This window comes from Dendropsophus ebraccatus, chromosome 10, assembly GCF_027789765.1.
Source record: "Dendropsophus ebraccatus isolate aDenEbr1 chromosome 10, aDenEbr1.pat, whole genome shotgun sequence".
NCBI classification, from domain to species: domain Eukaryota; kingdom Metazoa; phylum Chordata; class Amphibia; order Anura; family Hylidae; genus Dendropsophus; species Dendropsophus ebraccatus.
The window spans coordinates 76,231,652-76,352,746 of record NC_091463.1 but is presented as its reverse complement, the minus strand read 5'-3'; the positions used below and the strand labels follow the sequence as shown (position 1 = coordinate 76,352,746).

The window sequence follows — 121,095 nt, the reverse complement described above, 5'->3', positions numbered from 1 at the left end:
GACTGTGGAGATAATCTCTTTTATAGCTGTAACCCCTCTCTCCTTGGACAGAGAGTGCTGCATTTCTGTGCCCACGTCTGCCCTGCTCATTCCTTCATGCTCTCTGCAGTCTCTGTCAGTCCTTGTGTTTTCCATCCTCTCCATTCCTATGCACACTGGTGCTATAATGTGCTTGCATTTACACTCAGCTATACACACTGCTGCACTTACACTCAGCTATACACACTGCTGTTATAATGTGCCAGCACTCACACTCAGCCACTCACACTGCTGTATAGAAAAGTTTATGTCACTGTCCTCCTGCACGGCTCTGTGATTCTCACTTCCTGATTGGTCCATGCTAAAGACACACCCCTTCCCTGCTGCTGTCATGTGACCACACAGACCTCTGACAGCAGCCCTGCTTCTCTATTTTAGCCTGTTGTACTACACTACTGCATTTTGGGGATCTGCAGTTCCATCTAGTATCTACAAACTGCTGTTGTATTTTCAGGTTTATGCCCTTACTATACATTATACTCCACATGCAGATTGCTATACTGTACAGTAAATTATAATATAACATATTCAGCTGTTTTTTAAATGTTTGTTTCATCTGTTCTACATGTTATGCAGAATAATAAATCATTATTTGGGGGTGTGGAACCAATTGTCTGCATTTCAATGACTTCTTATGGGACAATTTGCTTTGGTATAACAGTGGATTTGGATTACAAGCACAGTCCCGTAACAAATTATGCTCGTAATCCAAGGCACCACTGTAATTGAATAAATATTGGAAAAGTTGTAGTTCTAGATAGGGAGGAGGTTGTGGCCACACCTGGGCCCTGACTCTTGAGTGAGTCAAGTCAATGCTACATTAAGAATTGAGAATTTGGAAATAGTTGAGGCCATCCTGCATCGCTGGGTCAGCGAGGATACAACTGTATATTATATGAACGAGGAATCATCCCATTTGTATTAGGCAGAGGGGAGACGTCAATACAAGAGGAGGGCTCCTCAGACTTCAAGGTGAAGTTCTGCAATATGAAGGTGAGGAACAGAAAGATCTCCATCCTTGCCATTCCTTCTCCAAGGCAGATTCTCTTTCCTGTAGGAGAAAAACAAAACAAAACGTAGAATGCACTGTAGTACGAGAGGTAAATTTCTTTGTCGACAATACAGATTCATTTGCAGTTATAGTATAGGATTGCACTGAGGCGGGATTTACAGACTTTTTCCATGGCATTTTTTTATCACTTTTCTAACTGAATGTGAGTATAACCACTAAAGAGATTTTCCACGTATAAAAATAAAAAGTTATCCACATTAGTACAGTGTTTGGCCACCTCCATCAGTCCCATAGAGCTAAATAAAGCAGCAGTGCACATGCTCGACCACAGCACTATTCCAATAGTCCTTAAAGGACTCTTATTTGTGTTATCATTGTGGGTTGACAGTGCCAAGTGCCCCCAGTTACAACCCACTTATGCCTTATAGTTAAAGGAGAAGTCCGGCCAAAATAATTTTTTTATATGTTATTACTTATGGAAAGTTATACAATTTTCTAATGTACATTAATTATGGGAAATGCTCATATACTGCTATTTCCCTTAATTTAGTGTATCAGGTAGTGTTAGAATTCTCTCAGAAGCAGTGACGTCACGACGAATGGTGTAATTCCTATGGAGTGTCCAGCAGGGGGCGCTTTATATATAGAAGTCAATGAGTACCATTGACTTCTATATATAGTGCGCCCTTGCTGTGCTGGACACTCCATAGGAATTACAATGGATGTGTGTATGTAATGTAATGTACTGTACTTTGTGATTGAATACATTTATGGAATACTTTGGGGAGCAAGTGTCCTTTCTCCCCAAAGTATCCCATAAATATATTCAATGAATATATTTGCAGGGCACCGAGCAAGGAGGGAGAGAAGTGCCATATACCTCCCCCCTCCCTCCCTCCCTCGGTGCTGGGAACATATACAAAGTACTACTCCCACATTATCTGCAGATAATGGGGGAGTAGTACCTGTGCTATCCCTATGACATTGCCGCCACCGCCGCTCACACAAGGGCTGCTCTTCATGCCCCCTCCTCCGCTCCCCCTCCTCCTCCCGGCTTCAAACACTATCGCGCCACTGACTCCTCGCAGCCCGCGCCGCTGACTCCCACCCGCCCGCGCCGCTCCTCACACTATCCGGACGGCCGCCGCTCTCTGCTCCTGTATATATATATATATATATATATATATATATATATATATAGTGCCCCCTGCTGGACACTCCATAGGAATTACACCATTTGTCGTGACGTCACTGCTTCTGAGAGAATTCTAACACTTCCTGATACACTAAATTGAGGAAAATAGCAATATATGAGTATTCCCCATAATTAATGTACATTAGAAAATTGTATAACTTTCCATAAGTAACAACATATAAAAAAAATAATTTTGGCCGGACTTCTCCTTTAATCATATATATATATATATATATGGTTCATGTGCAGTGTCGGACTGGGCTATCTGAGGCCCACCAGAAGAAATGATCCTGGGGGCCCACCAATGAAGAACCAGTGAGAAATTACATGTCAGTCAGTGTTAGTGTAGGTTCTAAAGCTGGGAGCTTACGGAGGATCCTCCAGTCCTCTGGTGGGCCAGTCCGATACTGGTTGTGTACGTAACTTTTATTTTAACAACCTTCAGTACTCTCTTAGACATATAATTTTCTTACCTGTTAAAAATGGTATGAATGCTTTAGTCTTCTTAAAGGACAACTCCGGCGGGACCCCCCAAAAAAAAAAAAACACAGACACACACAGACACCATACTCACCATCCCTCCGGTGACGATCGCCACTCCATTCGGCCGCCGTCCGCCTCACCGTCACCTGCGTCCGCCGTCCAGCGATGTCTCCTTCTTCCGGGTCCATGAGAGAGAAAAGGCTGCCAGCGCGCTTGCGCACCGGCTTCCTTTTCATTGGCTGGAGCGCATCACATGGCTTCCAGCAAGCTCAGCCAATCAGGGCTGAGCAAGCTGGAAGCCATGTGATGCGCTCCAGCCAATGAAAAGGCTGCTGGTGCGCATGTGCACCAGCAGCCTTTTCTCTCCCATTCACTCTCAATGAAGACGCCGAGGAGGAAGAAGACCCGGACCGCCCCCAGCTCTGACATCACCCGACACCAGAGAAGAGGACCGTGACGACCGTAATAGGTAATGTATATATTCTTTAACTTCCGTGGGTGGGGGGTCGGGGGTCGGAAAGTGGGGGAAGGGGGCCAGACCGGGTATTTAACCACATTACAAAGTTATATAACTTTGTAATGTGTGTTAAATAAGCCAAAAAATTTTTTCGCCGGAGTTGTCCTTTAAATTGACCATTGGCATCTAAAAATCGACTTGGGTCAAACTTCTCTGGGTTTTGAAAGTATTTTGGATCATTCAAAGCTGTGTCCAATAAAGCAAACACTGTGGTGTCCTTCAAGAAGATGGACAGAATGTTAAGAAAATGGGAAGATTGACCTGTGCAAATCTGGAAGCCCTAGGGACCACGTGCATGGCCATATTATGGTTTTCTACAGCTATAGCATGCACAAGTAGCCTATGGCGCCATGTTGTAACTAGTGATGAGCGAACATGTTTGTAAATGTTCGTATGTTTGTATGAACATGCTGCTTATTGCTCATGTTCACCGATCACAAACAATTTGTTCGATGATCGGAATGGTTATAACGATCATTTTCTAACACATTTGAACATGCAAACGTTTATCTGCCGATGTACACAACTGCGCAATTTAAGCTTTGCACTTCATAATTGGTACGCATGTGTGTAGACCAAAAGGTACACAACTGCGTAATTAACACTTTGCACCTGATAATCTGTACGCGTAGACCGAAACATACGCTTCTACTGTACATTTGTTATTTGTTCTTGACTGTTCGGCGAACACGAACCAATCACGATCATTTTTTTTAATGTTTGTGTGCAGGATCCAAACCAACGATCGTGATGTTTGCTCAACACTAATTTTAACTACTTTAATTTGGCATGCTCTATCTGATGTTGTATACCACTTCCCTCTAAACAGATTGATGAAATGTGTCGTGCTATTAGTATTTATTATTCCAACTTTGGGGAGTGTGTATCCTCTGAAGATGGTGGTTTCAGCTGCTGCATGTGGAACACCTAAAGGCAAGATGTTTTCAAATCTCTGTATCTCATGAATAACAGCATCTGTATAAGGCATTTTACTACGGTCCTCCACAGACGGACATCGGTTCTGGCCAACCACATGGTCAATTTCCTTTTGGACTTTAGCTAAGGAAAATAAAGTCCTATGTGAATACATGTCCTAAATCACAGTGCTTATACCAAAATAATGATAGTACTGCACATGTCCTGTGATATATTTTTACTGTGACATGTGATATTATTAGAGATGAGCGAACCTCGAGCATGCTCAAGTCGATCCGAACCCGAACTTTTGGCATTTGATAAGCAGTGGCTGCTGAACTTGGATAAAGCTCTAAGGTTGTCTGGAAAACATGGATACAGCCAATGACTGTATCCATGATTTCCACATAGCCTTAGGGCTTTATCCAACTTCAGCAGCCACCTCTAATCAAATGTCGAAAGTGCGGGTTCGGATAGACTCAAGCATGCTCGAGGTTCGCTCATCTCTAGATATTATATAAAGACTCTTGATAATATGCTCACCAGGAATCCCAAAATTTATCCAAATGCTAAAAAAAAAGTCAATTGCAATTTTTACCTAGAACCTCTGGATACTTAAGTAAAATCCTCAGGCTGATCTTTAAAGTGGTGCTTGTTGTTTCTGTCCCGGCAAAGAAAAGGTTTTGCACAGTAACAAATAAGTTTTCAAAGTGGAACTCTGTGTTATCAATTTCCTTGTCCTGGAAGGAACACAAGAATACATTATGTTAAAATAGTTTCTGCAAATTTTTTAAAGGAAGCCTGTCACCCCGGTGAAGCCCGCCCAACTCCCCAGTGGAGCCCCTTATACTTACCCCTTCCTCAAAGTCCCGGTCCCATCCCGTCGGATGGCAAGCGCGAGATAAGTCCGACGCCCATAGAGAATGACTGCTCCAGTTATTCTCTATGGTCGTCGGGACATCTCTGGTGAGCACACGCACGGCGTCTAAGGGGGATTTTTCGGCGGCGTGACTGGGTCCGGGATCGGGACTTTGAGAGGGGGGTAAGTATAAGGGACTCCACCGGGGGGTTGGGCGGGCTTCACCCCGGCAGCTGGGGTGACAGGTTCCCTTTCAGTTGACATGGTTTGCAATACTGTAGAGCAGCTCCTTGGGCCCACCAAAAAAAAATTAATTTGGTGGTTCACTTCCATTTATAAAGAAGATGTCACCTCCACTTTGGGGCTGGCTATCGGCTGGATCTTAAATGTCCTCTATCATGTTGAGTATGGGCCTTTGGGATGAAAGTCTAGTATTCTGGGGAACCTGATTGTGCATCACTTATTGTGATCTCAGGCTTTGTTCTATTTGTGTATAGTATTGTATTGAACCTTTCTAGCCATGAAAATTAGTGGATGACAGGGTAAAATGACATCTTAAAAGGAGTGGAAAAGCATCTAATCTAAAAGCAACCATACTAATTCAGTACAACCAGTTTAGCCTCTGTCTTTTGATGACAGAGAATGCAAGTCCTTAGTCTGTAGCAACACATGTTGACTTTGCAGCTCCCTGACCACTCCTGCTCTAAGGACTGAAGGTGTTACTAACAACTCTAGTTTTTAAAGGCGTTATCCAGTGCTACAAAAACATGGCCACTTTTGCACCACTCTTGTCTCCAGATTGGGTGGGGTTTCAAACTGAGTTCCATTGAAGCTTAATTGCAAACCACACCTGAACTGGAGAAGAGTGGGGCAAAAGTGGCCATGTTTTTGTAGCGCTGAATATCCCCTTTAAAGGCAGTCTCCACTGATCTTGGTTTAACTCTTGGGTCATCATTGTCTGTGAAAGCGGAGAGTATAATGTACCCTTAAACAATTTCAATATAAAGCACCCTTAAACAATTTCAGTTTAATAAAACAAGGCCTTATCAAGGGAAAAAAATGGAACCACCATTTTCATAATTAATGGGATTCTAAGGCCCTTTTGAGTCAGTTACTTATCACCTATCCTGTGGATTGAAGATATGTGATAATCCTGGAACAACAAGATAAAGGAGAATTCCGGGCAGACAGATTTTTTTACCAAAGTTCTGAGGAGGGGGAATATGAAAAAATAACAGGCACTAACCTCCCTGGCTCAAGCGATGGTGCCCGCTTACCGCTGCTCCGATCTCCGCTGCTTAGAGATTAGAGAGAGGACCTGAGACATAACGTGTCAGGACGCTCAGCCAGTCACATCCCAGGTCCTCTTCCTAACCTGGAAGCGGTAAGTGGGCATGAGCACTAAAGCCGGGGAGGTAAGTTAATGTTTTTTCCCCCCTACCCGGTACTTTGGTAAAAAAAAAAAATGACTTTGTGAGCTGAAGCATATACATATACAGAAGCACATACAGAAAACATGACAAGATAAAACATAATACTTTTTTTTCTAAATCCTATTGATTTACTTCCCTGCTCCATCTTTATAAGAAAACAATCTATGAAATCTCTGGAGCAGTTTAGGTTTATTGTCTTCTGATGTTCCCTCACTTGGTCCATCACAAAATTTTTCAAAGACAGGAGACTCTTCTGAACTTCCTGGTCTGGTCCAGGGATATGGTGGAAAATTGTTGGAAAAGCGTTAACCAGCTAAAATGGAAAAAAAATATATATTGATAGACGACTAATATTACAGATTTTACACAGGATCATTGACTGTAAAAACATAGATTTCTACTGACCTTAGGGAAAGCACTTGCACTGGTGACTCAACTATCCAACATTTAACCTTATTAAAACAACTGAAAAAGAGAACTTTAAGTTCTGTTGCTAGAGATATGAGAAAGCTGTGATAGGAGCTCCATGTAACCTGCCACTATAAACATCTGAAAATCCCAGCGGACCAGCTTCAAACACCTGATATTGATTAACCCCATAAAGTAAAAGGGGTCATAAAGTACTTACAATCCCTAACAACCCAAGCAAATGTATGGTGATACATGTGTCTATATGTATGGTGATATGTATGGTGATATATGTGGAGATATATATATATATATATATATATATATATATATGTATAGTGATTTATTTGGTAATATATGTGGTGATATGTATGCTTATATATGGGGTGATATATGTATTAATATGTATAGTGTACAGCGCTATAAGTGGTGATATGTATAGTGATATAAGTGGTAATATATATGGTGATATATGTGGTGATATATATGGTGATATGTTTGGTGATATATGTGTTGATATCTATGGTGATATATAAGGTGATATGCATGGTGATATATGTGGTTATATGTTTGGTGATATATGTAGTGATATATATAGGGATATATAAGGTGAAATGTGGTTATATATGGTGATATATATGGTGATATTTATGGTGATATGTATAGTGATATATAAGGTGATACATGTGGTGATATGTATACTGATACATGTGGTGTTATGAATGGTGATATATGAGGTGATGTATAAGGTGATATGTATGGTGATTTATGTGGTGATATATGTGGTGATATTTATGGTAATATATGTAGTGATATGTATGGTGATATATAATGTGATATGTGGTGATATATATGTTGATATATGTGGGGATATGGATGGTGATATATGTGGTGATTTGTATGGTGAAATGTATGGTGATGTATGTGGTGATATAAGTGGTGATATATATGGTGATATAAGTGGTGATATATGTTGTGATATTTATGGTGATATATAGGGTCATATATGTGGTGATAATTATGGTGATATATGTTGTGATATATGTGGTCATATGTAAGGTGATATATGTGGTGATATGTATGGTGATATATAGTGATATGTATGGTGATATTTGTGGTGATATGTATGGTCATATATAAGGTGATATGTATGGTGATATATGTGGTGATATCTATGGTGATATATAAGGTGATATGCATGGTGATATATGTGGTTATATGTTTGGTGATATATGTAGTGATATGTATAGGAATATATGTGGTGAAATATATGGTGATATATGTGAGGATATGTATGGTGATATATGTGGTGATACCTATGGTGATATATGTGGGGATATATGGGGAGATATATGTGGTGATATATGTGGTGGTATATATATATATATATATATATATATATATATATATATATATATGGTGATATATGTGGAGATATATGCGGTGATATATGTTCTGATATATGTGGTGATATGTATGTGATATGTATGGCAATATATGTGGTGATATGTGGTTATATATGCAGTGATATGTATGGTGATATATAGTAATATGTATGGTGATATATTTGGTGATATGTAGGGTGATATATGTGGTAATATATATGTGATATGTATGGTGATAAATGTTGTGATATGTGGCTATATATGTGGTGATATGTATGGTGATATATGTGGTGATATATAAGGTGATATGTATGGAGATATATGTGGTGATATATTGAAATATATATGTGGTGATATGAATGGTGATATATGTGTTTATATATGTGATGATAGTGGTGATATGTATGGTGATATATGGGGTGATACATAGTTATATATGTGGTGATATGTATGGCAATATATGTGGTGTTATATAGTGATATGTATGGTAATATGTTTGGTGATATATATGGTGATATTTGTGGTGATATGTATGGTGATATATGCGGTGATATGTATAGTGATATATGTAGTGATATATATGCTGATATTTGTGGTGATAAATATGGTGATATATATGGTTATATATGTTGTGATATGTATGGTGATTTATACTGTGATATGTATGGTGATATATGTGGTGATATTTATGGGGATATATATGGTGATATATGTGGTGATATCTATGGTGATATATGTGGGAATTTATGGGGAGATATATTTGGTAATATATGTGGTGGTATGTTTGGTGATATATGTGGTTATATGTTTGGTGATATATGTAGTGATATATAGTGATATATGTGGTGAAATGTGGTTATATATGGTGCTATATATGCTGATATTTATGGTGATATGTATAGTGATATATAAGGTGATATATGTGGTGATATGAATACTGATACATGTGTTGTTATGAATGGTGATATATGTGGTGATGTATAAGGTGATATGTATGGTGATAAATGTGGTCATATGTATGGTGAGATATGTAGTTATATGCATGGTGATATATGATGTGATATATGTGGTGATATGTATGGTGATTTATGTGGTGGTATATGTAGTGATATGTATGGTGATATATAATGTGATATGTGGTGATATATATGTTGATATATGTGTTGATATGGATGGTGAAATGTATGGTGATATATGTGGCGAAATAAGGGGTGATATGTATAATGATGCATGTGGTGATATAAGTGGTGATGTATGTGTTGATATGTATGGTGATTTGTATGGTTTTATATGTGTTGATATATATGGTGATATATGCGGAGATATATGTGGTGATATGAATGATGATATATGTGGTGATATATGTGGAGATATATGTGGTGGGATGTATGGTGATATATGTCGTGATACATGTGGTGATATGTAAGGTGATATATGTGGTGATGTGTGGTTATATATGTGGTGATATGTATGGTGATATATAGTGATATGTATGGTGATATATGTGCTGATATGTATGGTCATATATAAGGTGATATGTATGGTGATATATGTGGTAATATATAGAAATATATATGTAGTGATATGAATGGTGATATATGTGGTGATATATGGTTATATATGTGGTCATGTGTATGGCGATATATGTGGTGTTATATAGTTATGTCTATGGTGATATATGTTGTGATATGTATGGGGATTTATATTGTGATATGTATGGTGGTATGTATGGTCATATATGTGGTTATATTTATGGTGATATATGTAAGGATATGTATGGGCCCCCCCTCCTTTTTATTATTAAAATGTATATGTTGTAGGTTGGTATGATCCTGTTCTCTCTCCCTCCCCCCCCCCCCCCCCCCCCTCTTTTCCAGTCAGGTTGTAAATGGTCTTACCTTTCCAGACGATTCCAGTATCCAGGTAGAACTCGGTCTTCTGATGATGATTGGCTGGAAGGATTCGAGCGGGAGATTTAAGGCTAAATTTAGATCGGGAGAACAGCTTCTGATTGGTCAGCACCTGAAAGCGGGAAAGAAGAAAGATTATTTAAGTGTCGCCTCTTCAGTGCTGCTCATTCTGTGAGAGAACTAGTGAGAGAAGCAGCACTGTGTGGAGGATTCAGAAGAGTGAAGCGTGAGGCGTATCCTGTGATCTAACGGGGGTCGGTGTTCAGTTTACCAGGGTACCAGTCTCAGTATCCATCGTCACTATGCAGGGGTGTCGTGAGTCTGCCGACTGCTGCAAGATGGAAGAGCTCCTGTCAGCGCTGATTCGTCAGGCGAAAGGTGTGGGAGGAGAAGCATGGCTGAGACGCTGCCTACAGGACCCAGAGCCAGAGCGGGAAGTGGCATCAGAGCAGGAAGAGGCAGGACCTTCTACCCGGGTTATTTGCTGTATCTTACCTCCCAGGGAGCCTTTGCAGGGACAGAGTGAGGATGCTGGGACCAGCAACAGCCAGCAGGAGCGGAGTGGTAGGGGGGAGCGCCCGGCAAAGCGGAGGAGGAGTAGTAAAAGAGCTGCTCATACTCCCCTCCCGCCGGCCCCCTCCGGCAGTTCCAGGAGCCACTCAGGTCGGAGGTGGGATCGTCATCACAGCGGGGATTCTCACAGAAGCCGCCGCAGCTCGGCTGGGCTGGATGGTCAGACACCGCAGCAGGAAGCAGGACCATCAGCTGTGGGTGAGAACATCAATGTGCCTGTCAGTGGTGTCAGCATGTCTGAGTTATTAGCTAATGATATGGTGAAGCAGTTCTGTGTAGCGGTAGCTCAAGGTCTGTCAAATACTTCACCGCTATTGAATGTGTGGAGTGGTGTCAGTAATGCCCCTCCGGTGAACTTGCCTCCTAGTATGCATGAGCGCTCTGGGTCTAAAGTGATGCCAGTGACTGATAAGAGTGCTGGAGTAGCAGAAGTATGTGTAAAAGAGGCTCTTGCCTGCGAGGTTTCCCCACTAGGATTTAATTTACAACCTAGTGTCAAAGATAAGATATGGCGAGGCGACTTCATTGAATTGCTATCTTTACTGCCTTCTAAAGAGGTTTCCTTTAAGAAAGCAGATGATAAATCTGAGGATGACAAAAAGAAGGCGCCTCGCACTATATTTAACTGGTTACAAGCTTATTGTATTTACTGTGCAGTTTTGGCAGAAAAGCGCCCTGAGCTTTGTGGTCAATTATTTCAGCATTTAGATAATATTCTGGAGGCATACCGCAGTTTCGGCGGTATGTCTTGGTTTTACTTCGATGAAATGTTCAGGCAAAAGTTGGCTGTGCACCCCACTTTAAAGTGGGGAAATAAGGATGTGGGCCTATGGCTCAGCTTAATGCTACCACAGCGCAATTTCTCAACTAAACCTGCATCAACATCTCAGGGCGCTTTTCGCAAAGGGACTTGTTTTGCCTTTAATGAAGGATCATGTAAATTTGCATCAAACTGTAGATACAAACACGAATGTTCCTTTTGCGGTGGGCAGCATGGAATGGCCCGTTGCTTCAAAAAGGCAGCGCAGTCAGGTCATGGACAGCTCACTACAAAGGAACTTATGGCAAAAAGCCTGGACGCCGGTGAACTTAGCAAAAATGCAACCGTATCTAGACCGGTATCCAGATCGACTGAAGGCTGAGCTAATTACTGTCGGTTTTGTTGAAGGTTTTCGGGTACCTCAGTTTACTGGGTCCGGTTGCATAATTGTTGAGAATTTAAAATCGGTATTGCTGAATAAGGAGGTTGTAAGGGAAAAGATTTTAAAAGAGGTTCAGGAGGGTAGGGTGGCGGGACCTTTTTCCTGCCCCCCCCTTCGAGAATTTCCGAATTTCTCCGCTGGGGTTGATCCCAAAAAAGGAACCTAACTCATACAGATTAATACATCATTTATCTTACCCTTCGAAACTGTCCTTAAATGATGAAGCAGATAAGTCACTGGCATCTGTGTCCTATGCTACATTGGAAGATGCAGTTAAAGTGCTTCGTGTTTTTGGTGTTGGTGCATTGTTAGCTAAATCGGATATTAAGTCTGCTTTTAGATTGTTGCCAGTGCATCCTCTAGGTTTCAACTCGTTAGGTTTTTGTTTTGATGATCAATTTTACTTTGACTGTTGTTTGCCCATGGGCTTTACATTATCATGTTATTATTTTGAGCCGTTTGCCACTTTTCTGCACTGGGTTGTGCAGGACGGTGCACCTGAAGGTGCCATAGTGCATTACTTAGACGATTTTTTATTTATTGGTAATGCTCATTCGTCAGCTTGTGCGGACCTCTTGGCACGCTTTCAATTTATAGCGGCTGAGTTTGGTATCCCATTAGCTGAAGAAAAGACTGTCGTGCCTTGTCATTGTCTCGAGTTTTTAGGCATTACAAATAGACACATTGAACATGGAATTACGTTTGCCTGCAGAAAAGTTGCATTGGAGAAGTTACTTAGGAAGATTAAAGTTACGTTAAGAGAGTTGCAAGTGGTTCTGGGGTTGTTGGCATTTACAGTTAGAGTTATTCCAATGGGCCGTATCTTTTCTAAACGTCTGTATGCAGCGACTAGAGGTTTGAAATCACCCCATGCTCACATACGTCTCACTAAACCTCTTAAAGAGGATTTGAGCATGTGGTTAGAATTCATTAACTCATTTAATGGACATTCTGTATTTCAACCTGAATTTGTTGAAGCAAGCGCTTTATCCTTGTTTACGGATGCTGCAGGTGCCTATGGCTATGGTGCATTCTATGATGGTCAATGGTCAGCGGAGGCATGGCCTGAGAGTTGGGTTCAGTCTGGTGTCTGTAAGAACATAGTCTTATTAGAATTATTTCCTGTACTTGTTGCAATTGTTGTGTGGGGAAAGGAATTTCGTAACAAGAGAATTCTGCTCAAATCAGATAACAAAGGAGTCATATATGCTATTAATTGTCTATCGTCAAAGTCAGACTTAGTAGTGAAGTTGTTAAGACATATTGTGTTACATTGTATGTCTTGTAATATATGGTTGAAGGCTCTGCATTTAAAAGGTATTAACAATAATATAGCTGATGCTTTATCCCGTGGTCAGTTCACAGAATTCCGGAGACTGGCGCCAGGAGCAGACAGTGTGGGACAGCCATGCCCGGAACATCTGTGGTCCCTGATCTGGGAGTGACAGCGCAGCTGATTAAGGGTTCTTTAGCCCAGTCTACATGGGCTGCATATACAGCCGCATGGTCTCGCTGGAAAGTTTTCTGTGGAAGTCTGGGAGTGCAATATTTGCAATGGGATGCTTGGTTAACACTGTCATTTGTTAACGTACTGATCTCTGAAAAAATGTCTTATTCTGCCATTTGCAAAATATTGTCAGGAGTGTCTTTCTTTTTAAAATTGTTTGGTTTTCGCAGTGTTAGTGAGTTTTTTGTGGTAAAGCAGTTATTAAAGGGTTATAAGAGAGGTGTGGTGCAGGCGGATGTTAGACGTCCGTTGACAATGGATATTTTAATTAAGATTCATGATATTTTACCTTCAATCTGTTATTCTAATTACGAAGTGATTTTATTCCGTGCTTTGTTCACATTAGCGTTTTTTGGTGCCTTTAGGTTAGGCGAGTTGGTGGCTAACAGTAAAATAGTGCCAGCTGGTTTATGGCATTCAGATATAAAGTTGTCGGCGGATTCTTTGTCCATTTTAGTCAGGAAGTCTAAAACGGATCAATTAGGTAGGGGTGCTTGGGTGAGCATAAATGCCTTTAGTGGTTTGTCCGGTTTTGTTGATGTCTGAATATTTGGCCCTTCGCCCTGCCATTCCTGGTAATTTATTTGTGCATGCTGACTTGTCATTTGTTACACGATTTCAGTTCAACAGAATTCTGAAATTGTGTATGGTAAAATTAGGTCTGGCCGGATTCCGCTTCACTAGCCATTCATTCCGGATTGGGGACTGAAGCGGCCTCTTTAGGTATGAATGAGCAGCTTATGAAAAGATTAGGGAGGTGGGATTCAAATTGTTTTAAGTTATATATCCGTCCAGGTCTAGTTCTCAGTTAATATTCTTTTCTTTTACAGGTCCTAAGATGAATATATGGATCATTGGACATTCCTTTGTGCGTTGGGCTTCTAAGAGAGCTAGGGAGCGCTCATATGGGGAGAACTTGGGTCTGGATCCTGCTAAGTTTGAAATCTAGTGGTCTGGATAAAGTGGGCTGTGTTGGAGGGAGCTATATCGCATACTGCGCAGGCTTGCTGCATCATTGCCTCCTCCTGATCTGCTTATCTTGCATGTAGGAGGCAATGATTTGGGAAAAATTAAAACGTTAGAATTACTCTTGGATATGAAGCGAGATCTGGCCTTGTTTAACTGTTTGTTTCAGGATTGTGTGATAGTGTTCTATGACATTGTCCCATGATTGGAATGGATTGACAAAGGTGTATCTTATTTAGACAAAATACGTAAAAGGGTTAACCACACCATTAGTAAGTTTATTCCGTCTATTGGTGGTTTTTCATTCAGACATGTTCAGTTAGAAGGCTTTGTGCCTGGCTTGTATAGAGAAGATTTAGTGCATTTGTCTGCAATTGGTTATGATATTTTAAATACCGACTTTCAGAGTATCATCGAACAGGGTGCTGTGGCACGGTGGGCGGTGGGGCCTGGACATTAATGTCCAGGCGGTTGGGACATTGTCGCCCTGCTAAATGCGGGGCGGGCATGGAGTTTGCTGTTAGGATGTTACAGGGTTTTATGGTTTTAATATTTAGTTTATTTATTTATTTATTATATATTTAATGGTACCTAACAGTCTTATTAAAGTATACCCTTATTAAAGTGCCACGGCCATTTTTATGCAACATTGGTGTCCTCGTTCTTTGGGGGGATGGGGCCTGCATTTCCGTGTGGTCATATATGTGGTGATATATGTGGTTATATGTATGGTGAAATATGTGGAGATATATGTGGTGATATGTATGGGGATATATGTGGTGATATGTATGGTGATATATGTGATGATATATGGAAATATATACGTGGTGATATATATGGTGATATATGTGGTTATATAAGTGGTGATGTAAGAGTGGTGATATGTATGGTGATATATGAAGTGATACATGGATATATATGTGATATGTATGGTGATATAAATGATAATATATATGGTGATATGTATGGTGATGTATGTGGTTATATGTATGGTGAAATATGTGGTGATATGTGTGGTAATATAAGTGGTGATATATATGGTGATATGAATGATTAAATATATATATATATAGTGTGTGTGTGTGGTTATATGTATGGTAATATATGTGGTGATATGTATGGTGATATATAAGGTGATACTGTATGTGTTGTGATATATGTGGTGATATATAATGATATAATTGGTGAAATGTGGTGATATGTATAGTGATATAAGTGGTAATATATATTGTGATATATGTGGAGATATATTTGGTGATATGTTTGGTGATATATGTGTTTATATGTATGGTGATATATAAGGTGATATGCATGGTGATATATGTGGTTATATGTTTGGTGATATATGTAGTGATATGTATAGTGATATATGTGGTGAAATGTGGTTATATATGGTGATATTTATGGTGATATGTATGGTGATGTATGTAATGATATAAGTGGTGATATATATGGTGATATAATTTGTGAAATATATGGTGATATAAGTGGTGATATATGTTGTGATATATATGGTCATATATATGCTGATATATGTTGTGATATATATGGTGATATGTATGGTGATATAAAAGGCTATATGTATGGTAATATATGTGTTGATATGAATGGTGATATAAATGATAATATATATAAGGGATATGTATGGCAATGTATGTGGTTATATGTATGGTGATATATGTGGTGATATGTGTGGTAATATAAGTGGTGATATATATGGTGATATATGTGGTTATATGTTTGGTAATATATGTGGTGATATGTATGGTGATATATAAGGTGATATGAATTGTGATATATAAGGTGATATGAATTGTGATATATGTGGTGATATGTATAATGATATAAGTGGTGGTATGTATGGTTATATAGGTGTATATATGTATGGTGATATATGTGTTTATATGTATGGTGATATGTATGGTGATATATGTGGTTATATATATATAGTGATTTGTTTGGTAATATATGTGGTGATATGTATGCTTATATATGGGGTGATATACGTATTTATATGTATAGTGTACAGCGCTATAAGTGGTGATATGTATAGTGATATAAGTAGTAATATAAATGGTGATATATATGGTGATATGTTTGGTGATATATGTGGTGATATGTATGGTGAGATATGTTTATATATGCATGGTGATATATGATGTGATATATGTGGTGATATGTATGGTGATTTATGTGGTAATATATGTGGTGATATTTATGGTAATATATGTAGTGATATGTATGGTGATATATTATGTGATAAGTGGTGATATATATGTTGATAAATGTGGTGATATGGATGGTGATATATGTGGTGATATGTATGGTGATGTATGTGGTGATATAAGTGGTGATATATATGGTGATATAAGTGGTGATATATATGGTGATATAAGTGGTGATATATGTTGTGATATTTATGGTGATATACATGGTTATATATGTGGTGATAATTATGGTGATATACGTTGTGATATATGTGGTCATATGTAAGGTGATAAATGTGGTGATATGTATGGTGATATATAGTGATATATATGGTAATATTTGTGGTAATATGTATGGTGATATATGCGGTGATATTTGGTGATATGTATGGTGATATATGTGGTGATATGCAAATTGATATATGTGGTGATATATATGGTGATATATGTTGTCATATGTATGGGGATTTATATTGTGATATGTATGGTGGTATGTGTGGTCATATGTGTGGTGATATTTATGGTGATATATATGAGGATATGTATGGTGATATATGTGGTGATATCTTTGGTGATATATGTGGGGATATATGGGGAGATATATGTTCTGATATATGTGGTGATATGTATGTGATATGTATGGCGATATGTGTGGTGATATGTGGTTATATATGGGGTGATATGCATGGTGATATATAGTAATATGTATGGTGATATATTTGGTGATATGTAAGGTGATATATGTGGAGATATGTATGGTGATATATGTTGTGATATGTGGTTATATATATGGTGATATGTATAGTGATATATGTGGTGATATGAATGGTGATATATGTAGTGATATATATGCTTATATATGTGGTGATATATATGGTGATATGTATGGTGATATACACTCACCGGCCACTTTATTAGGTACAACTGTCCATTGTACGTTACCACTTAATTTCTAATCAGCCAATCACATGGCGGCAACTCAGTGCATTTAAGCATGTTGTAGTCATGGTCAAGTCAATCTCCTGCAGTTCAAACCGAGCATCAGTATGGGGAAGAAAGGTGATTTGAGTGCCTTTGAACGTGGCATGGTTGTTGGTGCCAGAAGGGCTGGTCTGAGTATTTCAGAAACTGCTGATCTACTGGGATTTTCACGCACAACCATCTCTAGGGTTTACAGAGAATGGTCCAAAAAAGAAAAAACATCCAGTGAGCCGCAGTTCTGTGGGCGGAAATGCCATGTTGATGCCAGAGGTCAGAGGAGAATGGGCAGACTGGTTCGAGCTGATAGAAAGGCAACAGTGACTCAAATAGCCAACCGTTACAACCAAGGTAGGCAGAAGAGCATCTCTGAACGCACAGTACGTCCAACTTTGAGGCAGATGGGCTACAGCAGCAGAAGACCACACCGGGTGCCACTCCTTTCAGCTAAGAACAGGAAACTGAGGCTACAATTTGTACAAGCTCATCGAAATTGGACAGTAGAAGATTGGAAAAACGTTGCCTGGTCTGATGAGTCTCGATTTCTGCTGCGACATTCGGATGGTAGGGTCAGAATTTGGCGTCAACAACATGAAAGCATGGATCCATCCTGCCTTGTATCAACGGTTCAGGCTGGTGGTGGTGGTGTCATGGTGTGGGGAATATTTTCTTGGCACTCTTTGGGCCCCTTGGTACCAATTGAGCATCGTTGCAACGCCACAGCCTACCTGAGTATTGTTGCTGACCATGTCCATCCCTTTATGACCACAATGTACCCAACATCTGATGGCTACTTTCAGCAGGATAATGCGCCATGTCATAAAGCTAGAATCATCTCAGACTGGTTTCTTGAACATGACAATGAGTTCACTGTACTCAAATGGCCTCCACAGTCACCAGATCTCAATCCAATAGAGCATCTTTGGGATGTGGTGGAACGGGAGATTCGCATCATGGATGTGCAGCCGACAAATCTGCGGCAACTGTGTGATGCCATCATGTCAATATGGACCAAAATCTCTGAGGAATGCTTCCAGCACCTTGTTGAATCTATGCCACGAAGAATTGAGGCAGTTCTGAAGGCAAAAGGGGGTCCAACCCGTTACAAGCATGGTGTACCTAATAAAGTGGCCGGTGAGTGTAAATGGCTTTTTGTATGATAATATATGTGGTGATATGTATGCTGATATATGTGGTGATATATATGGTTATATGTATGGTAATATAAATGGCTATATGTATGGTAATATATGTGGTGATATGTATGGTGATATAAATGATAATATATATAGGGATATGTATGGTGATGTATGTGGTTATATGTATGGTGATATATGTGGTGATATGTGTGGTAATATAAGTGGTGATATATGTGGGGATATATGTGGTTATATGTTTGGTAATATATGTCTTGATATGTATGGTGATATATAAGGCGATATGTATTGTGATATATGTGGTGATATGTATAATGATATAAGTGGTGATATGTATGGTGATATAGGTGTATATATGTATGGTGATATATGTGTTTATATGTATGGTGATATGTATGGTGATGTATGTGGTTTTATATATATATATATATATAGTGATTTGTTTGGTAATATATGTGGTGATATGTATGCTTATATATGGGTTGATATAAGTATTGATATGTATAGTCTACAGCGCTATAAGTGGTGATATGTAAAGTGATATAAGTGGTAATATATATGGTGATATATGTGGTGATATGTATACTGATACATGTGGTGTTATGAATGGTGATATATGTGGTGATGTATAAGGTGATATGTATGGTGATATATGTGGTGATATGTATTGTGAGATATGTAGTCAGGCTCGGACTGGGCCACCGGGGGCCGGGGGATCCCCCGGAGGGCCCTCCCCCCCTTAAAGGGCCCAGAGCTAGAGGTGGGCCTCATGTTCAGGATCTCCCTATAATCGGTAGATTTAGGGGCCCTCTGCTGCCTTCCACACTGCTCTAATGATGAAAGAATGGCAGCAGGGCCCCTTCTTTCACACAACAACTGTAAACTCATGGGCCCCCCTCCCCCTGTACTGTAAGTGGAACGGTCCGGTCTTGATCAGCTTCGGGAGTGTCTCTCTTCCTGCCTGTCAGGAGCCCATATGTGGCAGCAGGAACACGGAGAAAGCTGAAGAGAGAAGCAGCAGCAGGGCCCCCTCCATCCTCCTGCAGTCATGTCTCCCCCTCCTGCTGCCATGTGTGGAGTCGGTGCCGGGGAGAAGGGGGAGGGCTGCAGCCTGCACGGAAGAGGAGACAGTGAAGATGGAGACTAATGGACCCCTGGATCTTCCTGCATAAATGGTCAGTGTGTGTGAGTGAGGGTATATAAGTCAGTGTGTGTGAGGGTATATAAGTCAGTGTGTGTGAGGGTATATAAGTCAGTGTGTGTGAGGGTATATAAGTCAGTGTGAGTGAGGGTATATAAGTCAGTGTGTGTGAGGGTATATAAGTCAGTGTGTGTGAGTGTATATAAGTCAGTGTGAGTGAGGGTATATAAGTCAGTGTGAGTGAGTGTATATAAGTCAGTGTGAGTGAGGGTATATAAGTCAGTGTGAGTGAGCGTATATAAGTCAGTGTGTGTGAGGGTATATAAGTCAGTGTGTGTGTGAGGGTATATAAGTCAGTGTGTGTGAGGGTATATAAGTCAGTGTGTGTGAGTGTATATAAGTCAGTGTGAGTGAGTGTATATAAGTCAGTGTGAGTGAGTGTATATAAGTCAGTGTGAGTGAGGGTATATAAGTCAGTGTGAGTGAGTGTATATAAGTCAGTGTGTGTGTGAGGGTATATAAGTCAGTGTGTGTGAGTGTATATAAGTCAGTGTGTGTGTGAGGGTATATAAGTCAGTGTGTGTGTGAGGGTATATAAGTCAGTGTGTGTGAGGGTATATAAGTCAGTGTGTGTGAGTGTATATAAGTCAGTGTGTGTGAGTGTATATAAGTCAGTGTGAGTGAGGGTATATAAGTCAGTGTGTGTGAGGGTATATAAGTCAGTGTGTGTGAGGGTATATAAGTCAGTGTGAGTGAGTGTATATAAGTCAGTGTGAGTGAGTGTATATAAGTCAGTGTGAGTGAGGGTATATAAGTCAGTGTGTGTGAGGGTATATAAGTCAGTGTGTGTGAGTGTATATAAGTCAGTGTGAGTGAGGGTATATAAGTCAGTGTGAGTGAGTGTATATAAGTCAGTGTGAGTGAGGGTATATAAGTCAGTGTGAGTGAGCGTATATAAGTCAGTGTGTGTGAGGGTATATAAGTCAGTGTGTGTGAGTGTATATAAGTCAGTGTGTGTGTGAGGGTATATAAGTCAGTGTGTGTGAGGGTATATAAGTCAGTGTGTGTGAGTGTATATAAGTCAGTGTGTGTGTGAGGGTATATAAGTCAGTGTGTGTGTGAGGGTATATAAGTCAGTGTGTGTGAGTGTATATAAGTCAGTGTGTGTGTGAGGGTATATAAGTCAGTGTGTGTGTGAGGGTATATAAGTCAGTGTGTGTGAGGGTATATAAGTCAGTGTGTGTGAGTGTATATAAGTCAGTGTGTGTGAGGGTATATAAGTCAGTGTGTGTGTGTGTGTGAGGGTATATAAGTCAGTGTGTGTGAGGGTATATAAGTCAGTGTGTGTGAGTGTATATAAGTTGTGTATATAAGTCAGTGTGTGTGAGGGTATATAAGTCAGTGTGTGTGAGGGTATATGTCAGTGTGTGTGAGGGTATATAAGTCAGTGTGTGTGAGGGTATATAAGTCAGTGTGTGTGAGGGTATATAAGTCAGTGTGTGTGAGTTAGGGCTGGGCGATTAATCAAATTAATTTGATTAATTCGCCTAGATTTTAAGAATCGATTTCAATCTCTTTGAAAATCGTAAATTCAATTTTCAAATTAAAGAAAAAAATACCCTCTGACCTGCAGGGGGGAGCAGTGGCCCTCTGGGCAAGCTGCTCCTCCTGTAGGTCAGAGCGGGACCGCACGCCAGCACCCAGAGGACCAACGCCGCCCACTTATTAGTGAGCCCCACAGCCCGCCCGATGCGTCAGTGTGTCCGCTATCCTCCCCTCCCTCGGAGCGTAAGTGTGCCCCGCAGCCTGTCCGGAGTATCAATGACATCCCCCCACGACACGGCTTGACAGAGCCCCTACCCCCCCTAGCTGCCCGGAGTGTGAGTGCGCACCGATACACCCGCCCGGAACAGCGTCTCAGTGCACCCCCCTCCTGTTCCCATCTGGAGTGCCAGTGCAAGTCCCCGTACCGTTCCTGCCCTCAGCACGGCCTGGCGTCCAGTATTATTAGGGTCCCAGCATGCAGTGTGTTATAGCTGTGCCCCCTCCCCATAGTCATATCTGTCCACAGTCTGTGCCCACCCCTACTACCACTCCCAATCCTGCCCTACTACGACCCCCAATACTGCTCCCACTACCATTGCTACTATTACCCCCACTCCTGATACTACTACTACTCCCCTTATCTACTACTACACAATCTTCTATGCTTCTGTTACTACATCCCTTATCCACTATGCCTCTACTACTACACCCATCATAATTATAAATAAATAAATAAATAAATAAAATAAAATAAAAAATCGAGATTTAAATCGAGAAAAAAAAAAAAAAATCAAGATTTTATTTTTTGCCCATATCGCCCAGCCCTAGTGTGAGTGTTTGTACATGTATATCATGTGTCTGTTCATGTTCTTTCTATGTGTGTGTGTGTGTGTGTGTGTGTGTGTAATCTGCTTGTGTCTGTTTGTTGGTCTTGGTGTGTTTGCATGTTTGTGTCTGTGTTATGTGCCTGTCTGTGTGTGTGCAAATCTATTATGTATACAGTGTATATTATGTAGTGTGTAGTTCTATAGATGTTTAGAGACATATACAGAGAGAGAGAGACAGAAATAGTAGGCTCTCTACAAGTTTTCTATAGATTTTATTTAAAATGTATGCAGTATGAATGTGGACCGTACATATAAGCTTTGGGCTGCGTTCACACTACGTATATTTCAGTCAGTATATGTATATTTCAGTCAGTATTGCAACCAAAACCAGGAGTGGATAAAAAACACAGAAAGGATATAATGGCAAATATTTGCTGTTATTTTAGAACAACGGCTGTTATATTGAAATAATGGCCGTTATTTACTGTTATATGGCGGCCATCCACTCAATTTCAACATTGTGTGAACAGATCCTTTCTGTGTTTTTAATTCACTCCTGGTTTTGGTTGCAATACTGACTGAAATATACTGACTGAAATATACGTAGTGTGAACCCAGCCTAAAGGGGTACTCCGGGCCATCTGTTTAATCCGTGTACGGCCGGGGAGGGGGGGGGGGAAACAGAAGGCTCCGGTAACTTACCCCCCGATTCCAGCGCTGGCTCCCGGATCGCGCCGCCCTGTTCTCCCGTCCCGCGGCCGCTTCCTGGTGAGAGCTTCGGCATGAGACTTGACGTCTCAAGGCAGCTCAGCCATTCAGCGGTCATAGCTGGCAGCTATGACAGAAACCTACAGAAACGATTGTGACTGACAGTGGGCTATGTCGCTGGTCACATACACTGCTGAATGCAATGTTGCTGTACTAAGGTTAAAGGTTTGGCGATGGTTATGTAACTGTATGTAGGGTGGGCCCCTAGGATCAATTTCCCTGGTGGGCCCAAGGTACCCCAGTCCGACACTGTATGTAGTTATATGCATGGTGATATATGATGTGATATATGTGGTGATATATGATGTGATATATATGTGGTGATATGTATGGTGATTTATGTGGTGATATATGTTGTGATATTTATGGTAATATATGTAGTGATATGTATGGTGATATATAATGTGATATGTGGTGATATATATGATAATATATGTGGTGATATGGATGGTGTTATATGTGGTGATATGTATGGTGATGTATGTGGTTTTATAAGTGGTAAAATATATGGTGATATAAGTGGTGATATATATGGTGATATATGTTGTGATATTTATGGTGATATATATGGTCATATATGTGGTGATAATTATGGTGATATATGTTGTGATATATGTGGTCATATGTAAGGTGATAAATGTGGTCATATGTAAGGTGATATAGTGATATATATGGTGATATTTGTGGTGATATGTATGGTGACATATGTGGTGGTATATGAAAATATATACGTGGTGATATGAATGGTGATATATGTTGTTATATATGTGGTGATATAAGTGGTGATATGTATGGTAATATATGTGGTGATATGTAAGGAGATATATGTGGTGATATGTATGGTGATATATGTTGTTATATGTGGATATATATGTGGTGATATGTATGGTGATATATGTGGTGATATATGTAGTGATATATATGCTGATATATGTGGTGATATATAGTGATATGTATGGTGATATAAATGGCTATATGTATGGTAATATATGTGGTGATATGTATGGTGATATAAATGATAATATATATGGGGATATGTATGGTGATGTATGTAATTATATGTATGGTGATATATGTGGTGATATGTGTGGTAATATAAGTGGTGATATATATGGTGATATATGTGGTTATATGTTTGGTAATATATGTGGTGATATGTATGATGATACATAAGGTGCTATGTATTGTGATATATGTGGTGATATGTATAATGATATAAGTGGTGATATGTGTGGTGATATAGGTGTATATATGTATGGTGATATATGTATTTATATGTATGATGATATGTATGGTGATATATGTGGTTATATATATATATATATATATATATATATATATATATAGTGATTTGTTTGGTAATATGTGGTGATATGTATGCTTATGTATGGGGTGATATAGGTATTGATATGTATAGTGTACAGCGCTATAAGTGGTGATATGTATAGTGATATAAGTGGTAATATATATGGTGATATATGTGGTGATATATATGGTGATATGTTTGGTGATATATGTGTTGATATCTATGGTAATATATAAGGTGATATGCATGGTGATATATGTGGTTATATGTTTGGTGATATATGTAGTGATATGTATAGGGATATATGTGGTGAAATGTGGTTATATATGGTGATATATATGGTGATATTTATGGTGATATGTATAGTGATATATAAGGTTATATATGTGGTGATATGTATACTGATACATGTGGTGTTATGAATGGTTATATATGGTAATGTATAAGGTGATATGTATGGTGATATATGTGGTGATATGTATGGTGAGATATGTAGTTATATGCATGGTGATATATGATGAAATATATGTGGTGATATGTATGGTGATTTATGTGGTGATATATGTAGTGATATTTATGGCAATATATGTAGTGATATGTATGGTGATATTAAATGTGATATGTGGTGATATATATGTTGATATATGTGCTGATATGTCTGGTGATATGTATGGTGATATGTATGGTGATGTATGTGGTGATATAAGTGGTGATATATATGGTGATATAAGTGGTGATATATGTTGTGATATTTATGATGTTATATAGGGTCATATATGTGGTGATAATTATGGTGATATATGTTGTGATATATGTGGTCATATGTAAGGTGATATAAGTGGGTGATATGTATGGTGATATATAGTGACATGTATGGTGATATTTGTGGTGATATGTATGGTCATATATGAGATGATATGTATGATGATATATGTGGTGATATATGAAAATATATACGTGGTGATATGTATGGTGATATATGTGGTGATACATGGTTATATATGTGGTAATATGTATAGCGATATAGGTTGTGTTATATAGTTATATGTATGGTGATATGTTTGGTGATATATGGTAATATTTGTGGTGATATGTATTGTAATATATGCGATGATATGTATGGTGATATATGTGGTGATATATGTGGTGATATGCATAGTGATATATGTGGTGATATATGTTGTGATATGTATGGGGATTTATATTGTGATATGTATGGTCATATATGTGTTGATATTTATGCTTATATATGTGAGGATATGTATGGTAATATATGTGGTGATATCTATGGTGATATATGTGGCGATATATGTGGAGATATATGTGGTGATAAATGTGGTGGTATATATATGCTTATATATGTGGTGATATATGTGGTGATATATGTGGAGATATATGTGTTGATATCTGTTCTGATATATGTGGTTATATGTATGTGATATGTATGGTGATATATGTGGTGATATGTGGCTATATATGCGGTGATATGCATGGTGATATATAGTAATATGTATGGTGATATATGTGGTGATATGTATGTGATATGTATGGTGATATATGTTGTGATATGTTGTTATATATATGGTGATATGTATGATGATATATGTGGTGATATGAATGGTGATATATGTAGTGATATGTATGCTGATATATGTGGTGATATATATGGTGATATGTATGGTGATATAAATGGCTATATGTATGGTAATATATGTGGTGATATGTATTGTGATATAAATGATAATATATATGGGGATATGTATGGTGATGTAAGTGGTTATATGTATGGTGATATATGTGGTGATATGTGTGGTAATATAAGTGGTGATATATATGGGGATATATGTGGTTATATGTTTGGTAATATATGTCTTGATATGTATGGTGATATATAAGGTGATATGTATTGTGATATATGTGGTGATATGTATAATGATATAAGTGGTGATATGTATGGTGATATAGGTGTATATATGTATGGTGATATATGTGTTTATATGTATGGTGATATGTATGGTGATATATGTGGTTATATGTATGGTGACATGTATGGTGATATATTTGGTTATATATATATATATATATATATATAGTGATTTGTTTGGTAATATATGTGGTGATATGTATGCTTATATATGGGGTGATATAAGTATTGATATGTATAGTGTACAGCGCTATAAGTGGTGATATGTATAGTGATATAAGTGGTAATATATATGGTGATATATGTGGTGATATATATGGTGATATGTTTGGTGATGTATGTTTTGATATCTATGGTGATATATAAGGTGATATGCATGGTGATATATGTGGTTATGTTTGGTGATATATGTAGTGATATGTATAGGGATATATGTGGTGAAATGTGGTTATATATGGTGATATATATGGTGATATTTATGGTGATATGTATAGTGATATATAAGGTAATATATGTAGTGATGATGTATACTGATAAATGTGGTGTTATGAATGGTGATATATGTGGTGATGTATAAGGTGGTATGTATGGTGATATATTTGGTGATATGTATGGTGAGATATGTAGTTATATGCATGGTGATATATGATGTGATATATGTGGTGATGTATGATGTGATATAAATGTGGTGATATGTATGGTGATTTATGTGGTGATATATGTTGTGATATTTGTGGTAATATATGTAGTGATATGTATGGTGATATATAATGTGATATGTGGTGATATATATGTTAATATATGTGGTGATATGGATGGTGATATATGTGGTGATATGGATGGTTATATGTATGGTAATGTATGTGGTGATATAAGTGGTGATATAAGTGGTGATATATATGGTGATATATGTTGTGATATTTATGGTGAAAAATATGGTCATATAGTTGGTGATAATTATGGTGACAAATGTTGTGATATATGTGGTCATATGTAAGGTGATAAATGTGGTCATATGTATGGTGATATATAGTGATATATATGGTAATATTTGTGGTGATATGTATGGTGATATATGTGGTGATATATGAAAATAGATACGTGGTAATATGAATGGTGATATATGTTGTTATTTTATGTGGTGATATAAGTGGTGACATGTATGGTGATATATGTGGTGATATGTAAGGAGATATATATGGTGATATGTATGGTGATATATTTTGTGATATGTGGTTATATATGTGGTGATATGTATAGCGATATAGGTTGTGTTATATAGTTATATGTATGGTGATATGTTTTGTGATATATGGTAATATTTGTGGTGATATGTATGGTGATATATGCAATGATATGTATGGTGATATATGTGGTGATATGCATAGTGATATATGTGGTGATATATTTGGTGATATATGTTGTGATATGTATGGAGATTTATATTGTGATATGTATGGTCATATATGTGGTGATATTTATGGTTATATATGTGAGGATATGTATGGTGATATATGTGGAGATATATGGGGAGATATATGTGGTGATAAATGTGGTGGTATATATATGGTGATATATGTGGTGATATATGTGGAGATATATGTGGTGATACATGTTTTGATATATGTGGTTATATGTATGTGATATGTATGGCGATATATGTGGTGATATGTGGTTATATATGCGGTGATATGCATGGTGATATATAGTAATATGTATGGTGATATATGTGGTGATATTTAAGGTGATATATGTGGTGATATGTATGTGGTATGTATGGTGATATATGTTGTGATATGTTGTTATATATATGGTGATATGTATGGTGATATATGTGATGATATGAATGGTGATATATATAGTGATATATATGCTAAAATATGTGGTGATATGTATGGTGATATGTATGGTGATATAAATGACTATATGTATGGTAATATATGTGGTGATATGTATTGTGATATAAATGATAATATATATGGGGATATGTATGGTGATGTATGTGGTTATATGTATAGTGATATATGTGGTGATATGTGTGGTAATATAAGTGGTGATATATATGGGAACATATGTGGTTATATGTTTGGTAATATATGTCTTGATATGTATGGTGATATATAATGTGATATGTGGATATATATATGTTAATATATTTGGTGATATGGATGGTGATATATGTGGTGATATGTATGTATGTATGTATGGTGATGTATGTGGTGATATAAGTGGTGATATATATGGGGATATAAGTGGTGATATATGGTGTGATAATTATGGTGATATATATGGTCATATATGTGATCATTATGGTGATATATGTCGTGATATATGTGGTCATATGTAAGGTGATAAATGTGGTGATATGTAAGCTGATATATAGTGATATATATGGTGATATTTGTGGTGATATGTATGGTGATATATGTGGTGACATATGAAAATATATACGTGGTGATATGAATGGTGATATATGTTGTTAAATATGTGGTGATATAAGTGGTGATATGTATGGTGATATATGTGGTGATATGTAAGGTGATATATGTGGTGATATGAATGGTGATATATGTTGTGATATGTGGTTATATATGTGGTGATATGTATGGTGATATAAATGATAATATATATGGGGATATGTATGGTGATATATGTGGTTATATGTATGGTGATATATGCGATGATATGTATGGTGATATATGTGGTGATATGCATAGTGATATATGTGGTTATATATATATATATATATATATATGGTGATATATGTTGTGATATGTATGGAGATTTATGTTCTGATATATGTGGTGATATGTATGTGATATGTATGGCGATATATGTGGTGATATGTGGTTATATTTGCGGTGATATGCATGGTGATATATTATATGTATGGTGATATATGTGGTGATATTTAAGGTGATATATGTGGTGATATGTATGTGATATGTATGGTGATATATGTTGTGATATGTGGTTATATCTATGGTGATATGTATGGTGATATATGTGGTGATATGAATGGTGATATATATGCTGATATATGTGGTGATATATATGGTGATATGTATGGTGATATAAATGGCTAAATGTATGGTAATATATGTAGTGATATGTATGTTGATATAAATGATAATATATGGATATGTATGGTGATGTATGTGGTTATATGTATGGTGATATATGTGGTGATATGTGTGGTAATATAAGTGGTGATATATATAGAGATATATGTGGTTATATGTTTGGTTATATATGTCTTGATATGTATGGTGATATATAAGGTGATATGTATTGTGATATATGTGGTGATATGTATAATGATATAAGTGGTGATATGTGTGGTGATATAGGTGTATATATGTATGGTGATGTATGTGTTTATATGTATGGTGATATGTATGGTGATATATGTGGTTATATATATATATATAGTGATTTGTTTGGTAATATATGTGGTGATATGTATGCTTATATATGGGGTGATATAAGTATTGATATGTATAGTGTACAACGCTATAAGTGGTGATATTTATAGTGATATAAGTGGGAATATATATGGTGATATATGTGGTGATATATATGGTGATATGTTTGGTGATATATGTGTTTGATATCTATGGTGATATATAATGTGAAATGCATGGTGATATATGTGGTTATATGTTTGGTGATATATGTAGTGATATGTATAGGGATATATGTGGTGAAATGTGGTTATATATGGTGATATATATGGTGATATTTATGATGATATGTATAGTGATATATAAGATGATATATGTGGTGATATGTATACTGATATGTGGTGTTATGAATGGTGATATATGATGTATAAGGTGATATGTATGGTGATATATGTGGTGATATGTATGGTGAGATATGTAGTTATATGCATGGTGATATATGATGTGATATATGTGGTGATATATGATGTGACATATATGTGGTGATATGTATGGTGATTTATGTGGTGATATATGTTGTGATATTTATGGTAATATATGTAGTGATATGTATGGTGATATATAATGTGATATGTGGTGATATATATTTTAATATATGTGGTGATATGGATGGTGATATATGTGGTGATATGTATTGTTATATGTATGGTTATGTATGTGGTGATATAAGTGGTGATATATATGGTGATATAAGTGGTGATATATATGGTGATATAAGTGGTGATATATGTTGTGATATTTATGGTGATATATATGGTCATATATGTGGTGATAATTGTGGTGATATATGTCGTGATATATGTGGTCATATGTAAGGTGATAAATGTGGTGATATGTAAGGTGATATATAGTGATATATATGGTGATATTTGTGGTGATATGTATGGTGATATATGTGGTGATATATGAAAATATATACGTGGTGATATGAATGGTGATATATGTTGTTATATATGTGGTGATATAAGTGGTGATAAGTATGGTGATATTTGTGGTTATATGTAAGATGATATATGTGGTGATATGTATGGTGATATATGTTGTGATATGTGGTTATATATGTGGTGATATGTGGTTATATATATGGTGATATGTATGGTGATATATGTGGTTATATGAATGGTGATATATGTAGTGATATAAATGCTGATATATGTGGTGATATATATGGTGATATAAATGGCTATATGTATGGTAATATATGTGGTGATATGTATGGTGATATAAATGATAATATATATGGGGATATGTAAGGTGATGTATGTGGTTATATGTATGGTGGTATATGTGGTGATATGTGTGGTAATATAAGTGGTGATATATATGGGGATATATGTGGTTATATGTTTGGTAATATATGTCTTGATATGTATGGTGATATATGTGGTGATATGTATAATGATATAAGTGGTGATATGTATTTTGATATAGGTGTATATATATGGTGATATGTATGGTGATATATTTAGATATTTATGGGGATATATAAGGTGATATGCATGGTGATATATGTGGTTATATGTTTGGTGATATATGTAGTGATATGTATAGGGATACATGTGGTGATATATGTGGTGATATGTATACTGATACATGTGGTGTTATGAATGGTGATATATGTGGTGATGTATAAGGTGATATGTATGGTGATATATGTGGTGATATGTATGGTAAAATATGTAGTTATATGCATGGTGATATATGATGTGATTTATGTGGTGATATATGATGTGAAATATATGTGTTGATATCTATGGTGATTTATGTGGTGATATATGTGGTGATATTTATGGTAATATATGTAGTGATATGTATGGTGATATATAATGTGATATGTGGTGATATATGTGTTGATATATGTGGTGATATGGATGGTGATATATGTGGTGAAATGTATGGTGATATGTATGGTGATGTATGTGGTGATATAAGTGGTGATATATATGGTGATATAAGTGGTGATATATATGGTGATATAAGTGGTTATATATGTTGTAATATTTATGGTGATATATGTGGTCATATGTAAGGTGATAAATGTGGTGATATGTATGGTGATATATATGGTAATATTTGTGGTGATATGTATGGTGATATATGCGGTGATATTTGGTGATATGTATGGTGATATATGTGGTAATATGGATGGTATTATTTGTGGTGATATGTATTTTGATGTATGTGGTGATATAAGTGGTGAGATATATATGGTGATATAAGTGGGGATATATATGGTGATATAAGTGGTGATATATGTTGTGATATTTATGGTGATATATATGGTCATATATGTGGTGATAATTATGGTGCTATATGTCGTGATATATGTGGTCATATGTAAGGTGATAAATATGGTGATATATAGTGATATATATGGTGATATTTGTGGTGATATGTATGGTCATATATAAGGTGATATGTATGGTGATATATGTGGTGATATATGAAAATATATACGTGGTGATATGAACGGTGATATATGTGTTTATATATGTGGTGATATAAGTGGTGATACAGTATGTATGGTGATATATGTGTTGATATGTAAGGTGATATTTGTGGTGATATGTATGGTGGTATATGTGTATATATATGTAGTGATATATATGTGGTCATATGTAAGGTGATAAATATGGTGATATATACTGATATATATGGTGATATTTGTGGTGATATGTATGGTCATATATAAGGTGATATGTATAGTTATATATGAGGTGATATATGAAAATATATACGTGGTGATATGAACGGTGATATATGTGTTTATATATGTGGTGATATAAGTGGTGATACAGTATGTATGGTGATATATGTGTTGATATGTAAGGTGATATATGTGGTGATATGTATGGTAATATATGTGTATATATATGTAGTGATATATATGCTGACATATGTGGTGATATATATGGTGATATAAATGATAATATGTATGGGGATATGTATAGTGATGTATGTGGTTATATGTATGGTGATATATGTTGTGATATGTGTGGTAATATAAGTGGTGATATATATGCTGATATATGTGGTTATATGTTTGGTAATATATGTGGTGATATGTATGGTGATATATAAGGTGATATGAATTGTGATATATGTGGTGATATGTATAATGATATAAGTGGTGGTATGAATGGTGATATAGGTGTATATATGTATGGTGATATATGTGTTTATATGTATGGTGATATGTATGGTGATATATGTTGTTATATATATAGTGATTTGTTTGGTAATATATGTGGTAATATGTATGCTTATATATGGGGTGATATACGTATTGATATGTATAGTGTACAGCGCTATAAGTGGTGATATGTATAGTGATATAAGTGGTAATATATATGGTGATATATATGGTGATATGTATGGTGATATATGTGGTGATATGTATGGTGAGATATGTCGTTATATGCTTGGTGATATATGTTGTGATATATGTGGTGATATATGATGTGATATATGTGGTGATATGTATGGTGATTTATGTGGTAATTTATGTGGTAATATTTATGGTAATATATGTAGTGATATATAATGTGATATGTGGTGATATATATGGTGATATAGATGGTGATATATGTGGTGATATGTATGGTGATGTATGTGGTGATATAAGTGGTGATATATATGGTGATATATATGGTGATATAAGTGGTGATATATGTTGTGATATTTATGGTGATATATATGGTCATATATGTGGTGATAATTATGGTGATATATGTCGTGATATATGTGGTCATATGTAAGGTGATAAATGTTGTGATATGTATGGTGATATATAGTGATATATATGGAAATATTTGTGGTGATATGTATGGTGATATATGCGGTGATATTTGGTGATATGTATGGTGATATATGTGGTGATATGCATAGTGATATATGTGGTAATGTATATGGTGATATATGTTGTGATATGTATGGGGATTTATATTGTGATATGTATGGTGGTATGTATAGTCATATATGTGGTGATATTTATGGTGATATATGTGAGGATATGTATGGTGATATATGTGGTGATATCTATGGTGATATATGTGGGGATATATGGGGAGATATATGTGGTGATATATGTGGTGATATCTATGGTGATATATATGGTGATATATATGGTGATATGTATGGTGATATATGTGGTGATATGTATGGTGAGATATGTCTTATATGCATGGTGATATATAATGTAATATATGTGGTGATATATGATGTGATATATGTGGTGATATGTATGGTGATTTATGTGGTAATTTATGTGGTGATATTTATGGTAATATATGTAGTGATATGTATGGTGATATTTAATGTGATATGTGGTGATATATATGGTGATATGGATGGTGATATATGTGGTGATATGTATGGTAATGTATGTGGTGATATATATGGTGATATAACTGGTGATATATATGGTGATATAAGTGGTGATATATGTTGTGATATTTATGGTGATATATATGGTCATATATATGGTGATAATTATGGTGATATATTACGTGATATATGTGGTCATATGTAAGGTGATAAATGTGGTTATATGTATGGTGATATATAGTGATATATATGGTAATATTTGTGGTGATATGTATGGTGATATATGCGGTGATATTTGGTGATATGTATGGTGATATATGTGGTGATATGCATAGTGATATATGTGGTGATGTATATGGTGATATATGTTGTGATATGTATGGGGATTTATATTGTGATATGTATGGTGGTATGTATAGTCATATATGTGGTGATATTTATGGTGATATATGTGAGGATGTGTATGTTGATATATGTGGTGATATCTATTGTGATATATGTGGGGATATATGGGGAGATATATGTGGTGATAAATGTGGTGGTATATATATGGTGATATATGTGTTGATATATGTGGGGATATATGTGGAGATATATGTGGTGATATATGTGGTGATATGTATGTGATATGTATGGCGATATATGTGGTGATATGTGGTTATATATATGGTGATATGTATGGTGATATATGTGGTTATATGAATGGTGATATATGTAGTGATATAAATGCTGATATATGTGGTGATATATATGGTGATATAAATGGCTATATGTATGGTAATATATGTGGTGATATGTATGGTGATATAAATGATAATATATATGGGGATATGTATGGTGATGTATGTGGTTATAAGTATGCTGGTATATGTTGTGATATGTGTGGTAATATAAGTGGTGATATATATGGGGATATATGTGGTTATATGTTTGGTAATATATGTCTTGATATGTATGGTGATATATGTGGTGATATGTATAATGATATAAGTGGTGATATGTATTTTGATATAGGTGTATATATGTATGGTGATATGTATGGTGATATATTTAGATATTTATGGGGATATATAAGGTGATATGCATGGTGATATATGTGGTTATATGTTTGGTGATATATGTAGTGATATGTATAGGGATACATGTGGTGATATATGTGGTGATATGTATACTGATACATGTGGTGTTATGAATGGTGATATATGTGGTGATGTATAAGGTGATATGTATGGTGATATATGTGGTGATATGTATGGTAAAATATGTAGTTATATGCATGGTGATATATGATGTGATTTATGTGGTGATATATGATGTGAAATATATGTGTTGATATCTATGGTGATTTATGTGGTGATATATGTGGTGATATTTATGGTAATATATGTAGTGATATGTATGGTGATATATAATGTGATATGTGGTGATATATGTGGTGATATGGATGGTGATATATGTGGTGAAATGTATGGTGATATGTATGGTGATGTATGTGGTGATATAAGTGGTGATATATATGGTGATATAAGTGGTGATATATATGGTGATATAAGTGGTTATATATGTTGTAATATTTATGGTGATATATGTGGTCATATGTAAGGTGATAAATGTGGTGATATGTATGGTGATATATAGTGATATATATGGTAATATTTGTCGTGATATGTATGGTGATATATGCGGTGATATTTGGTGATATGTATGGTGATATATGTGGTAATATGGATGGTATTATTTGTGGTGATATGTATTTTGATGTATGTGGTGATATAAGTGGTGAGATATATATGGTGATATAAGTGGTGATATATGTTGTGATATTTATGGTGATATATATGGTCATATATGTGGTGATAATTATGGTGCTATATGTCGTGATATATGTGGTCATATGTAAGGTGATAAATATGGTGATATATAGTGATATATATGGTGATATTTGTGGTGATATGTATGGTCATATATAAGGTGATATGTATGGTGATATATGTGGTGATATATGAAAATATATACGTGGTGATATGAACGGTGATATATGTGTTTATATATGTGGTGATATAAGTGGTGATACAGTATGTATGGTGATATATGTGTTGATATGTAAGGTGATATTTGTGGTGATATGTATGGTGGTATATGTGTATATATATGTAGTGATATATATGTGTTCATATGTAAGGTGATAAATATGGTGATATATACTGATATATATGGTGATATTTGTGGTGATATGTATGGTCATATATAAGGTGATATGTATAGTTATATATGAGGTGATATATGAAAATATATACGTGGTGATATGAACGGTGATATATGTGTTTATATATGTGGTGATATAAGTGGTGATACAGTATGTATGGTGATATATGTGTTGATATGTAAGGTGATATATGTGGTGATATGTATGGTGATATATGTGTATATATATATGTAGTGATATATATGCTGACATATGTGGTGATATATATGGTGATATAAATGATAATATGTATGGGGATATGTATAGTGATGTATGTGGTTATATGTATGGTGATATATGTTGTGATATGTGTGGTAATATAAGTGGTGATATATATGCTGATATATGTGGTTATATGTTTGGTAATATATGTGGTGATATGTATGGTGATATATAAGGTGATATGAATTGTGATATATGTGGTGATATGTATAATGATATAAGTGGTGGTATGAATGGTGATATAGGTGTATATATGTATGGTGATATATGTGTTTATATGTATGGTGATATGTATGGTGATATATGTTGTTATATATATATAGTGATTTGTTTGGTAATATATGTGGTAATATGTATGCTTATATATGGGGTGATATACGTATTGATATGTATAGTGTACAGCGCTATAAGTGGTGATATGTATAGTGATATAAGTGGTAATATATATGGTGATATATATGGTGATATGTATGGTGATATATGTGGTGATATGTATGGTGAGATATGTCGTTATATGCTTGGTGATATATGTTGTGATATATGTGGTGATATGTATGGTGATTTATGTGGTAATTTATGTGGTAATATTTATGGTAATATATGTAGTGATATGTATAGTGATATATAATGTGATATGTGGTGATATATATGGTGATATAGATGGTGATATATGTGGTGATATGTATGGTGATGTATGTGGTGATATAAGTGGTGATATATATGGTTATATATATGGTGATATAAGTGGTGATATATGTTGTGATATTTATGGTGATATATATGGTCATATATGTGGTGATAATTATGGTGATATATGTCGTGATATATGTGGTCATATGTAAGGTGATAAATGTTGTGATATGTATGGTGATATATAGTGATATATATGGAAATATTTGTGGTGATATGTATGGTGATATATGCGGTGATATTTGGTGATATGTATGGTGATATATGTGGTGATATGCATAGTGATATATGTGGTAATGTATATGGTGATATATGTTGTGATATGTATGGGGATTTATATTGTGATATGTATGGTGGTATGTATAGTCATATATGTGGTGATATTTATGGTGATATATGTGAGGATATGTATGGTGATATATGTGGTGATATCTATGGTGATATATGTGGGGATATATGGGGAGATATATGTGGTGATATATGTGGTGATATGTATGTGATATGTATGGCGATATATGTAGTGATATGTGGTTATATATACGTTGATATGCATGGTGATATATAGTAATATGTATGGTGATATATGTGGTGATATGTAAGGTAATATATGTGGTGATATGTAAGTGATATGTATGATGATATATGTTGTGATATGTGGTTATATATATATGGTGATATGTATGGTGATATATGTGGTGATATGAATGGTGATATATGTAGTGATATATATGCTGATATAAGGGGTGATATATATGGTGATATTTATGGTGATATAAATGGCTATATGTATGGTGATATATGTGTTGATATGTTAGGTGATATATGTGGTGATATGTATAGTAATATAAGTGGTGATATATGTAGTGATATATATGCTGATATATGTGGTGATATATATGGTGATATGCAGAGCCGGCTCCAGGTTTTTGTGGGCCCTTGGGCGACAGAGCCTCGGCGGGCCCCTTGGAGGAGCAAATCATGGAGAGACAGGCGAGGAAAGATTTGCAGCAGAAGAAACATGCGGCTGCTGCATATCTTTCTCCTCCTGTATCTCCTGATCTCTGCGGTAGTCAGGACTCTGGAGGAGTCAGACCCAGTGACAGGATGGGGGGTAACTATCACTGCTGAGTAAGGGTACCTTCACACATACCGACTCGCAGCAGAAAACTTGCTGCGAGTTTCTGCTACGATGCGAGGTCCTGGAAGGCCCCTATCACTACATACTCGCAGTGGTCTGAAAGACGGCTGTGTGTATGTAATGCAGCCGCTTCCTTAACCCTTTTGGCTCCACCAACCGAGTGGGAACATCACGGATGGGAACCAGAAGAAAACAACCATGAAGGTGGTCAACATTTCTTCAACTACTCTGACATCTGACCAGGTGACTTTATTATCTAAAGGTTTAAATTTTTGTCCTAGCACGTGTGTGAACTGGTTTGAGACTGATCTTGATCTCATCAAGTTTGTTAGAAGACTAAACTTACATGTCTGGTTTAATAATGTATCTACACAGAATAGAGAGGTCAGTTGTGGTACAACATTTGATATGCATAATTTGGGACTGCGTACTGAGAGTGACTTTAATCCACCCACAACACCTGCACCCATTGAAACATTTCTTCATTTGATAAGACAAGAAATTAATATGATGAAGTCTGAATGTGTTGATGGTGATGTTTTACATCCTAATATGACAAGTAATGACATGACAGCTCTCAGGGCCCTGATCCATGACCACGATCTGGTTATTAAACCAGCGGATAAAGGGGGTGCGATCGTGGTCATGGACAGGGTAATGTATATGAATGAAGCCATGAGACAACTCACTGATGAGAGTGTTTACAAAAAACTTGCATGTGACCCAAAATTTGAGATCATACGTAAAATAGATTCTGAACTACAAGAAGGTTTGACACATAACATCATTAATGAAAAATTGAAGGAATTTTTGACTGTGCAATTTCCACGAATGCCATTGCTTTATTTTATGCCAAAAATACATAAATCACTGTCACAACCTCCAGGGAGACCTATTGTCTCAGGGAGGGGGTCAATATTTAGCAATATCTCCATCTTTTTGGACAAGGTGTTAAGACCCTTAGCGGTTAATGCAAAATCGTATATTCAGGACTCTACACAGTTTTTGAATCAAATAAAAGATTTACAAATACCGGAAAACAGCATACTTGTTACGCTAGATATTACGAGTTTGTACACCTCCATTGACAAAGAGATGGGGATGAGTGCAGTGAGTAACATGCTACCACAACTTCAGCTTTTAGCTAAGGATAATGATTTTATCCTGAGACTATTGGACATTGTATTGAGTAACAATTATTTCTCTTTCAACAACCAGGTGTATATGCAGCGGCGTGGAGTGGCGATGGGTGCGAACGTGGCACCCACGTACGCCAATACTGTGATGAATTTTGTGGAGGAGAACTTTGTCTATGTGACGCCACTTTTCCAACACGCTTTGGTCTGGTGGCGTTACATAGACGACGCCTTCATGATCTGGACAGGTGACAGCACAACACTAGATGCCTTCTGTGCTTACCTTAACACTATAGATGCCACTATTAAATTTACGATGACGTGGTCACACACACAGATACATTATCTTGATGTCATGGTACAAAAAAACCACAACAGACTCAAAACTACTCTGTATAAAAAACCTACTGACTCTAACAACTTATTACATTTCACAAGTTGCCATCCGAACAAGATGGTTAGGTCACCACCATTAAGCCAAATGACGAGAGCAAGACGGATTATTGACGACGAGATGGATCTGGACAGTACTCTGGAACAGATGATGGGTGACTTTAGGGATAGGGGTTACCCTGACAATGTATTGACTGAAAGCCGCGAGAAAGCTGCACACATTGATAGAGAACAATTATTGAGACAAAAGAACAAAAAGAGACAGATAGAGAGAATACCATTTGTATCCACTTATACCCACTACTCACCTAAAATAGGCAACATTATTAGAAAAAATTGGCATGTTATAAAAAACTCTTTTCCCAACATCGCTGAGTTTCAAATACCACCACTATTGTCCTACAGACGCAGTTGCAACCTGAGGGATAAGTTGGTGAAAACTGATATTTCTATCCCGAAAATAGACTCAGAAAGATACTTAAGTGCACCAAAGAAAGGTTCATATCCATGTTGCAGATGTGTGAATTGCAAACATATGAACAAGGGCACCCATTTCAAACACCCTACAACTGGTAAACAGTACAAAATCAATCATTTACTTACCTGTGACTCCGACTGGGTAATCTACGCCCTCTGGTGCCCGTGCAAAAAACTCTACATAGGAGAAACGACATACGACATTAAGACGAGACTCACACAACATCGGTATACCATAAGGAAGAAAAAACTTGATCTTCCTGTCTCAAAACATTTTGCTGAACATGCACATAGTGAAAAGGACCTTAAGTTTATGGTCCTAGACCGTGTCCTACCTTTAAAATACGGTGGTGACAGATTAACAACTCTGAAACGCCGTGAATTACATTGGATATATAAACTACAATCTTTAACTCCTATTGGATTAAATGTAGAATATAAAGTGACAAGTGGAATGTACAAGTAACTTGTTTGCCCTATATCGTTTGAGCAGTGTTCACACCTAGTGAGTGGGCTCGGTGAAAACGCACTCACGTTTTGTTCTATTTTGTTTTTCTTGTTATCTCAGCATATCTTTACTAACACGGATATTACTTATTTTTTAGATTCTGTGGACCAAGAATTCACCCAGTACCATATTGAGGAACGTTTTGTCACTATTTACAGTTATCCTAGACATCTGCGTTTTTACTTACTTTGAAATACGGCCTGGAGTGGCCATCCGGCATGGAAGGGGTGTTAACCTGGAACGCACACCTCGATTCACCTGTTCAGTGGATCGGATGGGATGAGACTAGGAAGCGGTGTCTACAATGATCCTAATGGTGAGACCACACTGCCCCCCTGAGCCGGTGTACGATGTAGTAATTACAAGGCTCGCTGGATTTTTCCCTGATGCGGAGCTCTACGTTCCTCAAGTGTACAAGCAAGGGTGATTTCATGGCACCATTATAAAGAAATATACTTGAACTTTTTGGACATCTGTCAGTTTGTTTGGGAGCTAGCCTCTCGTTAAAATTTTTTCAAGCTTTTAACCACTATTGTTCACTGGTGTGTTTGCTATTTTTGCAATCGTAATGCACTTTAAGGGTTAAAAAATACAAATGTGTCCACACACATGTGGACTAATTGATGCACTTTTAGTAACCAATGAATTGTTGTTTTGCACTTCACATGTGTGTATAAATTTATGAGTCTGTTTCACTGAAGACACGCTTGAAAATGGCAGCGCAGAGGCTGCCGAAACGTCGCGTCTATTTGCTGCATGTCACTACTTTGATGTTATGAACCATTTGGAATAAATACCACGTTTGATTCACAATTTTGGAGTGCTGCGGACTATTCGTTATATATGGTGATATATGTAGTGATATATATGCTGATATAAGGGGTGATATATATGGTGATATGTATGGTGATATAAATGGCTATATGTATGGTGATATATGTGGTGATATGAATGGTGATATATGTAGTGATATATATGCTGATATAAGGGGTGATATATATGGTGATATGTATGGTGATATAAATGGCTATATGTATGGTGATATATGTGTTGATATGTTAGGTGATATATGTGGTGATATGTATAGTAATATAAGTGGTGATATATGTAGTGATATATATGCTGATATATGTGGTGATATATATGGTGATATGCAGAGCCGGCTCCAGGTTTTTGTGGGCCCTTGGGCGACAGAGCCTCGGCGGGCCCCTTGGAGGAGCAAATCATGGAGAGACAGGCGAGGAAAATTTGCAGCAGAAGAAACATGCGGCTGCTGCATATCTTTCTCCTCCTGTATCTCCTGATCTCTGCGGTAGTCAGGACTCTGGAGGAGTCAGACCCAGTGACAGGATGGGGGGTAACTATCACTGCTGAGTAAGGGTACCTTCACACATACCGACTCGCAGCAGAAAACTTGCTGCGAGTTTCTGCTACGATGCGAGGTCCTGGAAGGCCCCTATCACTACATACTCGCAGTGGTCTGAAAGACGGCTGTGTGTATGTAATGCAGCCGCTTCCTTAACCCCTTTGGCTCCCGCACCGCTGTCTCCATACATTACCTATATAGGATCAGTGCTGCACACCTCTGCCTTAAATGTGGAAGCCGGTGCTCAGTGGTAACTGGGTTCTTCACCCATAAATCATGTATAGGAGAAAACCACGGCACTCGATATTGCAAGAATAAGTGAAAAGTTTATTTTTTAGCAAAATGATATACGGTATTTTACTCCGACCATACATAGAAAATATAAGAGCTGAGACCAGGTGCAACGTTTCGGTCCACTATGGACCTTCCTCAGGCAATAGGGTCTCTAAAAAAAGGACAGATGCGCGGTAAATCAGTACAGTAAGTATATAATAATACTATGGGGTAAAGATACAGTAATCATTGTGTAGGACATACAATAAAAACAAAAAATTACATATCCACTAAGTAAACTGAAAGACTATATACATAAATACATATATACATATATACACATGCAGACAAGGGGAGGCTAGAGACTATGTACGGGACAGCTAGGTATAGGATTGATAGGCTGACTTCACATGATGGTTATATGGTGCCATCGAGTGGCCAAATCTAGAACATGCAGTCTGTAGAGAGAAGTGGAAGCATATGAGTATGAAAGGGGAGAGAGAGCCACGGAGGAGAGGGAGAGGGGGAGGGAAGTACAGGGGGGTAGTGGGGTGGAGAAAGGGAAAGAGAGGAGACATCAGGGAGAGAGCAGGGTGCTCTGGGGGAGAAGGGAGCAAGAACATAAGGTCATGTTGGGAGAAGTGATGGCTGGAATGCGGGGGCATCGTTCTTACCTTAAATGCTGCATGAAGGGAGAGAGGTCGGTGGAGTGTGTGAGGGGGGCCCCGCCGGGCGGACTATATGGAGGCAGGCCGGATCACGTGACCGCGTTGGGGCGTGTCACGTGACGTGTGCGTCATGAGCGGGGCGGAACCGGTGCGGTCACGTGACGCGGAAAAGGCCGGTCACATGACGCACCGTCATACAGCGTCATGGCTAGGGGTGGAGAGAGGTATCGTCATCCGGCCGAAGAGGCCGGTCACATGACTATCAGGATCGCGTCCTGGAATCTAATGTGGGCAGAAAGAAAGGGCGAACTGGTGGGGATGCTGTAGAGATGAGGGGACATATCCTATGTGTATTACAGGCAGTGAAGGGAAATGTCTACAGGAGAAGGGATGAAAATAGGTTGAAAAAAGATAAAAAACCAAAAAATGGAAAAAATGAAGAGATTAAAGCAACTAAGTGGAAAAGGGGATAAGGGGAAGAAAGGAAAGAGCAAAAGGGAGGGAGGGGGTGGAGGCTGATGATGGTAGAAAATGAGCATACTGGGATGGGACGGGAGGATAAGAAAACGGATGAGGAAAACAGCATGACATGCATGATGCAGATTACCATAGTTACCATGGTGTCTAAGCTGTGTACGCTCCAAGGTGTAGCTTAGCCCTGAGGGGAAAAAATCATGGGATGAGAAAGTTGCATAGAATAGACAAAAAAACACATGTATAAGGCATATGTGGGGCTGATACAGCCTGGGGAGCAAACGTAATGTAAGATCTGGAGACATACACTACTGTCACTGGGCTGAGTGACAATGGGATTCTGCATCAATGAAACTGTGATGTACCTCAAGGGTAGTTATGTGTTATAAGTCCTGTCGTACGCTCTGTTGAGGCCTTGAGGTTCTATTGTTTGTAGTGTGTGGATCCAGTAAGATTCCCTTCTCTTTAGGAGTTCCACCCTATTATCCCCTCTCCTAGGTTGTTTGATTTGTTCTAATACCTGAAACCGGAGTTGTGCAATGGTGTGGCCCATGCTATGAAAGTGCGCTGGGATGGGGAGCAGTAGGTTCCTACACCTGATAGTGGATTTGTGTTTGGAGATCCGGTCTCGGATACGTTGGGTGGTCTCACCGACGTACCCGAGACCGCATGGACATTTAATGAGGTATACCACGAAGTTGGAGTCGCATGTGTGATAATCAGTAATAGGGAAGCGTTTGCCTGATTGTGGATGGGTGAAGTATTCTCCTTTAGTGATGGAGGAGCATTGTCCACATCTGAGATGCATACATCAATTCCATTCTACCCGAACTACAATTCACCATCCACTATGACCCATCCAGTATGCACTTTCTAGACACCACAATCCATAAAGATAATCTGGGTACCCTCAGTATTGATCTATACCGCAAACCTACCGACAGAAACAACTTACTCTATTTTTCCAGCAATCATCCACCCAGCGTCAAGAAATCTCCCATTTCTCAGTTCAGTCGGGTTAACCGCATAGTAAGTGATCCCACTACACGCCAGGCACGCCTACTAGAAATGACCAACAAATTTAAGCATCGGGGCTATCCAGAAAGAGTCCTGACACCTCCACCCAGCACCGCAAGAGCCCATACAGCCCCTCCCCCACGCATACCATTTGTACACAAATACCACCCTAGCAGTAAGAGTATTACCAACATCATACAAAAACACTGGCCTATTCTTAGACGTTCCTTCCCTGAGGTGGCGGAGTTTCAGACACCACCCATGACATGCTACAAGCGGGAAAAAAATTTGAGGGATCACCTGGTCCGTGCAGACATAGGGAGCCTAGCCAGAACACGCCAACGCTTCTTAGGTCCCTAAGAAGGGTACCTTCCCTTGTCTCAGATGTGGACAATGCTCCTCCATCACTAAAGGAGAATACTTCACTCATCCACAATCAGGCAAACGCTTCCCTATTACTGAATATCACACATGCGACTCCAACTTCGTGGTATACCTCATTAAATGTCCATGCGGTCTCGGGTACGTCGGTGAGACCACCCAACGTATCCGAGACCGGATCTCCAAACACAAATCCACTATCAGGTGTAGGAACTTACTGCTCCCCATCCCAGCGCACTTTCATAGCATGGGCCACACCATTGCACAACTCCGGTTTCAGGTATTAGAACAAATCAAACAACCTAGGAGAGGGGGTAATAGGGTGGAACTCCTAAAGAGAAGGGAATCTTACTGGATCCACACACAACAAACAATAGAACCTCAAGGCCTCAACAGAGCGTACGACAGGACTTATAACACATAACTACCCTTGAGGTACATCACAGTTTCATTGATGCAGAATCCCATTGTCACTCAGCCCAGTGACAGTAGTGTATGTCTCCAGATCTTACATTACGTTTGCTCCCCAGGCTGTATCAGCCCCACATATGCCTTATACATGTGTTTTTTTGTCTATTCTATGCAACTTTCTCATCCCATGATTTTTTCCCCTCAGGGCTAAGCTACACCTTGGAGCGTACACAGCTTAGACACCATGGTAACTATGGTAATCTGCATCATGCATGTCATGCTGTTTTCCTCATCCGTTTTCTTATCCTCTCCCCATCTATCTTTTACCCTCCCGTCCCATCCCAGTATGCTCATTTTCTACCATCATCAGCCTCCACCCCCTCCCTCCCTTTTGCTCTTTCCTTTCTTCCCCCTACCCCCCTTTTCCACTTAGTTGCTTTAATCTCTTCATTTTTTCCATTTTTTGGTTTTTTATCTTTTTTTTAACCCATTTTCATCCCTTCTCCTGTAGACATTTCCCTTCACTGCCTGTAATACACATAGGATATGTCCCCTCATCTCTACAGCATCCCCACCAGTTTGCCCTTTCTTTCGGCCCACATTAGATTCCAGGACGCCAACGCGCATGCGCGTCATGACGCGATCCTGATAGTCATGTGACCGGCCTCTTTGGCCGGATGACGATACCTCTCTCCACCCCTAGCCATGACGCTGTATGACGGTGCGTCATGTGACCGGCCTTTTCCGCGTCACGTGACCGCACCGGTTCCGTCCCGCCCATGACGCACACGTCACGTGACACGCCCCAACGCGGTCACGTGATCCGGCCTGCCTCCATATAGTCCGCCCGGCGGGGCCCCCCTCACACACTCCACCGACCTCTCTCCCTTCATGCAGCATTTAAGGTAAGAACGATGCCCCCGCATTCCAGCCATCACTTCTCCCAACATGACCTTATGTTCTTGCTCCCTTCTCCCCCAGAGCACCCTGCTCTCTCCCTGATGTCTCCTCTCTTTCCCTTTCTCCACCCCACTACCCCCCTGTACTTCCCTCCCCCTCTCCCTCTCCTCCGTGGCTCTCTCTCCCCTTTCATACTCATATGCTTCCACTTCTCTCTACAGACTGCATGTCCTAGATTTGGCCACTAGATGGCACCATATAACCATCATGTGAAGTCAGCCTATCAATCCTATACCTAGCTGTCCCGTACATAGTCTCTAGCCTCCCCTTGCCTGCATGTGTATATATGTATATATGTATTTATGTATATAGTCTTTCAGTTTACTTAGTGGATATGTAATCTTTTGTTTTTATTGTATGTCCTACACAATGATTACTGTATCTTTACCCCATAGTATTATTATATACTTACTGTACTGATTTACCGCGCATCTGTCCTTTTTTTAGAGACCCTATTGCCTGAGGAAGGTCCATAGTGGACCGAAACGTTGCACCTGGTCTCAGCTCTTATATTTTCTATGTATGGTCGGAGTAAAATACCGTATATCATTTTGCTAAAAAATAAACTTTTCACTTATTCTTGCAATATCAAGTGCCGTGGTTTTCTCCTATACATGATTTATGGGTGAAGAACCCAGTTACCACTGAGCACCGGCTTCCACATTTAAGGCAGAGGTGTGCAGCACTGATCCTATATTGGTGATATATGTGGTGATATGTAAGGTGATATATATGGTGATATATGTTGTGATATGTGGTTATATATGTGGTGATACGTATGGTGATATGTATGGTGATATAAATGGCTATATGTATGGTAATATATGTATTGATATGTATGGTGTTATAAATGATAATATATATGGGGATATGTATGGCAATGTATGTGGTTATATGTATGGTGATATAAGTGGTGATATGTGTGGTAATATAAGTGGTGATATATATGGTGATATATGTAGTTATATGTTTGGTAATATATGTGGTGATATGTATGGTGATATATAAGGTGATATGAATTGTGATATATAAGGGGATATGAATTGTGATATATGTGGTGATATCTATAATGATATAAGTGGTGGTATGGTGATATAGGTGAATATATGTATGGTGATATATGTGTTTATATGTATGGTGATATGTATGGTGATATATGTGGTTATTTTTATATATATATATATATATATATATATATATATATATATATATATATATATAGTGATTTGTTTGGTAATATATGTGGTGATATGTATGCTTATATATGGGGTGATATACGTATTTATATGTATAGTGTACAGCGCTATAAGTGGTGATATGTAATACAACAATAATTCCAATTTACAGGGAGAAAACTAAATAAATCGCATGTGCAAAATAGTATACCCTGCGAATAATCAATACCAATATGACAAGGAAAACTCAAAAGACTACCAAAATATACTACATACACTAATTGAGCACAACTTCCTTAATGCAAAAAAATTCCTTTATTAAAAAAATAATAGAATAGAAATGTCAAAAACATGAAAAATGAGGGAAAAGGTGATAACAGTACAACACTCCAGGGAAGACACAATATGAATGGCAAAGACAATGAGTAAAGAAATATTACATATATAAAGGGCACAGGTACAATCAATAGTATAAATAACAGGATCCCAAGAAAAAACCCTCTCAAAAATCCATAAGTGCATTAGTGCATGTGAGGCTGACCGCCTAAACACAATTGGGACATGTAAACGTAACACTCCTATGATTGCCACCAGCCCAAAAAGACATACAAATATTAGTCAAGTCTTACCCATATTGCTGCTACCCTGGCACACCCCGACGCGCGTTTCGCAGATGACCACTTTATCAAGGGGCATATTCTATTGCATGTGCCCACTCTATTTATACTCATATCCCTTATTGGAGGCTTCCATGAGCTTCCGGAACGCCGACGCTTGCTTCCGGTCACTGGCCGTCATCGTCACATCCGCCCCGGTACTCAATGGGTATGCGCACGCGCGAACAGGAAATAGTCCGCGCACGCGCAGAAGTGGTGATATGTATAGTGATATAAGTGGTAATATAAATGGTGATATATATGGTGATATGTTTGGTGATATATGTGTTGATATCTATGGTGATATATAAGTTGATATGCATGGTGACATATGTGGTTATATGTTTGGTGATATATGTAGTGATATGTATAGGCATATATGTGATGAAATGTGGTTATATATGGTGATATATATTGTGATATTTATGGTGATATGTATAGTGATATATAACGTGATATATGTGGTGATATGTATAATGATACACGTGGTGTTATGAATAGTGATATATAACGTGATATATGTGGTGATATGTATAATGATACACGTGGTGTTATGAATAGTGATATATAACGTGATATATGTGGTGATATGTATAATGATACACGTGGTGTTATGAATGGTGATATATGTGGAGATGTATAAGGTGATATGTTTGGTGATATATGTGTACGTAGAACAAATCAGTGTTGCACACCTCTCGCTGATAGGTGCTCAGTGGGTTATGGTTCTTCAACCATGTATCCAACAAGTAGTAAAATCCACGGCACTCAATGTTATGCAGAAGTGAAAAAGTTTATTGTACAGTGAAGAAATTATTAATTAAGAATAATTTCTTCACTGTACAATAAACTTTTTCACTTCTGCATAACATTGAGTGCCGTGGATTTTACTACTTGGTGATATATGTGGTGATATATGATGTGATATATGTGGTGATATGTATGGTGATTTATGTGGTGAAATATGTAGTGATATTTATGGTAATATATGTAGTGATATGTATGGTGATATATTATGTGATAAGTGGTGATATATATGTTGATAAATGTGGTGATATAGATGTTGATATATGTGGTGATATGTATGGTGATGTATGTAATGATATAAGTGCTGATATATATGGTGATATAAGTGGTGATATATGTTGTGATATTTATGGTGATATACATGGTCATATATGTGGTGATAATTATGGTGATATATGTTGTGATATATGTGGTCATATGTAAGGTGATAAATGTGGTGATATGTATGGTGATATATAGTGATATATATGGTAATATTTGTGGTGATATGTATGGTAATATATGCGGTGATATTTGGTGATATGTATGGTGATATATGTGGTGATATGCAAAGTGATATATGTGGTGATATATATGGTGATATATGTTGTCATATGTATGGGGATTTATATTGTGATATGTATGGTGGTATGTATAGTCATATGTGTGGTGATATTTATGGTGATATATCTGAGGATATGTATGGTGATATATGTGGTGATATCTTTGGTGATATATGTGGGGATATATGGGGAGATATATGTTCTGATATATGTGGTGATATGTATGTGATATGTATGGCGATATGTGTGGTGATATATGGTTATATATGCGGTGATATGCATGGTGATATATAGTAATATGTATGGTGATATATGTGGAGATATGTAAGGTGATATATGTGGTGAAATGTATGGTGATATATGTTGTGATATGTGGTTATATATATGGTGAAAAGTATGGTGATATATGTGGTGATATGAATGGTGATATATGTAGTGATATATATGCTGATATATGTGGTGATATAAATGGTGATATGTATGGTGATATAAATGGCTTTATGTATGGTAATATATGTGGTGATATGTATGGTGATATAAATGATAATATATATGGGGATATGTATGGTGATGTATGTGGTTATATGTATGGTGATATATGTGGTGATATGTGTGGTAATATAAGTGGTGATATATGTGGGGATATATGTGGTTATATGTTTTGTAATATATGTTTTGATATGTATGGTGATATATAAGGTGATATGTATTGTGATATATGTGGTGATATGTATAATTATATAAGTGGTGATATGTATGGTGATATAGGTGTATATATGTATGGTGATATATGTGTTTATATGTATGGTGATATGTATGGAGATATATGTGGTTTTATATATATATATATATATATATATATAGTTATTTGTTTGGTAATATATGTGGTGATATGTATGCTTATATATGGGTTGATATAAATATTGATATGTATAGTGTACAGCGCTATAAGTGGTGATATGTATAGTGATATAAGTGGTAATATATATGGTTATATATTTGGTGATATATATGGTGATATGTTTGGTGATATATGTGTTGATAACTATGGTGATATACAAGGTGATATGCATGGTTATATATGTGGTGATATGTTTGGTGATATATGTAGTGATATGTATAGTGATATAAGTGGTGAAATGTGGTTATATATGGTGATATTTATGGTGATATGTATATTGATATATAAGGTGATACATGTGGTGATATGTATATTGATATATAAGGTGATACATGTGGTGATATGTATATTGATACATGTGGGGTTATGAATGGTGATATATGTGGTGATGTATAAGGTGATATGTATGGTGATATATGTGATGATATGTATGGTGAGATATGTAGTTATATGCATGGTGATATATGATGTGATATATGTGGTGATATATGATGTGATATATATGTGGTGATATGTATGGTGATTTATGTGGTGATATATGTGGTGATATTTATGGTAATATATGTAGTGATATGTATGGTGATATATAATGTGATATGTGGTGATATATATGTTGATATATGTGTTGATATGGATGGTGATATATGTGGTGATATGTATGGTGGTATTTGTGGTGATATGTATGGTCATATATAAGATGATATGTATGGTGATATGTTTGTTGATATATGGTAATATTTGTGGTGATATGTATGGTGATATATGCGATGATATGTATGGTGATATATGTGGTGATATATGTTGTGATATGTATGAGGATTTATATTGTGATATGTATGGTGGTATGTATAGTCATATATGTGGTGATATTTATGGTGATATATGTGAGGATATGTATGGTGATATCTATGGTGATATATGTGGGGATATATGGGGAGATATATGTGGTGATAAATGTGGTGGTATATATATGGTAATATATATGATGATATATGTTCTAATATATGTGGTGATTTGTATGTGATATGTATGGCGATATATGTGGTGATATGTGGTTATATATGCGGTGATATGCATGGTGATATATAGTAATATGTATGGTGATAAATGTGGTGATATGTATGTGATATGTATGGTGATATATGTTGTGATATGTGGTTATATATATGGTGATATGTATGGTGATATATGTGGTGACATTAATGGTGATAAATGTAGTGATATATATGCTGATATATGTGGTGATATGTATGGTGATATAAATGGCTATATGTATGGTAATATATGTGGTGATATGTATGGTGATATAAATGATAATATATGGGGATATGTATGGTGATGTATGTGGTTATATGTATGGTGATATCTGTGGTAATATAAGTTGTGATATATATGGGGATATATGTGGTTATATGTTTGGTAATATATGTGGTGATATGTATGGTGATATATAAGGTGATATGTATCGTGATATATGTGGTGATATGTATAATGATATAAGTGGTGATATGTATGGTGATATAGGTGTATATGTATGGTGATATATGTGTTTATATGTATGGTGATATGTATGGTGATATATATGGTGATATGTAAGGTGATATATGTGGTGATATGTATGGTAATATATGTTGTGATTTGTGGTTATATATGTGGTGATATGTATGGTGATATATGTGGTGATATATGTAGTTATATATATGCTGATATATGTGGTGATATGTATGGTGATATAAATGGCTATATGTATGGTAATATATGTGGTGATATGTATGGTGTTATAAATGATAATATATATGGGGATATGTATGGTGATGTATGTGGTTATATGTATGGTGATATATGTGGTGATATGTGTGGTAATATAAGTTGTGATATATATGGTGATATATGTGGTTATATGTTTGGTAATATATGTGGTGATATGTATGGTGATATATAAGGTGATATGTATTGTGATATATGTGGTGATATGTATAATAATATAAGTGGTGATATGTGTGGTGATATAGGTGTTTATATGTATGGTGATATATGTTTTTATATGTATGGTGATATGTATGGTGATATATGTGGTTATATATATATATATATATATATATATATAGTGATTTGTTTGTTAATATATGTGGTGATATGTATGCTTATGTATGGGGTGATACACGTATTAATATATATAGTGTACAGCGCTATAAGTGGTGATATGTATAGTGGTATAAGTGGTTATATATGGTGATATATGTGGATATATATGGTGATATGTATGGTGATATATGTGATGATATGTATGGTGATATATGTGGTGATATATGTGGTGATATGCATAGTGATATATGTGGTGATATATATGGTGATATATGTTGTGATATGTATGGGGATTTATATTGTGATATGTATGGTGGTATGTATGGTCATATATGTGTTGATATTTATGGTGATATATGTGAGGATATGTATGGTGATATACGTGGTGATATCTATGGTGATATATGTGGGGATATATGGGGAGATATATGTGGTGATAAATGTGGTGGTATATATATGGTGATATATGTGGTTATATATGTGGAGATATATGTGGTGGTATGAGTTCTGATCTATATAGTGATATGTATGTCATATGTATGGCGATATATTTGTTGATATGTGGTTATATATGCGGTGATATGCATGGTAATATATAGTAATATGTATTGTGATATATGTTGTGATATGTAAGGTGATATATGTGGTGATATGTATGGTGATATATGTTGTGATATGTGGTTATATATGTGGTGATATGTATGGTAATATATGTGGTGATATAAATGGTGATATATGTAGTGATATATGTGGTGATATATATGGTGATATATATGGTGATATAAATGGCTATATGTATGGTAATATATGTGGTGATACGTATAATGATATAAATGGTAATATATATGGGGATGTGTATGGTGATGTATGTGGTTATATGTATGGTGATATATATTGTGATATGTGTGGTAATATAAGTGGTGATATATATGGGGATATATGTGGTTATATGTTTGGCAATATATGTGGTGATATGTATGGTGATATATAAGGTGATATGTATTGTGATATATGTGGTGATATGTATAATGATATAAGTGGTGATATGAATGGTGATATAGGTGTATATATGTATGTTGATATATGTGTTTATATGTATGGTGATATGTATGGTGATATATGTGGTTATATATATATATATATATATAGTGATTTGTTTGGTAATATATGTGGTGATATGTATGCTTATATATGGGGTGATATAAGTATTGATATGTATAATGTACAGCGCTAAAAGTGGTGATATGTATAGTAATATAAGTGGTAATATATATGGTGATATATGTGGTTATATATATGGTGATATGTTTGGTGATATATGTGTTGATATTTATGATAATATATAAGGTGATATGCATGGTGATATATGTGGTTATATGTTTGGTGATATATGTAGTGATATGTATAGGGATATATGTGGTGAAATGAGGTTATATATGGTGATATATATGGTGATATGTATAGTGATATATAAGGTGATACATGTGGTGATATGTATACTCATACATGTGGTGTTATGAATGGTGATATATGTAGTGATGTATAAGGTGATATGTAGGGTGATATATGTGGTGATATGTATGGTGAGATATGTAGTTATATGCATGGTGATATATGATGTGATATATATGTGGTGATATATGTGGTAATATTTATGGTAATATATGTAGTGATATGTATGGTGATATATGTGGTGATATATGTAGTGATATATATACTGATATATGTGGTGATATATATGGTGATATATAAAGTGATATGTATTGTGATATAGGTGGTTATATGTATAATGATATAAGTGGGGATATGTGTGGTGATATAGGTTTATATATGTATGGTGATATTTTTGTTTATATGTATGGTGATATGTATGGTGATATATGTGGTTTTATATATATATATATATATAGTGATTTGTTTGGTAATATATGTGGTGATATGTATGCTTATATATGGGGTGATATAAGTATTGATATGTATAGTGTACAGCGCTATAAATGGTGATATGTATAGTGATATAAGTGGTAATATATGGTGATATATGTGGTGATATATATGGTGATATGTTTGGTGATATATGTGTTGATATCTATGGTGATATATAAGGTGATATGCATGGTGTTTTATGTGGTTATATGTTTGGTGATATATGTAGTGATATGTATTGGGATATATGGTGAAATGTGGTTATATATGGTGATATATATGGTGATATTTATGGTGATATGTATACTGATAAATAAGGTGATACATGTGGTGATATGTATACTGATACATGTGGTGTTATGAATTGTGATATATGTGGTGATGTATAAGGTGATATGCATGGTGATATATGTGGTGATATGTATGGTGAGATATGTAGTTATATGCATGGTGATATATGATGTAATATATGTGGTGATATGTATGGTGATTTATGTGGTGATATATGTAGTGATATTTATGGTAATATATGTAGTAATATGTATGGTGATAGAAAAAGTGATATGTGGTGATATATATGTTGATATATGTGGTGATATGGATGGTGATATATGTGGTGAAATGTACGGTGATATGTATGGGGATGTATGTGGTGATATAAAAGGTGATATATATGGTGATATAAGTTTTGATATATGTTGTGATATTTATGGTGATATATAGGGACAGATATGTGGTGATAATTATGGTGATATATGTCTTGATATATGTGGTGATATTTAAGGTGATATATGTGGTGATATGTGTGGTGATATATAGTGATATGTATGGTGATATTTGTGGTGATATGTATGGTCATATATTAGATGATATGTATGGTGATATATGTGGTGATATATGAAAATATATACGTGGTAATATGTATGTTGATATATGTGGTGATACATGGTTATATAGGTGGTAATATGTATGGCGATAAACGTTGTGTTATATAGTTATATGTATGGTGATATGTTTGGTGATATATGGTAATATTTGTGGTGATATGTATGGTGATATATGCGATGATATGTATGGTGATAAATGTGGTGATATATGTGGTGATATGCATAGTGATATATGTGGTGATATATATGGTGATATATGTTGTGATATGTATGGGGATTTATATTGTGATATGTATGGTGGTATGTATGGTCATATATGTGGTGATATTTATGGTGATATATGTGAGGATATGTATGTTGATATATGTGGTGATATCTATGGTGATATATGTGGGGATATATGGGGAGATATATGTGGTGTTAAATGTAGTGGTATATATATGGTGATATGTGGTGATATATGTGGAGATCTATGTGGTGATATATGTTCTGATTTATATGGTGATATGTATGTGATATGTATGGCGATATATGTGGTAATATGTGGTTATATATGCGGTGATATGCATGGTAATATATAGTCATATGTATTGTGATATATGTGGTGATATGTATGGTGATATATGTGGTGATATAAATGTTGATATATGTAATGATGTATATGCTTATATATGTGGTGATATATATGGTTATATGTATGGTGATATAAATGGCTATATGTATGGTAATATATGTGGTGATATGTATGGTGATATAAATGATAATATATATGGGGATATGTATGGTGATGTATGTGGTTATATGTATGGTGATATATGTGGTGATATGTGTGGTAATATAAGTGGTGATATATATGGTGATATATGTGGTTATATGTTTGGTAATATATGTGGTGAAATGTATGCTGATATATAAGGTGATATGTATTGTGATATCTGTGGTGATATGTATAATGATATAAGTGGTGATATGTATGGTGATATAGGTGTATATATGTATGATGATATATGTGTTTATATGTATGGTGATATGTATGGTGATATATGTGGTTATATATATATATATATATAGTGATTTTTTTGGTAATATATGTGGTGATATGTACGCTTATGTATGGGGTGATATAGGTATTAATATGTATAGTGTACAGCGCCATAAGTGGTGATATGTATAGTGATATAAGTTGTTATATATATGGTGATATATGTGGTGATATATATGGTGATATGTTTGGTGATATATGTGTTGATATCTATGGTGATATATAAGGTGATATGCATGGTGATATATGTGGTTATATGTTTGGTGATATATGTAATGATATGTATAGGGATATATGTGGTGAAATGTGGTTATATATGGTGATATATATGGTGAGATGTATAGTGATATATAAGGTGATACATGTTGTGATATGTATACTGATACATGTGGTGTTATGAATGGTGAAATATGTAGTTATATGCATGGTGATATATGATGTGATATACTGTATGTGGTGATATATCATGTGAAATATATGTGTTGATATCTATAGTGATTTATGTGGTGATATATGTGGTGATATTTATGGTAATATATGTAGTGATATGTATGGTGATATATAAAGTGATATTTGGTGACATATGTGTTGATATATGTGGTGATATGGATGGTGATATATGTGGTGATATGTATTGTGATATGTATGGTGATGTATGTGGTGATATAAGTGCTGATATATATGGTGATATAAGTGGTGATATACAGTATGTTGTGATATTTATGGTCATATATGTGGTGATAATTATAGTGATATATGTCGTGATATATGTGGTCATATGTAAGGTGATAAATGTGGTGATATGTATGGTGATATATAGTGATATATATGGTGATATTTGTGGTGATATATATGGTCATATATAAGGTGATATGTATGGTGATATATGTGGTGATATATGAAAATATATACGTGGTGATATGAATGGTGATATGAATGGATATATATGGTGTTATAGATGTGATGATATAAGTGGTGATATGTATGGTGATATATGTGTTGAAATGTAAGGTGATATATGTGGTGATATGTATGTTGATATATGTGGTGATATATGTAGTGATATATATGCTGATATATCTGGTGATATATATGGTGATATGTATGGTGATATAAATGGCTATATGTATGGTAATATATGTGGTGATATGTATGGTGATATAAATGATAATATATGGGGATATGTATGGTGATGTATGTGGTTATATGTATGGTGATATATGTGGTAATATAAGTTGTGATATATATGGGGATATATGTGGTTATATGTTTGGTAATATATGTGGTGATATGTATGGTGATATATAAGGTGATATGAATTGTAATATATCTGATGTATAATGATATAAGTGGTGGTATGTATGGTAATATAGGTGTATATATGTATGGTGATATATGTGGTGATATGTATGATGAGATATGTCGTTATATGCATGGTGATATATGATGTGATATATGTGGTGATATATGATGTGATATATGTGGTGATATGTATGGTGATTTATGTGGTAATATATGTGGTGATATTTATGGTAATATATGTAGTGATATGTATGGTGATATGTAATGTGATATGTGGTGATATATATGTTGATATATGTGGTGATATGGATGGTGATATTTGTGGTGATATGTATGTTGCTGTATGTGGTGATATAAGTGGTGATATATATGGTGATATAAGTGTTAATATATATGGTGATATATGTGGTGATATGTATGATGAGATATGTCGTTATATGCATGGTGATATATGATGTGATATATGTGGTGATATATGATGTGATATATGTGGTGATATGTATGGTGATTTATGTGGTAATATATGTGGTGATATTTATGGTAATATATGTAGTGATATGTATGGTGATATGTAATGTGATATATGGTGATATATATGTTGATATATGTGGTGATATGGATGGTGATATTTGTGGTGATATGTATGTTGCTGTATGTGGTGATATAAGTGGTGATATATATGGTGATATAAGTGGTGATATGTATGGTGATATAAATGGCTATATGTATGGTAATATATGTGGTGATATGTATGGTGATATAAATGATAATATATGGGGATATGTATGGTGATGTATGTGGTTATATGTATGGTGATATATGTGGTAATATAAGTTGTGATATATATGGGGATATATGTGGTTATATGTTTGGTAATATATAATATATGTGGTGATATGTATGGTGATATATAAGGTGATATGTATCGTGATATATGTGGTGATATGTATAATGATATAAGCAGGGCTCCAGACTAAAAAATTTACCTAGGAGCCATTGGCTCCTAACCTGAAAAATTTAGGCGCCAAATAGAATATTTGGTCGCCAACATTTTAAACCATGTAAAATTAATGTTATGTTACATGGGACTTACTGTGTGCAGAGGCCGCGGCAGCATCCTCCTCCTCCTCCTTTAGATCCTTTCTTTTCTTAGTTTGAAAATGTTCAACATGGAAACTTGCAACTTGACAACCATATACAGTCTGACTCAGTACTTCAGCCTCACTTGGCTAGCCTTTTAATGAGGCTTACTCTTCTGAACTTGAACTTAAAGGGAACCTGTCACCCCCGGTGACGGGGTGACAGGCTCCCAACCCCCCTATACTCACCTCATCGCGCCGGGTCCCGCTTCTGGAGGTGGTCAGGTCACGGAGATCTCAGCCGCTGCAGCCCGGCGTGCGCTGAGAGATGAGTCCAACACTCATAGAGAATGACGGGAGAGTCCAGCGCTCCTTCATTCTCTATGAGTGCTGGACTCATCTCTCGTGTGCGTGCCGGGCTGCAGCGGCTGAGATCTCCGTGACCTGACCACCTCCAGAAGTGGGATGAGGTGAGTATAGGGGGTTCTAACGGGGGGTTGGGAGCCTGTCACCCCGTCACCGGGGGTGACAGGTTCCCTTTAAAAGCTTGCAACAGTCTATACATACTGAGCTAGACTTATGACTGCAGCCATAGTGACCCCCCACAAGATGTGTATATAGATAGATATATCTCTCACCTAGTGACTAATGCAAGTGACCCCCTACAATACAGACACCTGAGGGGCCCTGATAATAATAATTGTGCATATATCTATCTCCCAGTGTCTGCAGCCAGTTTGCCCTACACTTATAGATGGCCCCCTCCCCCCATTATAGATGCCCCCTCTCCCCCCCATTATAGATGCCCCCTCTTCTCCCCCCCTTATAGATACCCCCTCCCCTTATAGATGACCCCCTCCCCCCCCATTATAGATGCCCCCTCCTCCCCCCCATTATAGATGCCCCCTCCTCCCCCCCATTATAGATGCCCCCTCTTCTCCCCCCCTTATAGATACCCCCTCCCCTTATAGCTAGCCCCCTCTCCCCCCCTTGAAGATGGCCCCTCTTCTCCCCCCATTATATATGCCCCCCCTTCTCTTCCCCCCATTATAGATGCCCCCCCTTCTCTTCCCCCCATTATAGATGCCCCCCTTTCCTCTATGCTAAGCAGTATTTTAAAAAAAAAACAAACACACAAACTCACCTGACAACCCGCTCCCCCGGCGATCCTCTTCTTCTTCGGACGCTGTCCCCGGCTGATGCGCGGCTGCCGGGGGTGTCCCGTCCTATCCCCGGCAGCGCGGCGCGTCAGTGAGCTCTCTGTACGCCGGGGCTGTGACTTCTGACACAGGAAGCGTCTCTGACGTGCGCTTCCTGTGCCGGAAGTCAGGGCCCCAGGCAGCTCACTGATGCGCCGCGCTGCCGGGGATAGGACGGGACACCCCCGGCAGCCGCGCATCAGCCGCGCATCTTAAAGAGACAGCGCGCCGCCGCTGGGGCCAGTCGCAAATGGCGCCCAGATTAATAAATCTGGGCGCCATTTGCAAAATATCAGTCGCATTGGCGACCATTTTGGTCGCCATCTGGAGCCCTGATAAGTGGTGATATGTATGGTGATATAGATGTATATGTATGGTGATATATGTGTTTATATGTATGGTGATATGTATGGTGATATATATGGTGATATGTAAGGTGATATATGTGGTGATATGTATGGTAATATATGTTGTGATATGTGGTTATATATGTGGTGATATGTATGGTGATATATGTGGTGATATATGTAGTTATATATATGCTGATATATGTGGTGATATATATGGTGATATGTATGGTGATATAAATGACTATATGTATGGTAATATATTTGGTGATATGTATGGTGATGTATAAGGTGATATGTATTGTGATATATGTGGTGATATGTATGGTGATTTATGTGGTAATATATGTGGTGATATTTATGGTAATATATGTAGTGATATGTATGGTGATATGTAATGTGATATGTGGTGATATATATGTTGATATATGTGGTGATATGGATGGTGATATTTGTGGTGATATGTATGTTGCTGTATGTGGTGATATAAGTGGTGATATATATGGTGATATAAGTGGTGATATGTATGGTGATATAAATGGCTATATGTATGGTAATATATGTGGTGATATGTATGGTGATATAAATGATAATATATGGGGATATGTATGGTGATATATGTGGTAATATAAGTTGTGATATATATGGGGATATATGTGGTTATATGTTTGGTAATATATGTGGTGATATGTATGGTGATATATAAGGTGATATGTATCGTGATATATGTGGTGATATGTATAATGATATAAGTGGTGATATGTATGGTGATATAGGTGTATATGTATGGTGATATATGTGTTTATATGTATGGTGATATATATGGTGATATGTAAGGTGATATATGTGGTGATATGTATGGTAATATATGTTGTGATATGTGGTTATATATGTGGTGATATGTATGGTGATATATGTGGTGATATATGTAGTTATATATATGCTGATATATGTGGTGATATATATGGTGATATGTATGGTGATATAAATGGCTATATGTATGGTAATATATGTGGTGATATGTATGGTGATATATAAGGTGATATGTATTGTGATATATGTGGTGATATGTATAATAATATAAGTGGTGATATGTGTGGTGATATAGGTGTATATATGTATGGTGATATATGTTTTTATATGTATATTGATATGTATGGTGATATATGTGGTTTTATATATATATATATATATATATAGTGATTTGTTTGTTAATATATGTGGTGATATGTATGCTTATGTATGGGGTGATACACGTATTAATATATATAGTGTACAGCGCTATAAGTGGTGATATGTATAGTGGTATAAGTGGTTATATATGGTGATATATGTGAATATATATGGTGATATGTTTGGGGATATATGTGTTGAGATCTATGGTAATATATAAGGTGATATGCATGGTGATATATGTGGTTATATGTTTGGTGATATATGTAGTGATATGTATAGGGATATATGTGGTAAAATGTGGTTATATATGGTGATATACATGGTGATATATATAGTGATATATAAGGTGATATATGTGGTGATATGTTTACTGATACATGTGGTGTTATGAATGGTGATATGTGGTGATGTATAAGGTGATATGTATGGTGATATATGTGGTGATATGTATGGTGAGATATGTAGTTATATGCATGGTGATATATGATGTAATATATGTGGTATGTATGTTGATTTATATGGTGATATATGTAGTTATATTTATGGTAATATATGTAGTAATATGTATGGTGATATAAAAATTGATATGTGTTGATATATGTTGATATATGTGGTGATATGGATGTGATATATGTGTTGATATGTATGGTGATATGTATGGTGATGTATATGGTGATATATGTGGTGATATATATGGTGATATAAGTGGTGATATATGTTGTGATATTTATGGTGATATATAGGGTCAGATATGTGGTGATAATTATGGTGATATATGTCGTGATATATGTGGTCATATGTAAGGTGATATATGTGGTGATATGTATGGTGATATATAGTGATATGTATGGTGATATTTGTGGTTATATGTATGGTCATATATTAGATGATATGTATGGTGATGTATGTGGTGATATATGAAAATATATACGTGGTAATATGTATGGTGATATATGTGGTGATACATGGTTATATATGTGGTAATATGTATGGCGATAAAGGTTGTGTTATATAGTTATATGTATGGTGATATGTTTGGTGATATATGGTAATATTTTTGGTGATATGTATGGGGATATATGCGATGATATGTATGGTGATAAATGTGGTGATATATGTGGTGATATATGTTGTGATATGTATGGGGATTTATATTGTGATATGTATGGTGGTATGTATGGTCATATATGTGGTGATATTTATGGTGATATATGTGAGGATATGTATGGTGTTATACGTGGTGATATCTATGGTGATATATGTGGGGATATATGGGGAGATATATGTGGTGATAAATGTGGTGGGATATATATGGTTATATATGTGGAGATATATGTGGTGATATGAGTTCTGATCTATATGGTAATATGTATGTCATATGTATGGCAATATATTTGTTGATATGTGGTTATATATGCGGTGATATGCATGGTAATATATAGTAATATGTATTGTGATATATGTTGTGATATGTAAGGTGATATGTATGGTGATATATGTTGTGATATGTGGTTATATATGTGGTGATATGTATGGTAATATATGTGGTGATATAAATGGTGATATATGTAGTGATATATATGCTGATATATGTGGGGATATATATGGTGATATATATGGTGATATGTATGGTGATATAAATGGCTATATGTATGGTAATATATGTGGTGATATGTATAATGATATAAATGATAATATATATGGGGATGTGTATGGTGATGTATGTGGTTATATGTATGTTGATATATATGGTGATATGTGTGGTAATATAAGTGGTGATATATATGGGGATATATGTGGTGATATGTATGGTGATATATAAGGTGATATGTATTGTGATATATGTGGTGATATGTATAATGATATAAGTGGTGATATGAATGGTGATATAGGTGTATATATGTATGTTGATATATGTGTTTATATGTATGGTGATATGTATGGTGATATATGTGGTTATATATATATATAGTGATTTGTTTGGTAATATATGTGGTGATATGTATGCTTATATATGGGGTGATATAAGTATTTATATGTATAATGTACAGCGCTAAAAGTGGTGATATGTATAGTAATATAAGTGGTAATATATATGGTGATATATGTGGTGATATATATGGTGATATGTTTGGTGATATATGTGTTGATATTTATGGTAATATATAAGGTGATATGCATGGTGATATTTGTGGTGATATGTATGGTCATATATAAGATGATATGTATGGTGATGTATGTGGTGATATATAAAAATATATACTTGGTGGTATGTATGGTGATATATGTGGTGATACATGGTTATATATGTGGTAATATATATAGCGATATAGGTTGTGTTATATAGTTATATGTATGGTGATATGTTTGGTGATATATGGTAATATTTGTGGTGATATGTATGGTGATATATGTGATGATATGTATGGTGATATATGTGGTGATATATGTGGTGATATGCATAGTGATATATGTGGTGATATATATGGTGATATATGTTGTGATATGTATGGGGATTTATATTGTGATATGTATGGTGGTATGTATGGTCATATATGTGGTGATATTTATGGTGATATATGTGAGGATATGTATGGTGATATATGTGGGGATATATGGGGAGATATATGTGGTGATAAATGTGGTGGTATATATATGGTGATATATGTGGTGATATATGTGGAGATATAGGTGGTGATATATGTTCTTTTATATGTGGTGATATGTATGTGATATGTATGGCGACATATGTAGTGATATGTATGGTGATATAAAATGTGATATGTGGTGATATATATGTTGATATATGTGGTGATATGGATGGTGATATATGTGGTGATATGTATGGTGATATGTATGGTGATGTATGTGGTGATATAATTGGTGATATATATGGTGATCTAAGTGGTAAGATATATGCTGATATAAGTGGTGATATATGTTGTGATATTTAGGTTGATATATAGGGTCATATATGTGGTGATAATTATGGTGATATATGTGGTCATATGTAAGGTGATATATGTGGTGATATGTATGGTGATATATATTGATATGTATGGTGATATTTGTGGTGATATGTATGGTTATACATAAGATGATATGTATGGTGATATATGTGGTTATATGTTTGGTTATATATGTTTTGATATGTATAGGGATATATTTGGTGAAATGTGGTTATATATGGTGATATATATGGTGATATGTATAGTGATATATAAGGTGATACATGTGGTGATATGTATACTGATACATGTGGTGTTATGAATGGTGATATATGTGGTGATGTATAAGGTGATATGTATGTTGATATATGTGGTGATATGTATGGTGAGATATGTAGTTATATGCATGGTGATATATGATGTAATATATGTGGTGATATGTATGGTGATTTATGTGGTGATATATGTAGTGATATTTATGGTAATATATGTAGTGATATGTATGGTGATATTATATTTGATATGTGGTGATATATATGTTGATATGTATGGTGATATGTATGGTGATATGTATGGTGATGTATGTGGTGATATAAGTGGTGATATATATGGTGATATAAGTGGTGATATATGTTGTGATATATGTGGTCATATGTAAGGTGATAAATGTGGTAATATGTATGGTGATATATATTGATATTGTGGCATGGTGGGGCTGTAAGAGGCAGTTCTATGCCTCTAGAGTGGGAATTGGAGTTCAGGTGGAGCTCCTGCTCCAGATACTCCACTCCAGTCCAAGAGCTAATGAGGCTCTGAAACCATCTGGTGGAGCTCTATTAGAGACTCCAGAGCTTCCCAGGTGAAGACTCCCAGTGTGGGAGAACACAGGCAGTGCTAGGCCTGTGGGAGCTGCAGACAAGAAGTCTGGGTAAGACCAGTGGAGCTGGTGATATTGAGCATTAGGCTCATAAGTGACAGCTAGGGAAGCTGTGGTGTTAGTCAGTGGCTAGACGGCCTAGGTTTTATTTTATTGGCAGTGTTGCCTATGTCTTGTGTTTTTTGAACGGATAAATAAAGCTGACTGAGGTCAGTATAAAGCGTACAGCACTGACTGGACTGCAATTTGTGATGTGCCAACCGTCTCAGGCCCAGGAGATGGCGATCCCAGCAAGTGAGTAACCCCCAGATTGTCACATATGGTGGAGGATTGCTGTGGGCAGAAAAATGGCACATGAAGTTTGTGGCTGAATTTAAAGAGCCTGAAGCCTTACAGAGATTGAGTCTCTGTGGAGAGAGACATACAGAGACTGTGTTGCTGTGGAGAGAGACATACAGAGACTGTGTTGTCTGGATAAGGCCAGTATTGCTTATGTTTGAAGCTGGTGTTTCTGCTGCATAAAGAATATAATTGCCATGGGTCTAGCAGAGGACTATGTCAGACGTATATGGGACATACAGCGCCGTGAAGACATGGCTAAACAGATGGGTTATAACCTTGCGCAGTTTGAAGCAGAGCGGGAGGCTGTTGAGGCCCAACTGCAAAGGACATTGGATAAGCGAGCGTCTGTACACAGTGCATGTACTGCTACACCCCGCACTGCACTGCAGGGGGCTGCTAACCAGAAAGCACAGGGGTCCAAGCCCAGTGGTTGCTGTACCAAGGTCCCAGGTGCATCCTGGTCTGATTCGCCAGATAAAAAGCGTGAGGGTGCCGTCCCTAAAGCCAACCAGCCAGAGCCAGGCTTGAGATGTATGAGAATGGACTGTTGTATAGTTGGATGTGCTTTTGCCCAGTGCCCAAGTGTTAAAAAGTCACTTTTGCAGAGGCGCCATGATGTTGTTGCTAGGAGCAACCAACCCCAACAGCAAGTGGCTGTCACTGAGCAGAGGGAGCCATGTTGGAGGTGCATGGGAGTGGGTGTCTGTGCATCTTATTGTCCTCTGGTCAGGGGATCAGAGAGATTTAAACCAAAAACCTGTGAATTGCTGGTTGGTGGCATCCCACTGCTGGTTGACCTGGACTGTCGCCAGGAGGTGTCCAGGGTCCACCCGGATATTATACTGTTTGTGAAGAGTCGACCAGAGCCGTATGGTAAGACTATTCTAATTGACTTTAAAACCTGTTATGGGACAGTAAATCATGTGCTGGAGGTCTGTGCGGAGCTTCAGGTGGAGTTCATACTTGGCAGAGACTTTCCTTATTTCTGGCAGTTGTGGGAGGGAGAGTCCCCAGTAAAGTGTACTGTACCACTGCCTAAGGGGGAGGAGCCAGGAGAACCATATACAAAAGTCCCAGAGTTACCAGTGGGTGGAGCCTTACTGTCTTACTGTGTGAACTGTGACCAAAATAAGTCCAAATGTTCAGCAATGCTACCAAGTGAGGAGAAGAATCCTGTGGCTGACAAGACCATCCTGATGTCTGATGAGATTATTGCACAGTCTGAACATGGACTTGAAAAGTCAGATGAAATTAATGATAATGTATTGCATGCAATGTTTATTGAAAATGTCACCCAGCAGTTATGTGACAGCAGTAATGTCACCCAGCAGTTATGTGACAGCAGTAATGTCACCCAGCAGTTATGTGATAGCAGTAAGGTCATGTCAGATTTGCTGCCTAACATGCATTTAACCCATAACTATGTCCCACAACCTAAGCAGGTAAATGATGGGTGTACTACAGCGTTAGTTCCAATGAATGCAGAGTGTGAACTAACCTCTAAAGCAGAAAAAGCAGCAGAGGGGATTAGCTCTAGTGTGCCCCTAAAGGTCATGATGTGTAATGACGAGAAGATTGCATGTGATGAATGCGCTGTGCTGCCCCTAGAGGTCATGGTGTATAATGACCAGATGATTGCATGTGATGAAGGTGCAGTGCTGCCCCTAGAGGTCATGGTGTGTAAGGACCAGAGTATTGCATGGGATGCATGTGCTGTGGTTGAAAGCAATACAGAGAGTTTGGTGGCCTTTACTGAGTCAAGTGAGGCCAATGTGGTTGCTAGTGGCAACCAGATATCTGCTGCAGATAACAAGGAGGGTAATCAGACTCACAATCCCATGGGTTCGTATTATGCCAAGAGAGTGACCTACAAAGTCAAACAGCATGTGAGAAGTGACTGTGGCAGTAAGCGGTATGTATGCTGGGTTTGTGGGGCGCGTTTTTCCCAAAGTGATGCAGTGAGAATGCATGTGGTGAGGAAACATAGTGAAAATGTGTTGTGTATTCTCAAACCTAAACTATGTTCCTACAACAGCTGTGCTGTGCCCAATAGGTATCTCCGAAATAAAAGAAGGGGAAAAAGTGACCAGTGTGAATATGGTTGTAGACTGAAATGTTGCATGGAGATAGCCAGATGTGCTTGGCCTGGTAGGAAGCCGTATGCACGTGGTTTGTCTGAGAGCGCCCCCTGTGTCTATGACAGTAAGCCTGGTGTGGGTGACCGTGTTACAATGCAGAGCCAGATAGACCTGAGTGGTGCATCCAGTAGGGTTAGTGAGGGTCACACAGTAGCAGCATCCAGTGAGGTTAGTGGTGGTCACACAGTAGCATCCAGTGATGTTAGTGAGGGTCACACAGTAGCAGCATCCAGTGATGTTAGTGGTGGTCACACAGTAGTAGAACAGCCACCGCTTATTGTTATAGAATCTCTTCTTTGTCAGGTCCCAGAAGCTGTTCCTGTGGCTAATGTGAACATGCCTCAAGTAGCAGGTGATGAGATGGTGGCCAGAGAAGGTCCGGCTGAAGAGCTTGTGTTGGCTCACACATTACCTCTTACAGGGAGTCTTGAAGTTGCTGAGGCTGATGTGAATAATGAAGAGGTAACTTTGGAGGAATCATGTCCTCAGTACACAGATGTGCATGAAGGAGCTGGTGTGAAGACTTTCACTTTGGAGACTGAAAGTGAATGCAGTCTGTATGTTGCCCTGTCTGAAGTGAGAGGTAGTGAGAACTGTCAGTCAATGTCTGAGCCGAGTGTCACTCATACAGTCCCATCCAATGTAGCTGGAAGTGAGAGGTTTCATGTTGCCAAGGGTAACAGCCTGGATGTTACCAATAAGGGAACCCAAATTACATATGAGAACAAGGACTGTGTGCACGCTGGGAGTGGTTCTCAGTACAGCCGTCCGATGCATGTCTCCACTTATGGACGTGGTCATGAAAGAAATGAACGGCAAAGTGAGAAAGTGGGGTACGGTGGTTCTGTGTTATGGAAAATGCGGGGAAAACAAAAACCTCATGAAAAGTGTGATGTGTGTCCCCAGAAAAAGAAAATGAGGCATGAATGGTGTCACATCTTACCCCAATGTAGGACCTTTGACCCAGGAGGGGGTGTTAATAAAGTGACAAGTCCTACGGCCTTTGTCAGGGGGGGAGGATATGTGGCAGGGTGGGACTGTAAGAGGCAGTTCTATGCCTCTAGAGTGGGAATTGGAGTTCAGGTGGAGCTCCTGGTCCAGATACTCCACTCCAGTCCAAGAGCTAATGAGGCTCTGAAACCACCTGGTGGATCTATTAGAGACTCCAGAGCTTCCCAGGTGAAGACTCCCAGTGTGGGAGAACACAGGCAGTGCTAGGCCTGTGGGAGCTGCAGACAAGAAGTCTGGGTAAGACCAGTGGAGCTGGTGATATTGAGCATTAGGCTCATAAGTGACAGCTAGGGAAGCTGTGGTGTTAGTCAGTGGCTAGACGGCCTAGGTTTTATTTTATTGGCAGTGTTGCCTATGTCTTGTGTTTTTTGAACGGATAAATAAAGCTGACTGAGGTCCGTATAAAGCCTACAGCACTGACTGGACTGCAATTTGTGATGTGCCAACCGTCTCAGGCCCAGGAGATGGCGATCCCAGCGAGTGAGTAACCCCCAGATTGTCACAATATGTATGGTAATATTTGTGGTGATATGTAAGGTCATATATAAGATGATATGTATGGTGATGTATGTGGTGATATATGAAAATACATACGTGGTTATATGTGGTGATATATGGTTATATATGTGGTAATATGTATAGCGATATAGGTTGTGTTATATAGTTATATGTATGGTAATATGTTTGGTGATATATGGTAATATTTGTGGTGATATGTATGGTGATATATGAGATGATATGTATGGTGATATATGTGGTGATATATGTGGTGATATATGTGGTGATATATGTGGTGATATGTATGGGGATTTATATTGTGATATGTATGGTGGTATGTATGGTCATATATATGGTGATATATATGGTTATATTTATGGTGATATGTATAGTGATATATAAGGTGATACATGTGGTGATATGTATACTGATACATGTGGTGTTATGAATGGTAATATATATGTTGTGATCAGGGGCGTAGCTAATGTCCCTTGGGCCCTGGTGCAAGAGTTCAACTTGGGTCCCCCCCCCTTCCTTGACCAAGCTATGCGATAGATAGATAGATAGATATTACCAATAATACCAGTATATAGGAAGGAAATATAATCACCATACATATTACCGCCATACTGTTACTGACCAAATCCTGTATACTGAGACCAATATTACCAAGGCGCAAACATTACCGCCACACCACAACCACTACCATCACCACCATATTGTTACTGATCAAATCCAGTATACTAAATCCAATACTGACTAATACCACCACATGCTACCACCACTGCTGCTACTGACTAACACCACCACATACTGACTAACACCACCACATACTGACTAATACCACCGCTGGTACTGAATAACATCCACTGTACACAGATCACTATCACCTCATCCAGAAGAGGCAGACCCAGCTCTACACAGGTTGTATACACCATATACATTACAGTGCTGTTACATCAGGTGACTCACAGGAGACGTCTTCTCTGATCGGAGTTCTTCCCTTTTCATCATCTTCTCCATCTGGGCCATTATGAGAACTTCTCAGAGCCACGAATCCACAGAATCTGCCAGACAGACTTATTAGGCTCCTCACTCTGGCACCATCCTCATCTCTTAACAAACTGCACATCTGTATTGGCCCCTTTACACCCTCAGTTAGTGGGTATGCTAACTCTATATAACCCCCTTATAGTATATGCCCCCCTCTGTGTAGAGATGGCCCCTTGTTCAGTCTTCCATATATATGGCCCCATGTGCATCTCCTTGACAGCCCCTCTCAGTGTAGTCCCCCCTTTTAGATGGTCCCCTCTGTGTTGCCCCCTTATCTTTTCCCCCATATAGATGCCTCCCTTGTCCCCCCCCCTTGTAGATGCCCCCACTGTGTTGTCTTCCTATACATTCCCCCCCATGTATATGCCCCTACTGTGTTGTCTTCCTATACATTCCCTCATGTATATGCCCCCACTGTGTTGTCTTCTTATACATACCTCCCTGTTACCCCCATGAATATGCCCCCACTGTGTTGTCTTCTTATACATTCCCCCCTATGTTACCTCCCATGTATATGCCCCCACTGTGTTGTATTCTTATACATACCTCCCTGTTACCCCCATGTATATGCCGCCACTGTGTTGTCTTCTTATACATTCCCCCCTATGTTACCCCCCATGTATATGCCCCCACTGTGTTGTATTCTTATACATACCCCCCTATGTTACCCCCCATGTATATGCCCCCACTGTGTTGTCTTCTTATACATACCCCCCCTATGTTGTCTTCTTATACATCCCCCCATGTATATGCCCCCACTGTGTTGTATTCTTATACATACCCCCCCATTTTACCCCCCATGTATATGCCCCCACTGTGTTGTCGTCTTATACATCCCCCCCATGTATATGCCCCCACTGTGTTGTCTTCTTATACATACCCGCCCTATGTGTGTTGTCTTCTTATACATACCCGCCCTATGTTACCCCCCATGTATATGCCCCCACTGTGTTGTCTTCTTATACATACCCGCCCTATGTTACCCCCCATGTATATGCCCCCACTGTGTTGTCTTCGTATACTTCCCCCCCTATGTTACCCCCCATGTAGATGCCCCCACCATGTTGCCCCCATGTATATGCCCCCACTGTGTTGTCTTTGTATACATCCCCCCATGTTAGCCCCCATGTAGATGCCCCCACCATGTTGCCCCCATGTATATGTCCCCACTGTGTTGTCTTCTTATACATAGCCCACCCTTGTAAATGGCCCCCGTGTTGTCCTCTTATCTTGTCCCCCTTGTCAAGTAGATAAAAACACTTCCGGGTCAGGGAGCGCTCTTTGACCCGGAAGTAACAGCCCCGGCGTACACAGCTCCCTGGTGCGTGTGCTGCAGGGGAATCCGGGGGACACCGCCAGGTAGTGGAGCATCGGCCAGGGGTTCGGGAGTGCCGAGCGGCGGGAACAGGGGATGAAAGGAGGGAGCCAGCGTCAGCCGCGGGCCCGTCCTGGAGAGCGGAGCGGCGGGCGCAGGGGATACAGGGAGAGGGGCCGCGGGCCCCTCTCCGTGGCGGGCCGGGTCACAGCAGCGACCGCTGCGACCACGGTCGCTACGCCACTGGTTGTGATGTATAAGGTGATATCTATGTTGAGATACGTTGTTATATGCATGGTGATATATGATGTGATATATGTGGTGATATATGTATGGTGATTTATGTGAAGATATATGTGGTGATATTTATGGTAATATATGTAGTGATATGTATGGTGATATATAATGTGATATGTGGTGATATATATGTTGATATATGTGGTGATATGGATGGTGATATATGTGGTGATATGTATAGTGATATGTATGGTGTTATTTGTGGTAATATGTATGGTCATATATAAGATGATATGTATGGTGATATATGTGGTGATATATGAAAATATATACGTGGTGATATGTATGGTGATATACAGTATGTGGTGATACATGGTTATATATGTGGTAATATGTATGGCGATATAGGTGGTGTTATATAGTTATATTTATGGTGATATGTTTGGTGATATATGGTAATATTTGTGGTGATATGTATGGTGATATATGCGATGATATGTATGGTGATATATGTTGTGATATGTATGGGGATTTATACTGTGATATGTATGGTGGTATGTATGGTCATATATGTGGTGATATTTATGGTGATATATGTGAGGATATGTATGGTGATATATATGGTTATATCTATGGTGATATATGTAGGGATATATGGGGAGATATATGTGGTGATAAATGTGGTGGTATATATATGGTAATATATGTAGTGATATATGTGGGGATATATGTGGAGATATATGTGATGATATATGTTCTGATATATGTGGTGATATGTATGTGATATGTATAGCGATATATGTGGTGATATGTGGTTATATATGCGGTGATATGCATGGTGATATATAGTAATATGTATAGTGATATATGTGGTGATATGTATGTGATATGTATGGTGATATATGTTGTGATATGTGGTTATATATATGGTGATATGTATGGTGATATATGTGGTGATATGAATGGTGATATATGTGGTGATATATATGGTGATATGTATGGTGATATAAATGGCTATATGTATGGTAATATATGTGGTAATATGTATGGTGATATAAATTATAATATATATGGGGATATGTATGGTGATGTATGTGGTTATATGTATGGTGATATATGTGGTGATATGTGTGGTAATATAAGTGGTGATATGTATTGTGATATATGTGGTGATATGTATAATAATATAAGTAGTGATATGTGTGGTGATATAGGTGTATCTATGTATGGTGAAATATGTGTTTATATGTATGGTGATATGTATGGTGATATATTTGGTTATATATATATATATATATATATATATATATATATATATATATATGTATGTATGTATATATGTGATTTGTTTGTTAATATATGTGGTGTTATGTATGCTTATGTATGGGGTGATATACGTATTAATAAGTATAGTGCACAGCGCTATAAGTGGTGATATGTATAGTGATATAAGTGGTAATATATATGGTGATATATGTGGTGATATATATGGTGATATGTTTGGTGATATGTGTTGATATCTTTGGTAATATATGAGGTGATATGCATGGTGATATATGTGGTTATATGTTTGGTGATATATGTAGTGAAATGTATAGGGATATATGTGGTGAAATATGGTTATATATGGTGATATACATGGTGATATTTATCGTGATATATAGTGATATATGTGGTGATATGTTTACTGATACATGTGGTGTTATGAATGGTGATGTATAAGGTGATATGTATGGTGATATATGTGGTGATATGTATGGTGAGATATGTAGTTATATGCATGGTGATATATGATGTGATATATGTGGTGATATATAATGTAATATATGTGGTGATATGTATGGTGGTTTATGTGGTGATATATGTAGTCATATTTATGGTAATATATCTAGTGATATGTATGGTGATATAAAAAGTGATATGTGGTGATATATATGTTATATGTGGTGATATGGATGGTGATATATGTGGTGATATGTATGTGGTGATATAAGTGGTGATATATATGGTGATATGGATGGTGATATATGTCTTGATATTTATGGTGATATATAGGGTCAAATATGTGGTGATAATTATGGTGATGTCGTGATATATGTGGTCATATGTAAGGTGATATATGTGGTGATATATATGGTGATATATAGTGATATGTATGGTGATATTTGTGGTGATATGTATGGTCATATATTAGATAATAAGAATGGTGATATATGTGGTGATATATGAAAATATATACGTGGTAATATGTATGGTGATTAATGTGGTGATACATGGTTATATATGTGGTAATATGTATGGCGATAAAGGTTGTGTTATATAGTTATATGTATGGTGATATGTTTGGTGATATATGGTAATATTTGTGGTGATATGTATGGTGATATCTGCGATGATATATAAGGTGATAAATGTGGTGATATATGTGGTGATATGCATAGTGATATATGTGGTGATATATATGGTGATATATGTTGTGATATGTATGGGGATTTATATTGTGATATGTATGGTGGTATGTATGGTCAAATATGTGGTGATATTTATAGTGATATATATGAGGATATACGTGGTGATATCTATGGTGATATATGTGGGGATATATGGGGAGATATATGTGGTGATAAATGTGGGGGTATATATATGGTGATATATGTGGTTATATATGTGGTGATATATGTTCTGATATATATGGTGATATGTATGTGATATGTATGGCGATATATGTGGTGATATGTGGTTATATATGCGGTGATATGCATGGTAATATATAGTAATATGTATTGTGATATATGTGGTGATATGTAAGGTGATATATGTGATGATATGTATGTGATATGTATGGTGATATATGTTGTGAAATGTGGTTATATATGTGGTGATATGTATGGTGATATATGTAGTGATATATATGCTGATATATGTGGTGATATATATAGTGATATGTATGGTGATATAAATGGCTATATGTATGGTAATATATGTGGTGATATGTATGGTGATATAAATGATGATATATATGGGGATTTGAATGGTGATGTATGTGGTTATATGTATGGTGATATATGTGGTGATATGTATGGTAATATAAGTGGTGATATATATGGCGATATATGTGGTTATATGTTTGGTAATATATGTGGTGATATGTCTTGTGATATATAAGGTGATATATTTTTTGTGATATATGTGGTGATATGTATAATGATATAAGTGGTGATATGTATGGTGATATAGGTGTATATATGTATGGTGATATAGGTGTGTATATATGTATGGTGATATATGTGTTTATATGTATGGTGATATGAATGGTGATATATGTGGATATATATATATATATAGTGATTTTTTTTTTACTAATATATGTGGTGATAGGTGTGCTTATATCTGGGGGGATATAAGTTCTGATATGTATAGTGTACAGCGCTATAAGTGGTGAAATGTATAGTGATATAAGTGGTAATAAATATGGTGATATATGGTGATATATGTGGATATATATGGTGACATGTTTGGTGATATATGTGTTGATATCTATGGTGATATATAGGGTGATATGCATGGTGATATATGTGGTTATATGTTTGGTGATATATGTAGTGATATGTATAGGGATATATGTGGTGAAATGTGGTTATATATGGTGATATATATGGTGATATTTATGGTGATATGTATAGTGATATATAAGGTGATATATGTGGTGGTATGTATACTGATACATGTGGTGTTATGAATGGTGATATACGTGGTTATATATGTGGTGATATAAGGGGTGATATGTATGGTGATATATGTGGTGAAATGTAAGATGATATATGTGGTGATATGTATAGTGATATATGTTGTGATATGTGGTTATATATGTGGTGATATATGTAGTGATATATATGCTGATATATGTGTTGATATATATGGTGATATGTATGGTGATATAAATGGCTATATGTATGGTAATATATGTGGTGATATGTATGGTGATATAAATAATAATATATATGGGGATATGTATGGGGATGTATGTGGTTATATGTATGGTGATATATGTGGTGATATGTGTGGTAATATAAGTGGTGATATATATGGTGATATATGAGGTTATATGTTTGGTAATATATGTGGTGATATGTATGGTGATATATAAGGTGATATGTATTGTCATATATGTGGTGATATGTATAATGATATAAGTGGTGATATGTGTGGTGATATAGGTGTATATATGTATGGTGATATATGTGTTTATATGTATGGTGATATGTATGGTGATATATGTGGTTATATATATATATATATATATAATAATATATATATATATAGTGATTTATTTGGTAATATATGTGGTGATATCTATGCTTATGTATGGGGTGATATACGTATTGATATGTATAGTGTACAGCGCTATAAGTGGTGATATGTATAGTGATATAAGTGGAAATATATATGGTGATATATGTGGTGATAGACATGGTGATATGTTTGGTGATATATGTGTTGATATCTATGGTAATATATAAGGTGATATGCATGGTGATACATGATGTACTATATGTGGTGATATGTATGGTGATATATAGTGATATGTATGGTGATATTTGTGGTGATTTGTATGGTCATATATAAGATATGTATGGTGATATATGTAGTGATATTTATAGTAATATATGTAGTGATATGTATGGTGATATAAAATGTGATATGTGGTGATATATATGTTGATATATGTGGTGATATGGATGTTTTATATATGTGGTGATATGTATGGTGATATGTATGATGATGTATGTGGTGATATAAGTGGTGATATATGTTGTGAAATTTATGGTGATATATAGGGTCATATGTGTTGTGATAATTATTGTGATATATGTCGTGATATATGTGGTCATATGTAAGTTGATATATGTGGTGATATGTATGGTGATATATAGTGATATGTATGGTGATATTTGTGGTGATTTGTATGGTCATATATAAGATATGTATGGTGATATATGTGGTGATATATGAAAATATATACGTGGTGATATATATGGTGATATATGTGGTGATACATGGTTATATATTTGGTAATATGTATGGCGATATATGTGGTGATATAGGTGGTGTTATATAGTTCTATGTATGGTGATATGTTTGGTGATATATGGTAATATTTGTGGTGATATATGTGATGATATGTATGGTGATATATGTGGTGATATGCATAGTGATATATGTGGTATGCATAGTGATATATGTGGTGATATATATGGTGATATATGTTGTGATATGTATAAGGGATTTATATTGTGATATGTATGGTGGTATGTATGGTCATATATGTGGTGATATTTATGGTGATATATGCGAGGATATGTATAGTGATATATGTGGTGATATCTATGGTGATATATGTGGGAATATATGGGGAGATATATGTGGTGATGTGGTGGTATATATATATATATTGTGATATATGTGGGGATATATGTGGAGATATATGTGGTGATATGTATGGTGATATGCATGGTGATATATAGTAATATGTATGGTGATATATGTGGTGATATGTAAGGTGATATATGTGGTGATATGTATGTGATATGTATGGTGATATATGTTGTGATATGTGGTTATATATGTGGTAATATGTATGGTGATATATGTTGTGATATGAATGGTGATATATGTAGTGATATATATGCTGATATATGTGGTCATATATTTTGATATGTATGGTGATATAAATGATAATAAATATGGGGATATGTATGGTGATGTATGTGGTTATATGTATGGTGATATATGTGGTGATATGTGTGGTAATATAAGTGGTGATATATATGGGGATATATGTGGTTATATGTTTGGTAATATATGTGGTGATATGTCTTGTGATATATGTGGTGATATGTATAATGATAAAAGTGGTGATATGTATGGTGATATAGGTGTATATACGTATGGTGATATGAGTTTATATGTATGGTGATATGTATAGTGATATATGTGGATATATATATATATATATATATATATATATATATATATATATATATATATACACACACATAGTGAGTTGTTTGGTAATATATGTGGTGATATGTATGCTTATATATGGGGTGATATACGTATTGATATGTATAGTGTACATAGCTATAAGTGGTGATATGTATAGTGTTATAAGTGGTGATATATGTGGTGATATGGTGATATGTTTGGTGATATATGTAGTAATATATTTGGTGATATATGTAGTGATATGTATAGAGATATATGTGGTGAAATGTGGTTATATATGGTGATATATATGGTGATATTTATGGTGATATGTATAGTGATACATGTGGTGTTACAAATGGTGACATATGTGGTGATGTATAAGGTGATATGTATGGTGATATATTTGGTGATATGAATGGTGAGATATGTAGTTATATGCATGGTGATATATGATGTGATATATGTGGTGATTTATGATGTAATATATGTGGTGATATGTATGGTGATGTATGTGGTGTAATAAGTGGTGATATATATGGTGATAAAAGTGGTGATATATGTTGTGATATTTATGGTGATATATATGGTCATATATGTGGTGATAATTATGGTGAATTATGTTGTGATATATGTGGTCATATGTAAGGTGATATATGTGGTGATATGTATAGTGATATATAGTGATATGTATGGTGATATTTGTGGTGATATGTATGGTCATATATAAGGTGATATGTATGGTGATATATGAAAATATATACGTGGTGATATGAATGGTGATATATGTGGTTATATGTGTGGTGATATAAGTGGTGATAGGTATGGTGATATATGTGGTGATACATGGTTATATTTGTGGTAATATGTATGGCGATATATGTGGCGTTATATAGTTATATGTATGGTGATATGTTTGGTGATCTATGGTAATATTTGGTGATATGTATGGTGATATATGTGGTGATATGCATAGTGATATATGTGGTGATATATATGGTTATATGTATAATGATATATGTTGTGATATGTATGGGGATATATATTGTGATATGTATGGTGGTACGTATGGTCATATAAGTGGTGATATTTATGGTGATATATGTGAGGATATGTATGGTGATATATGTGGTGATATCTATGGTGATATATGTGGGGATATTTGGGGAGATATATGTGGTGATATATGTGGTGGTATATATATATATATATGGTGATATATGTGGGGATATATGTGGAGATATAGGTGGTGATATATGTTATGATATATGTGGGGATATGTATGTGATATGTATGGCGATATAAGTTGTGATATGTGGTTATATATGTGGTGATATGTATGGTGATAAATGTGGAGATGTATGTGGAGATGTATGTGGAGATGTATGTGGAGATGTATGTGGAGATGTATGTGGAGATGTATGTGGAGATGTATGTGGAGATGTATGTGGAGATGTATGTGGAGATGTATGTGGAGATGTATGTGGAGATGTATGTGGAGATGTATGTGGAGATGTATGTGGAGATGTATGTGGAGATGTATGTGGAGATGTATGTGGAGATGTATGTGGAGATGTATGTGGAGATGTATGTGGTGATGTATGTGGTGATGTACTGTATGTGGTGATGTACTGTATGTGGTGATGTACTGTATGTGGTGATGTACTGTATGTGGTGATGTACTGTATGTGGTGATGTACTGTATGTGGTGATGTACTGTATGTGGTGATGTACTGTATGTGGTGGTATATGTGGTGATGTACTGTATGTGGTGTATATGTGGTGATGTACTGTATGTGGTGTATATGTGGTGATGTACTGTATGTGGTGGTATATGTGGTGATGTACTGTATGTGGTGTATATGTGGTGATGTACTGTATGTGGTGTATATGTGGTGATGTACTGTATGTGGTGTATATGTGGTGATGTACTGTATGTGGTGTATATGTGGTGATGTAAGTCAGTGCTTCTCAAACTTTGAGGCGGGCCTCACCAATGAGGCGCCCCCTAGTTGTTGGTGAGGCCCAGCTGGGGAGCCAGTTTTCACAAAAGTGACTATGATCTGCACAGTCCTTTTGCTGTTTGCAAAAATCTCCATTTTAGCAACATTATTAACTTATTTTGTACTTGCTTTATTAGTATAGAGAGCTTGAGAGATGAGTGAAAGGTAGCCCTAGCATAATTTCCAGCTTTTAAATGGACTTTCACCACAGATAGTGAGGCCCAGGCATCCTCTTGGTCAGTCTGGTGAGGCGCAAGCATTGCCTTGGTCTGTTGGGTGAGGCTCCAGTAGAAAAAAAATCGAGAAGTGCTGATATAAGTGGTGATATATGGTTATATATGTGGTGATATATGGCTATATATGTGGTGATATGTATGGCTATATATGTGGTTATATAGTGTAAACATGTCACTGGAAAAGTGCTTGAGGGGATGTACATCTCACCCAGGTTAATACGGAGCTTGAGATGGTGAGTCCAGGAGGGATCTGTGCTCAGCAGTGTTATGCTGCTGAGCTATTATTTATTATTGCCGCGCCTGGACTTACATGGAATGGCAGGTAGGTTTTGGTAGTGGGACTTGCCATTCCCTTCCTCCGATCCAGGTCAGGTTTTGGGGTCAGGTGTCTCTGACCCTAATCAGCCTGACAAGGTAAAAGCCCTGCAGAGGATCCAGCTTTTGCTCTCAGCCAGGAGTGAACAGCCTGCATGCTGTGTTTGCTGGGAGCAAAGAGTACTGCTGCTGCTGGGGCTTATTCATACCGTGCGATACTGCTGATCGAAGTGTCAGATAGGTGACCTGTTGGTTAGTAAGCGCCCAGACGGGCAAGACCTTTTTGTTTTGTTCTTAAAAGCACGGTGTTGCTGTATTTATGTTTCCTGGACTGTTTATGCTGCAAATAAACGCCAAGCTGTTATTTTACAAAGCCAAGTCTGCTGTGAACTGTGTCCAAACACACCATCCCCCGGGAAGATCCCTACAATAGTTATATGTAGGGATGAGCGAACTTTTGAAAAGTTTGGTTCGGTTCGATCCCCCGAACTCTCCTGAAGTTCGGATTCCTACGAACCGAACCGAAAACGAACCTTGCAATAACGGCTGAATAATTGCAGCTACAGTAGTGGGAGTGTGATAGGGTATAGTTTCGTGTAGTTGCAGTTGCTATTACAATGAAAAAAGTGGAAAAAAATCAAAGTGCAAAAATAGTGAAAAAAAAAATAGCCAGCAAATCGGCAGTGATGCCGAGCCGACTCCCCTAATGGTTAATATATTTAATTAATAAAACACATTTTCGTTGTAATAAAGTCACTTTCGTTGTTCAATAATTTAATTAAAATGAATCCATCATTGTGCAATTAAATATACTGTTAAAAAATATATATATATATATATATATATATATATATATATATATTTATTTTTTTTACAGTATATTTAATTGCACAAGTATGGATTCGTTTAAATTTAATTATTGAACAACGAATCAAATTTTATTACAACGAAAATGTGTTTTATTAATTAAATATATTTAATTATTACAGGAAGCTCTATTAAAGCCATTGATTCATATTCCCAGTAATAGAGCAAACTGTAATAATCAATACTTTACTTTAATTAAAACATCAAATGTTTCATCCAATTATGTTATCACAATAGCATTATTAGAAGAAACATTTTGAATCATATGTGCGCTCAGCTGATTGGCTGATCAGCTGAGCGCACATACAATGAGCCGGTCCGCAGCACAGTGACTTCATTGTGCTGCGGACCAGCGAAGAGGACACATCGGGACATCGGATGGTGAGTATAAAGCTCTCCCCACCCCCTCCCCAGCACTGCACCCATCCCAGCAAGGAAGGGGGGGTCACTTAACCCCTTCCTTGCTGGTATGGGTGCAGTCTGACATCAGTCTGGCCCCCAAGGGATTAAGGGGGATGCAATGCAGATCGCGCTGCCGCTAATGTATTATCCCGGGGGGTTAATGGGGCCCGGGAATTACATACTGGCAGCGGGATGACAATCCCACTGCCAGTATGTATTTACATTGGAATTCACAGGGGTGGCATCCGCTGCGGATCCCCCCGTGTGAATTTACCCGAGCCGACACACTGAGCTCAGTGTGCTTGCTCCGGCGAAGATAGAAGAGGAAAGAAGATGGAAGACCTGGGAAAGTGAGTAGAAAGCTAACCCCCCTTCCCTGCACTGCACCCCTCCCAGCAAAGAAGGGGGGGTCACTTAACCCCTTCCTTGCTGGTATGGGTGAAGTCTGACAACAGTATGGCCCCCAAGGGGTTAAGTGGGGACCCTTACTTAACCCCCTGGGGGCCAGATTGTTCAGTATGGCACCCAAAGGGTTAAGGGGGATGCAATACATCCTCCCTTAACCCATTGGGTGCCAGAGTGTAAGCAGCGATCTGTAAAGATGCTGCATACTGTAAGGTGCACAACACCGCTCACAATGATGGGTGTTGTGCTCCTGTTTGTGTGTTTTTTGAGTGTTTCTCCCTTTTTGTTTTTTCAGATATCGGTATCCAGTGAATTACATCAGATTCAATGGACTATGACGATGACCAGCGGTTGTTTGGATTTTTTTTTTTTTTTTTATAAAATGGTCAATGAGGGGTGTGGGGGTGTTTTTATTTGAATAAAAAAAAATTTCACTTGTGTCTTGTCTTTATTTCTTTACTTTATAGACTTAGTAGTGGAAGCCATCTAATAGACGGAATCCGAATGAAATCAAAAAGCCAAGATATGTGCTATAATGGCAAAGTCAGCACACCAGATAATAGAGGTATAAAAGTACTTTATTGATCAGGTACACAATACAAAAATTACAAAGTCCCACTTAAAACCATTTAAAAATCCCAAACTCCAGGGAAAGCATATGGTCTAATGCAATCCAAGACAAGCAGCCCCATAACTGATATGTACTACCCCTATCATATGAAACAATACATACACATGGATCTATATATATCCATGCGCCTAGCAGGTCACCAAATCAGAATATTACACACATATATGAGAAACCAAACATATAGTGGATATAAATAAATGATAAGACGATAAAGCAAAAATAGAGGAAAAAGAAGAAAAAGAAACTGTAAGAGAAGATGACCAAAGCTGTATATAACCAGATTTAGGTGGTAGGGGTAAGTGGGGATGCCATCTGAAGAGCCCCACACGTTCCATCCGTACACTCGGACTTCCTCAGGGGTAATGTAAGTCTGAGGGGACCATATCTTTATACCATGAATATACAAATAATACACGTGAACCTGATTATTACATACCATGAGGAGTGGTGTGTCTCCGAGCCGATCTCTAAAGATGGCACCGATGGCGTCCTATGATTGCTAGTGCGCATGTGCCATACATGTAACTTCCGCCCCTACAAACCACACATTAAGATGGTGCTGAACCCATCCTATAGTGGCTAATGCGCATGCGCCAATGACATAACATCCGCCCTTACTTAGTTGCACATTAAGGCAAAATAATTTCACTTGTGTATTGTCTTTATTTCTTTACTTTATAGACTTAGTAGTGGAAGCCGTCTAATAGACGGAATCCATTACTAAGTCGGGGCCTAGTGTTAGCCGGTATAAAATGGCTAACACTAACCCCCCATTATTACCCCAGTACCCAATGCCACCAGGGGTACTGGGAAGAGCCGGGTGCCAGTGGTCCCGGAGCGTCAAAATTGGCGATCCTGGACTGGGGCGGCAGCAGGCTGGTAATATTTAGGCTGGGGAGGGCCTAAACCAATGGCTCTTCCCACCCTGATGTTACCAGGCTGCTGTTGCTTGGTTTTTAACCCGGCTGGTTATGAAAATAGGGGGGACCCTATGCTGTGTATTTTTTAAATAATACCGATATCTGAAAAACAAAAAAGTGGAAACACACAAAAAACACACAAACAGGAGCACAACACCCATCATTGTGAGCGGTGTTGTGCTCCTTACAGTATGCAGCATCTTTACAGATCGCTGCTTACAGTCTGGCCCCCAAGGGGTTAAGGGAGGATGTATTGCATCCCCCTTAACCCCTTGGGGGCCAGACTGATGTCAGACTGCACCTATACCAGCAAAGAAGGGGTTAAGTGACCCCCCCTTCCTTGCTGGGATGGGTGCAGTGCAGGGGAGGGGGTGGGGAGAGCTTTATACTCACACTCTGATGTCCCGATGTTGCCTCTTCACTGGTCCGCAGCACAATGAAGTCACTGTGCTGCGGACCCGCTAATTATATGTGCGCTCAGCCGATCAGCCAATTAGCTGAGTGCCCATTTGATTCAAAATGTTTCTTCTAATAATGGTATTGTGATAGCATAATTAGAAAAAACATTTGATGTTTTAATTAAAGTAAAGTATTAATTAGGACAGAAAGCTCTAATGCCGGGTATATGAATTAACGGCTTTACTAGAGTTTCCTGTAATAATTAATATTTAATTAATAAAACACATTTTCGTTGTAATAAAATTAGTTTCGTTGTTCAATTTTATTTATTGTTATTTTAACCAGATTCGTTACGAACTTTCTAAAAGTTTGGTTCGTAACGAATCTGGTTCGTTACGGTTCGGTTCGCTCATCCCTAGTTATATGTATAGTGATATGTTTGGTGATATATATGGTGATATTTGTTGTTATATGTATGGTGATATATGTGGTGATATGTGTGGTAATATAAGTGGTGATATATATGGTGATGTATGTGGTTATATGTTTGGTAATATATGTGGTGATATGTATGGTGATATATAAGGTGATATGTATTGTGATATACAGTATGTGGTGATATGTATAATGATATAAGTGGTGATATGTATGGTGATATAGGTGTATATATGTATGGTGATATATGTGTTTATATGTATGGTGATATATGTGTTTATATGTATGGTGATATATGTGGTTATATATGTGTTTATATATATATGGTGATATGTATGGTGATATATGTGGTGATACATGGTTATATATGTGGTGATATGTATGTGATATGTATGGCGATATATGTGGTGATATGTGGTTATATATGCGGTGATATGTATGGTGATATATAGTAATATATATGGTGATATATGTGGCGATATGTAAGGTGATATATGTGGTGATATGTGGTAATATATGTGGTGATATGTATGGTGATATATGTTGTGATATGTATGGTTATTTATGTTGTGATATATGGGGATATGCATGGTGATATATGTGGTGATATCTATGGTGATATATGTGGGGATATATAGGGAGATATATATGGTGATATATGTGGTGGTATATATATGGTGATATATGTGTGGATATATGTGGAGATATATGTAATTATATGTATGGTGATATATGTGCTGATATATGTGGTGATATGTATGGTGATATATGTGGTGATATGTATTGTGATATATGTAGTGATATATGTGGTGATATGTATGGTGATATATGTTGTTATATGTGGTTATATATGTGGTGATATGTATGGTGATATATAGTGATATGTATGGTGATATATGTGGTGATATGTATGGTCATATACAGGGTGATATTTATGGTGATATGTATTGTGATATACAGTATGTGGTGATATGTATAATGATATAAGTGGTGATATGTATGGTGATATAGGTGTATATATGTATGGTGATATATGTGTTTATATGTATGGTGATATATGTGTTTATATGTATGGTGATATATGTGGTTATATATGTGTTTATATATATATGGTGATATATAAGGTGATATGTATGGTGATATATGTGGTGATACATGGTTATATATGTGGTGATATGTATGGCGATATATGTGGTGTTATATAGTTATATGTATGGTGATATGTTTGGTGATATATGGTAATATTTGTGGTGATATGTATGGTGATATATGCAGTGATATTTGGTGATAGGTATAGTGATATATTTACTGATATGCATAGTGATATATGTGGTGATATATATGGGGATATGTATGGTGATATATGTTGTGATATGTATGGGGATTTTTATTGTGATATGTATAGTGGTATGTATGGTCATATATGTGGTGATATTTATGGTGATATATGTGAGGATATGTATGGTGATATATGTGGTGATATCTATGGTGATATATGTGGGGATATATGGGGACATATATGTGGTGATATATATGGTGGTATATATATGGTGATATATGTGGGGATATATGTGGGGATATATGTGGGGATATATGTGGGGATATATGTGGAGATATATGTGGTGATATATGTGGTGATATGTATGTGATATGTATGGCGATATATGTGGTGATATGTGGTTATATATGCGGTGATATGTATGGTGATATATAGTAATATATATGGTGATATATGTGGCGATATGTAAGGTGATATATGTGGTGATATGTGGGGATATATGTGGTGATATATGTGGTGGTATATATATGGGGATATATGTGGGGATATATGTGGTGATATATGTGGTGATATATGTGGTGATATGTATGGCAATATATGTGGTGATATGTGGTTATATATGCGGTTTTATGTATGGTGATATAGTAATATGTATGGTGATATATGTGGTGATATATAAGGGGATATATGTGGTGATATTTATGGTGATATATGTGGGGATATGTATGGTGATATATGTGGTGATATCTATGGTGATATATGTGAGGATATATGGGGAGATATATGTGGTGGTATATATATGGTGATATCTATGGTGATATATGTGGGGATATATGTGGAGATTTATGTGGTGATATATGTGGTGATATGTAAGGTGATATATGTGGAGATATATGTCGTGATATGTATGGTGATATATGTGGTGGTATATATATGGTGATATATGTGGTGGTGTGTGGTGATATATGTAGTTATTTATGTGGTGATATGTGAAAATTATTATGTTAATTTGTTTTCCCTAAGACCCATTGGCATCACAACATATGGGGTATTATCGCCCCTGCGAGCCCCTGGGACGAAGGAATATTTAATGAAGTAATCAAATAAAAAATTTTATTCCCCTCCTCCAGGAAGTATAAATAGGCCCCGCCTCCCTGGATCATCAGTCAATTAAAAAGAGTAGCAACAATAGGGAGGGAGTCTTGTGATGCCAATGGGTCTTAGGGAAAACAAATTAACATAATAATTTTCACTTCCCTTGCGTCCCATTGGCATCACAACATATGGGGAATTAGCAAGTACTGTCCCCATCGGGTGGGTTACTGATCACAGCAACATTAAGTACAGACTTGGCAAACATTGTTCTTGTAGAACAAATGGACTCCAATCTATAATGTTTTACAAATGTAGAGAGAGAGGACCAGGTGGCAGCCTGACAAATATCCTCAAGAGGTACAGATGATCTTTCAGCCCAGCTGGAAGCCACGGCCCTGGTAGAATGTGCTTTGGTGAACTCTGGTGGAGTTAGATTAGCGGTAGTGTAACACAGGGAGATGGCATCGCAGATCCATCTGGATAGAGAAGGCTTAGACGCCTTCTTCCCTTTATTGTTCCCGGCAAACAGGACGAAAAAATTCTCTTCTTTCCGAAATGCACCTACCCTATTTAGATATATCCTGATAGATCTTACAACATCAAGCAGCGAGAGGTCCAACTCTTCATCAGAAGATGCTGCGGGAGAAAACACCGGTAAGACTACTGACTGGTTTATATTAGCAAAGGAAGCCACCTTAGGTAGGAACCCCGGAAGGAATCTCAATATGACCTTATCTTGAGAAAACGTCACATATGGTGGAGAAGATCCAAGGGCTTGGAGTTCTCCTACTCTTTTGGCGGAAGTAATAGCCAAGAGAAAGGCGACCTTGAGAGTAAGACTCTTGAGATCCGTATCTTCCAGTGGTTCGAAAGGAGGAAGACATAATTGTCTCAACACAAGGGATAAATCCCAAGTGTCCACAGTCCTCACTAGGTTAGGTCTTAACCTGGTTACAGCTTTGACAAAGGTTTTAATTTCCATAAATTGAAACAGATGCAAGTTTAAGTTAGCAGAAAGGGCAGATATCTGTACTTTAATGGAATTAGGTTTTAACCCCTTGTCAAACCCCTCCTGCAGAAATTCCAAAATTTGTGGAGTGGATGGTTTAGCCGGGTTAATATTTTTAGATAAACACCAATTCTGAAAAATCTTCCATATACGAGTATATGATCTGTTAGTGGCCTCACTACGGGCATGAGAAAGAGTATGTAAAACCTTCTCAGAATACTCCGTATTTAGAATGGACCCTTCAGCCTCCAAGCCGTTAGGCTGAGACTGGCTAGATCCCTGCACAAATGATGTCCCTGGGATATCAGATCCGGATCTAGAGGAAGTTTCCAGAAGTCTCCCCTGCTCATGCTCATGAGCAGGGAAAACCAAGACCTCTTCGGCCAGAAGGGTGTCACCATGATCACTGATGCTTGATCTAGTCTGATCTTTACCAACACTCTGGGGATCATAGCTATCGGTGGAAAGATGTATGCCAGATGGAATGTCCAAGGAATGGTCATTGCATCTACTATCGTCGGATTGTCTGAGGTGTAAAGGGAACAAAATTGGCTCAGTTTGGCATTGCTTGCTGATGCCATTAGATCTATTTGGGGAATTCCCCACCTGCGGGTTAGTTGAATGAAGACTCTCCTGGAAAGAGACCATTCCCCCGGCACTGTGAGACCCCGGCTCAAGCGATCCGCCAGAGTATTGTGGATACCTCTGATGTGAATGGCAGATAACCTGGACACCCTGGTCTCTGCCCAGGTAAAAATCTTCTCTACTTCCTTGAGAAGCAGAGGGGATCTGGTACCTCCCTGTTTGTTTAGATATGCTACGCAGGCTATGTTGTCCGTTCTGATCTTCACTGCTTTGTGTAAAATGACTGGAGAGAAATGAAGTAGAGCAAGATATATTGCTCTGAGTTCTCTTACGTTCGAAGGTAGGCTGGATTCTAATGGACTCCATTTCCCCGAGACTGTGAGGTCTAGATGGTGAGCTCCCCATCCTGACCCTGAAGCATCCGTCGTGATTATTGACCAATGTGGTTCTGAAATCGAAACTCCATGATTCAGATGTCTCCACCAGATTGGGGACTGCCTTGACTGTGTGGACAGGGAGTGCATCGCATCCAAATCCTCGAGTTTCCGGTTCCAAACGGATAGGATCTCTGTCTGAAGATACCTCATGTGCCATAGCGCCCAAGGTACAGCATCCGCTGCTGATGCGAGGAGCCCCAGAAATCTCATCAGAGTTCTTATTGAAACCTGTCGGGGAGGAATAAGGAATTGCGCACCTGTCTGAATACGATCCACTCTGGGCGCTGAAAGAAACAATTTCATCTGGAGGGAGTCTACCAGAAATCCTAGGAATATCTTTGTCTTGGATGGTACCAGATCTGATTTTTCGTGGTTGATTAGCCAACCTAATTGCTGAAGAATGTCCTGGACATAATTCAACTGTAGGCTCAGAAGATTCTGAGTCTGAGCCATAATCAACCAATCGTCTAGGTATGGTATGATCCTTATTCCCTGTAACCGGAATAGGACCATCATGGAAGACACTACCTTCGTGAATACAAAGGGGGCGGAGGTTATCCCGAAGGGAAGAACCTTGAACTGCAAGTGTCTTATGTTCCCTTGTACCTGAACAGCAATCCTCAGGTACTTCCTGTGGGCCGTCATTATTGGAATGTGGAGATAGGCATCCTGTAGATCTATTGTTACCATAAAGTCTCCCTCCTGGAGAAGAGGCTTTACAGATTTTATGTTTTCCATACGGAACTTTCTTTTTAATATGAATTTGTTTAGATACCTTAGATCTATAATAGTTCTCCACCTTCCTGACGGCTTCGGCACGAGAAATATCGGAGAGTATACGCCTTGACCAACTTCTGACCGAGGAACGTCTTCTAGAGCCTCTATGGATAGGAGGTGAAGAACTTCGTTCTCTAGAGCTATCTGTTTCTCTGGCCTTAGTCTGCGGGATACAAGAAACCTTGGAGGAGGAGGAAGAGAGAAATGAAGGACATATCCATTTCGAATAATGTTTATCACCCAGATATCTTTTATTAGAGTCTCCCAGGCTGGGAGAAATAGACAGAGACGCCCCCCCACCGGGACACTTCTGGCGTCAAAAATCTGGTTTTTTGGTGGAATCCTTATTCTGTTTCCCGGCGTTTCTCTTGGAATTATATCTTCCTCTTCCTCTGAACTGATATCTTCCTCTCCCACGCTGAGGCGATCTTTGTCTACGAAAGGAATCACGTGACTTATATGATAATGGAAGAGATTTCCCTTTCTTATCTGACATCTCCTCCATCAGTTTATCCAGCTCAGTGCCGAATAATCTACCAGGTTGGAATTCCATGTTACAAAGTTGGAATTTTGAATTAGCATCTCCAAACCATGGTTTTAACCATAACGCTCTCCTACCCGCGGTGGAGAGTGCCATTGATTTAGAAGCCAGCCTTGTTCCTTGTGATGCTGCATCACATAGGAAATCTATGGCCATATTAACTTTTTTGAAGGAGCGAAGGACCTTGTCCCTGCTCACTCCAGACTCCAGGTTCTCTTGGACTTTGGCTAGCCATCTTCTAAGGCTCCTAGAAACCTCGAAGGAAGATATAGACACCGCCCCTTGGGCAGCAGCCGTCGTATAGGATCTTTTGAGGGCTACCTCTACCCTTCGATCCATAGGGTCCTTCATATTGGACCCATCCTCAGCTGGTAAAACAGTGCGTTTGGATAATTTTGCTATAGCCGTATCCACTTTAGGAGGTTCCATCCATTCCTTGCAATGTTCCTCCTTGAGGACATACAAGGTTTTAAACCTCTTACTCAATACTGGAGCCTTCTCAGGTTTTTTCCATTCGGTCTCTAACATGGACCTTGACGTCTCACCCACATGAAAAACCCTCGGCTTTTTTGCGGAGGACGAACCTTCTCCTACTTCTTCCGGATGTATCTCAGCTTGAACAGCCTTACGTAATTTGAAAATTCTATCCGTGGTAAAATATCCTTTAAATAATTCTTTTTCATCCTCAGAGGTGGAAGAAGAAGAATCAGAGTCGGATGATGATCGTACTTCATCAATAGTTTTCCGTTCAGACCCCTAGGGTAGAAACAATATAAATGTGTGTGTGACTAATCTTAACACAATATTTCAGCCGGAAGAAATATACTCACAGGCTGAGAAGTGGAAGGAGAAATACTCCTCTTGTTCTTTTTCTTAGGACATGAATGACGACAATCCTTAGATACAGCTAATGTTTTTTGCACATAATCTTTTACCCAGACTACCACATCTTGCACATCTGGTTCCTCATTATTAGACGGAAGCGCTTTTGGTCTGCAGGATTCACAACGCACTAGAAACCTATAGCTACTATAAGTTTCCTTATGAAAAACATAGTAAAATCTTATCTGAATCAGATGCTCTTCATACGGTATTCATAGCCGTCTGGTAGAGGAGTCTCACAATCCGCACAATGAAAGTGCTTTCTTTTCCCAGGCCTCTTGTTAGATGGGCTGGTATCCATTTCCGACATCTATAACATAAATGCATATTAACACCCTGTATTAGACCTAGTCTATTAGGGAGATGTAATACCACATTACGCCACAAGATGGTACCAGAGTACCGAAATAGCATACCTGCAGTGGATGTAATAATCCCACAATAATAAGGCAAAATGAACTCAGCAAGGAAGTTAGGCCACAACACAGCTTCCCTCTCTTGCTCCTGGTAAGTCAGACAAGTCAGACAGACCTCAGACCAGCAGAAGGAGTTACCTTATAAGAGCTCCAGGACTGGAGGAGGTGATCTACGCTCCCCGCCGCACCGGAAATGACGTCAGACGCCGAGTCCGCAGTGTGGAACGCACGCGCGCCTATGCGTTCCATAGACCGGAAGTGACGTACCGGAAGTACGTCGTTGGAACGCACTTTGCGTTCCACTTCGGCCTGGACGCTGTAAGAAGCAGCTACTGCTTAAAGCAGAAGCTTCAGGAAGAAAGAAAGTTATTATACACAGCCTGACCCAGGATCCTGCGCAGGCTGTCCCAAACTGGAACCCTACAGGTACCTAAATAAAAGAACACACAGGGTTTAAGGAGGAGGGACAAAGTCCCCTAGGGCTAACAGACACGAAGAAAAAAAGACTGATGATCCAGGGAGGCGGGGCCTATTTATACTTCCTGGAGGAGGGGAATAAAATTTTTTATTTGATTACTTCATTAAATATTCCTTCGTCCCAGGGGCTCGCAGGGGCGATAATACCCCATATGTTGTGATGCCAATGGGACGCAAGGGAAGTATGTGATATGTATGGTGTTATATGTGGTGATATGTGGTTATATATGTGGGGATATGTATGGTGATATAAAGTGATATGCATGGTATTATATGTGGTCATATGTATGGTCATTAATAAGATGATATGGATGGTGATATATGTGGTGATATGTATAGTGATATATGTGGTGATATATATTCTGATATATGTGTTTATATATATATATGGTGATATGTATGGTGATATATGTTGTGATATGTATGGTGATTTATGTTGTGATATATGTGGGGATATGCATGGTGATATATGTGGTGATATCTATGGTGATATATGTGGGGATATATAGGGAGATATATATGGTGATATATGTGGTGGTATATATATGGTGATATATGTGTGGATATATGTGGAGATATATGTAATTATATGTATGGTGATATATGTGCTGATATATGTGGTGATATGTATCGTGATATATGTGGTGATATGTATTGTGATATATGTAGTGATATATGTGGTGATATGTAAGGTGATATATGTGGTGATATGTATGGTCATATATGTTGTTATATGTGGTTATATATGTGGTGATATGTATGGTGATATATAGTGATATGTATGGTGATATATGTGGTGATATGTATGGTCATATACAGGGTGATATTTATGGTGATATATGTGGTGATATATGGAAATATATACGTGCTGATATGAATGGTGATATATGTGGTTATATATGTGGTGATAATGGTGATATGTATGTTGATATTTGTGGTGATACATGGTTATATATGTTGTGATATGTATGGCAATATTTGTGGTGTTATATAGATATATGTATGGTGAAATGTTGGGTGATATATATGGTGATATTTGTGGTGATATGTATGGTGATATATGCGGTGATATTTGGTTATATGTATGGTGATATATGTGGTGATATGTATAGTGATATATGTATTTATATATATATATATGGTGATATATATGGTGATATGTATGGTGATATATATGGTGATATAAAGTGATATGCATGGTTATTATATGTGGTCATACGTATGGTCATTAATAAGGTGATGTGGATGGTGATATATGTGGTGATATGTATAGTGATATATGTGGTGATATATATTCTGATATATGTGGTGATATATATGGTGATATGTATGATGATATATGTTGTGATATGTATGGTGATTTATGTTGTGATATATGTGGGGATCGGCATGGTGATATATGTGGTGATATCTATGGTGATATATGTGGGGATATATAGGGAGATATATATGGCGATATATGTGGTGGTATATATATGGTGATATATGTGTGGATATATGAGGAGATATATGTGGTTATATGTATGGTGATATATGTGGTGGTATATATGTGGTGATATGTATAGTGATATATGTAGTGATATATGTGCTGATATATGTGGTGATATGTATGTGATATGTATGGTCATATATGAGGTGATATGTGGTTATATATGTGGTGATATGTATGGTGATATACACTCACCGGCCACTTTATTAGATACACCATGCTAGTAACGGGTTGGACCCCCTTTTGCCTTCAGAACTGCCTCAATTCTTCGTGGCATAGATTCAACAAGGTGCTGGAAGCATTCCTCAGAGATTGTGGTCCATGTTGACATGATGGCATCACACAGTTGCCGCAGATTTGTCGGCTGCACATCCATGATGCGAATCTCCCGTTCCACCACATCCCAAAGATGCTCTATTGGATTGAGATCTGGTGACTGTGGAGGCCATTTGAGTACAGTGAACTCATTGTCATGTTCAAGCAGAAATCGAGACTCATCAGACCAGGCAACGTTTTTCCAATCTTCTAATGTCCAATTTCGATGAGCTTGTGCAAATTGTAGCCTCAGTTTCCTGTTCTTAGCTGAAAGGAGTGGCACCCGGTGTGGTCTTCTGCTGCTGTAGCCCATCTGCCTCAAAGTTGGACGTACTGTGCGTTCAGAGATGCTCTTCTGCCTACCTTGGTTGTAACGGTTGGCTATTTGAGTCACTGTTGCCTTTCTATCAGCTCGAACCAGTCTGCCCATTCTCCTCTGACCTCTGGCATCAACAAGGCATTTCCGCCCACAGAACTGCCGGTCACTGGATGTTTTTTCTTTTTCGGACCATTCTCTGTAAACCCTACAGATGGTTGTGCGTGAAAATCCCAGTAGATCAGCAGTTTCTGAAATACTCAGACCAGCCCTTCTGGCACCAACAACCATGCCACGTTCAAAGGCACTCAAATCACCTTTCTTCCCCATACTGATGCTCGGTTTGAACTGCAGGAGATTGTCTTGACCATGTCTACATGCCTAAATGCACTGAGTTGCCGCCATGTGATTGGCTGATTAGAAATTAAGTGGTAACGTGCAGTTGGACAGGTGTACCTAATAAAGTGGCCGGTGAGTGTATGTAGTGATATATGTGGTTATATGTAAGGTGATATATGTGGTGATATGTTTGTGATATGTATGGTGATATATGTTGTTATATGTGGTCATATATGTGGTGATATGTATGGTGATATATAGTGATATGTATGGTGATATATATGGTGATATGTATGGTCATATATAGGGTGATATTTATGGTGATATATGTGGTGATATATGGAAATATATATACGTGCTGATATGAATGGTGATATATGTGGTTATATATGTGGTGATAGTGGTGATATGTATGTTGATATATGTGGTGATACATGGTTATATATGTTGTGATATGTATGGCAATATATGTGGAGTTATATAGATATATGTATTGTGAAATGGGTGATATATATGGTGATATTTGTGTTGATATGTATGGTGATATATGCGGTGATATTTGGTGATATGTATGGTGATATATGTATTTATATATATATGGTGATATATATGGTGATTTGTATGGTGATATATATGTTGTGATATGTATGGTGATATATGTTGTGATATGTATGGTGATATGTATGGTCATATATGTGGTGATATTTATGGTGATATATGTGGTGATTTATATGTGGTGATTTGTATTTTGATATATGTGGTGATATCTATGGTGATATATGTGGAGATATATGTGGAGATATATATGGTGATATATGTGGTGATATGTATGGTGATATATGTGGAGATATATGTGGTGATATGTATGGGGATCCATTAGGTGGTATATATATGGTGATGTGTGTGGTGATATATGTAGTGATATATGTGGATATATGTATGTGATAAGTATGTTATATATGTATGTGATAAGTATAGTGTTATATGTGGTGATATGTGGTTATATATGTGGGGATATGTATGGTGATATATGTGGAGATCTGTTTGGTCTTATATAAGGTGATATGTATGGTGACAACACGCGTTGGGTCTGTACCAGGGTATCTGCTCCCATGTAATTTACTTCATGTGGCATATATGGTTGGGCATTGCTTGTTATGTTAGAGGTTCATATTGGTGTTTACAATATTTATATGATTTATTTGCACATTTGCACTATAGCACTTTGGACCCTTTATATGGTATATTGCTTTGTATTTATAGGTTTTGGATGTGGAGCATTACTAATATGTTTGGTTCCTTGGTAAAGTAGGAGAGTATATTGTCCTCCTGCCTAGTTTCTCATATACCTCTGTGGTTTTTTAATTGATTTTATTGCTGCTTTTGTGGTGTTTTTTGTGTTTGTCCTAATAAACTTTGTATATTTTTGGATTTAGTGGTGTGCGCTGTATTATAGTGTCCAGCTTTCTTTTCTTTATTGTTTACAATGTATGGTGATATATGTGATGACCTATGGAAATATATACGTGGTGATATAAATGGTGATATATGTGGTTTATATGTGGTGATGTAAGTCAGTGCTTCTCAAACTTTGAGGCGCCCCCTAGTTGTTGGTGAGGCCCAGCTGGGGAGCCAGTTTTCACAAAAGTGACTATGATCTGCACAGTCCTTTTGCTGTTTGCAATAATCTCCATTTTAGCAACATTATTAACTTATTTTGTACTTGCTTTATTAGTATAGAGAGCTTGGGAGATGAGTGAAAGGTAGCCCTAGCATTATTTCCAGCCTTTAAATGGACTTTCTCCACAGATAGTGAGGCCCAGGCACCCTCTTGGTCAGTCTGGTGAGGCGCAAGCATTGCCTTGGTCTGTTGGGTGAGGCCCCAGTAGAAAAAATTCGAGAAGCTCTGCTCTAGAACATGGGTCTTCAAACTGTGGCCCTCCAGCTGTTGCAAAACTACATTTCCCATCATGCCTGGACAGCCGAATCCAAAGCTTTAGCTGTCCGGAAATGATAGAAATTGTGGTTTTGAAACAGCTGGAGGGCCACAGTTTGGAGACCCATACTCTAGAAAGTGGTTTCTTACTTTATAATAGATTCAAACTTGCATATTATTCCATCATCAAAAATTGTTATATTCGGAGGAATCAAGAGACATTATGGTCCCTTCACACATGTAGTTCAAAATGGCCCCATGCACACATCTGTAGGTGTTACAGATCCATTTTGGGAACATGATTAGAGATGAGCGAACTTTTCAAAAGTTTGTTCCGACCGGACTTCCATATTTTTTTGAAAAGTTCAGTTCGACCGAATTTCGGATTTCTTCGCATTTCATAGTTTAAAGCATCTATATGATACGGTGATAGTGTATTTGGTTGAATTTAGGGCTCTACATGTCAGTAACATCGGTATCTTTTCAATATCTTAAAGTCATTTTTTTTTTAGACTTCAATATTCACCATTACAGGGTCTATGCAGGAAACTCACCATTACAGGGTCTATGCAGGAAACTCACCATTACAGGGTCTATGCAGGAAATTCAACATTACAGGGTCTATGCAGGAAATTCAACATTACAGGGTCTATGCAGGAAACTCACCATTACAGGGTCTATGCAGGAAATTCAACATTACAGGGTCTATGCAGGAAATTCAACATTACAGGGTCTATGCAGGAAACTCACCATTACAGGGTCTATGCAGGAAAAAGGTCACAAATGCAGTGAAGGAGCAGCAGTAGTCATTGGAGGCCAGTGGAGGTCCAGCAATAGTCATTTGAGGCCAGTCCAGGAGCAGCAGAAGTCAACATGAATCCCAGGCAGGAGCAACAGTAGCTAACATGGAGGCCAGGCAGGAGCAAGAGTAGCCAACATGGAGGCCAGGCAGGAGCAACAGTAGCCAACATGGAGGCCAGGCAGGAGCAACAGTAGCCAACATGGAGGCCATGTCTCTCAGGATAACACGTATGTGATAGACACTATCACAAGAATCCAACTATAGGACTTGTCTATCTGTAGAGCACGTTTTTGTTCTGTGCACCCTTTGCTCTCCTATGCCTAATCTATCTATCTTTCGCCCTTTCTATATTTCTCTTTCAATCATTATATGTTTCTCCTCTCCGCTTTCCTAATCTTTTGGTCTTTGCTTTTCTACAATATCTTCCCAGTAGCCAGTAGTACAGCAGCACCAGCAGCATTTTGACAATGATGAGCTCTGTGCACTGCTAGTCTCCTTTCTCTCTCTCTCTCTCTCTCTCTCTCTCTCTCTCTCTGAAGACTGCGTTGTGCGGTCATGTGACCGCTCCTATTAACCCTTAGAGGACCGGGCCAATTTAAATTTTTGCGTTTTCGTTTTTCCCTCCTTGTGCTTAAAAGGCCATAGCACTTGCATTTTTTTTACCTAGAAGCCCGCATGAGCCCTTATTTTTTTGCGCCACTAATTTTACTTTGCAATGACAGGCTGATTTTTTTCATTAAGTACACTGCAAAACCAGAAAAAAAATTCAAAGTGTGGTGAAATTGAAAAAAAAAACAAACGCATTTCTTTTATTTTATTTTTTTCGTTTTTAGGCCGTTCGCCCTGGGGTAAAACTAACTTCATATATATGTTCCTCAAGTCGTTACGATTACAACGATATGTAACATGTATAACTTTCATTGTATCTGATGGCCTGTAAAAAATTCAAACCATTGTTAACAAATATATGTTCCTTAAAATCGCGCATATGCGACTTTTTGATCGCTTTTTATTACAATTTTTCAGGATTTGATGCGACCAAAAATGCGCAATTTTGCACTTTGGGATTTTTTTTGCGCTCACACCGTTTACCGTGCGAGATCAGGAATGTGATTAATTAATAGTTTGGGCGATTACGCACGTGGCGATACCAAACATGTTTACTGTATTTATTTATTTATTTATTTATTTTTATTCCTAACATGGGAAAAGGGGGGTGATTCAAACTTTTATTAGGGGAGGGCGCTTTTTATTAATAATAACACTTTTATTTTTACTTTTACACTTATACTAGAAGCCCCCCTGGGGGACTTCTAGTATAAGGGCACTGATCTCTCATACAGATCTATGCTGCACAGATATGCAGCATAGATCGATGAGATAGGCACATTGACTGCTTCCGGCTGCTGCAGCGGGAAGCAATCGAGTGCCGAGCCGGGATCAGCGCCATTTTGGCGGAGACCCTGGCCGGGTGAGGATGTGTGGATCGAGGAGTGATCCTCCCCACTAGACACCAGGGAACGGCTGCATCAAGTAATCGGATGCAGCTGTCAACTTTGACAGCTGCATCCGATTACTTTATTAGCGGGCACGTCGATCAGACCGTGCCCGCTAATAGCCATGATAAAATACATTGATGACTTGGCTGGTCCACAACCACTATTGTCCAATATACGTTATATACATAAGCTAACTTCTGCAGCAGAAATGTCTGGTTAAGTTTAATAAGCTAATACGTCAACTAATATGACAAAAAACATAACTTTTACCTAGTGAGAAAGGCACAAAAGCCTCATTCTTCTGGAAGTTGCCATTGTCATTGAGAAAGTTTGTAGGATCAAATTGCTTTGGGTTCTTAAAGCATTTGGGGTCCTTTAAGGCAGATGTCAACATGGGGAAAACTACAGTGTCCTGCAGACATAAATAAGGAGCATTATCATTATATAATATAACAAGTATAAGTACATTGGGCAGAACCAGGATCTCATGGTTAATAGAGTTTCCACTTATGATTTTTCTGCCTTTTTAGGCTATGTTCACCCAACATATGTTTTCGTAAAAGTATGGCCGTTGTTGAAATGGGCAACAGCGGTCATACTTTGTACGGAAACATACATTGCCTTTTCTTCTATGGGATCCCGGCCAGAGCGTATACACATAGTATACGCTCCGGCCGAGATCCCTCGCAGCGTCGCAAAGAACTGACATGACAGTTTTCTGCGGCCGCTATTCAGTGAATAGCGGCCGTAGATAACCCTGTCAGTTCACACAATGAAGCGAGCCACTTACTTCATTGTGTGCTGTGGGGAGTTCTGATGCGGGCACACGCTGATGCGCCCGCATCAGAACTCTGCGGCCGGAATGATCATCCTGCAGTACCGTCCGGGATGAATTTTTCAGAAACCGGCCGCTCCGTGACCCGGCCAGGTCACGGAACGACCGGTCTCATACGTCATGTGAAAATTGCCTTACTGTGGATTTTTCCAGTCTGTGACATATTCTTTACATTTACAAACTCATTTATGTGCACTGCTAGTTGCAGAATAGGGCAGGGTTCACACTACGGAACCCGTGCAGAGAATTTCCGACAGATTCCGTAGCTCGTACCCGTTCATGGCCACGTGCCTCTCCGCCCGTGCCACAGACACCATTCTATGCATAGGCGGATTCTTCATTTCACCAAAAGAATTTACATGTCAATTCTTTCGGCGGATAGCTCGAGTTCCGTAGTGTGAACTCGGCCTAAGAGTGGAATTCAAGCAGAATGCAGGTGGAATTCAAGAAGAATTTCGAGCAGAATTTAAGCCCCATTAACTTCGATAAGATTCCTCTAGCGGAACCCGTCCATTCTTCAGGGCAAACATGGATTCCGCGCAAAATCCGGACGGAAATTTCCACTATGTGCACAAATGCGCAAAAATACCATAGAAAACAATAGGAGCCAAGACTGCTTATTTTTATGCTCGAAATACTGTGAGAATTGCTCAGTGTGCACATACCATTATATGGTAAGTCAGAGGAGGCAGTGTGATGTTGGCAATTTTATGGTGCCTAACTACTAGTGTCAATGAATTTCACTGACGTCATCAAAGCTCTTGTCACATATTTCAATATCATATCAGAAGATTTTCCATTTTCCATTTCCATCGAATTCGCTTGTACGTTTTTACAACCCTCAGGTAGGATGCTACATCTGGGTATTTGAGCAGATAGAGGAGACCATATTTCAGGGTTGTGCTTGTTGTTTCTGTTCCAGCAAAGAAGAGGTCAATAACCGTGCCGAATAGATTGTTGTCTTGGAATTCAGTATTCCTATTGTTTCTTTCCTGTAATATCACAAAGTATTTGAGAATATATTGTATTATAAAGATGCTAATAAAATAAGTTTTCTTCTGTCTTACAAAATAAATTATGTACAGAGATGTTATATTTGTTGTACCTCCTTCATCTTTATTAGGAAGCAGTCAATGAAGTCTCGAGGACAGTTTGGGTCAAGAGTTGCTTTGTGACTTTCCAAAGATTCTGCAATAAAGTCTTTTACTTTCCCCATATTTGTAAAGATCTTCTGGTGGGGTCCGGGAAGAAAGTGAAGAGTTCTAGGAAAGACATTCAGAAGCTAAAGAAGGGGAGATGAGAAGATCTTTTAGTAAGGCTCTGAACACATATGGTAATTGGTAGCTGATATTACCCTAAAATATTAGAGAAGGTTCACCACAGACCAAGAGTTATGGAAAATGTAAGCTTACCATCCCCCAGGTAGTAGCCATGGATTCAAACATTTCTTTTAACAAGGCGAAAAGTGTCTTAAATTTAACATCTTCATAGTCAAAACGTTCTCCAAACGCAACTGAGCAGATAACATTGGAGACAGCCATGGTAAGCAGATATGTTGGGTCAAAGAGAGATTTCCATGTCTATTCAGTCTGTGACCAAAAAGCATACATTCTACATCTTGATGGAGAGACCGACATTATAAAGAATTACATTCTTTGACTAGTAAAACAAAAAAAATTGTTATAATTGTACCAGCCAGCAAAAATCTGTCTAGAAAATAGGGTTTTCAATACATTATATGTACTTTAAACTAAGGGCCCTATTACACGGAGCGATAATCAGTAGAATCAAGCTGATTCGGCCTATTATCGCCTCTTGTAGGCTGATCGTGTCAAATGGTCTGACACCAAAATCAACCGGTGCCGATTGAGTATACATTAGCTCATCAAGCTTCCAGCCTTCTCATGCACTCTGCTTGCTAACAGCTGACAGACCGCTCAGCCAATCACTGACCGCGGTGGTCCCAGTGGCTCAGAAAGGCTGCTGTGAAGCTGTGTGACTGCGTAACAAGCCGTGAAGCTGTAGGGCCGTGTAACAAGTATCTGCTCATAAAAAAAAAAACAAGGAGTGGGGGGCAGGAGAGGGAATGGTAAGTAAAGGGAGGGCCAGTAGTTAAGGGGAGGTAAAGAAAAGAAGCAAAGCTAAACTGGGCAAGGAACCACAGAATACCTTTGAAAAAACAACTTATTATCTTCGTAATGGGGTGTCTCTCTTTTCTATCTGCTGTCTTCAGATGCTGTGAGAGTATGACTCACTGCGAATGCACCATGACACCAGAAGAGGTGGGAATGCACCATTGGAACGCAAAGAAGAAAACAAAATGGCGGTACCCATTGGAAAAGATCCAGGACATCTTGATTAGGTAATGTATTAGATACAGACTGGAAACGCAGTCTGTATCTTTATCAGTATGCTTAGGGTAGATTTAGATTAAGAAAATGGACAGTTAACAATAGGTGATAGGTTCTCTGCACAATTCAGTTCACACCTCTGTATGGCAAAAATAAAGAACAGGTTCTAGTGCAGACACAATTATGGCATGGATCAGTATCTTTTATGCAGTCTTCTGTGAATTGTGAAGCACTATGAATGCACATCCTTACTCCGGTCCACTCTAGTGTAAATGGGGTCTTAAACTCACCACAGCTAAACCCAGTCACTAACGTGCAACACAAGCCTCAAAATATTGGCATCTCCACTTTACCATACAATATATATATTATTCTGTAGACATTTGCTCACCTCCTCTCTTTTTAATCTCTTCCGCCAAGTAACGTGCTTCCTCTTTTATAGGTTCCTCAATGCTTTTCTTCCCCATTCCAAAATTTCTCAGAGTAGAAAGAGAAAATCTGCGGATCTGTTTCCATCTCTCACCGTTGGTCAACATCACTCCTGAGATTATAAAACAATTGCAAGAAAAGTGCAGTTTATGCCGCAATTCCATAAAAATTTGCAGCAATATGGCAACAAAATTTTGGCAAAAACACACAAGAAACAACTGTTTGGTTTCCTGTAAATACCTATGGTCCCAACATACCCTATATCTTCTTAAAGGGGTACACCAGCCCGGGGATATTTTTAAGCTATGGCCAGGGAGGGGGTGGTTATGGATGGCGGAGGTCACTTACCTCCCCCAGGTTCCCGCACCAGGTCCCGGATCGCGCCGCCCGATACACCCGTCCCGCGGCAGCTTCCTGGTGGGAGCTGCCGCATGAGACGTGATATCTGAAGGCATCTCAGCCATTGAGCGGCCGAAGCGGGACTCCGCTACGGCAGCTGAATGGCTGAGCTGCCTTGAGACGTCACGTCTCATGTGGCAGCTCACACCAGGAAGTGGCTGCGGGACGGGTGTACTGGGTGGCGCGATCTGGGACCCGGCACTGGAACCAGGGAGGTAATTGACCTCTGCCGTCTATAACCACCCCCTCCCCGGCCATAGCTTAAAAATATCCCCGGGCCGGAGTACTCCTTTAAGTAACAAATAAAGTACAGTACAGGAAATCCATTGACAACACTGACTTATCTTTTAATACCCACCCCCATATTTTTATATTTCTCTCCCATACATGCCTTCTTTCCTTCAATATCTATCTCTGTGTTTCCTCTAGACCCTAGTCATGTTACTTTCCCTCTTGCATATGACATAGTCTTGTTTGCGAAAACCCTATATTCTGGTTATCTGAGATCTGCACAGAAAATAAAGGGTATACAAAAAATCTTTATTATGTTCACATGATAGTTGTAAAAAAGCAATTAAAATAATGTATGGGATAGAACACAGAGGTCAAAACCAGAGGGGGAGGAAAAAATCAGCATGGCATCATAATAGCAAAAAATAGATAAAGATGGAGTAACTATGATTGAAATGTAATGAAATACTACCATCTAGTGGTCAATAGGTGTATGGTACAAAGAAAGACTACTAATACAGAGAAGTCATACTAAAGTATAATACCTCCGAAAGCTTATATGCATCAAACATATCAGGGAAACTGTATGTGACCCCAAAGAAATGATAAATAAGTATAACTAAAGTGGGTGGATGAAATAATCAACCCACCAAGCTAGGGGACAGGTAAAATAAATTGACCATACAGGGAATTACCTATACCACAGAACCAATGCTGAAGTCTTACCCCCCGTCTAGCACAAAAGCCCGACGTACGTTTCGCTCACTTCATCAGGAGATAATGGACTCAATACATCTAGCACAGCTATATATACACACATAGACACAAATGCACACCTGTAATATATTAATTCACTTACACTACAAGCATGTAGATACCACGCTCATGTGTTGTAAGATGGCCGAGACGCCGGAAGAGGAGGAGTCAACCGGACCCATACCCAATGATTTATATGAGGGGGAAAAAAGAGGCATGCCAATACTAATCTCATACACCTGTAGGACCTCATCATCACCCGTGTTACCTATACCGAGAGGGGTCACTCACCTAACATCAGACACGTCCCAGCGCACAGAGCGCCCGTAATGCCAGCCCCATCTGCCTACGTCATGACGCACGGAGACGTGCGTCTCACCTGCGTTCCAACCCGCCCGGACGTAATGACATGCGGGAATACACACCGTCGTGCGTGCCACATTTATGTGCGTGACACATAAATATAATATATAAAAACCCTATAGTTATCACTAATAAATTTATAGACACATAAATAAATATAAATTTATTGGTGATAACTATAGGGTTTTTATATATTATATTTATATTTGGTAAAAGCTATTCTACCCAATAGAATTGCATATAGTACTAGAATCCCTAGCTTTAGAATGCGCATGCGCCAACGTATGACGCGCTACATGACGTCGTGAGATGTGGCACGCACGACGGTGTGTATTCCCGCACGTCATTACGTCCGGGCGGGTTGGAACGCAGGTGAGACGCACGTCTCCGTGCGTCATGACGTAGGCAGATGGGGCTGGCATTACGGGCGCTCTGTGCGCTGGGACGTGTCTGATGTTAGGTGAGTGACCCCTCTCGGTATAGGTAACACGGGTGATGATGAGGTCCTACAGGTGTATGAGATTAGTATTGGCATGCCTCTTTTTTTCCCCTCATATAAATCATTGGGTATGGGTCCGGTTGACTCCTCCTCTTCTGGCGTCTCGGCCATCTTACAACACATGAGCGTGGTATCTACATGCTTGTAGTGTAAGTGAATTAATATATTACAGGTGTGCATTTGTGTCTATGTGTGTATATATAGCTGTGCTAGATGTATTGAGTCCATTAGCTCCTGATGAAGTGAGCGAAACGTACGTCGGGCTTTTGTGCTAGACGGGGGGTAAGACTTCAGCATTGGTTCTGTGGTATAGGTAATTCCCTGTATGGTCAATTTATTTTACCTGTCCCCTAGCTTGGTGGGTTGATTATTTCATCCACCCACTTAAGTTATACTTATTTATCATTTCTTTGGGGTCACATACAGTTTCCCTGATATGTTTGATGCATATAAGCTTTCGGAGGTATTATACTTTAGTATGACTTCTCTGTATTAGTAGTCTTTCTTTGTACCATACACCTATTGACCACTAGATGGTAGTATTTCATTACATTTCAATCATAGTTACTCCATCTTTATCTATTTTTTACTATTATGATGCCATGCTGATTTTTTCCTCCCCCTCTGGTTTTGACCTCTGTGTTCTATCCCATACATTATTTTAATTGCTTTTTTACAACTATCATGTGAACATAATAAAGATTTTTTGTATACCCTTTATTTTCTGTGCAATTTCTTTGGTTTTTGTTTGGTACTTCGTTGCACTTAGTATTTATTAGGCAGGACTTTATAGGTTGTCTATCTGAGATCTGGTAGTCTCAACAATAGTAAATAACTGTACAATTGGGGTGTCCGTCCCAGATAATTGTATCCCTGCAATAAGTGTATAAAAGAAGGAGGGGAAGTGCCTAAAACGTAACTTTTATTACAAATGATTAAGATACACCAATATTAGTGTGCCCATCACCAAGCTACAAATTTATCAATGATTGGTTTGGAAACCGCAATCCGGAGTGCGTCCTAAACCAACATATTATAATGATAAACAGAATGGAGGCTAGATGAGCCCCAAATTAAATAAGATAGCGTCGTGTTCCTCCAACGCGTTTCTGCCACTAGTTACCGCGGCGTCATCAGGGGAGTGTATCAGCACAAGTGCCACAGGTGGTGGAAACAGGTGCTTATAGTTAAAGGTAAAAGCATACCCAAGAATAGTAAACTGTATATCTTATATGCCTATTAAATTGCAGGGTATGCAATAAAAAGGGCTTAACAGTGTGGATAAGACCGTATTTGCCGCTCAGCGGCTACTCACTGGCCCTTGTTTAGAACCATGCAGGCAGAACTAGTGGCAGAAACGCGTTGGGAGAACACAACGCTATCTTATTTAATTTGGGGCTCATCTAGCCTCCATTCTGTTTATCATTATAATATGTTGGTTTAGGACGACTCCGGATTGCGGTTTCCAAACCAATCATTGATAAATTTGTAGCTTGGTGATGGGCACACTAATATTGGTGTATCTTAATCATTTGTAATAAAAGTTACGTTTTAGGCACTTCCCCTCCTTCTTTTATAGTCTCAACAATAGTTCAGATTGCCTCTGTGTAAAGTCTGCTTACTCACCATAACCTTTGAAGAGTAGATTACCAAACTCGAAGGGACCTCTGAGACCGAATATTTCTCTATGGTCTATTAAAGCCTCCTTCACACAATCATATCCAACTAAGACCACAGCAGGTTTACTGGACAAGTAGATGGTGAACACTGGGTCATAGGTCTCACTCAGCTGGAAAAGAAACATATCACATTCAATATTACAAGAATCTCAATATTTCTCACCAGTCATATACAGCTATTGGGTCAAGAGGCAGGTGTTTTAAGGGTTTTTCCACACTGCCACCTATGACAGGACCACTGGTAGAGTTAGCAACCTGGCGGTCCCCCACAGCAAAGTCTAAAGGCTTATAGAGGGGTTAAAAGGTTTAAAAAAACAAACAAAAAACACCTGCTGGTATTTACAAAAGCCTTCCTGATGAGTTCCACATAGTCCTGGGCCATATCTTCTGGTCCCCAGTCCACCAGAGCCATTTTAGCCTCCAGTCTCATGACAGCATGAAAGTCATAATAGAAAAAAGAAATAAATTCTGCTTCTGGGCTCACTGCACTGTTATTGACAGCACAGGAGATCACAGAGCACTGAATGTCTTATTCACACTTCCTGTACTGCATCCAAGCCCTAAAGTTGTCATAGATGAATATGTATTGACAACTAGCAGAGAAGCAGAACCAGTCATACCTAATGAACAATGTTGTAATTTTCTACTACACACAGAAAGTAAAAAAAAAGTAGTTTTTTTTTAATAAAGGGAATTACAAATATCGTAGATATTGATGCATTTGTACCAATATGCAGAGTTATTTTTAACATCACTTAAATAGTCTGGCATCTCTGATGACCTGGCAGCCTTTAGAGTAATAAAGGACATTTTACACTACCATTGTAATACACAACTCACCTTCATCATAGACTGGGGCATTTCTTTCAGGTTCACATGCAGCATGGATCCCAGTACAGGAAGGGGTGGTGGTCCTGGGGGCATATTCTTCTTATTTAGATTTCTCCTCCATATGAAGAAATACAGGACAAGGCTGATGAAGATAGCAAGCAGAAGAGTCCCTGATACTCCCAGCTCCATTGTGGCTTCATACCTGGATGGAGGAAGCCGCACATGCATACAGTATTGGGCTGCGTTCACACTACGTATATTTCAGTCAGTATATTTCAGTCAGTATTGCAACCAAAACCAGGAGTGGATTAAAAACACAGAAAGGATCTGTTCACACAATGGTGAAATTGAGTGGATGGCCGCCATTTAATGGCAAATATTTGCTGGTATTTTAGAATAACGGCTGTTATATTGAAATAATGGCCGTTATTTACTGTTATATGGCGGCCATCCACTCAATTTCATCATTGTGTGAACAGAGCCTTTCTGTGTTTTTAATCCACTCCTGGTTTTGGTTGCAATATGAGGACCACAATACTGACTGAAATATACGTAGTGTGAACATAGCCTTAGGCTATGCTCACACTACTTATACTCTCTTAAAACTACGGCCATTGTTGCCTATTGCAACAACAGTCGTGATTAATACAAAAATATATGCGGCGTTGCAGCCTATGGAATCCCGGCCGGGGTGTATACACATAGTACACACTCCGTTCACTTCATTGAATATCGGCCGCAGAAACCCATGTCAGTGCACACTATGGAGCGTGCTCCGTAGTGTGCTATCGGGACTTCTGATGCGGGTGTGCACGGATGCGCCCACATCAGAACTAAGCGGTGCTAAAGATCATCCGGCCGGTACTGCAGTACCGGCCAGGATGAGCTTTACTGAGACCGGCTGTTCCGTGACCCGGCTGGGTAACGGAACGGCAGGTCTCCTACAAGGTCTGAACATGGCCTTACAGTCAAAGTAACAATAACATGTAACCTACAGACCTGTCAGCTCAAAGGGGTACTCCAGCGAAAATATTTTTCTTTCAAACAACTGGTTTGAGAAAGTTATATAGATTTGTGATTTACTTCTATTTAAAAATCTCAGATATTCCCATAGTCATCAGCTGCTGTATGTCCTGCAGGAAATTGTGTATTCTTTTCAGTCTGACAGGCTGTTCTCTTCTGACATCTCTGTTAGAGACAGACAATCTTCAGAGCAGGAGATGTGCTGCTGCTCTGGACAGTTCCTGTCTTGGACTGAGGTGGCAGCAGAGAGCACTGTATGAGACTGAAAACTAAACACCATTTCCTGCAAGGCATACAGCAGCTGATAAGTACCAGAAGACTTGAGATTTTTAAATAGACATAAATTACAAATCTATATAACTTTCTCAAGCCAGTTGGTTTGAAAGAAAAAGATTTCCGCTGGAGTACCCCTTTAACTTGCTGGATTTACACAGACACAATAGGATCATACAGAATAGACATAGTCAACAGCTTTACATTGCTCCTTATATGGACATTTATTGATAGAAATCTCTGATGTTTCCATGCTAAAGAGTCCAGTCCATAGAGTGACACTGCCCACTGGACTCCTTAACACACAATGAGCAGGGATTTTAATCAACATGTTACAAGTTATAGAGAATCTTCGCCCAGGTTCCCCTTAAGAGCCATAACAGAGACTAAGGGTATGCTCACACCAAAGAATAGGCGAGGCTTTAAAGAGGAAATTTGAGCGGAAAGCGTAAATTTAAAGCCCCAATGACTTCTATGGGATTTCTCTACTGGAATCCGCCCACTGTTTCCACAACATAGTGGAAATCCCATTGAACACAATGGGACATTGCTCTGCTCATATTTTACCGGCAGAATTTCAACCGTTAAAATTGAAACTTGAAAATTGCCATGGAGCAAAAATCTCTCAAAGTGTAGAAAGCCACTACATCAACAAATGCAACAAAAACATGACCATCACCTAGAGAGAAAGGCACAAAGGCCTAATTCTTCCGGAAGTTGCCGTTGTCATTCAGAAAGTTTGTGGGATCAAATTGTTTTGGGTTCTTAAAACACTTGGGGTACTTCAAGACAGAAGGGGAAAACTATAATGCCCTGCAAATAGAAATAACATAGGATAAACTTTATAAATGTACAGGTGACAGAATAAGTAACTTATAGTGATTGATAGGACTTCCCATAAGGGTGCCCTCACACTTACTTTTTTGGTGACGATTTTCTGGCCTCCAAAAAAGCCCGAAAATGTGTGAATATTTTTTTTTTTTGCGGTTTAGCCGTTTTTGAGTGCACCGAGATGGCTTAACTTCCATTTCCTCCGGCATCACAATACCAAAATGGTACAAAAACGGCAGGAAAAAAATGCCATACACACAGCAATGACGTTTTTGTGATGACCAGAACATTCCCAAAAAATGCCACAGGCTCAGCATGCTGCATTTTGGAAACACTGCCAAAGGGCCTCAAAAACATCAGAAACAAGAGATCGTGCACACGGAGCAAAAGTGGTAGAATTCCGCTGCGGAATTCTCCGCCGCGGAATGCCGCCAGCCTCCCTGTCTTACTGAGAGTCTATGGGAGGCTCGCGCGCCTCCTCTCTCCGCGCTGAACAGTGAACATGATCATTATTACAAGGAAGCTGGCTCTGCCGCGGAATTACGCCACTTTCGCTCCGTGTGCACATACTGTAGCTCTTAAAAGTTTTATTAGTTTTAGAAACAAAATATAAAATGCAAAAGCAATATCGAATTGTTAGCAGACAAAAGTACAAGTAAATAGGGTTACAATGAATCTCCAATATTCTGCAAGAAATTTGTTCGTGTTTCCACAGCCAACAACCCAGGGCTAATAAAGTTAATTTTTGTTGGATCTATGTGTATATATCATGACTAATTTTGAAGCTCATATAACCATGACAAATCATTTTTTAAATAAAAAGTTGCTAAAACATGACAACACCATCCGCTCCCCAGCACTGTTAACACAGTTCTCTTACTATTTACCTTAGGAATGCAGTATCCTCTGTTGTGTCTTCAATCGTTGCTCGTATAAGTCCCAAAGGTGTAATGTCTGCAAACCTCTGAATTTCATGTATAACAGCATCTGTATAAGGCATCTGGATGCGATCCTCTACTGAAGGACATCTATTCTGGCCAATCACGTGATCAACCTCTTCATGAATTTTTCCTTTTGGATACATTTTACAGTTCATGGTTTAGAAAGATAACATGGGTGTAGTTTCCCAATTACTTACTGTATAGAGATACAGTAAGTACACAGTGCAAGAAAGAAGGTCTGTTTCAGCTTCCTACATCAGCACAGATCGGGTTTGGTTCTAGTATGAACTACCAGTTTACATAAATGAGACTTCACTTGTTATCGAGCGGACATATTCAAGGATGGCTTTGGTGCTTTCACAGATAATTGGCAGGGGTGTCAAGAATTGAACCCCCACTGATCTAATATTGATGGCTTACCCAGAGGATACTGTAAGTTATTAATTTTAAAATTAAAAATTAAAATAACCATGTAAAGTGTTCAGTTAGCCTGCAGTGCCACCATGGGAGAAATTAAAGGGGTTTTTCCTGAGGATAAATCATCAATATAAGATTGGTAGAGGTCTCACATTGAAGGCTGAGGCAACATCATACAGAGCAAAAAAGAGCAGGAAGCAGATAGTGCTATACATTGTATAGTGGCTAAACTGGGTTACTGCAGCTCCGCTCTTTTACTTCAGTGGGAGCTGAACTGCAGCTACCCAGCTGTCTGCTTTCTACTGCTTCACTGGGTATACCAGTATCACAACTCTGGCAAACAGAGGGGATGCTGACCTAATATTAAAGATCTATCCTGAGAATAGGTCATCAATAAATATTTGTGCTACACTTTGGTCAACAAATGAGGATCCCAAATAAAAGTTGTCCTTGTTTTTTACCCAAACAGGGTATATGAAATTAGGTTTTCTAAACAAAAGAATACCACTAACAACATAGGTGCATGGAAACAGCAATCAGCATTAACATTAAATCCATATAAAAGTAATGGGAATTGAATATCACGTGACTATGAGAAGAGTGGGGTATATTGGGTAATGATAGACATGTGTCAGAACCCAGAGTGAATCATAGCTTTCTGCATATGTGCCTGTGTAGCCAAAGACTAGTCAGAGTGCCCATGCCGACCCTTGTCCACCACAGTGTGGATGGGAGAGTGCAACATTAATTTAGTGAAGAAGGTGAGCGTAAAGGTAATGTGTTGCTCTGGGCAATGAAATGTGACTAACATGTTGGCCTCTTACCTTCATCCTTAGTACTATTCCCATGCAGTTTGTAGTGTAATTCTGTGTCTGCAAAGGCCGTTTGGAGCACTAAGGATGAATCTGCCCCTGGCAAGGTGGCTCTTCAGTGGAGCGGGCGGGCCAGATCAGTGCTCTGGGGGCAGTAGCCCCACCCCCAGTGCTCAAAACAGCCTTATCGGACGCTAGATTACACTACAAATGGCATGGAAACGGCACAGAGGATGAAGGTAAGAGACAGTGTCAGTGGATGGATGCCTGCCTTGGTAAACCCTTGTCATGTCGCAATACTCTCCACAGAGTTGGACTTTGACGTAAAAGGGGCCACCCTGGTATTTCCCTATTTATGTTCCAATACTCGCAACCGAGTGGGACTTAAGGGGCTACGTATCAGGGTGGTTTGGTGATCTTCCCACTGGGAGGCACCCCCTTGGCAATAGGCTTCCCTCCCCTGGAGGGATATCTGGCTATTCCTGTGTTTTGAGACTCGTAACTGAGACTCCACGGACCCTTCTTTTGCATGTTTACATTTATAGGGGGCAATGCATCGGTGGAGACTCTTCAGTGAGTATCCATTTGATTTTTTTTGTCGCTGGTCTCCCTGAGCTCAGCGATTGCTGTGTTTTCTTTTCCTGTAATGTCACAAAGTATTTGATATTAAATATGTCTATTATAGGGGCTGTGATCTGGAAATGCTATATTTTCTATATAGATACTATGGGGGAGATTTATCAAACATGGTGTAAAGTGAAACTGGCTCCACCTTTCATCCCTCACAGACTCTTTGGAAAATGAAAGGTGGAATCTGATTGGTTCCTAGGGCTAACTGAGCCAGTTTTACTTTACACCATGTTTGATAAATCTCCCTCTATAGGTACTAGTGTTGTTATGTGTTATAATTTATGTACATACAGTAGATACAATTGTACCTTACCTTCTCCATCTTTATTAGGAAGCAGTCAATGAAGTCTCGAGGACAGTTTGGGTCAAGTGTCTCTTTGTGACTTTCCAAGGATTCTACAATAAAGTCTTTAACTTTTTTCATATTTGTAAAGATCTTCTGGTGGGGTCTGGGAAGAAATTGGAAAGTCTTGGGAAACAGATTGAGAAACTGAAAAGGGGGAAACAAGTGTGAGGTTTTAATATAATATTCTAAAATATTACTAAAGATTCACCACAAAATTCACAAAATCCATGTGACGGGGCATTTTTCATCATAAGGGTTTTGCCTTCTTCTGGATCAACACAGTAGGGTTTTTGTAGGTTGAACTTGATGGACCCTTTTTTTTTTATCAACCTTATTATCTATGTTATGAATTAACCAAGAATAATATGAAAAGTTAGCTTACAAGTCCCCAAGAGGAAGACATGAGCTGAAACATTTCTCTTAGCAAGGTAAGAATTGTTCTAAATTTTACATCTTCATAGTCGAAACGTTCTCCAAACACAACTGAGCAGATAGCATTGGAGACAGCCATGGTCAGCAGATATGTTGGGTCAAAGGGAGTATCTGCAAGGAGAGATCAAAGTCTATTTAGTTTGTAACCAAAAGCCATACAATCTACATCTTGGTAGACAAAGACATGATTAGGTTCATTACAATCCAATTCAAGAGGGAAAAAAAGGACATTTTATTCTTATTTGGAATGATTCTCTAACTGCTGCTGTGCAGAGGTCGATACTATGGCTGGGCTTTCTCTTCCTGGTCCCTCAATATTCTGGCACTGAGCCACAGACCAAAATGCATATAGACATGTGAGGGACCTTTCAAGTGGATCACGTGACCATAAGGTCCTCAAGAGGAAGTGTTGGAAGATTTTTTAAAAAAATGCATATAGACATGTGAGGGACCTTTCAAGTGGATCACGTGACCATAAGGTCCTCAAGAGGAAGTGTTGGAAGATTTAAAAAAAAAAAAAAACATACAAAAAAAAAAACTTTACCATTTGTTCTGTCCTGTATTCTTGTCACTATCTACTTTTATCTACTGTCCAGTACAATTCCTCTGTTGCTGTGATGGGTAGCATTTTCAATATCTCTTTTTATTCTTTAGATAGATACTGCACAGTGAAACATTTCTTGTCCTACGCCTAGGAATGTAGCTCACTATCTGCACATGGAGAATGCACATTGCCACTTTTGCTGTGCTGTTTTCTGAATGTAATTCAGTCATTCAGTCATGAGGATAGTTAAAGGGTTTATCTGGAGTGGAAAAAAAATGTGCCGAAGGAAGTACTAAGCATATGAAAGGTGATACTTATTATTATTATTATCATCAATGTAATTATTATTTTATTTATTTATTCTATCAAAAAAAAACTGTTATGCTCAATTAAAAATAACTTACTATAATTATAAATAAAACGTACACAACAATGTATCTTGGAGTGGATTATAGCTCATACTTTCAGTTCTCATCTACCCAGAAAAGTAACCCCTCGAAGAGGCAGCTATTTTAAATAGAGATGAGCGAATCGCTTTGTTTGATCTGCACGCCGCTCAGCAAGCCGCCGGCCTTTCAGCGCTGCTCCGCTCCCTGCCACTCCTTCCAGGGTGCTAGGAAAAGCTGGATCCAATCCTGGGAAACTTTTCCCAGCTACCCAGGATTGGATCCAGTTTGTCCCGGACACCCAGGGTGGAGTGGCGGGGAGCGGAGCAGCGCTGAAAGGCCGGCTGCTTGATGTGCGGTGTTCAGATCAAACAAAGTGATTCGCTTTGTTTAGATGAGCCATTTGCTCATCTCTAATTTTAAGCCTTGGGGGCAAAGCTTTTTTTTTTTTTTTTTTTTAATAAATATTACATTCAATGAACCAAAGCTTTTTCATTTTTCTGCTTTTTTTCTGCTTTTTTTGTAGAGTACAAGTTACATTTTAAAGAAATGTTTCTTTTTAAAACATGCTGAGGCAGGTAATAAACATTTATAAAAAAGCAATACTTACCTTCCTCTCTCCCCTGACACTCAATAGCGAAGGAATATCCAACAGCGTCCAAAAATAGTGTCCAAACCGCAAATTTATTGCATCTAGCACAGAATATAGCAACGTTTGGCCATAACCTGGTCTTTGTTAAGCCAGACATTGTAACAGAGCCTTGATCTTGCTGCACAGCCTGTCTCGGACAAGCATGTGCATTTGGGTCCTGTCTCAACCACTGATTGGCATAGTGAACAATGTCTCAAGCCAATCACTATCCTGAAAGTGCTATACTAAGTGATCAGGGCTCTGTGACAGTGGTGGTGGGAGGAGCAAGGAAGGTAATAATAATAATAATAATAATAATAATAATAATAAAAGAAAGAGGGAGAAAGAGGGAGAAAGCTGAACTGTTTTGGCCAAGGAGAAACTGTACGTTATATACGTCATTTTTCTCATTTATCTAGCCCCATTTAATGTGAATGTCCCACTAGGTACGTCGCTTGGTGTTTTTTACCTGAATGGATTGGCACCGGCCAGGAAACCAGTGCCGCAGTTCTTTTTTTCTTAACTACCGCTCAGGTCCTACACATGGCACAGGTCTATTCCCAAGCACCGGGGGCAGGCCCAATGCTGTGCACAGGAACTGGGTTGTGGTTTAAAAAAAAGGGACCACAGCACTGGCATCCCCATGCCAGCAGCGGTCTGTTCATGTAAAGAACACCAAGCGATGTACCTAGTAGTTACCTTCACTTTAAGTTTTATACGTCCATGAGTGATTTCAACATGGCTGTTTTCTTGAGTTTAGTTTATTTAACTCTAAGGGGGAGATTTATCAAACATGGTGTAAAATTAAACTGGCTCAGTTGGACAGGAATGGTGAACACTGGGCCATAGGTCTCACTCAGCTGAAGGAAAAGAAACATCACATATAAACATTTAACTAAATTCACCTATCTAATAGTCCATTTACACGAAGCGATAATTTGCCCAATCGATCGTTTAACGATTTTCAAGCAACAATTTGTTTTTTATAACGATCAACGTTTAGACTAATAAATCGTTAGAAAAATTGTTATTGTGATCATTTTCAAGATCGCTAAAGCCCATCTCACACATAGGGTGAATCTTGGAAAGACTGTTTACACAAAGCGATCTGCGAATTTTTAGCGAACAACCAACAGCAATTTGAGAACATGTTGAAAGATCAAAATGAACGATTTCTCGTTCGTCATTTGATCGCTCGCTGTGTTTACACGAGCTGATTATCACTCAAATGCCATCATTTTGGTAAAAATTCGAACAATAATTGTTCCGTGTAAACGCACCATAACTTATATCAATATAATGCAGCTATTGGCTCTAGGGGCAGATAATTATGGTTTCAATTTAAAGGAGAAGTCCAGCCAAAATAAATTTTTGATATGTTGTTACTTATGAAAAGTTATACAAATTTCTAATGTACATTAATTATGGGAAATGCACATATAGGGCTATTTCCCTTAATTTAGTAGATCAGGAAGTGTTAGAATTCTCTCAGATCCAGTGACGTCACGACGAAAGGTGTAATTCCTATGGAGTGTCCAGCAGAGGGCGCTCTATATATAGAAGTCTATGGGACTTTATTGTGTCTATAGATGTCTATGTAAAGTAATGTAATGAAGTGTAGTGTAGTGTACAGTATGCTTTATTGAATGAATACATCTATGGAATACTTTGGGGAGCAAGGGTACTTGCTCCCCAAAGTATTGCATAAATGTATTCATTCAGTACATTAGGATATCACAGTAAGCCCGCCGCCTGCCGATCCGCCGCATTCCCGCCGATCCGGACTATATACACTGAACTACAGCTCCCATCATCTGCTTATAGTATGAACAGGTGATGGGAGCTGTAGCTGGGTTATGGATATGACTTGTCTGCTGCCGATGATGCCACTGCTTATGCCGCCGGGCACAGGGGGGAGCCGCTCAGTACACAGGAGCGCTCCCCCCTCCTCCTTCTTCCGGGATACCATCTCCCTATACCACTGCTCACTCCCCGCCTGGCCGCCGCTCTCCGCTCTCATATACCGGCTCCCGATGCATCAGTGCGGGGAGTCAGCAGTGGTTGAATGAAGCCTGAATGCACGAAGCCGCTTTACAGTCAATGTAATAACAATGTGTAACCTTTAAACCTATCTGCCCAATGTGCTGGATTTACACAGATACAATGACATCATACAGCCGCCAGCTTTACTCCTCTCCCTATAAGGATACGGAATAGTAATGTGTATATAGTGTCTGCAGAGGGCAGTGTAATGCAGTATAATATATAGCAATATGTATGACACCCTGACCATAGAAAACAGCAGCACATAGAGTTTGTGATGTCTAGTAACATAAATAATAGAACAATACTGAAGTATAAACTATGGACGCCATATGCAATTGTTTTTATATTATTGTGGATATTGTGTGTGTGTGGGGGGGCTTCAGCACAGGACTTATCGGGGCCCACAGTTCCTCTAAGGGCTCAGAGAGGGAGGAGAGGGGCCCAGTGTTCTGATGTTCAGCCCCCTCACTGTAGTGCAGGGTGAGCAGGCTGAATATCAGAAGAGAGAGAAGGAACAGGAACTGCCAGCGTACTGCAGAGAGAGAGGGAGGAAGGACCTGATCACATGACCCACAGGTCCTCAGTACTACAGTGTGGAGATCTGCCTTGAAAATTCCATTATGCACCACACTCCAGTCTCCTAACACAGAGCAACCTTTTAATTGGTTTAACTGCTTAGTGTGACAAGGGCCTAAGAAACAGAAGAGAAGACGTGACAGAAGAGAACAAAGGCTCCTGTTTATTAGGATTTTTATGTATTACACACACGATAGGGGGGATAAAAGAAACCTTTTCCAATTTTGTGCCAGTTTTTTTTATATTGCAGCCCATTACACTGAAAAGTCAAAAATCCAACATTTCTCTGGAAAAACCTGAAATACACAACAAGCAATTTAAAACTGATCGAGTGTTTGAGTAGAAATACAAGGCTTCAGACTTTACCAGACTTTTCATTTATCCCCTCGATGCAGGGGCGTTGCTAGGGTCCTAAAACATCCGGGGCCCGGGCCCTCTGAGTTTCTCTCCCCCATTTCTCTCCCCCATGCTTTTCTCCCATTTCTCTCCCCCATGCTTTTCTCCCCTGTTTCTCTCCCCCATGCTTTTCTCCCCTGTTTCTCTCCCCCATGCTTTTCTCCCCTGTTTCTCTCCCCCATGCTTATCTCCCCTGTTTCTCTCCCCCATTTTTCTCTCCCCTGTTTCTCTCCCCCATGCTTTCTCCCCTGTTTCTCTCCCCCATGCTTTCTCCCCTCTTTCTCTCCCCCATGCTTTTATCCCCTCTTTCTCTCCCCCATGCTTTTCTCCCCTGTTTCTCTCCCCCATGGTTATCTCTCCTGTTTCTCTCCCCCATGGTTATCTCTCCTGTTTCTCTCCCCCATGGTTATCTCTCCTGTTTCTCTCCCCCATGGTTATCTCTCCTGTTTCTCTCCCCCATGCTTTTCTCCCCTGTTTCTCTCCTCCATGCTTTTCTCCCCTCTTTCTCTCCCCCATGCTTTTCTCCCCCCCATGCTTTTCTCCCGTTTCTCTCCCCCATGCTTTTCTCCCATTTCTCTCCCCCATGCTTTTCTCCCCTGTTTCTCTCCCCCATGCTTTTCTCCCATTTCTCTCCCCCATGCTTTTCTCCCCTGTTTATCTCCCCCATGCTTTTCTCCCCTGTTTCTCTTCTCCATGCTTTTCTCCTCCATGCTTATCTCCCCTGTTTCTCTCCCCCATTTTTCTCTCCCCCATGCTTTCTCCCCTGTTTCTCTCCCCCATGCTTTCTCCCCTGTTTCTCTCCCCCATGCTTTCTCCCCTGTTTCTCTCCCCCATGCTTTCTCCCCTGTTTCTCTCCCCCATGCTTTTCTCCCCTCTTTCTCTCCCCCATGCTTTTCTCCCCTCTTTCTCTCCCCCATGGTTATCTCTCCTGTTTCTCTCCCCCATGCTTTTCTCCCCTGTTTCTCTCCCCCATGGTTATCTCTCCTGTTTCTCTCCCCCATTTCTCTCCTCTGTTACTTTCTCCCGTTTCTCTCCCCCATGCTTTTCTCCCCTGTTTCTCTCCCCCATGCTTTTCTCCCCTGTTTCTCTCCCTCATGCTTTCTCCCCTTTCTCTCCCCCATGCTTTTCTCCCCTTTCTCTCCCCCATGCTTTTCTCCCCTTTCTCTCCCCCATGCTTTTCTCCCCTTTCTCTCCTCCATGTTTTTCTCCCCTGTTTCTCTCCCCCATGCTTTTCTCCCCTGTTTCTCTCCCCCATGCTTATCTCCCCTGTTTCTCTCCCCCATTTTTCTCTCCCCTGTTTCTCTCCCCCATGCTTTCTCCCCTGTTTCTCTCCCCCATGCTTTCTCCCCTGTTTCTCTCCCCCATGCTTTTATCCCCTCTTTCTCTCCCCCATGCTTTTCTCCCCTGTTTCTCTCCCCCATGGTTATCTCTCCTGTTTCTCTCCCCCATGGTTATCTCTCCTGTTTCTCTCCCCCATGGTTATCTCTCCTGTTTCTCTCCCCCATGCTTTTCTCCCCTGTTTCTCTCCTCCATGCTTTTCTCCCCTCTTTCTCTCCCCCATGCTTTTCTCCCCCCCATGCTTTTCTCCCGTTTCTCTCCCCCATGCTTTTCTCCCATTTCTCTCCCCCATGCTTTTCTCCCCTGTTTATCTCCCCCATGCTTTTCTCCCCTGTTTCTCTCCTCTATGCTTTTCTCCTCCATGCTTATCTCCCCTGTTTCTCTCCCCCATTTTTCTCTCCCCCATGCTTTCTCCCCTGTTTCTCTCCCCCATGCTTTCTCCCCTGTTTCTCTCCCCCATGCTTTTCTCCCCTCTTTCTCTCCCCCATGCTTTTCTCCCCTGTTTCTCTCCCCCATGGTTATCTCTCCTGTTTCTCTCCCCCATGCTTTTCTCCCCTGTTTCTCTCCCCCATGGTTATCTCTCCTGTTTCTCTCCCCCATTTCTCTCCTCTGTTACTTTCTCCCGTTTCTCTCCCCCATGCTTTTCTCCCCTGTTTCTCTCCCCCATGCTTTTCTCCCCTGTTTCTCTCCCTCATGCTTTCTCCCCTTTCTCTCCCCCATGCTTTTCTCCCCTTTCTCTCCCCCATGCTTTTCTCCCCTTTCTCTCCCCCATGCTTTTCTCCCCTTTCTCTCCTCCATGTTTTTCTCCCCTGTTTCTCTCCCCCATGCTTTTCTCCCCTCTTTCTCTCCCCTGTTTCTCTCCCCATGGTTATCTCTCCTGTTTCTCTCCTCCATTTCTCTCCTCTGTTACTTTCTCCCCTGTTTCTCTCCTCCATGCTTTCTCCCCTGTTTCTCTCCTCCATGCTTTTCTCCCCTGTTTCTCTCCCATGTTTCTCTCCCCATGGTTATCTCTCCTGTTTCTCTCCCCTGTTACTTTCTCCCCTGTTTCTCTCCCCCATGCTTTTCTCCCCTGTTTCTCTCCCCCATGCTTTCTCCCCTGTTACTTTCTCCCCTCTTTCTCTCCCCCATGCTTTCTCCCCTGTTTCTCTCCCCCATGCTTTTCTCCCCTCTTTCTCTCCCCCATGCTTTTCTCCCCTGTTTCTCTCCCCCATGCTTTCTCCCCTGTTTCTCTCCCCCATGCTTTCTCCCCTGTTTCTCTCCCCCATGCTTTTCTCCCCTCTTTCTCTCCCCCATGCTTTTCTCCCCTCTTTCTCTCCCCCATGCTTTTCTCCCGTTTCTCTCCCCCATGCTTTCTCCCCTGTTTCTCTCCCCTGTTTCTCTCTCCCGTTTCTCTCCCCCATGCTTTTCTCCCCTCTTTCTCTCCCCCATGCTTTTCTCCCGTTTCTCTCCCCCATGCTTTCTCCCGTTTCTCTCGCCCCTGTTTCTCTCCCCTGTTTCTCTCTCCCCTGTTTCTCTCCCCCATGCTTTCTCCCCTGTTTCTCTCCCCCCATGCTTTCTCCCCTGTTTCTCTCCCCCATGCTTTCTCCCCTGTTTCTCTCCCCTATGCTTTTCTCCCCTCTTTTTCTCCCGTTTCTCTCCCCCATGTCTCTCTCCCCCCTGTGCTTCTCGCCCGTTTCTCTCCCCCCGTGCCTGCTCACCTCCTTCTAGATCGCGGCTGCTGCTGTCCGCCTCACCTATCGTAGCGGCCGGAGGTGCTCCTACAACTCAATCAACTCAGGGCGGGAGCGTGGGGCCGCTGCGGTGGGCCGGGGCGCACGCATTGATTGGATACGTGCACCACGGCCCACCACAGCGGCCCCACACTCCCGGTTTCCGCTGATTGGATGGAGGAGCGTGTCCGGGTGCTGCGGGCGGCCTGTAGGTAAGGAGGAGGAGAGCAGCAGCGGCAATCTGCGAGCCGGATGCGGCCACCAAAAGAGCCACATCTGGCTCGCAAGAGCGGGGCAGAAGAGATCCGGGGCAGCAGGCATTTTATTCGGGGCATGAGCCCCGAATAAAACTGCCTAGCGACGCCACTGCCTCGATGTACAGTAAGTCTACACACAGTATTATGTTTTCTTTAGTAGTAGAAGAAGAGTGTCTGCCCGGATAGCTGAGAGCTCACGCTTGTCTATACTGAACACACACGTCATATACATAACACACCCACATCCCATCCCCACCCCAAGCATAACACGGAGTGCAAAAGAAGCATAACAAAGTGCAAAAAGCAAAGCAAACAGATGGGCTCGAGCTGTCTAATATGACAAAATATGAGAGAATCCTTCAGATGTTGTGTCCTTTTAGAGGTAGAAGTGAA

The 121,095-nt window shown here is 38.4% G+C and overlaps 1 protein-coding gene, 1 long non-coding RNA gene and 1 pseudogene across 2 annotated transcripts; all 3 read right to left on the bottom strand.

Moving 5' to 3' along the window:
• Positions 1-640: 640 nt before the first annotated feature.
• On the bottom strand, positions 641-107,377 carry LOC138766092 (cytochrome P450 2B4-like). Its single transcript, XM_069943429.1, has 10 exons — positions 107,124-107,377; positions 106,231-106,393; positions 102,331-102,468; positions 100,989-101,158; positions 100,682-100,858; positions 4,760-4,901; positions 4,118-4,305; positions 3,360-3,463; positions 2,720-2,757; positions 641-1,090 (listed from the first exon to the last, which is right to left on the bottom strand). The coding sequence occupies exons 1-10, from the start codon at positions 107,340-107,342 to the stop codon at positions 909-911; spliced, it is 1,521 nt and encodes a 506-aa protein (XP_069799530.1). The 5' UTR covers positions 107,343-107,377; the 3' UTR covers positions 641-908.
• On the bottom strand, positions 74,640-86,206 carry LOC138765778 (dynein heavy chain-like; annotated as a pseudogene).
• A 1,594-nt stretch (positions 107,378-108,971) lies between the features above and the next one.
• On the bottom strand, positions 108,972-112,518 carry LOC138765743 (uncharacterized). The gene is made up of 3 exons (XR_011358632.1): positions 112,355-112,518; positions 110,129-110,312; positions 108,972-109,223 (listed from the first exon to the last, which is right to left on the bottom strand). It is a non-coding gene; the product is annotated as an uncharacterized lncRNA (long non-coding RNA).
• Between the last annotated feature and the right edge of the window lie 8,577 nt (positions 112,519-121,095).

Excerpts from the sequence above, each read along its gene's own strand:
- LOC138766092 (XM_069943429.1), bottom strand. The coding sequence starts at position 107,342 with ATGCATGTGCGGCTTCCTCCATCCAGGTATGAAGCCACAATGGAGCTG. Across the intron at positions 101,159-102,330 it reads TTACTTGGCGGAAGAGATTA|AGACATGGAAATCTCTCTTT; the intron begins AAAAGAGAGGAG and ends CACAGACTGAAT. Across the intron at positions 3,464-4,117 it reads GAGGATACACACTCCCCAAA|GACACCACAGTGTTTGCTTT; the intron begins GTTGGAATAATA and ends ATCTTCTTGAAG.